The 102,500-nt window shown below is 44.4% G+C and overlaps 1 protein-coding gene and 1 non-coding gene across 7 annotated transcripts; one reads left to right on the top strand and one right to left on the bottom strand.

Annotated features, from left to right (window-relative positions):
* Nucleotides 1-39,356: 39,356 nt before the first annotated feature.
* sox2 (SRY-box transcription factor 2) lies at nt 39,357-96,173 on the bottom strand. Of its 6 annotated transcripts, XR_011036765.1 has the most exons (6): nt 95,664-96,173; nt 79,890-79,972; nt 71,441-71,739; nt 42,266-42,351; nt 40,707-40,895; nt 40,394-40,530 (listed from the first exon to the last, which is right to left on the bottom strand). XR_011036765.1 is itself a non-coding variant. In XM_068320022.1 (5 exons), exons 4-5 carry the CDS (start codon nt 68,000-68,002, stop codon nt 65,900-65,902), a joined length of 978 nt encoding a protein of 325 aa, XP_068176123.1. In that variant the 5' UTR covers nt 68,003-69,383; nt 71,441-71,739; nt 79,890-79,972; nt 95,664-96,173; the 3' UTR covers nt 65,835-65,899. The 6 variants fall into 6 exon arrangements, 1 of the variants encoding a protein (XP_068176123.1); XR_011036766.1 differs by lacking the exon at nt 42,266-42,351; XM_068320022.1 differs by lacking the exons at nt 40,394-40,530; nt 40,707-40,895; nt 42,266-42,351 and adding exons at nt 65,835-65,912; nt 67,038-69,383.
* trnan-guu (transfer RNA asparagine (anticodon GUU)) lies at nt 54,698-54,771 on the top strand. Its single transcript has one exon. It is a non-coding gene; the product is annotated as a tRNA-Asn (tRNA).
* Nucleotides 96,174-102,500: the final 6,327 nt, after the last annotated feature.

Below are 102,500 nucleotides of genomic sequence, written 5' to 3'. Positions count from 1 at the left end.
TCGTTTGTGATGTCATGATCATCTACGACAGTGGTCCACAAACTACGGCCCGCGGGGCCGGATGTGGCCCACCTCTACATTTGGAACGGCCCCCTGAACAGTACTAGAAAAACACCCTGGTTATTATGTATTTCATAAACAGTGCTATTCATTTCATTAAGAGTTATTATTTATTTCATGTTTTTTTTTCTGTTAACACCAAAGGATCCTGGGAAATGTATTCGGAGTGAATGTTTAGATGAACGTCTGATCACGAGTCGACTATTTACAGAATACAGAACTTGTCAGCAAAGCTCTTGAACCCTAATTATAATATCTGACTGAGGGCTATATTATATATATATATTATATTGTCAATCACATGGTTATTTTTTTTTAAATTGCACTCTTTAAACATTTATTGCTGTAAACATTTCATGGCTGCGTCCTGCAGCCACCTGTGGCGGCAGCTGATTTACATTTACACAACCTGCCGGCGGACGGGATTACACTCCTCCTGCAGAGATCGTCCGATTGTTTGCCTGCAGAGTTTGGAGCCCACATTTAATCTGGATGTGACCCCAATCAGGGTCCTGACCCAGATTATGAGACACGCTGATGTCACTGATTAGAGGCCAAATCCCGGCATGTCGGGTTCGGGACGCCGAGGCCGGCCTGAAGAGAACCCTCTGTTCGGGGGACACACACTGTGTGTGTGTGTGTGTGTGTGTGTGTGTGTGTGTGTGTGTGTGTGTGTGTGAAAGAGAGGGGGAGCAGTGTGTGTCCTGCTGGGTGCAGAATTAAAGGAGAGGTCTGTTTGGGAAGAGCCTTTGAAATGGACACACATGAACTTGGTGTCAGTCACTGATACACACACACACACACACACACACACACACACACACACACACACACACACACACACACACACTTTTGGTCCTAATGTAGGAACCATAACCATCTGGCTGCCCTCCAGAGAGAGAAGTGAGGTGACAAAAACACAACTGCAAGGGGTTTCATTCGTGTAGTATTTGTTATTTAACCTCTTAGCATAAGAATTTTTTATTTTTTTTAAAAAACCAACCTTTCTTCGATATGATGTTGGCTCTGCATTAAATATTCCACGAACCAAACAGGAATAACCGTCAGAAGGATAAGTGAACGAAGCACGACTGGTGGTGGCGGCGGCTGATGACTCTGTCGAGACTAATGAGGCTGATGAGAAAGTGTGTCGCCGTGCGATCGGACAGATGGGACGGGTCGACATAAACGGCTCCGGATGATCACAGCCTGACTGGATTCTTTTGGGGGGAATGTTCCCAGAATGCATCATTTTTATGATTAGAAACTTTTGAGTTCAAGGGATTATCAATAAACCAACAGCATGCCAGTGGCTTTGAAGGTGTTATTCCTTTACTGTCAGGGGTTTTCCAGGATATGGTGGAATTTATACTAGGAAAGAGGGGAATTTAATACATTTCAGGAAATGCTAAGCGTTTCCAGAGAACGTCTGGAAGACTTTGAATTGATTTGTGTCTATTTTTGCACTTTTGTCTTGTTACCAGTATTGACCCAGATCTTCAAAACTAGATCAAGCAATATTTATAATCTAGTTACTGTCGCGTTTTATTTGGTTGCTGCTCGCTGGCTTCTGGGAAAGTGGACGAGTGAGTCCGGATTGAGCAGAGATGTTTCCTTCTCTTTGGGGAAAACAAGACTCCTTCGGTGACGTCATTATTAAGAAACGTGATTTACAAAATTATTAGGAACTTGTGTGTGTGTGTGTGTGGGGGGGGGGGTTGCAAATATCATTTTGAGAAAGGTGCTTTAACTTGTTCATTTTAAGACCTGAAACATTCATTTGTGTTTTAGTCCTTGTGCGAATATTTGATCTCAAAGATCATCCAGACAAAACACCCTTTCAAAATAAAGGTCCTAATTATTTACAGTTCCTGCACAGCTTATTGTGACAAACTCACCTGAATGACAGACCACCTGCTTAACAACTGGCATACTGTGTGTGTGTGTGTGTGTGTGTGTGTGTGTGTGTGTGTGTGTGTGTGTGTGTGTGTGTATGTGTGTGTGTGTGAAGGGATTAACTTTATTTTAATGAGGGTTTAATGTTTATGTTTGCAGGCTGACACCAGCAGAGGCATGGGAACCAATGACAGGCCTCACACACACACACACACACACACACACACACACACAAAGTGTGTGTTAATGCCTCTTCAACAGTATTAATGACAGGACTAAAGCTTATTAGCGGGTTAGGGGACGTTAACCAGCCACTCAGAACACAGAAATGTTTTTAACACCATCGTGTTTGAGTCGCTGTCGCTAATCTAATTATAGAAATAAAACACAACTCACTGTCACACACACACACACACACACACACACACACACACACACACACTGCTGCTGCGTCTACATGCATGGAAAATATCTGGATAACAAAATGTGTTTCTTACATTATGAGTCACCTTCTAGAACGGCGGAAAGCGTTACGACCGATCGGGACACAACAACAAATGTCTCGCGATCTTCACCAGGAGTTTCTCGTAAACACATCGGACGTGTTCCTTCTGCGTTTGTAGTCGCCTTCTTAACACAAAAAAACCAAAAAAAACCGGCAGCGGCTTGAAAAAGCATTCACTCATCGCCGCTTTGATCCATAAATCAAATATTTCACTGATATGTTTTTTTTTTCCCGTCTCTATACTTTCCACCTGACTTGAACGCGGCGCAGATTTCCGGCCCTCCTTTCGGGCGGAGGGGGTGTGGGGGGGTGTGGGATTAATGTAGAAAAAACAGCTGCTGGCGATTTTTAGAACAAATGTTCAGGGACACTGAGTGTGTTTTGGGAATACGACTTTGTTTCTTTACCTTCCCACCTGGCCAGGTAAGTTAATGTGAGCCACGCCTTAGATCAACCTCCTAATGCCTCTCACTCTCTCCGTCTGCTCTGCAAACTGTTTCCCTGATGCAAGAGCCAACCTGCCCCTCACACTTTGTTTTTCTCAGTGTGTGTGTGTGTGTGTGTGTGTGTGTGTGTGTGTGTGTGTGTGTGCGTGTGTGAGGGCGTTGCTCCATGCTAGTTTACTCTCACAGAGCAAACAAATCTCTGATGTGTTTTTCTAACCCTGATAGCCACGACTGACACCATGTCAACAACGGAGAGAAAAAGTAGTTCTTCCTCTCCTCCTCTTTTTATTTTCTCCTCCATCCCCACCCCACCTCCACCTCCACCCACCTTTGTCCTTCATTTAGATCTTTCATATCCAGCCTACTCTTTGTCTTCAATCCACGACGATGCTCTCCTCTTTCTTCCTTTTTGAGGCGACGCAGAATGGAGTCAAACCGCAGCCGTCGGACGTGGAGGAAGCGGGTTGAGCTTCGGCTTTGCACGACTGTTTGGTGACGGCTGCTGCCAATTTGTCTGCGTAAGACTTTGAGGATCCTGTTTGTGTGTTTGTTTGAGCCGGTCCAGGTGTGCTGGATGGAAGCCAAGGCAAAGATTCAAACCTCAAATCCCGTTTCCTTTTATACGTATTCCTGTTATAATCGCCGGCTTTGATGTATTTCGCAAATCAAGAGTTCGGAGTCATCGAAGACATTGGGCGAGTTTTGTGGCCTGAGGGGATCCTTCAGAATAAAAGCGTTACGCTCGGTGATGCCGTGTTACGTAAAACGGTTAGCACCACAAAAATAGGATTAAATGCGGTGTTGGGTTCAATTAAAACACAAAAACTAATTGTTTTATACGATATTAATAATCTATAAATACAATAAAAGAACATTTTGAGTTTCATTCTCACGTTAAAGTCCTTCTGAGAACCCACGACAACCCAAATATTAGCAACTCTCCGTTTATAAACCTCACCGTGGAGACGCCGTCTTCTATGAAAGATCTATGACCTTGAGGTGGGGAAAGGTCATCCTCTCATTGAGCCAATCAGAAGCCTGGTGGGGTGGGTCTAAGTGTCGGAATAGAGGGATTTAAAAAAAGACAAAATTCATAATTTATTTTCATTTAAGCCTCAAAATCTAAATAAAGCTGCAATAAATATTCATTCACGACGTTCAAAAACAAAGGTTTAGTTATTTAGTTTAATCAGAGTTTCTCCCAGTTTTTTTTTTTTTTTCATGGTTGTCTTAATTGAATGTTTTCATCAGAACCCAGGATGTGGATCCTAATAAATGAGAAAGAATCTCACCGGTGGAGGTAATAAAGCCACGATTAGACTTCTAATAGTTTCATTTGGTGAAAATTTGAGTGGAGTTTTCAGATTTCCCTCCTGAGCTTAAAGATTAAAACACATTTGAGAAACACAAACGTAGAAATCTGTTTTTTCCCTTTCCCCGTCTGTCTCAACGCCGCCTGGAAGCCTAAATAGAGGCGCACTAAAACCATGTTTAAGTGTTATGAGTTCTGAATCATACACTCACTTCTACACACACACACACACACACACTGGTGTTTTGACTGGTGTGTCAGAGATATCAGCGCAGACCACCCCAGAAGAAAAGGAGAGGAAAAGGATTTCAAATGTGTCGGCTAAATAAGAAGTTTTACGCTTACACTTTTTATAACAATGAAAAAACTTAAGATGCAATCTTCAAAAGTGTGGAAGGATTTAAAAGTTCTCCGGTCTTCCGTTTTCAAATAACCGAATCCTTTAGAGGGAAAAGCAAAAAAAAAGTCATTTTGAAAAAATGTCAGGAAAGCCAAGGTCACCCTGTGAATACGTGAAAAAGCGTTTCTTTTACCTCGACGGGGGGATTTGTTGTTTTTTTTAAAAATTCTGGGTATTAGTTGGTGGAGGACGACAAAAACGCAGCAGAGAAAAGAAGTTTGTTCCTTGACCTTATTACCCAGACAGATGAATCCGACAGTTATTTTCATGTATTGTTCCCTGGCTTTAATTTGAGCCGTTTATTTCAAAAGCCTGGAATAATAATGGAATAATCAAGAAATGAGGGTTTGTAGAGCTGATTAAAACAGAAAAACACACACATGAAAACTCCAACAATGTCAGTTTATGCTCGTAGATCTGGGGACTGATTGCTGATCGATTGATGTGATTTATTTTTTTTGGGCCCGGTCTGGTTCTATCAGGTCCGTTCTGACTCTGGATCCGGAGTCGCTGTGTTCCCTCCTGTTTAGTCTCAGGGCAGAGACGCCCTCACTAAAGACAAATACCTTCCGCCTCTCCCCAAAACCACTTCTATCATTGGCACAGACAATACCGGCTCACAAAGGGCTTGGGACGGCCACACGAAAGTGTGTGTGTGAGTGTGTGTGAGTGTGTGTGTGCAGCCTGCAGTGAATGAACGCAGGTGAAACGGTTCTGAATCAAACGCAGTGAGTCACCAGCGCGCCTCAGGAGGAGAATCAAGACATGAGGCCCTGCAGGCTCCTGATTGGCTGATCACTGATCAGTCTTGAAGTAAAGTCAGCATCCACGCCGATCAATGCTATTAGTTTTAAAAGGTTTGATGTCAGTGAATTTACTTTCCTGTTGAAAGGGAATTAGTTTACTAAGCAAGATAAATAAGTACAGTATGTGTAACAATAAAATATAGGACATGACTAAACTATGTACCAGACTTATCAACACCAGATTATTAAGAACTCATTGATAAATTAGTCAATTTTGTTCATATTTCGTCGATTTCTCTGCAAAAATGCAAAAACTCGCCGGATTCCGCCGGTTTCTCTCAGTGGGGAGTTTTATCCAACAGAAGTGTTTAATAAAAACAGTGTTAATGTTTTATCTCAGGTGAAGGTAACCCGCAGATTAATTCTAGAATGAAGGAAATAAAAAATATAGAATATAAATATGAATATAAGACATAAAAACTGGGAAAATCTCCCTCATTGAGCAGCAGGGGACTTAGGCATACTTTTTTTTTATGGATTACTTTCACTCTTTCTCACACACACACACACACACACACACACACACACACACACACACACACACACACACACACACACACATCACGGGCCAAAGAAAAGTTTGGAATGTGCTCACCTGCCTTTACAACTCATTTTAACATTTGTTAAACGTGACGAACCCCTCCCACATCACACACACACACACACACACACACACACACACACACACACACACTCTCAGACCAGACGTTTAGGAATGAGCCTGGTCCACTGCTGTTTTTTGACAATGAGTCCAGTGACAGACGAGGCTTTACCTTGACATCCATCTCGACTGACAGCCCTGACCTGATCTGTGACCTGTTGCAAACCTGTTAGTCTCCTCACGTGTGTGTGTGTGTGTGTGTGTGTGTGCGCGCGCGCGTGTGTTTGTGTGTGTGTGTGTGTGTGTGTGTGTTTTTTTTAAAAACAACTCTACCACTTCTGTCTGACTCCCATTCCAACATCCAGAACCCGACGACGGACAAAACGGGTGGCGATCCTTACTGTAGAGTCCACAAGTAATGAAGTTCTCCTCAAGGGCGATCCGGAGAACCACTGGATGATGCACGTGATCATCATCATCATCATCATCATCATCCAGGGCCAACCTGCTTCTGATCTCATGAACAGCTTCAGAGATGCTTTCCTTCCTCTCTGCTGTGCGTTTGGTGGCCTTTGAGTTCCATCTGATGTAGTTTCTGACACTATGGACCACTGCTGAAGTGTGTGTGTGTGTGTGTGTGTGTGTGTGTGTGTTTGGGGGGGGGGGTTATTACAGTGCGATTTAATTTTTGAACATAAACATTCCGAGCTTGCATTCCTGTGCAGATGAAACCCACAGGTGTCTTTATCTGCGTTCTCCAGAGTGTGAAAACATCATCAGACACACACACACACACACACACACACACACACACACACACACACACACACACAGATTGGAGCTTACATGTGAAGCAGGTGCACAATAGAGATGATTACAAGTGGACAGGGATCATAATTATGGTATGTCACTACGGCACCAAAGCCGACACTCGGCGTGGACTTTGTGTCCTCATGAAACCAACATTTCAGGTCTGGGATTCTACGACACACACTGTGTGTGTGTGTGTGTATGTGTGTGACTGGGTCCAAAAGGCAGCTTCCTGTTTTGCCGCCACCATCCCATAGAGCGATATCCTGAAGCGGATGCGTGTTTTACGTCTTTTAATGTCACCGTTGAACCTGAGGGACCTGTCAGACTCTGGGTGGGTCAGGATTTGCAGAACCGAAACGGGATTAGGGTCTAAAATAGTTTAGAGTTAGGCTGTGAACAGAGTCGAGTATCAGGTAAGTCTGAACCTCGTGAAAAACCATTATCACTTCCTGCCTGGCTCTAGTGTTATTCAGTTTGGATGAGTTGATACCAAAGGAATGCACACTTAGCATAAAGTTTCCAAACCAGATCGGAATGGAATGCACCGTTCACCGACAGGGATTAATACCAGATTAGATTTAAATGGTCGGACGACTTAGAGGAGAGGAAGAGAGCAACACGGCATGAACAGACATATGCAAATATTCTCCATCAATCTCCATCACACACACACACACGCACGCACACGCACACACACACACACACACAACCCTGACTTCCTCCTGGTGTGTGTGTGTTTTGTCTAATCTCTGATCTAATCCTCTCACTGCAGCCAGACAGACAGGCCCACCCAGGTGAATGAGCCTGAAGTTAAGAAAGTTAAGTGTGTGTGTGTGTGTGTGTGTCGTGATTAAAATGACACTAAATAGCTATGAGTGTGACATGGCACCATCCAGACACAAACGAGCTACATTAGACACTTCTCTGCAGCCTGTTTTTTTTTGGGGGGGGGGCTGTTGGGGGTCATTATGGTTGTGTGTCTGATGTGGTATCAACACCAACGTGTGGTAGCAACAACCCCAACACATCTATTACATTTAATAAGCTGCTAATAGTAAATATCATTTGGGGATTGTGGTGGAGTCCAGAAAACACTCGGCGGCGGCGGCTAATGACTCTGCTGAGACTGACGAAGGTTTAATTGAGGTTCTTGTGCCTTTTTGAACTCCGTGTCACAACCAGCATAATGTTGGTTTGAAGTTCTCTGACATAAGAAGAAGGAAAAAAAAATTCTAATTATAAGTCATGTGATTTCTGTCACCAACTCCAAAAATAAAATAAAATAAAATCCACCAACACCGTTAAAAGTAACTTTGAAGATCAACAAAAAAAAAATTTTTTTTTAATCCACTCTCCAGCCATTCCCAGCAGACATTAACAGCTGAATTGCGTTTTAAATTTCGACAGAGACATGCTGCGACTATTCTATAGCGCGTATGACAAACAGTAAATCCTTATTTATGCCTGGCTAAGCCCGTCACATATTAAGCTGCGGCTGCATTATGGCCGCTGGCAGGTAGAGTACAGTAAGCCTGACTGCATCTGGCAGCAGCCGGAAAACACAGATGGGAAATTGTTTCCTTCAAAAAATGAAAAATATCCTGCAAAAAATAAATAATTTTTTAAAAAAAAAGAAAAAAAGAAGAAAGATTGTTAGCATGAGCGTAAAAAACGCATTAAGCAGGAAGTCATAAATTATCTTGACACCTTTGACGATGCTGATGATGATGATGATGATGATGCGCTAATCTGTTGTAAAACGCTGATTGATCGGAGCCGTGTCGTGTTGAAACGTCTTGCTGCGACGGAATTTTGAAGGGAAGCCAAAATTCCGTCACGCAAGATGTTTTTTTTTGTTGTTGTTTTTTTCAAAACTTTTTCAAAACTTTTTTTGTTTTAAAAAACAAAACAAAAAAAAGTTTGTTTTTTTTCTTTAAAAATAAAGGATTTAACGAGATTCTAGTCGAGGTCAGTCGGCGAACAAAAAAAAAAAAAGGAAGATTTCAGTATAAATGGTGAGGAAAAAAAACAACCTCTCACCTTTATAAAGTCACTCCAGGTCCTTTTTGACAATACGTATAAATATAATAATGTATAAAGAGTAAATGTGAGTGTGGGCGCGACGCTTCGTTTGTCTGGTGTGAAACGACATTCCAGAAACGAGGTTCCTGCTGAAAGCAGTTTGAGCTGAAGCTGATTGCAGGTGAAGAGGCCTCTTGGAATGCTGGGTAATTTACATGACATGATTACTCCAGCAGCCCCGTCCTTTGTGTGTGCTGTCAGTGTTTGGGCATGAGTGTGTGAAAGAGATGGGGGGCTGGTGGTGGTGGGGGGGTTAGTGGAGGGAACAGGGTTTAGTGGTAATATGGTGCTAAACATCTGTGAGTTTGATGGCACTTAAAACAACTGGAGGACAGGTGGGGGTGGGTTGGGTGGGGGGTGGGTGGGTTGAAGGGAGATCAGAGGGATGATGGGAAATAGAATGGGGGGGGGGTGGAGGGACGTAAACACGAGACAAAACAGCAAAATATGTGTGAAAAAGAAAAGGAGGAAGAAAATGAAATGATCAGACATGTGAAAATCAAATGGAAAGTGTGTGTGTGTGTGTGTGTGTGTGTCTGTGTGTGTGTGTGAGTGTGTGTACTTAGGTGTGTGAAGGGGGCAGACAGGGCAAACAGGCTGCATGGCCTAACTTGCTGTAAAAGCACCTGAAAAAATAACCAGACTGGTAGATAGCATCTACACTGACTGCCCTTCAAGGTGTGTGTGTGTGTGTGTGTGTGTGTGTGTGTGTGTGTGTGTGTGTGTGTGTGTCCACATCTCCAACACGCGTGAGCTTCCTGTTTCCTTACGTTTCATCTCTCTTACGTCACGCTGCTTCCATCCAGACTGTTTTTGTCATCTGGTCTTATTTTGATGATTTTATCCGAAGCGACGCATCAGAGATCAGACGGCGACGCCCTTAGCAACCAACCAGGAAGCCGTCGTACGACCACATGACCCTGACTCTTCTCTCCTCCTGATGCTGTCATGAGATAAAGTAAAGGTTAACCTGACTATAACCTCACCTGGATGTGTGAAACTAGTATCAGCAAACGGCAGCTGGTTTGGAGACAATTAAAGTAAGTCAATGTAACATAAATGTAACGACTTCTTAATGTTAAGTAATGGAATTTATTATTCAAGTTACAATCACACAGAAAAAATATGTTTGCTTAAATCTTTTTAATCCTTTTAATTTGTCAGATTATTAAACCGACTGAACTCCCCCAATCAATGTTCAAACAAACTATCCAACGAATAAAGAAAAAACATCGAACACAAGTTAGGACATTAACTTTGTTCAAAACGTGTTTGTAAATGTTAAAATGGGCTTGATTACTGCATTGTGGGAAATGTAGTTTTGCTCAAAGCATAGTTTTGACCTATTTATTTTAGACACTCTGACCTTCTATGCTCTCGTGGGCCACGTAAAATGATGTGGTGGGCCACATTTGGCCCCCGGGCCTTGAGTTTGACACATGTGCTCTAGAGAGACGGATGCAGTCACAACAGGCTCAACCGATCAGCTCCAGGTATATTATTATTATTATTATTATATGTACGTTTCTTTTTAATTCAGCTTGATATTTTTGGCATCTGTTAATTCCTGCAGGTGCAGACGATGCCTGACTACACAGAACACCAAACACACCAAACACACCAAACACACCAAACACACCAAACACACCAAACACACTCCTAATGCGTCATTTAGTGAGGACTTAATGTCTAAGAAAACACGGCGCTCTGCTCTGACCTCACCTCTCGCTCCGTCTCCCTCTCTTCCTGGCAGAGGTGGATTAGCAGAGTTCTGCTCCGTTTACCTCCACCTGTCAGCGCCGGGAGAGAGGTGTGTGTGTGTGTGTGTGTGTGTGTGTGTGTGTGTGTGTGTGTGTGTGTGTCCTGTGCAGTCATGAGAAGCTACCGCTAAGACCCTGCATCACGGGTCCTGTGTAGGTGACAGCTAAACAGTCCCACCCAGAAGACACACACACACACACACACACACACACACACACACACACACACACACACACACACACACACACTTAAAGTTATGCTTTTAAACAGTTAAGCCAAGTAAATGCTTTGGGTATCAAGTACCATTACCAGCAATGCACTTAGAATATGAAAACCTTTCCACTTCCAGCAGCTGAGAGGAAAAGATAGTGTGTGTGTGTGTGTGGGGGGGGGGGGTTGTTGTCTTGTTGTGTGGTCCCGTGTGACTGTGAAGGAGCTGCACCTCCATGCCTCACTGCCATCCGTCCTCCTCCCTCCGGGTCTCAGAGCCTGCTCCGGCCTGTTAGCAGGAAGTGTCCTACACACACACACCCACACACACACACCCACACACACACACACACACACACACACACACACACACACTCATCCGAATTTACCCCCAGAATGACTAAAAAAACAGTGAATTCATCCATCAGAATTAAATATTCCGGTGCTCTTTTGTGTGTTGTTTTTTTTTGCTGCTGGTAGCTTCACACACACACACACACACACACACACACACACACACACACACACACACACACACACACACACCTGTGTTCATCCACCAAGGTAACATTGTTGGCTTTTTTATCTTTTTTTTTTTTTTTACAGCAACACAAATGCTTCTACATATCAAAAATGTCCGACGGCGGCTGCTGAGGGTGGGAACGCCACAACAGAGACGCTTGTTGGAATCAGAAAAGCTCAGAATTTGCTGCTTTGCTTTGGATTATTTGCTTTTTCTTTTAAGGAATCGGTAATATTAAAAAAAATTATCAAAAAACCTTGAACACCTCTGATGCGTCGCTGAAGTACCTGAAAATGGAGAAAGAAACCAAGAAGAGAGAGAGAGACGAGGGAGAGAGAGGTAATTAGAATCCAGTGATTAATGTTCTAATGAGTTTATTCTCCAAGGGGATTAACATGAATGCTAATAGCAGCTGTGCTAAAAACATCCCAAAAAAACCCAAAACACAGGAGACAAAGACACAGGCGCAGGATTTACGGCTTCCACAAAAGAAAGAAAACCCTCAGTTTGTTGTTGTTGTTGTTGTTGTTTTTTAAGACTTTATTCTGTTGGTTTACCGTCGAGTCGCGTGACCTTGGAATGACCTTAACGCGTCAAGTTTAACTTAGCTGCAGAATTAAAACCCATTGAAGAATTTAATGTTTTAATACGTTTTTATGGGCGGAAATGTGAAGAAGGCCCAACTAGTTGAAGCAGATTGAAGGGAAATTATAGTAGTTATTTGTGAAAGGGGGAGAAGGGGCGACGGGTGAGAGAGAGAGAGAGAGAGAGAGAGACAGAGAGAGAGAGACGGGTACGAAGGTGCGACAGGAGGAAAAATATATATCCTTGTAACCGATTGGCTTTTTTTTTTTTTTTTTTTTTGGAGCGATAGGGAGAGTGACATTTGGGTTGGATTAGCTCTTTTCTGAAGGAAACCGAGAGATTAAGACAATCCGCAGCGAACCACCTTCCCCACGCCGAGGTGCTTAGGGACACACAGCAAAGAGGATTGTGGGAGAGAGAGAGAGAGGGGGCTTCTGGGATAGCGTCACAGGGATCTTAAAGGGCATTAGCAGTAACGTACTATACCTGAGATAGACGCAGGGGGGACCACACCACTGGCACCGGACCCCATTGTTGACTGGCTTAGTGGCCCCGAGACACACACACACACACACACACACACACACACACACACACACACACACACACACACACACACACACACACACACACACACACACACACACACGTCTGTGGTGGTTTCTTTGTAGATTTATAATGACTGTTGCTAAAATGGGACGAATCTTATTCACAAATAAGCCAGAGGACTGATTTATAAAATAGGTCAGGAAGCAAATGAAAGCAAAAAAGGAAGACTTTAGATTATAAATATCACATAAACATTTATTAATGATATATAAAACACTTTTTAGAGTTTCTTAATGCTCTATGAGATGGATGGACGTGGTAATTAGAATCTTTAAACATCCACAGGGCAAAATAATCAATTGTTTTCTATTGGTTTACCTTTATAGATTACATCACAGCTGTGTTACCACTAAATATCGTCTCCCTTTAATTTACTTCATCATAAAGGTCATTTTGTCACATCTGAACTTCCCATATAATTAATATAAATAGCAAACATGTGGTCACTTTTATCATCAGTTTAGAGTCAAATTTAGCTTCAAAGAGCTTAATTCTGTTTAACAGATACGAAGTAATCTGGATTATTTCATCAAAACCTAATTGTTTTTACCAGTAAATTTAAATTAAAAGGCTTGAGTCAATCGGTGCAGCCGCAAACTCGAACATGAACACGGAGTTGAGGTTAAACCGTTAGCTTAGCTTCGCCTGGACCAGCATGCAAACTGTCATTCCTGCTAAAGTTCCAGGGTGTGTGTGTGTGTGTGTGTGTGTGTGTGTGTTAGATAGAATCTTTATGATAATGCTCATAAGATTATTAATCTACTGCACATTTAGGTTAAATCCAACAACTTTGAGACATTTTTCGTACGGAAAATGTCACATTACATTCCCCATGCTGTGTAATCAGGTTGGATTTTCTCGCAAATCTCACGCAAACTGTCGACTCTGAAGTTTATTATTGGCTTTATGTATTTATTTATTTTGCTGTATGCTGGTATATTTTTTTTGCACCGCTGTGTTGTGGGAGCGCAGCCCTAAATCTAATCTGGGCTGTGCTGGCTTGTACCTTTGCCTGAGACATTGAGGAATTAGGGAGGAGATTAAGGTGTGTGAGGTAATCTGAGGATGTGTTGATTTGTAAAGTGGGAACAGGGATAAGCATCCTGATGTGTGTGTGTGTTGGTTTGACTTTGTTGCATGATCTATTTTTTTCCCAGTCAAACTCCAACTTGTACATGCACATTAACACACACACACACACAGACACACACACACACACACACACACACACACACAGATGCTCAGCACTGCTCTGCCATTCATTCACAGGGCGATCCGTCTCGTCCGTTAAGATGAGTGTCACTCTCTTTGTTAGGAAAGTGATTTATGTGAGCGCTATAGGGTCTAATTGTCGTGTGTGTGTGTGTGTGTGTGTGTGTGTGTGTGTGTGTGTGTGTGTGCTCGTGCACAGCCTCAGGCTAAAGCAGCGCGACAGCTGCGAGAGGCCTCACAGCGCTCCACCCTTTACTGGCCGCCACATCTTCTCGTTGGGGTGATGGAGGCGTCTGACCTGCTGCTCTGCTGGTCGCTCCATCATGGAGGTGTGGAGGTGTTTTAATGTCAATTGTTCGGCGAGGCGTTCACATTTACAGGTCGCAAGGATCCTCGTTTTCCAGATCTGACCATTTTTTCCCCTAATCTTGATCGATTATCAGTTTTGTTTTAACCAAACTGATCTTGTAGGACACACTGAAGACTAAATGAACCCATGTAGGACTTTAAAGTTAACGCCCTGAGTCACTCCTGTCACGGGTTTAAAGAAAGCATCACAACTAGACGACACTCACAACTCATGAGTTTCAAACTCCTTGTTGCGCACCTTCCTTTTCTAAACAAATCTGTAATGGAGCTCACCTCCATTGGAGCCTGGGGCCCTTCAGGAGAACTGAAGGGGCCCATTTTCTTCTTCTCCCATGATTGTTGTTCCTGACTCAAACTCCCACACACTCCTGTCTCTCTGTTCCCGTTGGTTCTCCGTTCTCTCCATCCTGATGTATTTACTCGTCTCCAGCCGTAACAGGTGGGGCCAAACGGGCCAAACGGGCCCCTGAAAGCCAGTATGATGGATTGCTGGTGGCCCCGGCTGATGCCAACGTCCCATCAGAAAAAGAGGTGGCTGGAACAGACGGTCCCCACCCCTTTATGTGTGTGTGTGTGTGTGTGTGTGTGTGTGTGTGTGTGTGTGTGTGTGTGTGTGTGTGTGTGTGTGTGTGTGTTGTCACACCTCTTTGGCAGGGTTGGCACAACCATCTGTCTGATCATGGAGGTGTGTGTGTGTGCCTGGCGTAAGTGAATGGACTGCTGGCATTGGCAGTAAAACACACACACACACACACACACACACACACACACACAGAGTCAACTGCATATGTGAGACATCGGGCCACAGTTGACCTGCTTGGAAACGTGTGTGTGTGTGTGTGTGTGAGAGAGTGATTTCTCAACATTGTGTACGTATTTTCCGTACCATAAGGCGCACCTAAAAGCCTATAATTTTCTCATAAAACCCGTAGTGCACCTTATAATACGATCCGCCTTGTATATGGATTAATATTAATATTGGTATCGGTTAAAAACAAGATCGCTGAAAAGAAGCCAGCAGTCATGCTGCACTGTCACCAGGGGCTCCCTCAGACCGCATTCAGGCTTGTGTATTCTGTCTGCAGCGACGTGCGGTGAGATTCACGGCGGTGAGACACCGACGTTAAAGTCAGTTCTAGGACTAAAACAGCGTCACATTTGCCAGTAAATTAGCAGTCTGGCATTAAAAACTGGTTAAAAAATTGTTTAGACAGCAAATAGCTGCACCTCACCTCCGGCTGGACTACCGATCGATCGAAACAACATTTAATAAACGAAGACGAAATAACAACATTGAAATAACAATAGGGGTCGTTCACAGCTGACTAAAGGTCATGAATGCTCTAGCTAGTGGACGGATAGCGCAACTACAGCCACTAGTTTTTTAAATCTATTTTAATATTTTTTTAATTATATGCGCATTATAATCCAGTGCGCCTTACAGTGCAGAAAATACTGTAACTGAATTTCTAAATGTTCAGTAACTTTACTTTTAGTTTTTTTTAACTTTTTTTTACTATTTTTGGGGACGACAGAAATACACGTTCATGTGAAGTAAGCAGTGGGCAGAGTTATCACGCAAGAGATTAATAAGAGCAAAAACCAGCTTTATTTTTTAAAAATAAAACCAGAATAGCTATTTAAACAGATAGCAGTTCTTTTCCGACCTTGATGTGAAACTTTCTCATCGGTCTGGTAGCGATGTGTTTTCACAGAGGATGTTTAAGGTGAGCTGAAGAAGAAAGTTTTTATCATTTTTTTTTACAAAAGGAATTTTAAAAATATGTGATTTTCAACATTTTATTCTGATTACACCTGATGGCGGAAGCGTTTTCTGTCTTGTTTTGAACTATATGTTACTTCATCGTGGCTTGTGAAAACCTGCAGGTTGTACGAAATCAGTCAGAATTCCTCCACAGGATGAAAACATTTGTATTTAATTCCTCCTCTGCTGTAAACGCTGTGCTTTGCATGCGAATTGATCCTGTGTCTAAAGACTTCTCCCAGAACATTAACAGTGAGGCCGGTGTTTAACGCTGTACTGTAAGCTGACAGCTCGCTTCACACAGCCTCTGAGGGACGAGCACAAACAACTAGATTGTTCTGTCTCTTCGTCTGTCACTCGTTCCCCTCCTCCCCTCCTCGTCTCCCCCATCCCTCGTTCCCTGATTGAGACACAGAGAAACGACTGAACAGTAAGAGCGAGAGTATCTGTCTTCAGCCTATTGACTCTGGTTAACTGAGACCCACTGTGTGTGTGTGTGTGTGTGTGTGTGTGTGTGTGTGTGTGTGCGTGTGTGCGTGTGTGCGTGTGTGCGTGTGTGCGTGTGTGTGTGTGTGTGTGTGTGTGTGTGTGTGTGTGTGTGTTAACTCATTTCTATAACAGATATAATTTCTTTTTGCCATCAAGAATTGATTACCTGCATCATGAAAATTGTGTTTTTTGCCCACGTTGATCCAACTATAAGAAATATTCACATTATGAAGATATTGTTCTTCTTTATTTTTGAAATTCACGGTTGGATCCTGGAATTTTGAAGCGAATTGTGGATCATGTTTTACTTTCTTTAACACTGGAGGTTCAGGCCTAGCGCTCTAGTGCGACATCTAGTGGTGGTGAATGTCATTGTAGAACCTGACTGAGAACAGAGGAGATTTAACATTCAGTCCAACTGCAGCTGAAACTGTTCAGTCTGTTAGATCCTAAAACTGATAAATGTTAATGAATCCTTAAGAAATCCAGATCCAGTGGAAAATTGGAAATAAAGATTCCAAAGAGTCTTGTTGTCACATGTTAATGTTATTGTTGACTTGTTTATACCTTTAGTTCCTGAACTTTTCTTTTTTTTTAATAAGATCTTTATCCATATGTGTTTTACCTTAACTCTACTCCTAAATTCTTTCGTCAGATGTAACTAAACATGTGATTCGAGCGTCTTTGTCCTACCCTCTATTCAGTTCACCTTGGTGTCCGTTGCTCCCTACATCCGTCCCTCTCCTCCGTCGCTCCACTCGTCTCTTCCTACCTGCCAGCTGCCACTCAGGGCCTCCTGGCTCTTACAGTTGCCCCCTCAGACAAAAGAATGGATAGAACCAGAAAAAAAGGAAACAAATGACAGCTAGACTTTGTTCTCCGTCCCACTCGGCCTCCCAAACCGTTGCAGACTGGTTCTCTCTCTCCTCGGTTCTATCCCTGAGGGAGCGTTCATCGTCTCTAGTGTCCCAGTCTTGCTTAACGGTCGCTAAGAACGTCTTGTCTGCCCGACGACAATGGGCCCCTCTAAGACGGGGCCAAACGCCGGACTCCTATAAGGCCTCCCAGGGTTCATGTCGAAAAGGTTTGATCTATTACAGGCTCACGTATGGCCACACATTTATCATCTATCAAAGGAATATTTCATCTCCCTTGTTTTTATCATTTTATTTTAATAATGTCCAACCTGGCAAGAAAAGACGCAATAATGTCGTATAAATCCAAATGTTTCTTTATGTGACTAATGATTGCCACATGGAAACCAAGATTCACTCCATCCATCCAATATAAACTACAATGCAAAATATTAAACACTTCCCAACGTGTTTTTGATGTTTCCTCACCAGGTTCACAAAATCTACCCTGTTTTTATAGCATCTCAAAATCACACCCAGATATTTCTCAGGAGGAAATTACGTAAAATATACATGAAAACAATACCTGATAAAAGTTAACTTGGCAACTTTAATGCAGAGGCAGCTGTAAAGGACATTGAGTTTCTTTTTCCCCCGCTGCAACACAGCTATTGAATCATGGCCAGTCTGCTGTTAAAAACAAAAGCCAGCAAGGACTCTCTCCGATACAAGGCTACTGTCAGTTTTTGTCTCGAAATCAATTTTACCCTTAAAGGCACACCTGTAGACGAATATGATGACATCTGTTTGGGTGAACGGTGTTTGAAAGACTTTCCACATTTGGAAAATATCCTTGAGTTTTTTCAATCGTGGCTCTAGTTAGCATATTATAAAAAAAACAAAAAAACCACACACACACATTTAATATAATTCTCTTTCAACAGTTCGACTGTCTCGCACAATGAGAGTTAAAATTATCGTCACGTCGGCCAAGGCTGTAGAGATTTGTATGCTGGAGGCAAATAATAGAGGGGTCACATGATTTATCTGGGTCATCTATCGCTGTCTGTCTGTTTGTCTCTATCCGTCTATATCTGTATCTCGTGCCATCTACTTATCTGTCTATATGTCTATCTGTCTCTCTATCTGTCTCTCTCTATCTCTCTATTTCTCTCTATCTCTATCTCTCCATCTCTCTCCCTATCTCTATATCTATCTGTCTTTATCTACCTTTATCTACCTTTATCTAGCTATCTTTGACTATGTCTAACTCTCCCTAGCTATCTCTATCTCTGTATATATCTCTGTATCTATCTCTCTATCTCTATCTACCTACTGTATATCTCTATCTATGGATATCTATCTCTCTGTGTCTGTTTATCTTTCTCTGTCTCTCTCTCTTTATCTCTATCCACCTATCTTTACAGAGTTCCTCTCATTAACCTATTGCCCTCAGCTGAGTTAATAATACAGAAGGAACTAATTTTGAATTTGACACCGGGCATCGCCAGCCTTTATCTTTACAAAGTACCACCTTCATCAATTATTGAACGAGCAAATCCAATATGTGAAGGCGACCGCACTGATGGACCGACACGGGGACGGAATGAAAGATGGACTAATGTGGAAATAAACTGATACACAAAGCAGCGGGTACCGATAACACCGGCTCCTGCCAGGTTTCCATTCGGATCCCAGGGAGTCCCAACCAAAACTTTCTGGTAAATCTGTAGAGGAAATGTGAGGAATCCTCTACAACAGCCGTGCGGATCGTTGGACTGGGTTCAACTCCAGTCTGGTACCAGTCGTCCATTGCTGAAGAAGACTGTACAAACCCATGTCTTCATTCAAGACCTTCAGTTCTGCCATCTTTCTCAGGCTGTGTAACCTGATGCTACAAAACCTAAGCGGAAGTGCAAAGTACAATTGATGCAACGTTCACCAATGTTATTGGCGTTTAAGTCAAGGTGATCAAACTGATTCTTAAGTGTTGTCTGTGATTCCTCCTCATAGGCCCTTTTCCACTGAAGCAGGTCCAGTATTGGTTCAGAGCCAGCACATAATTTGGATCCAGTTCTTTGCATCTCTAAAGTCAAAGAACGGGCCGTCGTCCAGGAAAACGTGGTGCCAGAGTGGAACCAAAGCCTTGCCAGTCTAGAAAAAAGAACGGGCTACGTCAGAGGAGAGGGGAGGGGTTATCTTAACCGACAGAAAATTTATTAATGGCTATTTTTAAGACTGAGATTACATTAGGAAGTTGTGAAATGATGGAGACAATGGACAGTGTCAAGAAATAGCGATCTGCTGAGGAGATAAGCTGTTTGGTTCAGAGTGAAGAAGAAATTACACGGCGCATCAAGGACAAGAGCAGTCTTTCACAAATGCCGGCACGAGATTGGCTGTGGCCGGGCAGCGCTTACAGCGTTCAGCAGATCAGCAGCAGAACTAAACAGCTCAAAGAGAATGCTGGAACAGAAGGAAGCGATGGCTTCTCCAAGAACCAGACACATGTCTAAATGCTAACCCCTGACACCAGAAGAAGAAGAAGAAGAAGAAACAGAGATGTGTGGACATGAGCTACAGCGATTCTCAGAAGGTTCACGTGAACGGTCCCCAACCAGGACCATCTTTAGCAAGAAGATGTAGATGTTGATTCTGAATGAAGTTCTGAGGGCTCCTCAGAACTTCATTCATAAAGTTTACTTAGAATTTGGGTTAATAAATCCATTCATATATCTTCATCCGCTTATCTGGGGCCGGGGCGTGGGGGCAACAGTCTCAACAGCGATGCTCATACTTCCCTCTCCTCCGACACCTCTCCCAGTTCTTCTGTGGGGATTCCAAGGCGTGAACAGCCTAGAGACATAGTCCATCCAGCGTGTCCCAGGTCTTCACTGAGGCCTTCTACTGGTAGGACATGTCTGGAACACCTCCACAGGGAGGCATCCAGGAGGTATCTGGAACAGATGCCCGAACCACCTCAGCTGACTCTTCCCCATATGAAGGAGTAGGGGTTCTATTCCGAGTTCCTTCCTGGTGACTGAGCTCCTCATCCAATCTCCAAGGGTGCGTCCAGCCACTCTGGGGGAGAAAACTCATTTCAGCTGCTTGTATCGGTATCTTGTACTTTTGGTCATGACCCCAAGCTTTTGGTCATGACTCCCTTTTTGTCCAGCAAACCCAGAGGCAGCCCTGATCCTAACCCAACCTGCAGACATGGAGAGGTTTAAAGCAGGACTACTGAACTACAGTACCTTCTTTTAAAACACATTTAATTGTAACAAACAAACAAACAAACAAACAAACACACCGTTAAAAGCAAAACGAGCAAAAAACAAATCAAAGGTCGAAACTTTTGCAGTGGGTCATGTGACAAAAAATGACTTCTGTTGAACACAGCTAACGTGGGATTGGATATTTAACCTGTGGACCCCCCAGTCCAGATTCAGAGTGTTGTGCAACACTCCGAATCCGTACTGGGGGGGGGGGGGGGGGTGAAGATGAACGTGATCTACATGGGACTGGTGCGTGAGTATGATGTGGTGTGAGGATTACTAGTGCTAATACCAGGTGTTGGAGAGCAATCACCCCACACACACACACACACACACACACACGTCACAGCCCGTCTCCAGGCACCTCAGCTCTCCATCAGCACACAGATAAGACAAACACAACGCCCACGCACAACTGTGTGACTCACCGCACACAAACACACTTGCACAGGTGTGCACAAGCACGCGCAACCGGGAAACCACGCACACACTTCGCTCTCAGATAGAGAGGCATCTATACATCATTTTCCAATGTTGGTGCACACACACACACACACACACACACAGTGCACTGCAGAGCTGGCTGGCTGCCTAAGCTGCTAATTACAGCTGTGTGTGTGAACTCTCACTCTCGCCGACTGAACAACCCGATATTAAACACCAAAGAGAGACAACCTCAGGCTAGTTTCACCATAATCCATATTTAATGGTTTATTATGGTAAAGCTTGTGGTTGTGTTTGTGCTTGCGTTTTTCATTAGGCCGATTAAAGGGGATATTTACAGAAACCTTCTGTTCTGTAAATATCCTCTGTTTGTGTGTAAAGATGCTCGTTTTTCGCCGCCGTGCCCTTTTCTCTCTGTCAAAAAGTAAAATTCAATTCAAGATGACCCACAAAATGCAGCAGACTGTTCTCTAGGAAACCGGGTGTTCTTCCTGAATTAGGGCACAAATGATTGAATTCAAAAACTGATTCCTAGAAATTCATGTGAGCCTGAGCTCACGAGCAGTCAGACGAGTAATGGTGTAATATAATTAAGGAGTTATTTTCATTTTTGTGTCACAGAAAGCTTTTAGTACACAAAGCCTCTGCAGCAGAAGAGATTCATTTTGCTTTTATTTGAATCTATTTGAAATCTCAGCCAGTTATTCTGCTGTTAATATAAAAATATTCTTAAAATATAAATAAATATTCTGTTATATTCTATTATTTTGTCCTGCATTTGCGAACCATGGATGCTTTTCCAAGTTCTAAGGTTATTATTCAGATGTTCATGACCCTCAGTGATCCTGAATCTTTTCTGTTGACCTCCATTCAGGGGTCAGGGTCATCAGACGATGAAGACGAGCTGGAAACGGATGAAAGTGTGAAAAGAAAATGTGGGTTATCTTTGAAATCGGGACACAATAGCTACTTGTGACTGTTTTGACTTAATGTTTGACTTAAGCCAGAAAATTTTCACCGCAATTCGGCCCCTTTGAAGGAGTAAATGTCGTAGCCTCTTTACGGCGAGCGCGTCAACCAACCCTCGACTTAAGCTGACGGCTCTTAAATGATCGTACGTATAGCATGTAAGTGCTTCCATGGCAACAGAAAAATATTTTTACAGCAAGGCAAAGTTCCGGAAAAACAAAAGTGAAAAATGACCTCTCTTCCGACGAGGAAGTGGTCGAACATCATGCCAATTTGATTTGCTGGCGCGATCGTCTATTCTGATTTTCAGACTGGAAGTAGAAAAAAAAAAAAAAAACCAAATTTTTCATTTAGAAAAATTAAATCTTCTGTATCAGATTGTTCAGACTGGGGAAAACATCATAATATGAATGTAATATTTTATTAAAAGTCAAAATAACCTGATCTATACATCGTCATGGAGACCACAGCTTACATCCCGCGTTAAAGTGGGATGTCTTTTTTTTTTTGTTGTTGTCTTTTTTTGTCTTTTCAAACCTGCAAAAGCAAATCAGCATGAATGTGAGCGGGATTCTTTCGTTTCTTTCTATGCAACCCTGTGATAAGCCGGTGACTTGTCCGTGATGAGCCTCACCCCCCCCTCCCAAAGTCACACAACAAATGAAAAAGAAAAAGAACTAATGAACGATCGTAAAACTGTGTATTCACTGTGTCAAAACGACGCCATGTGGAATTCTTCCTTGTGAAAAAGAACACTTAAAAGAACACTTAATCTCCAAAGAGAAAGTTTGTGACCAGTTTGTGCGACTACAACCACACAACTGCTCATAGACGTTATAGGAGTCCTGATGTGTCGACAACTACACATGATTTGATTCCCGGTAATAAAATTATTTAAAGTTACTTATATCTAACTTGTTTAATGAATTAATTCAATCAGACATCTAATATTAAATTTGCACTATTTTTGTTTCTCTTCACTCAAGTTTTCTGGAAAACAATTAAAGACATTAAAAATTAAATGTTAACAGCGTTAGCATGTGCTACATCAGCGTCAGTTTGGAAGTCTGACTGGAGTGGAGTCTCGACCGTCGCTTTTGAATTCAGCCGATTTAAGACCTTTAAAGATGAAAATTTATTGTCTTTTGTTGGATATGTGATAAAATTACTGCGGGAAAATGCTAATAAATGCCTCTTTTTAATATGTGAACATTATGAACGAGGATCATGCGACGAGACTAATTTCCGACCATCTCGTCTGGCGCTTCTTTTGAACAAACATTCCACTTTGAATAAGTGAGAGGATCAATACTGACCCTGAAGAGATTCAAACATGTGTTCTCAAATACAGAATTTCCTTTGTGATTTGGTAAAAATGGCTTCAAAGTACGTCGCTGTCGGGTGTCATATGTCTCCAACTGCAGACAAAAAAGCATTTCCTCCGATGTCCGTGTGGCGCGTGAAGGCGGATGTGACCGGATGCTGCAGCCTGTGTGTGTGTGCAAGCATGCATGTCCACCAATTATACCGGGTTAGTGTGTTTACGTGTGTGTGTGTGTGTGTGTGTGTGTGTGCCCATAGTAAAAAAGAGTTGAAGGTGTTGACTGAGGAGGAAGGTAACAGTTTCAGACTCATTCAGACGCTGATTCTTCTGACTGATATGATATTAAAATGACCGGACTATAAAGACCACACAATGAAGACACTCTTTCTTTCTTCCTTTCTTTTTTTTTTAACTCTGCGGTTGGTGTCATTGAACGCCACACAAAAGTTTAAACAAAGTCGAAATGTCGGCGTTGACATTTGAGATGTGGGAGTTTGTAAGGATTTCCTTCAAAGCGGCGTTTCTGATATTTTGTGAGGTGAGAAACGTGATGGCGACGTCTGCTCCACTGGTTTCAAGTCAAAACCCATTGATGTGATCATTTTACACTTTTAACCCTTTACATTCATCCACGTTCTCTTTTATTAATTCATGTTTTTGTCCAGTTTCTCCGGGTCATCATCCATTTATTCCTTCACTCTCCTCACTGCTTCCCCTGCTGTCAAGGGGTCACGGGGGTTGCTGCAGCCTATCCCAGCAGACTTCCTGTTAAAGTTCTATTTGTTCTTGTGCTTTATTACAATTATTATGATTTAAATCGTTTTATTTTATTTTACTTTGAAAAGATTTACAGCTTTTCTCTCATCGGTGAAAATAACGAACGTTCCCAGGATGATCGCTTCACCGTTCAGGTGACTTCAATGGGAGGGCAACACCCCTGACTGCACGCCGGCTTCCGCCACAATCTCTGGTTTTGCACGTTTGCAGTTGTTAAACACTCTTGACACACATCAGAGCGCGGCTCTAAACTCTGTTGTACAGTAAACACACCGAGAGCAAAACATGTCAGCCTCACAGGAATTTTCCAACTTCGGAAAAGTGGAACCTGCCAATTAAGGACTGAAGCTTTTGTGTCAAGCCTGGACCAGTGTGTGTGTGTGTGTGTGTGTGTGTGTGTGTGTGTGTGTGTGTGTGTGAGTGAGGAAGTGATGGGGATGAAGCTCTGTCAGCAGGCAGGATTAAACCCAATGCAGCTCCATCAAGAAGAACATTTTCAGTACATCTCAGCAGAGAACCCCAACACACACACACACACACACACACACACACACACACACACACACACACACACACACACACACACACACACACACACACACACACACACACACACACACACACGTAATGCAACAGGTGTGTTTCAGCTATTATGAACACTGATTTGCTCATACAGAGTGTGAAATAGTGGTGTGTGTGTGTGTGTGTGTGTGTGTGTGTGTGTGTGTGTGTGTGTGTGTGTGTGTGTGTGTGTGTGTGTGTGTGTGTGTGTGTGTGTGTGTGTGTGTGTGTGTGCTTGTAAACCCTCCTCCAAGCAGCAGGGTTTTAGTGAGTGCATTTAGAGATCAGAGGTTTCTCAGGGCGATAATACTGAACACTCCACTCCCTCCCAACCAAACCAAATACACCTGAAAACACTCACACAGGTGTGTGTGTGTGTGTGTGTGTGTAACAGGGGGTGGGGTGAGGGGGAAGGGAGGGTGAAAACACAAGCACTTGCTCTCATATACAAATACAAACACATGCAAGCTCGCTTTCATATCTCATATTCTCTCTTTTACACACACACACACACACACACACACACACACACACTGATCCAGGGCTGGCAGGCAGAGGATTACAGCTCTGTGGTGAAGCTTAGCTCCTCTGTGAAATGTGAGCAGCCTCAGATTGAACTTTCAGACTAATTCAATAATTACAGCTGTTATCAGTAGAGACCTGTCTGTCTGCACGTAGACCTGTCTGTCTGCACGTAGACCTGTCTGTCTGCACGTAGACCTGTCTGTCTGCACGTAGACCTGTCTGTCTGCACGTAGACCTGTCTGTCTGCACGTAGACCTGTCTGTCTGCACGTAGACCTGTCTGTCTGCACGTAGACCTGTCTGTCTGCACGTAGACCTGTCTGTCTGCACGTAGACCTGTCTGTCTGCACGTAGACCTGTCTGTCTGCACGTAGACCTGTCTGTCTGCACGTAGACCTGTCTGTCTGCACGTAGACCTGTCTGTCTGCACGTAGACCTGTCTGTCTGCACCCATACCTGGACCTGTCTGATTGAGCTACCCACTTGTCTCACTGATCTCTGTCTGATCTACTTCTTTACCCGTCTTACCTCTCCTGACCTGTCTGTGTTTTCATCCAGGAAGCAGGAGTCATCTCACCTGTCTAACTTCCTGTCTCTCTCTCTCTCTGTATGTGACCTGGTAGTTAGCAGGTCACACAGGGTTTAGCGGCTAGCTCCTAGAAGCATAGGTGTTGTGTGGTTGCCGTGGTAACATAATAAGTCGAGCCCACTGATGGTTTGAAGCCCCTCCTCCTCGACGTCTCACCTGCTTTCATTCTTGGACAAAGTTTGCGTGAGGATTTCCTCCTGAGGCGTCCGGCAGAGGTTTACCAGTGGCACTGTAGGGCGGCCCACCGGGTGCCGGTTCAGAAAGATCCCATAAATAAAGGATTTACTTTAATATTACTGCTATAATAACATTATTAGTGCTTTTCTATAGATGCTATCATATTTATTTTCTCTCATAAGTCATGACCCAACAGGCGGAGACGCCGTCCTAACTTTAATGTGGAGGGTCCTTCTGTATTCAAATGAAACATGTAGTTAAAGCGGCTGCAAATTAAATCTGAAAAAAAAAAAAAGTTCAATTAAGATTCATTAAAATTGAATTAACTTGCACATTAATGATGGTGCCTCTTATTTTTGAATTGGTTTTGTTTAATTATTTCACACATGCACATTTGGCCAATCAGAGGATGATGTAACCCCGGGAGATTTAACCGCGCTGTGGTTACCGTCTTATAGCACGTTAGCGTTAGCCACTAACATCCTTATTATTTAAATGATTATTATTATTGTTGTCATTTTAACACCTTCTAACCAGGAATAGTAGAAAGGAAATTAAAATTTACCTTCATTATTACTAACTTAGAAGTCCTTACATTACATATGAATGTGTTCCTGTGTGTGTGTGTGTGTGTGTGTGTGTGTGTGTGTGTGTGTGTGTGTGTGTGTGTGTGTGTGTGTGTGTGTGCGTGCGCGTCATATATTTATATTTGCATATCTGTGTGTGTGTTTATATGAAATCAGATGAGCTCATTGTAACTCTATCAATGCTAATCACACAGCCCCCTTTCGGCAGCCGTGTGTAACCTACTGAAACCCAAACAAGAGATTAAGGTTGATAGCACACACACACACACACACACACACACACACACACACACACACACACACACACACACACACACACACACACACACACACACACACACACACACACAGAGTACGATGTTGATGGGAGATGCAGGGGTATTGTGGAACCTGAACCTTCATGTCTCTCAGCCAGGTGATCTCATGTCTTTGGTCCAAATATGGGGGGAGGGGGGGTGAGGTGGGGCAGGAGGAGGAGGGGGGGCAGTAATAACTACACCTGCAGTGATGCTGTCCACTGATATGTCTTTGCTGCTTCTGATAAACCTTAAACTTTTGTTCAAACCTCTTATTTCTAATCTGGACTTTTTTATCTGTCCTTTTTGTTGCTGTTGTTGCTGCTGCAGTAATTAACCCTTTAAAGCACGAACCATGAATTAATTGCCAAGTAAAAATCTAATTTTTCGGAAAATAAGACCTTAATGGAACCTTCTGACAATTTTTTCAAATTTTTAAAAAAAATCAGTATATATGAGATATCTGTATAATTTTTGCTAAAGCTGGAATTTTTTTTTCACATGCAAAATGCAGATCCATGCATCTTTTTGTAAACATTCGGTTTTTCAAGGAAAAAATATATCAAACTTGTGATCTACACGTCTGACAATCCTGAAACACTTTAAAGAGTTTGTTTTATCTGACATCAGACTGATGCTGCTCTTCTTCTTTTTCTTGACTTATTGATGAAGACATGATCAATAAATAATTTAATGAATGATTGGAAATTGAATTTGAGATTTCCCTCCATGCATTTCTTTGTGGTGTTTATATTTAAAACCAGAAAACCCTGCAGCTCAACCTTCATCATACATACTACACAGAGCGGTTGGGTTGTCACGGTCAAACCTGACCCCCCCACCCCCTGTCTCACTCGTCCTGCCCGGTGGGACCCCCCCCACCACCACTCAGGTCGGACTGTAGGTTTGCATTGGCTTTCTCATTCCTGTTCCTCCAGTTGCTCCAGGTTGAGGCGGGGCGGGTCACACCTTCATCATCCTCGGCGGCCCCTCCCAGCATCGCTCCGCCTGATTTCAACCTGAGCAAATAACTGCTTATAAGCAGTGATGCATCACGTGTTTCTTACATAACCCCCCCCACACACAAACACACACACACACACACACACACACATCGGGACCACTGTTACCCCATCAACCCCTCACGTTCCCGGGTCACCCTTGCCCTCTGACCTCAGGCTGTAAACAGGTGGAAGCAGGGGAGGTGGCAGCAGCGCAGAGGGGGGGTATTATTGGTTCTAATTGGAGCCTGGATGCTTGGACCCCCCCCCCCCCCCCCCCAGGTCTAGAAAAAATGTCCTTTAAAGCCCTCAGACACGACCACGGCTGCAGACATGACCAAATCAGTTTTTCACGTTTGAGGCGCAGAAACGACTTTTAGTTTAAAAAAAAAAAAAAATCTCAAGTTTAAAGTAAAAATGACACCTTTGTCATTTTGGGTTAAGCTGCTGTTTTAAGATGGGCGAGGGGCGCCGGGGCGAGTGGGGTGAGGGCTGGGGGGTGGGGGGGGGGCAGTCACCTGTGGTGTGGGAATGGAGCAGAGCTCCACAGGGGTGAGGGGTTTCTCTTCCCCACTCCTCACCCCCACTCCACTTACCTCATCACCCTTTTCACTTCCTCCTCTCTTTTGGATAGAATCGTGTGTGTGTGTGTGTGTGTGTGTGTGTGTGTGTGTGTGTGTGTGTGTGTGTGTGTGTGTGTGTGTACATTCTTGTATTAACATCAGACGCGCTGCTGATTAATGCCATGTTGTTTTGTCCACAAACATGTTTATTTAAACCCAAAACCTCTCCAGGGTTTCCTCCCACGCGTTCACCTTCAACATTTGTTTCCACCAGACGTCCCACCAGCTTTAAAACCAGCGTCTGATTTATTACACGTCAGAAAAACAAGTAAAAGCGCTAAAAGTTTGACCATAAAGTTAAATTCTTGGGTTTTTGCATCTAATAGTTTTTTTTTTTGGTCATCGACAATTTTCTGCAAAAGTTAAAATTTTGCAAACACTTTTAAATCATGTAGGACGACACACATGTGTGTCTGTGTGTTCATGCACGTGTGTGTGTGTGTGTGTGTTGCCCACACAGGCAGCTGCCTCCAGATGCCCCCCCCCGTCCCCCCGGCGGCGAGCTGTCACCGGACATCTGCATCTCAAACACACACGTTTGTGTGCTTGTGCGTGTACAGATGAGCGTGGCGGCCTATTTTCTGCTTGGATGGGATTCTGTCACAAGTATGTGAATATCTGAGCCACACACACTCACACACACACACACACACACACACACACACACACACACACACACACACACACACACTCAATTTATCGGTGAGAGAAACGCATGGGGATCGACTGGAAGTGGAATTAAATCCTTCCCGTCTTGTCATTCCGTAAACATAAGTGTGTTCCAGGTGAGAGCATGAAAGTTCTTGTTTTTGTTCATGTTTGGAGCAAAATTTGACCAAAGAAGTGTCTTCAAACACACTTAATACTTCACGACACGCAGATGAAGTTCTGCTCCGTGCTGCTTCGGAGGTGATTACATGTCAGATTGCTGTATTTATGGAGCAGCGCTTATAAGACGTTGGAAAGTAGAAACGACTTCCTCTACAGGAAGTGATTGACTTGATTCATAATTTGGTAGAAGGAAGATCGTCGTCACGGTCCAGATGAAGACCGCTGAGCTGCTTCATCATCTCAGGTTGATGTTAGTGGGGGGGGGGGGTCCATTGAGGCCACCGATGCAGAACTATTGGCTGAGGGAGAAAGACCTCCACCGAGGAGATGGAGACCAGGGATGAGGCCAGTTTGAGCTGCCGCCACGTCGAAACGCGACTAAAGAGCTCCGAGAAACCCGACAAATCTCACTCATGCGATTCCTCTCAGGTCTTTAAATGTCATATTTCAGGAAGAGAAATTCACATCAGTGGGGAAACCGGACAGGAAGTGGGAACGTTTCCACGCGTCTGAGTCTTTCTGCTCCGCCAGCGAGACGCACGTCTGTCACAGTTTTCCGGCAATCTTCTCTAATCTGTTGAAACAATGTGCTGAGGTGTGTGTGTGTGTGTGTGTGTGTGTGTGTGTGTGACTGGAGTGAGGTAGGGTGGGGTCCCGCACCACTGTGATTGGGGTCGAAGGTCGTCAGGGAACCAGGGAGCTGTCATGCTCCATTACGTTGTGCTGTGGGACAGAACTAAGACCCGGGTTTCAGCCCACTTAACGGAAACATTTACACTCATCTGGAAGCTTAATGTTGTGCTCGACCGGACACACACACACACACACACACACACACACACACACACACACACACACACACACACACACACTGTATGACACTGTTCCGCTGTGAATGTGCAGGATTGTTCTTATTAAGACTTTAATAACCTTTTCAACAGTCGACCTCTAACTTTTCCTGCCTTGTTGCAGATGATTTTAGTCACAATGTGTTCGACTATCGGGGGGGGGGGGCAGCGATGATCCGTCGCTACCCGTTAGAAACTGTTTCATCACTTCCTGAAAGCGGATCAATCAGAATCTGTCCCAAATCAATACTTCAACAAAAACACATCGGCTTCTCACTGTTTGTTTGTTTTGTTTTTTTACCCCTTACTGACAAAAACACGCTAACCAGGAATTTGCGACTTCCTTCGTGACGTAACGTTCGTAACCTTGACGACGACCGCTGAAGAATGCTGATCTGAAAAGGTTGTAATGGGTTTTTTCCTTTTCAATTATGAGGCAACTTTCCACCCGTCTACGCACAGACCGCCTCCATGACAGCGAGGCCTCCCAGCTGTCCACAGCCTATTCATCACCGCAGCCGACGCGCTAACGCCACGTCTGCTAGCTCTGCGGAGAGACATGTGATGACGGAGAGGCGACTCGGACAGCAGGTGTGTGTGTGTGTGTGTGTGTGTGTGTGTGTGTGTGTGTGTGTGTGTGTGGAGGAAGACCTGCAGACTTTCATCATTCGTCCCAGGTGGTGGTGAAGTGATCGCCTTCGATCTGAACGTATCGATAACGTCACGTTTCAAGCCAGACGTCCTGAACTACTCTGTGATGTCACAGCCAAACAAACCAATCAGAATCAACATTCACCTGTTAGCCCATTTCCATTCCCACCAACGATGCGTCAGATCTCTCCATGTCTTAGCTTAGCACATAAACAGCGAGGGCGGGTAACATCAACCATCCATTTTCATTCTATTTTTTCATCTTTTATCTTAGTTTAATCAATGCAGACATTAAATAAAGGCCATTGAGGCTCTTTTCTCTCTGCAAGTCGTGAACTTTTGCGTATAAATGAAGCCAGAATTAAAATAAGCCTCCTTCCTGAACTCTGATGTCGCTTTACTTGCAACATCCACATACCTTCGTACCCTTGAACAACATTGCCCTGTTGAGAAACGTCTCCTGGCCGATAAGGCGACACAAAGGTGAGCAGTGAGCCCTGCTGTCAGAGAGACGTGAGCGTTTCCATCAGGCCTGTGAGAACCGGGCGGCGGCGGCGGTGCAAGGTGCTCCTAAGCAAGCAGCTCGTGTTTGGTCCCAGTCTAGTGGAAAAAAAAAACCTGCCTAACCTGTCCGGTACTCACTCTGTTATGTCAGTGTGTGTGTGTGTGTGTGTGTGTGTGTACGTGGGGGGGCTACTTACCTCACTGGGTGCTCTTGGAAAAACATCCGAACATTCATCAAAACAGCGAAACACAGATGAAGATAAGACCGCCGTGTTTTTCTGTGACCGGTCTGTTTTTGACAGTGTGTTTCAAAGGGAGTGTGTGTGTGTGTGTGTGTGTGTGTGTGTGTGTGTGTGTGTGTGTGTGTGTGTGTGTGTGTGTGTGTGTGTGTGTGTGTGTGTGTGTGTGTCTCTCAAAAAAAGGGAGACACAAGAGCAGGCTACGACTAGTTTTAAAGCCTTACGCTGCCATCAAGTACGTTTTGATTGGAGCTTTCCCGGAGGACAGATAAGGGGAGTCTCAGCGGTGTTGTGTTGTCGTGTGGCGTCGCTTTCAAGGCATTTGGTTTTTCCCTGAAGTCCGATAACACACACACACACACACACACACACACACACACACATTAAAGGTGGGTTCCGCCTGCCGCTTGATGAGCGGCGTAGGTGGGCAACGCGTCCTGGAAGCCCAGAGACAAAATACGGCCACGCATCCTTAAAACAAAGCAACACAGTCGACTCCTTCAAGTCTAGATTTGTTGATCTGAAAATGCATCACTGGGCGTCGTCATGGAGACGGGGTGCACATGTTAAATAGTCACATCACGCTACGTAGGCATTCATCATTTATTTAGTTTGTCAGGGTGAAGAGGCTCATGTGATTTGAAGGATCGACAAATAATTGACGAAAATACGTTTTTCGTATTTTAAAAAATTTCAAATAAAGTCAATTAAATCTGGAAAATCTGGAAGTAGGAGAAAAATATCCTTATAGATGGGAAAAAAATTATACAGCTCCTTTGATGGAGGTGAAACATGGTTTCTTGAGATCGACACAGATAGTTGTGTTTGTATTTTCAACTTATATTTTGTTCAATATTTTAAATAAAGTACATTATAAAGTACATTCATGTGTCTCAGTCCAAACGCTAAAATCTTCCCTCTTTGTCCTTTAAAAATGTGAATAAATAAATGAATGAATGAATAAATAAATAAATAAATAAATAAATGCTGCTGGCTCATCGCAGCCTTAACATTAATAGAAGCAGTTTTTCAACAATCATAAGAAAATCTACACTTTCACACGTCGGCGTCTCGTTTCCAGCTAAGCTAACATAACAGGCGGGATTTTAAACATCGGCGTGAAGCCGTCTGTTCCTTTCATTTAAACGGCTAAACTTAAGTGCGAGTGTTAAATGTTTGATGAAGGACGGGTCCGGACTTTAAAGTGTTGAAGTTTTCCTCCCAACGCTTTCATCTCCGCCTCTCGGAGACGTTTTTAATATGTCACACATTAACTCTGAGGATGGCGGCGGCGACGTGTAATTGTGCCGTCGCTCGACTCGACGGTTTGTTTTTTTTCCGAGCCGGGAGATTAACGGAGGTGATAAGACGAACCTCTAAATATAAAGTTGTAGCATCATTAGAAGCATGTAAATATTCCCCTCCAATCCCGTTACTCTAATCCTCAGCATGACCAATGAAACCATTCATTAGAAAATCATCAGCTTTGCAAAATTCCTGGATTTTTTGACTTTATGCATGTGTCTGTGTGTGTGTGTGTATGTGTGTGTGTGTGTGTGTGTGTGTGTGTGTGTGTTTTTTGCAACATTGCTACAATTATGCATCTGCTTCCATGTGCGCTGCTATTTATGCAAATCGTTTGCATCGTTTTAATAAAGGTATAAGTGTCAACTTTAGATTAAATCCAGAGTTGGGAATGTCAGACATTGTTTCGGGCCCATTCAACAAATCCATCACTCACATTTCTATGAAATTCAAAATGTGTGTTTAAATCTTAGTTTGTTGTGAGTCGGACCTGCATGGACACAAAGGGCACAAGAAACGTGTGTGTTCAGCTTTTATTCAAAGTATTAGTCGTATTTTTTCAGGAAAATGAGAGTATTTGAATTGTTGGGGTCTGCTCGGGGGCTTCATCCTGTTAAAGGAAGTTCTTTCTTGTCCTCCTTGAAGAGTTGTTGCACAAAAGTCAACTCAAATCCAGGGTTCTGTTTGTTAAACTGGGCCACAGGTCTCCTCAAGCGGCCTGAGGAGACCTGTGGCATTCCAAACTGGAAACCAGTTTCAGGTTTTGCAGTAATACCAGCGGTTAGTGGGATCCTTTAGTGGTTGGTTCTATCGCGTGAAGACGTTCAAGTGTTTTCAGGACTTCTTTAAAATCTGACCAGCGCCGGTCGTTAAGCCCCCACCACCCCGCCCACCCCACCCCAGGAACAACCAGATACCTGCCAGCAAGATGGAGGAGACGGCCTCCATTTCAGGCCGAGCAGTGGGTATCGGTGAACCATTCCCCAGGTGTGTGTGTGGGTGTGTGTGTGTGTGTGTGTGTGGGTGTGTGTGTGTGTGAGAGAGAGAGAGAGAGAGAGAGAGAGAGAGAGAGAGAGAGAGGCACCCTCCTTGGCAGCCAGTTTGAGGAAAGATTATCTTGACAAATTGGATAAACATCTTGTGTGTGACAGGATGCTGATGGAGGGTCCGCGCACACACACACACACACACACACACACACACACACACACACACACACACACACACACACACACACACACACACACACACACACATCCATACAGTCACACACACCTGGGTTTGCTAGTTTGTTTAGCCACAGACCGTGTGTGTCTGTGATTGTATGTGTGTGTGTGTGTGTGTGTGTGTGTGTGTGTGTGTGTGTGTGTGTGTGTGTGTGTGTGTGTGTGTGTGTGTGTGTGTGTGAGCCCAGCCTACAGGCAGGTAACAACAGGTCTCCCTCCTCAAACAGAGCATGCAGGTTCTCAGGTGTGTCTCCTGCTCTGCTTCAGGTATTCAGCCTCTTTCCTCTGTCGAGTTCCAGGTGATGTCGTCGGGATTTTATTCTCATTTAAATCTGATAAATATTCATGCAAGTTTCAGAAGGACAAAAAAATTCTTTACGTGTTAACTCGGCTAAGCTGACCTTTAATGTTCGGGTGGAGTGTTGGTGTATTTTACGTGTAATGGGCTGTGTTCCAAACATGTTGACATGTTTTAGATGTGTTCTCAGACGTCGGTGGATCTGTGACGATGGAAGCTGAACGCTCTCGTCGTTATTTACTTCGGAAATTCTTAAGATATGAACGTTACAACATCAGAATCGCAAAAGATGTGATTTTTTTTTTGGCCACATTTTGATCATGTGTTCCTATTTTAACAGTAAAGTTCATTCATAAAAGCTGTTAACAGTCACACACACACACACACACACACACACACACACACACACACACACACACACACACACACACACACCACATTTCATAGCATAGCATAGTGTCTTATTTGATGTTCTTTTAATCACACTTTCGATAACTTCGCCAACACTCGTATCCAGAGTGACCTCTAGTCAATCAAAGACGACCCTGCTTCTTCCCGCCATTCCTGATGGCGTTAGCGCTAACATGCTAAAGCGGTTGAAGTTCTCTACAGATTATCACGTCAATAAAGGTCAAGCTTTCTGTGTCAATTAAAGTCTTTAGTTACTTACGAGATGGTCTCATTGGTAGCCGTTTGAATTAGCTTTATTAGCTCCAGGTCGTCTCGTTTCGGATCCACATCCTGTCGAGTTTCCCGACGCGCACGATAGTTTGTTTCATCCTGTGTTGTGTTGTCGTCCTTTCCTTGAATATTAATTTCCGGACGCGCTTCAGTTGGGCCGTTTCAGTCCACTTCCAGTCGGAAGTTCATTGAGCTAACATGCTAAGGCTATCCGGCCAGTATTTTCCATCAAGATGTCACTGTGGTCTGGTGTCGGCTCACAGGTCACAGCAGTGGTGTGTCTTCATTGCAAGTCCATTAAATCACACGGGACCCAGTGTGTGTGTGTGTGTGTGTGTGTGTGTGTGTGTGTGTGTGTGGCGTTAATGGACCAATGGGGCGGCTGGAGACTGGTGGTGCTGGTCACCGCTGGCGACAGACGCAAACTGTTCCCCAGAATATAGAGTTCACTATTGGGGTTTTTGGTTCCTATAATAACACCACTGTCGCCAAAACAGAATGAATGGAGAAGAGAAGAAAGAAGGAATTCTTGTCTTTGAGTGTTCTAGTCTGTCACACTGGTTTGGGTGTTACCAATACTTTTTTTTTTGGATTAAATCTTATTCTCATGTGATTCTTAATAGATTTTATTTATTAAGATGTTTTCTTCACTTTGACTTCCGTTGCTCTGACAGAAAACTTCTTTTCACGTTCAGATTTCACCGATGACGTGACTCTGGATTTCTAAATGAGTCTCTTCATTAGCTGCAACTCGTGTTGAAGGTTGGGTTTTGGGGGACCCCAAGCTGAACCCCGGTCTGAGGTGAACCAACAGATACGCTGGCATTGGCTGCGTTGTCCCCTGTGGTACTGCAGGGCTAATTTACAGCTTATACACAGGAAATGACCTTAATCCCTTGAGCTTCGCTTGATCTGCAAACTCTGTTCTTCATGCTCTAAACGGTCGGACGGCGCGTTCACGCTAACAAGGGTCCTGAGCTGCTCGGTGGTCAATGAAAGGGGGGGTTCTGTTCAAAGTGATCGCGCCGTCTCCCCCGGAAGACGACAACGGATAATCCACAACTCCGACCTCACGCCGACGACACTCTGCTTTACGTTTCAAACGGTTTGACCATCGTAGTCTTGCATCTTCTATGTTTGCATCAAGAAGACATCTTGTTTTTCTACTTCCTTGTTTACACACACATTTGTCGCCTTTGCTCCGATCTATAATGATAGATATATAATACATATATATATTTATAGGTATATAGCGACATTATGACTAAATTCTACATCTTTAACTTCTTCCTCCAATCAGGTCAGTCTCTTTTCTTTTCGTATAATGTTAAAGTCTTCCTGTTTATTAGACTCCACTTTAAAAATAATGCCTGGCTTTTAATGGCGTCCCGTGAATCCCAAACAGACCGGTGAGCGGATTCCAGCAGATTTTTTCCGCTGTGGGCTGTCTCACCTCGGCGATAGATGGAGGACGCTGTTAGGGCCAACAACACTTAGCTATGAGTGCTGCCAAGGTAAGCGGCGTCCTCCTGTGAAATGCCATTTGGCCCATTTCTAAGTGGTTAATGTGGTCTCAGTTGCCAAGGCAACACAGCATCTACCAAAATAATGTTTTGGATTTTTTTTTGGCAGCGTTTAACATCCATTTTGACAACATAAAAAGCGTAAACACGTACACAAGTATTTGCAGCGTTCTCAGCACGGACACCCCCGCTGAAATGCGACACGGTAACTCACACCTGTCTGTCAGGGGTTGTCATGTGACACCGGCTCCGCTTATTTTATTTTTTTTATTTTTTTTATATTTACGGCCATTTTCCAACTTCAGATGATAGTCTTTGAATCACAAATGTGGTTTTAAATTGCTGTAATTTCCTCTCCAGCGGCGCAACTTCCAAGACAAATTTGTGAAACTTTGTTTTTGTTTGTGCCGCCGTGGAGAAGGGGGTCATGTGATCTGAGGGCCGACATTTAATTGACCTTCTCAACATCTCGTTCCATTTTCGTTTTTAAGATTCTACTTCCTCCTGGGACGTTTAAAGACGTAACTCTACCAAAAAAAACCAAACCTCCACAACAACTCCAACAGTCGACCGGCGGGTGTGACTTTTCATGACCTGGAGGAAACACACATCGCTTTTATCTCTATTGTTAGGTGATCACCATGACAACACGCTCCACTTCTGGATCATCTGTTTCAACCACAGTTACCATGCAGAACTTAAATTGTCACGATGCATTCAGGGTCAGGTGTTTATCTCTTCTCACCTTAGATGCGTAAAACTTTCCTCTTTTTAGCAGAAGACACACAAAAGACAATTCAAATGTTCCAACTGGATGTGGAGTTTGAAAAAAAAATAAAAAAATCTTAAGGATGTATCTGAGCTTGGAGATGGAGGAGGAGACACGTCTGAGAATCCGCTGCTGTTGTGACGAGCAGAAAACACTCTTGTCTGCCGTTGTCTCTCACACTGAGACGTATTGTGTTTTTGTCTTTGTGGCATCAAATCCCAGTCGCTTCATTAGAACTCCAGCATCCCGCCGCGGAGACGGAATGACAGGGACGGCCTTTGATTGAACCGCTTTACTTCCCTTTTCTATTAAAAAAAAGGAAGGCTAGAGAAGGGGTGACGGAGTTATTCCAGAGGAGATGGAGACTGATGAAATTAGACGGAACAAATGATGAAAAGAAACGGAATGGGAGTGAGAGAAGACGAGATGAAAAGGAATCAGATGAGGAGTGGAAAAAAATGGGTTCGGGGGGGGGGGAAGGGATTCAACACCTAATATTTAAATATGATGCAGGAATATTTACATATTTTATATTTATGAGATTTGTATTAAATAGAATATTTCTTTTGACACTAGTTTGCAGGTTTTTTTCTTCAACAGCCCAAAATTATTCCCTGTTTCTATAATCCAAACAAATCCGATGATTTATTTTAAAACTCGGGTTTTAAATTTTAGAAAAATTTGATTATTTTCCAATAAACTCAACGATTGTCATTAGATGATAAATTATAGTTTTAAATGTAATGAGTGGGTTCGTTTTCCTCTCCTCCACTTTCTGCATAGCTTTTTATTCATTTATGTTTTTATTCGAGGAGAAGTTTTCCTGCGTATCTGTAGAGTAAGAGTGTATAACACACACGTACACACGTACACACACACACACACACACACACACACACACACACACACACACACACACACACAGAGGATGTGTGACATCATTGTCTGCAGACACACAACTGGAGGCTGAGTGTTTGGCAGCTGATTCTCTCTCTGGCCATTCAGCGGCTTTCAAAGGAGAAACTGATTACTAGCACACGCTCGTGAGTCGCACATTTGTCTGTGTGTGTGTGTGTGTGTGTGTGTGTGTGTGTGTGTGTGTTTGTTAGAGGATAGTATCAAGAAGAAAGGAAACATCATAAAATAAAAGTCAGGCCACTATTTACCAAACTAACCATCAGACGTTGTGTTTGACGTCGTCAGGAGTCGAGCTCCAGAGTCAGAAGCCAAATATCAAATCTATGTAAACCTGTGATCACATGACCAGCCGATCCACGTGATTTGGTGAAATTAGAACTTTTAACACGCGTCTGCAGGACCGTCTTCATCGACTCCAGACTGGATTTTTTTTAAAGTGCTGTGAGATCGGCGTGAGAAACGTGTGAAATGAACTTTGTGGCGAAGCTTTGGAATCCTTGACTTGTGTTAAAGTGGCACACACACACACACACACACACACACACACACACACACACACACACACACACCCGTCTCATCGTGACCTCAAACGACTCGTCGTGACCTCAAACGTCTCATCGTGACCCCAAACGTCTCGTCGTGACCTCAAATGTCTCGTCGTGACCCCAAACATCTCATCGTGACCTCAAACGTCTCGTCGTGACCCCGGAGCCGATCCGTCGTCAGGTGAAACCGTTTCGCCGCCGTCTTCTCGCCCGGCTGCGTGAGCCAGAGAAGAAGAGCAGGTGATGTGGACAGAGTGTGTCAGAGGGCTTCAGGGCGTCTCAGTGTTAAAGGGGGAGGTTTTCAATTACTGTGAGTGTGTGTGTGTGTGTGTGTGTGTGTGTGTGTGTGTGCGCGCATGACACCTGAGAACATTAGAGGCGTGTGTGATTACAGTAAACGCAGGAGAACCGCAGGAACCCGGCAGCCTCTTCATTTCATTTTTACATTCCGTGTCCTCAGATTTACGGAGCTGCAAAATAGTAGAAGCCTTTATTTAAATGGGGAAAAAAAATTAAATTGTGGGCTTCATTTAATTAAAAAAATGATTTCATTGTTTTTATTATTGCCTCAAAGTCATAAAAAAACCCAACTTTATATATAGTTGATGAGAACGCGACAGGATTTGTGTCTTTTAGTGAAACGGGTCTGGATCTTTGTTAGCCGTAAAGGCTAACGTTAGCCACCAGGTCATCCTGGTGGCTTCCTCCAGCCAGTCTGCTGGTGTTGGATCACAGCCCCCATCCTGATGGTCTTCATCGCCGCCTTTCTTCATCCTTGAGGGGGTGTGTGTTTTAAAGTTCTGGTCTGCTCCTGACTTCACAAGGATGTTCAACTCCGGCTCTGAGTTCACAGTGAAAACGGATCCCGTGTGTGTTTTGTCCCGGCGCTCATGCTTACTGATTAATCTGTCATCCATCAATATCAGCCCATCTCCGCCCTGTAAACACAGATATCAGTGATTGATCACCCTGATTTGTATCACCAGACAAGACCTAATCAATAAGGTTAAACACACTAATGCAGCTCTAGAGTGTGTGCAAACAAAAGTGTGTGTGTGTAAATGTGTGTGTGGATGGGTGGAGGAAAAAGGCGGGCTGGGGGTTGTTGGGGGGGGGGGGGGTTGGGGGTTGACGGTTTGATGTGACAGAGTCAGTTTCATCACCCGAGGCACCGAAGAGGAAGACGAAAAGAGACAGAAGGGACGGGAAACGAGACAGCACACACACACACACACACACACACACACACACACACACACACACACACACACACAGGCAGAGACATTGGGTGTCAGCTTCCATCAGTAGCCTGTATGGCTGTGAGTTATGACCACAGATATGCGATCATTTACACTCACTGCTGCAGATAGCCACGGGCTACTGTTCTGTGTGTGTTCCTTTGTGTGTGTGTGTGTGTGTGTGTGTGTGTGTGTGTGTGTGTGTGTGTGTGTGTTGCACATGTGTATTAGCGTGTTAAAAATGAACCTAAAAGACACATTTTATTGAAAGTTTTTTCTTTTAATTGCTGATTTGCAGAAACAGACAAACGCTGTCGGGCTTCAGAAAAGTTGATTTATTGTTAAATATATTTTTAAAAAGAAATAAAGAAACTTTACAGAAACGATGTGAAAACTTTTTACAGACGTGGGGCGCGGCTCTAAAAACGACCCCATCAGTTTGGTGATGATCCAGATCTTCATCTCAAACACACCTTGATACCAGATTCAACCTGAGACGGGACTGTTGCCTTCAGGGACACAGACATAGTGGGAAAATTGAGGTTTATGTACAGAAGAGAATAAAATGCACAGTTTAGAACGACATCATCACACAGTGTTAAAATCTTTTAAAAAGACAGCTTTCATCTGGATGATTTTAAGATATTCCACCACCCCCCTCCCACACACACACACACACACACACCTCCACCCCCCAGGTGTGTGTCCTGTCCGACTGAAGCTTTCGTTTCACTTCAGGTTATTCCAGTTCAGATCGGTTCAGTTTGATCCACTTTAATCGACTTTTTGCTCCAGCTGCAAACGGTTCTCAGCACCGATGGCGACCTCTCCTTGAAGCTCCGCCCCCACCCCCCCAGGCCGTCAGCGGCACCACCTACAGGGAGACAGACAGTGTGTGTGTCGTCAGACGACCCTCGGGTGTGACCCTCTCTGGTATCAACGTGAAGGCGTCGCCGTGGACGAGCGATTCTGTTTTGTTTTTATTCAAATACAAGAGTTTTGTTGGATGTGAAGAGACGAGGGAGAGGAGCCGAGATGATGTCCTGACTCTTCTCTGACACACACACACACACACACACACACACAGACACACAGACACACAGACACACAGACACACACACACACACACACACACACACACAAAAAATTCAATCATGTCTCGACTGCTGCCTGGAGGAAACCGTGTGGAAGCCTCACTATAGTGGAAAATCACCTTTTCCATGTTATTTTACACACTGGCACCTACACACACACACACACACACACACACACACACACACACACACACACACACACACACACACACACACATTTTTTTTTAACCCTTTGTGTTGGGGGATCTCTGGTCGTCATGGAATCAGTGAGGAAAGAGATTTTTATACAAAAACACACGAACCTAAAAGATAAAATGTGATCATGTGACTAAGATGGGATTCGGTTCTCGGTTTACATCATCGGTCCGTTTCTATGACGACCCAGTCGGGACGGTTTTGCAGGTACTTTCACACCTGTGTGTTTCTGGTTGACGGGCGGAGCAGCGTTGTGTTAAAGCCGGTCCGTTTGGTCGTCATGGAGAAAGTTTCTTATTTATATTTATCCAAACACAGATGAATATTTGAAAAGGTGATGTCACTGCCCACCAATCACATCGTCTGATTGGACGCCTGGTAAACGCACTGAACGAACACACCCGGGGCGTTCAGCATCTCATCAAATCGCTCCGGTTTAAACGGAATGTGTTAAAATTAAAGAGCATGGGTTTTTTTTATTTTACTTTTATTTTTTTTATTTTATAATTGTCTGTTTTATCATTTTATTACAGCTAGCTTTCCTCTGATGACCTCCTTTTATGATTTATCAAACACAATTACTGCGTGACTTATTACAGAGGCCTCTCCATCGCCGAGGACCGTTAATGAGTGTGTGTGTGTGTGTGTGTGTGTGTGTGTGTGTGTGTTTAAATAGCATTAAATAATTGGAAAAACAGGAAAAGAAGCAGAAAAGCTAAATTGTCTTTAGCAGCTTTTCAGCCCTGCCCCCACCCCCCACATCTTTTATCTGTTGCTCTTCTAAATATTCCACCAGCTTCTGTTTTAACGGTGGAAATGAGAGGAAGTTGTGTTTGAACTGATACGGAGGAACTAGTTTAGGAGAGTTTCATGTTCTCAGATATTTCTTGAAGGAAAAAAAAGGAGATGGGCAGATAGAGGAGAGCAGAAACAGAGGAGGGGGTTAATTCCATACCTTCCTCTGGTTGTTAATGAAGTGTAGGTGGCGCCCCGGTCAGCGCCGCTGAGGGAGCGGTGGAGATTACAGCCGCCGCCGCTCCTCTGCGAACAGAAGGCCGCGTTCATTAGTGTAATATTCCCTCTGTGTTGGAATGCAGATACAAATCTGGGATGATTCTGAAGCGCTCAGCGTCTAATGTGGGCGCAGTAACGCAAAAAAAACCAGCTGGGGAATTACATCCAACCTCACTTCCTGTCTGAATTCACCAGATGTAACTTCCTGCATCTACTGAAGAGTTATTTAATAGTTATTTCATCTTTAATAGCTTTGATTTTCTCCTAATTGTGAAGAGAAACCCAGCAATTAGCCTTATAACACCCAGAAAGTAGTACCGCCAGATACGAGATATTTGAGATACGAGTCGCTATTCTATTCGTATTTTTGTTCGACATACGAGCAAATATCGGGTGGAAAATTGACGGATGGATACAACATCAGTGAGACCGGATCTCGTTCTTTACCACGCCTCGGCGGATGGATACAACATCAGTGAGACCGGATCTCGTTCTTTACCACGCGTCGGCGGATGGATACAACATCAGTGAGACCGGATCTCGTTCTTTTCCACGCCTCGGCGGATGGATACAACATCAGTGAGACCGGATCTCGTTCTTTACAACGCGTCGGCGGATGGATACAACATCAGTGAGACCGGATCTCGTAACGATTCCGATCCTTCTGGGAGAATTTGGTCCCAAACTTGTCTAAAATGAATTTGTCTTAAATGTCATCTTCATGTCGACATGACTGAGGGTTGTGAAGCCTTATAACCACCTGCAGACGTCACATTGACACGGGACCAGACGTGTCCCCTCATCGGGTTCCAGCAGACGAGCTCTGATTGAATGTGATCACCTGACGTCTGGTGAGCAGGTGGACGGACGGGGGCTTGGATGGGACAGTTCGGACCGGTCGGTCCGGTTTTTCCGATGGGGGGGGGGGTAGAAACCCGGCACGTCTTTATCAGCACGAAAACAAAACTCCTCTCTGCTTCTGTCACTTTCCTGACCCCCCCACCATTTTCAGTTGCCCGTCCAGCTCAGTAGGACCCCCTCCCTCCCTCTCTCTCTCACCCTGTCTCTCAGGGCTCTCTTGCCCCCCCCCCCCTCCCTCAGGGCAGAAGTAAGCCACGCCTTGAGGCCCTGCTCCCATTGTGTGCCCTCCGTACTTCTGTTTGGGCCCTTTGTGCACCGCTAATCAGCCGTGGGGCCAGGCTCAGCCCCGAGTGTGTGTGTGTGTGTGTGTGTGTGTGTGTGTGTGTGTGTGTGTGTGTGTGTGTGTGTGTGTGTGTGTGTGTGTGTCTTGCCCTCATTATTACGTAGCTATACTGGGAGGCCAGCGTAGGAAGTTTCTGCAGCACCCCCCCCCCCCCCACTGAGACGTTTTTCCGGGCTCAAATTGTTCGATTTGAATTATTCGAGTCAGAATCTGAAGAAATCTGGACTCTGTTAAGAAAACAAATGTTTTGCACGTAAAAGTTAGCGAGAATCACTCATTCTCTGTGGCAGAAGTCGCCCCCGATGCATGATGGGAACGCAGATCGCCGATCCCTCATGATGAAGCTCCACCAATGAGGCTCAGGAACACGTCCATATAAGGAGAGCCTACATTATCTATACTTACTGATCAAGAGCGCTTTGAGAGCATGTTGGGGGGGAGTGGGGGGTGGGTGATGAGTCACCAGAGGGGGCTTCATCTGATTGAATCATCATCTTCATCATCACCGTCGTCCTCCTCCCTCCCCTGCTGATGAGTCGTCTGGTTTCACCGCTCCCCCTCCAATCCACCTGCTTTGGAAGCTGAAGCCACTTCGTCCCGTTTGACAACTGATCCCTGATCTGCCTTCTAGGCTGATTTAAACTGATTTATTTAGACCTTCAGAACGTCTGCAGGTGATTTTTCTGGGTCTGGAGGTGGAACTCCTCCTCAGACTGTCTGAGTTCCCGTGGAGGAAAGCGAGCGATGCTCCGCTCCGGTGAGTGAGGAGAAGAAAAGGAAGAAGGAGAAGCAGACGGGAGTCTGTCGGTTCGTTCCCTGGAAACTTGTAATGGAAGTTTGATTAGCAAGCATGTAATGTACTTTACCCCGACGGGTGGGGGGGCGGGGGTTGGGGGTGTGGGGGGAGGCTGGGGATGGAGGGAGCGCTGGAGCAGGAAGGAGGAGGAGTGGATAGAGGCTGCCCTCTCAGCAGGTGCCCCCCACCACCACCACTCCTCCTCCACTTTATTCCCGAGCTCCTCAGTCCAGGATACAAGTAACCCCCCCCCCCCTACTCAAAAACCTAGCATCACCTTCTCTGCCTACACACACACACACACACCCCTCCCTATAGCTGCACCATGCTGTGTAAGCGGCGGGTGTGGGTGGGGCACAATGAGGTTGGAGGTCAGAAGCAGGAAGAGTCCCCCCCCCCACATTAACAAGCTGGACGTCTGCATGCAGGAAGTTGTTTGTGCACACACACAATGCGGGTTTATGTGAATCCAGCGGTGGAGCAACAACACCGGCGCTCTAAGGGTTAAAGGCTAGAGAAAATGTTGAGGCCGTATCCATCAGCGCGTCGCCCCAAAGTCATCAGGAAGGAAGAACCCCCCCACACACCCCCTCCAAAAACATAGAAATATAAATGCTACCGATTCCACTCCCCCCTCGAGGAAAATGGCCTTAAAACATTTTTCATGTTTTTGCATTTTCTCCAAAAAAAAAAATTAAGAGAGAGTTTTAAAGGTTTAAAAAGCTCTAAGACGACATCCCAGTTTTGCAAAAACACGCGGAAAATAGTTTGAAGCTGTTTGAAATGGTTGGAGTTTTAACTTCTGCACAACTTCAGCTTTTATTCAATTACATCTCAACTTTTTTTTTTTTAAATTTATTTCAACGTGTCATGTTTAGAACGATGCTGTCAAGATAAATTAAACATTTTTCCCATGTTTTTTTCCCCCGCATTTTCTCTAAATAAAAGACAGTTTCTTCACATTTGTTGGAAGAAAGTTTGGTTTTTAAAGTTTTAAAAAGTTCACAAGACGACATCACAGTTTTGAAAACACACAAAACCTTTTGAGGAAATTCAGTTTGAAACTTTTGAAATTGTTTGATTTTTTTTTTAAACTTCTACACAACTTGTTTAAAATGTTAAGACACGCAGATAAAACACTTTAAACACGTCTAACCCCCCGAATGTGGACGACTGGATGAACGATCCCAGCTCCTGCCTCCCACCACGTCAGATCAGTGCGCCTGTGCCTCGCTGTGCTGTCAGCTCCGGGTGTGAGCAGAACAACGTTAATGTGTGGAGACACCTGACAAGCCTGCTGGCCTTTAGGGCTCCGCCTAATCACTCTGGACCCAAACCCATCGGGAATTAAACCTGCAAAACCAAACAGTCGCTGTGGGAGCCGGCTGGCATCTGCTGCTGCTGGGGTGGGGTGGTGGTGGTGGTGGTGGTGTGGGGGGGGGGGGTAGGCCAGGCAAACGGCTGTCGCTGCAGCCGCGTGTCGGTGGAGACGCTTTGTTTTAAGCAGCCACACCGGAGGCCTAGGGGTGATTTATGTGCAGAAAACGCAACACGTCACCTCTGCTTCTAGTCCTGCAGGAGTTTTTGTGACAAATTCCATTCGACGATCAATTCGTCGATAAATTTCTCATGCAAATGAGAAATGCCGCGTGCATTTGCACGCACTGCTTCACCTCTGCAGTTCTGCACACTCCTACCTCTGTAGGTAATTCCATACAGGACATTCTAACGACGATGGCATTAAGGGCTCAACGTCGGATCCTGCACACACGCACACACACACACACACACACACACACTCATTCAGGAGCCATTGTGTGTGAAGACTATAATTCTGTGTGGCAGTTGGAGTCTGATAAACGCTGATGTACGACAGCGTAAAGGAGGCCCGACTGCTGGAGGCCATGGAGACACTTGCTGTAATGTGTTCTAACCAACATCAAGACCCCCTCCACCCCACCCCCCCTCCACCGTGCAGAGTATAGTAATGCGTTAACTTTAAAATTAATGGGGATTTTCCAGTGTTTAAAGTACAGTAGCTTGTTAGCGCCGGTATCTGTTAAGCCACGCTGGGCCCCTCTCCGCTCTCCCTCTCTCCAGATGCCCTCATTAATTTTAGATTGGCTCCAAATGAGTCTCCTTCATCGTGGCCAAGGTTTTCTAAATTAGATTCATTTATATTTAAATTGTGAAACAGGCGTGGTTAATGAGAGAATCATTATTTTTTGGGGTTATTTCAGATGGACTGATAGTCGGGCAGCTCGGTGCTGTGTGTGGGGTGAAGCCACAGCATTTTTCTAACACTTGAAACTATGAGTGCTCTGGGTTTTCCACAGGAAGACGATCAGTTTTAAATGTTCCTCTTTTGCATTTATTTGAAAAGTTCTGCGTTCAACCTGCAACTTCTTCCAGAATGGATTCCATTGAAACGACTGGAACACTGTCCTGTGCATGCCAGGCCAGTAGGTGGCGCTGTCAGGAGATCAAAGTGTGCAAATCTACACCGCAGCGACGTGAGCAACCAAACTGGACAGTCTGATGTGGTTTTCTAGTTGTTTGTGTCCATTGTTCTCAACTCTGGGGCGTTGTCATGGAAACCAACAACCGTAAAACAATCAAAACGTGTTTACAGTGTTGGGGTTTTAAACTGTTGTCATGTTAACGCCCCTTAGGTGTAGAAAGGGGAACAAACAAGGGAATGCAACGACGACAAACAGAAATATGGGGGGGGGGGGATTTTCAATTTGTTTGAATTAAACATTAAAACCTTCAGGTGTGAAAGTGCCTGAAAGTCAAACACACGCAACACGTCTTCTCTTGTTTCCTCTCCCCACCCCTGGTGTAACACTCTTACCCCCCTACCGTGTGTCCTTCAGCACCACATGTGCCAAAAAATGCACCGGGAGACGTCGTGTTGACTTAACAGGTGTCTCTATCCACACATAGGGGGGGCCGCGGGACGCCCCCCCCCCCACTTAAACCGCTAAACCGGAGCGTTGGGAATGTCACATCTAAGGAACAGAGGATGTGAGGTGAGACCCCCCCCCAGCCCCGCCCCGTTCCCATCAACCCATCCATCGTTCTCATAAAACCCACAAATCAGGGCGCTTTACAGCCGTACGTCTCCTTACGAGGCGTCTCTGCGTCCTATAGCAACCCCCCCACACCCCCCCACCACCCCAGCTCCTCCCCATCAGAAATTCCACTGTTAGGAATCTAAGTGCCCGGCGTTTAAAACCTGAGGAATGCTATTGTTCTGGTCACAGCTGCACCGGCGCAGGCCGGGCTACTGCTGCCAGTGTGTGTGTGTGTGTGTGTGTGTGTGTGTGTGAGCACGGGGAAAAAGGGATGGAGGACTGGGGGGGGGACGAGGTGAAGGTGTGAAAAAGGCGACTTTATGTGTTGCAGTTATACGACAAAGAAACGCGCAGTTGACAGCGAGTTGACACATTCCTGTCCCTGCCCCCCCCCCCCCACCTCCAGGACGCCCCACCCACCCACCCCCCTACACGACGTGCTTCATCTCCTCCATCCGGTGGATGTGCAGAACGAGGTAACACAGTGGGCGGGGCCAAAGCAGGTTCAGATTGATGACAGGCTAGTTTGGTGTAGAGGGTAACAACCTGTGGCTAATTCAGCAGGTTCATTCATTCATTCATTCATTCATTCATTCATTCATTCATTCATTCATTCATTCATTCATTCATTCATTCGTAACGATCCGATCAAACACAACCCGTCTCAGATGCCTCTGCCTGCTTCATAAAATCGATCGACTTACATGTGACAAACTCAAGGCCCGGGGGCCAAATGTGGCCCACCACATCATTTTATGTGGCCCGCGAGAGCATAAAAGGTCAGAGTGTCTAAAAAAGTATCCACAACTACATTTCCCATGATGCAGTAATTCAGCCCATTTTAACTCTTATTTTAACAAAGTTAATGTCCTAACTTGTGTTTGATGTTAATTTGCTCTATTCTCTTGGATAGTTTGATCCTTGATTGATGGAGTTCTGTGGGTTTGATAACCTGAAAAATTAAAAGGTTTTATGTTATAACAGACAAACATTTGTTGTTTGTGTAACTGAATGTTTGTAACTTGAATCAGTAATAAATTCAGAGTTATTTATCATTACGGAGTTGCTTCACTATTCAGGTGAAAAGACGAGCCGTGATTGGTTGCTCTCACATCCTCACGTTTTGAACTAGAACTGATTTATGAGGCGCTTTGCTCCGATCACATGTCCGATCAAATCACGCCCATCTTTCTGTGAAGACTGGCTCCGTACTGACTCTTTGTTCGAAATAGACCCCATGAGGAAACATTCGCGATACAACATGCAAACATTTCGCTAAAAACCGAGAGAACTTTCAAAAAAACAAAAACAAAAACCCGACTCCGGGCTGCAGTGTGCCCTCCAGGCCAGTAGTTGTCGCTGTCACTGTTCAGAATCAGCAACATGAAATAGAACTTTCTGACAAGATTAGATGATGAGCGATCACTCAAATGGCCCATAAAGTTCTACAATAAATTGTTACACAACCACTCTGCTGACTCAAGTTGTGTTGCCCGGCAACAAGCGTGTAGCATTCAGGCTAAAGTTAACCCAATCAGATGGATTAGATAAAACTAACCCGGCAGCGGATAGAGAGGAAGAAAACCCTCATTATATGGGTCAGAGGAAACTATTGTGGCACCCACGAGTGTGTGTGTGTGTGTGTGTGTGTGTGTGTGTGTGTGTGTGTGTGTGTGTGTACAGTACCCCCTCCCACCCCACTCCAAACTGAATAGGGTGCAGCGCTACCCGGCTCTTCCTCCTGCTGCACAATGAGGACCTGTTTGGGTCCAGTAGTTACCCCGATCCCTCTGTACAGACAGACACACACACACACACACACACAACACACACACACACACACACACACACACACACACACACACACACACACACACACACACACACACACAAACACACACACTTCTGTTTTGGACAGAAGAGTATTTAAAAGAGTGAAGACAAACAACAGTTTCTAACTTGCCGTTGAGTCGATGGAAGCGTTGAAAGCCTCTCAGTTCTTCTGTCTCCAGTCATCTGACGTCACACGACTGTTCTGTTCGTTCACACACACACACACACACACACACACACACACACACACACACACACACACACACACACACACACACACACACACACACACACACATACACTATCACCTCATCATTGGACGACATCCCACTGAAGTGAACACAACCTGTGATGGTTACAGGTAGCGTTAAACTGACATCCCCATCGGCCTCGGCCGACGTTCGCCAACATGCTAACAACCGTGTCATGACGTGTGTGTTAGGTGAGTGTGTTAGGTGTGTGTGTGAGGCGGCGGGCCGGGCCAAAGCAAACAGAGGTGTGTTTCTGATGTGATCGCTCACTCGCTGCTAAGACGCAGTCGAGGGGGAAGGTGTCGAACAAGTTGTCCTGACTTCACAAACATCACAAAAACTACATGACAACTAGTGTTCGATTATGTGTGTGTGTGTGTGTGTGTGTGTGTGTGTGTGTGTGTGTGTGTGTGTGTGTGTGTGTGTGTGTGTGTGTGTGTGTGTGTGTGTGTGTCGGTGGGCCCCCAGGCAGGGCCCCCCACAGAGACCGGGAGGGCTTGTGGGTAGTTAGCAGAGGGTTTGGATTCTGGTTTTGTTTGTCTGTGTGTGCTGACATCACTGTGCTGATGGCACCAAATCCCCCGTTCTACTGCGCACAGCACTTTCTATACAAAGAGGCAACATACACACACAAACACACACACACACACACATACACTCTCACACACACACACACACACGCTAAGTAATGCCAACTTGGCCAAAAAAAAAAGAGCTTTCCCTTTTTTGACACACACGCATACTTCCAAGCATGCACATATGGACACACACACACACACCCACACACACACACACACACACACACACACACACACACACACACACACACACACACACACACACACACACACTGCTGACAGCATGACTGTCATATTTGTGGATATATTTGACAAATGTGTTTGACGTTTGTCGATAAAGTTTTACAAACCACCGTTGGCTTCAATCGCAAAATCTCCATGAATCCCTGACTTGTGATTTTACGTCATTTGTTCTTTAAATTATTCTGTTGTGACATTTAAACATTTAATCATTTAAACATCTAAACATTTAAACATCTAAATACTTTAAACACTTTAAACACTTGTCTTCTTCGTTGGTGTCGTACCTGACGCACTCGTTCTGTTTGCTCATGTCTTTATAGAGGCTGGTTAAACATTAACGGGGGCCTTTCTCTTCCCTCCTTTGGTATGTATGAAGCTAAGGAGGGGTGTGGGGGGGTTAGATCCACCATACTTCCTCTCCTGGCCCCCCTCCCTGAGTTTCTCTGACTCTTTTATTGGTGGCGTTTGATTGCTGTGTAGAGAAACGAGGTCTTCCTCGTCCACTTCCCTCCGTCACCTGTTGCACTTTTAGGGCCCCGTTTGCACCAGAAAGGCTGAAAGCCGGAGCATAAAAGTTTCCGATCGGGGTCAAAGTGGAACGGATGTCCTGATAGGCCGGAATATTAATGAATGGGGGCGGGGCCGCCTCAGAGATCCTCTCATGGGGGTCCGGCTGACCAGGAATCGCTCTCTTTGGTTAAATTACAGTCTCTGAAACCACTCTGCCTTCCTCATATCCTGATACGGCTTTGGTAGTTTTTTGTTGATCACATGACCACACACACACACACACACACACTGCTCCTGACGACCCGGGAAAGTGCTTGGGATGGACCCGGCACTCAGAGCCACTCAAAGCCAATCAGAGCTGATGATAGCTTGGACATGAACACCACACACACACACACACACACACACACACACACACACACACACACACACACACACACACACACACACACACACACACACACACACACACAACAGAAAAATAACTTTCCTTCTGTTGATCGCCATCATCATCATCATCATCACATCACTCCCACAGGAGAGAGGGGGGGTGGGGTATTCAGACAGGAAGGGGAGGGAACAATACAGGAAGTGCTCCGTTCAGCCAGGATATAATTGATTTGTAGATGGAATATGGGGGTTAAACATGTCTTTTCCCCCCTCATGCAAAACATGTAAATTATTTTAAGACTCAACGTTCATCGATTCGTTAAATAAAAAGGTTCAGTCCAAATAATTCACTTTCTTCTCAGCTGATTTTTTTCTGACGCTTAACGGATCAAGTTTTTAATTCTAGTGCGATTTATTTAATTTCATTTTCGTTTCAAAAAACATTATTTATTGAAATGCTGCTAAAATCTTTAGCTTTTATATCTGATAGTTTTTAACTTTAACCATTATAAGTGTGATCATCTCTAGTGAACGCTTCAGTTTCACCTGCTCCCTTTCGCACTCGCTCGCCTGCTGTGCTCACGCACTGCGTAATCTACTGCATTTCCCACAATGCCTTTCACCAACATGAACACAATGGGTGGAAAAGCTTTTGCCTCGGTAGATAGATGGAGCAACAGGTCACATGATAGTGTGGTGGCAGAGAGGGGGAGAACATTCTGGATGGACGGAAGAGGAACCATGGGGTTTCTAGTGACACACACACACACACACACACACACACCTGCACACACACACACACACCACACAGATACTCAAACTAATTCTCCCAACGGTTGAAGACTTTTTAATAAACTTTTAATGACCACTCCAAAAACACACCCTGTCCTCTGAGTACTTTTTCTCAGCTGCTCTCTCTCCCTTTGTCTCTCTCTCTCTCACACACACACACACACACACACACACACACACACACACACACACACACACACACACACACACACACACACACACACACACACACACACACACACACACACACACACACACAGAGGGCTCCTGTCAGGGCTAACTAAGCGGAGTGGCGGGCAGGCCGGGGTTGGGATTGGCTGGACAGAGGTTGCCGGGGGTTGCGGTGGATTTGGCGGACCACCTGCTGAGACTCAGCCGCCAACTGACTGAAAACATTTACATCAGAAACCACCCAGGATAGACACACAGAAAAAAAAAAAAAATGAAGAGGGAAAGTTTAGTAAAGTTTCTGCTAAAAAACCAAAAAAAAATCATTTTAAATCTGCTCCTGTAACTCGATCACAAACAGAAAACTTTGTTTCAGTCGCCTCATCCACAGAAACCTCCAGCAGCTCCAGAGTTCTGCTGCTGTTGTTGCTCAGAGGAAGATGCTGGTAGAACGTTTGTCACGCCGCTAGAAGCTGACTTTACAGCCTGTTTTTTTTTTTTTTTTTCCCAGCCTGTGAATGAGCGGCTGCACCTGCAGTGTGGAGCACTTTGTGTTTGTGTTGGAGCGATGGGGCGAAGCTGGCGTTGAAGGTGTCTGCGTCATGAGTCCACACGGAGACACGATCTGGCCCCCGCTCAAGCGTACAACAAGGTTTCATTGAGGACGAGACAAAACGTTTGGTGACGGTTGGACTGTGGCTGGACAGTAATTCACGCTGTTGTTTTTGGGGCAAATCCGAACGGTTAATCCCTAAACATCACCGAGGTCCAGGTTTTTAGTCGTTTCCCCACCTTCAACTTTTTATCTGTGCTTTTATTCCCTATAAATTATCATTACAAATGTGTGGAAATTGAATAATTCCACATTAAATTACTTTAGATAAATATAAAACAAGAAAAAAGCAGCAAAACAGAGTAAAGCATAGAATTATGTTAAAGCTAAACAAGTTTATCATTATTTTATAACATAATTAAATTAAATTATTATTGATACACCGTCTAAATGACATTAACCTCAATTTTTCATCCAGCTGATTTATTCCAGATACTTTAACTTCACAATTTAACTAAATAAATGTGTAAAACTAATACAGGTTCACTTGTAGGTTATTTTTATTGTTGGTTTTCATACATTTGGTCGTTTTAAACTAATGAAAACCTGTCAAAACCGTTTCTGATGCAGAGCTGCTGAAAACATCCAAATCCCCTTCTGTAGCAGGACCCCCGGCCCAAATGGGGGTCCCCCTCAATGTGTGTGTGTGTGTGTGTGTGTGTGTGTGTGTGTGTGTGTGTTACTCTGACCCGCAAACTGACCTCCTCAAACTTCAAACTGAATACTTGTGGCAGTTACCACGACGACAGAGCTCTCCAAGCCTTATCCTACTTACTGAGACGAGACGAGGAGGAGGAGGAGGAGGAGGACGAGGAAGAGGAGGAGGAAGAGGAGGAGGAGGACAGGATGGAGAAAGTAAAGAAAGAAGAGAAGGACAGGATGGTGTGGGCAGAGAGAGAGAGGTAGAGAGAGGATGGGGGAGGCGGGGGGAGGACAGCCGGGCAGAAAGCGAGAGTTGCTGCTTGTGCATCTCTGTGTTTTTCATGAGTAGACAGTTTACTGGGAGATTATTCACAGTCTGGTATTTCGCCTTATTAGGCCAGTGCTCCCAGTGCTCCCAGTGCTCCCAGTGCAGACGTCCCCTCCCAGCGTCCACGGCCACAGCGAGGGCCGCTTTGTTCTCTCCTCTCTGGAGTCTTTCTACGTTTTCCCACCCGACGCAGAGTAAATAAAAAGTTTGATTCAACGCAGCTTCCAAAGTACAAGAGAGCTTCGGGGTGGGACGAGTTATTTCCAACGCTCCATTTCAGTTTGGGGAAGTTTAGAAGCTGAAACCAGTTTGAGACTGAAACTGCAGTGGCGACAAAAGATGAGCGAGTGTTTGAGAAAATATCTGAACTCATGGCTGAAACATTAACATTTGCTACCGATATGAAGAGGAAAACTCCCGTTTTAACCCCTAAATTGTTGTCATGTTGACTCCATAAGCAGTGAAACGCTAAAGCGTCGCTAGCCCATCGCTTAAACAACGGATTTTATTAATTTCTCTGGACGACCGTCTCATTTCGGATAAATTCATTGAAGGTGTTGCTTCTCTGGTTCACAGCTGTGACGACACACGGTTTTGACTCAGATTTGCACCTTTGACTGGTTTGTGCTCCGAGCGACGGATCGCCGCGACATAAACCTGTTACACCCCCTTTAACGCCCAACAAAACAGGCATTCACACCCACTGACATGTGGCTTTGTCCCCAGGAGGAAATGGTACCATCAGCATTCATTCCCACATCAGGTTCCTCTACACTGATTGTCTGTGGGCTGAACACAGAACCCTGATGGACACCCAAACGTTTAACCTTCTGCAGATGGATTCAACAGTACCTGCTGAAGTCAAACACCTCGGCACATAAATAGTTTCCCACCTCTGGGTTAAAAAGGCACTCAAACATTTGTCAGTCTGGTTTAAGCTGGAGACAAGTCTCTGTGGCGCAATGGGTTAGCGCGTTTGGCTGTTAACCGAAAGGTTGGTGGTTCAAACCCACCCAGAGACGCTTCGGGGAATCAATGCATTTGAGAAGAAAAGCACTCATAACATTTTGACTGGCTTCCATGTCAGTAAATGTTCATAAAAAAATATACATGTACTACAGGAGGATGCATTTTTTAGCACCTTCTAGCTAAAAAAAAAAAAAAGCCCCTTTGGAAAACACTTCAGGAAAAAAACGAATCAGGACGTTATTGATTAGGGATTGTGTTTGATGTGATTTGGATTCAGTTTGACAAACCATGTTCTGTTTCCTGTTTTCTGGAGAAGGAATTTTTATTTTTTTAATGGGTTTACCTACATGTCAAAAAACAGAGATAATTTAAAAACGGTTTTATTGCTGCTGCTTATTTAAAAGCCTCCTTAGAATTTGATTTAAAAAAAAAATTTTTTTCTCACTCAGGATAATTTTTGGAAAAACTCAGCTATCTCTTGTTTCTGTATAAACCAACAAGTTTGAACTTTTTCAGTCCCACTTTTTATCAAAGTTAAACTTAAAGTGACATTTTATCGCTATTAGCTTCCAGCACCCCGCCCTCCATGCTGCTCCTGCAGCCCCAGCGAAGGAGAAATTCACCCACACTCCAGACTAATGAATGGAGGACATGAGGGAAGAAAGAAATCAGTTCTACCTTCAATCAGTGTTTGTCTGTCTGAGCCTTGAGGAGCATCTCACACAGATCTGATGGGGGGCGACTCAAAATCAATAGGGTTCATGTTGGTGACCTGGGGGCTAGCCGTCAGTCAGCGGCCCCCACGCTGAAGTGACTGATCCATCTCTGCTTTAATCTGTGCTCGACATCCTCACCTGGCCGCTTCCCAAGGACACACACCCACCGACCCAAACCCTCCTGCACCGGGACCGGGGGCAAATTAGCAAACATCTTGTCTGTCCCAGCGCTCCCAATGTTCCCAGTGCTGTTGACTGCTAACTAACTAACTAGCGTACACATCAACCCAACCGCGAGACCTTTTATTAAAACTTTTCCTTCATCGTCTGCGTCGACCTCGTCCTCATTCATAACTGGTCTCACTCTGGTTCCTTTATAAAAACATTTTAACACAATTTTTCTGAGGAATTTGTCGAATCGACGCCTTTATGTGATTAATTTTAAGATGCCAAGTTCTTGTAAACTGATACTTCCTGATCTCTTAACCTTGATAACTTTTTCTTTTTTTAAACTTTTTAGTTCCACTAATTTGATTTACAGTAATCACCTAAATTTGGACATTTAATTATACTTTACTAAATATTTAGTTTCTTCAATCCCTCTGCTTCTATTTAAATGTTTTTTGAGGCTTAAAGTTTCTATTTAAATACATCTGACGAATCCACATTTTTCTTTCTAATCATTCATACAACATTTATAAAGTTAAGAGTTCAAATCTGAGCTGAAGTAAAACTGAATATCTAAAAAAAAATTTTTTTTTTTGCTCTATGTTTCTTTCATTTATTTTGATTGAAATGCGGTTTTTATCCCTTGTATTTCCATTCTTACTGTAAACTGCAGTCCGTCCCGGGTGGACCCCCCCCCCCCCACCCACCGGGGGGCCCCCTCCCTCAGGGCCGCGTCTCACATTTGAGCTCCTTCAGTCGGTAAATCGGTAAATGATCCAGGTTGTCATTTAATCAATATGAACAGGCAGCAGCTGTCACACATTATCACCTCCCCCGGGGGTCGTTGTCAAGACACAACATGAACAACGTGTGTGTGTGTGTGTGTGTGTGTGTGTGTGTGTGTGTGTGTGTGTGTGTGTGTGTGTGTGTGTGTGTGTGTGTGTGTGTGTGTGTGTGTGTGTGTGTGTGTGTGTGTGTGTGTGTGTGTGTTGCATCTGATCCATTTTTCATGCCTTTTATGGTGACAGCAGACTAAATGAGGAGCACACGTTTCAATATAGCGACAAAGACGAGCATCAGTCATAAAATTAAAGGACTTTCATTCAGGACTGAAAGGATAAATCAGTTATTTATTCAGCTGACAGGAATTGTGTTAATTATTTATCCATTATTTGTGATGCTTGCCTGTTTTTTTTTTAATGTTTTATCACAGATCTTTATCACTGTAGGAATTACGGTTCACGTTTTGCAGCTTTTTATTAAAAAAAAATAATAATAAGGTCACTGAACAATTGAATCAGCGTAAAAATCGTGAATATAGGTCCAGTTTGTGGATAAAACACCATCAGAGTTTAGTTTATGATTCAAACTGACAATTTATTAACCTGAGAAATATTCTAAGACTTTAAAAAAAGATAAAGGGAATAAGTAGAAATGAAGTCAAGTTTGTTTAAGACACATTTATTCGGATGTATTTTTAGACAGCGACATTGTGGATGTCACGACGGGTTTCAGGATGTTCTAAATGCTGCTTGGGGGCGTTGTGTGTGTGTGTGTGTGTGTGTGTGGGGTGGGGGGGGGTCCCTCTCCTCTTTCCTCACCTCTCCTAACATGAGACAGTGAAATCTCATCCAGCCACTCTGCCTGCCCTTATAGCCAGCAGGGAGGGACATGCCATTTCACTGGTGTGTGTGTGTGTGTGTGTGTCCCTAACTGCGCGACACACAATGACGAGAGCAGGGTGGGGGGGTGACAGGGCTCTGATCTCGCAGATAGGGAGATAGCCACCTGATTCAAATGGCTCGCTTGTTCCAGGCGGTCACCTGATCGGCGTGTGAACTGACTCCTCACTTATTTACAATCAAATGCTGCAGCGCTGACCCGCCCCGCCCAACCCCCCCCGACCTGCCCCGCCCAACCCCCCCCCCCCTCCTCCCAACCCGACCCACCCCTCCAAACCCAACCCGACCCAACCCAACCCGGGCCAAACCTCTCAGTCTCTCTCTCTGCCCTATATTTGCCTAGTCTCTCTATCCCTCCCAGGCTCACACACACACGCACACACACACACACACACACACACACACACACACACACACACACACACACACACACACACACACAGGTGGAAACTTCCACGCCAGAGGCCGGTTATGATCAGGAAATCTTTTGAAATACGAGCTCAAGCCAAGTTCAAGTGGAGTTTAATCAATGTTTGCGTTGGAGCTTTGGGTCAATATTATAAGAATTCAATCGACAGCGTCTTAATCAAATATTTAATGATATATATGTATATATATGGGTATATATATGGTCTTTATGGGCTCTCACTCTCTCCCTCTCTGGGGAAACATCCTCCGGGACATGGGAGATCTTTAAGCTCAAATCTGGGCTGAAGTCAAATCTATCAGGTTTTAAAAACCAGAGTTTTCCTTACATTTAATTTAAAGATGGTTTTTATTCCTCATATTTCCATTCCTTCTATAAATTGTGCATCATGATCATTTAACCTCCAGTCGCCAGCAGGGTATTAGTTGTTTATTGTTGTTTATTGTTGTGGAGATGATGAATGGAAGCTACCAACATGAAACTGGACCGACCCCACCGGACCGACTGTTCCGGACTGACTGTTCCAGGAACAGAGCCACAGATTTACCACACAGTCGGTACAGAAGTCTTATCCTTTTTCTCTACAGCAGGAATTCAATTTCCCACAGGGGAAAATAGGATTTCCAGTAATAAAGTTAAAATCTTATCAAGTCTAGCCTAACCTGATCTAATCTAATCTGAGATTATGTTGTGTTTTAATGGTTTATACCTGCACCTGAGATTCATTGTGTTCTACTGATTTTTTTTTTTTTTAGATGATTTAGGCCGTTAATTGTTAAATTTATGCAGGGGAAAGTAGAAAACTCAGTCTCCAGTGCTCAGATTGGCCTCGTCTGAGGGAGGGAGACACAAGTCCTGTCAACAACATGTCTGCCTGTAACTGTCCCGTCTGATTATCTCTCCCAGTCGTGCCCCGAGGGGACACCCCCACTGAAAGAGGCCACTCTTCCACCCACAACAGCCTCTGTCAGAGAGGGAGACCTCAGAGTCACCAACCCCAGCCTGAGAGCCCCTGATGCAATCCCTGGAAATCCACACCAGCCGGTCGCCGCGATGATCGGGAGCGAGCTTCTGACCGCTTCTCCGCACGAAACGTGGAAAAGTGTTTCAGACTGAGAACATCTCGTGTTGTAGAGTCAGTATAAAACCAATGCCAAACACAAACCGATGCACACGGAGCTGAAATGAGTTCTATTCCCATTTCCAATGAGAGATATAATCTGAGGCGTCTGATTTCATTAGAACACATTCTTAGGATTTAATCCGGCTGATGATTAATGCCAACAAATCGATCAGATGGAAGCTTTTATGATATTAAATGGATCAAAATTAAGCAAACACCCAACTGTTGAAGCCACTACTACTGATACCAGCAGTTCTGATTTATGAAGCTTATTTGATCAAAGGAACCAATCAGACGCTTGAATGGTCGGATACGCAGATATGACGATTCCCCATCGGGGGAAGCGATCCGAGGTGATCTGTTGTAACTAGGGTCTACGTTCATCTGCATGTGTCGCTGATATTTAGAGGGTGCTTTCAACAGGAGACGGGAGGAGGAGACGTCGTCTGGAGGACGTCCCAGGTGATGAATGTTCAGCCTGCGATCGCCTGACGACGGGATGAGGTGACGTCACCACACCTTTGATCAATATCTCTGCAAACACTTTGTCATGTAAAGCCGGCCTGATGAGCGCTTAACACCTCGTCCAGGGCCCCACCGCCCAGAATGCATTGCAAAAGGTAGACTGATGAATGAAAGTCGTCAACGCTTTTTAACATTTTATCACCAGAAAATTACTGGTTGGAGACGGAAAAAACAGGTGGTGTTTAAAAAAACAATTGAATCTGTTTTTGAATCACAAGTTGTAAAACTATCGGAGATAAAATCTGGAATCGTATGTTAAAAGGCGCAGCGGTGTAAAAAATGTAGTAGAATATTGGCTAAATGTTGTTAAGTTAACTTTATGTGAAATAAAAAACTAGTTTTTTAACTGAAAGCCAGTGAAATCAGAGCCGATCATTTAAAAAAGAAATTAATTCTCACTTTAATTCTTCATTTGACGTCCAGAATGACTCATAACTTAGTATTAATAGTGTTAATAGTACCGACTTACTGAAAAGTCAGCAAAAACGACATATTTTTGTTGTTGTGTATCCTTATTTTTTAAAGCTTCTGTTATTGTGACACACTCAGCAGTGGGCGGAGTCAGGGGGGGTCAAGCCGGGGTCAACAGAACCTCCTCCCTGATCCGTGCTTTCACTTCACCAGAGAGGAGTTTGGGTAAAAAAAAAAAAAAAAGTCTTAAGAATTACAACACGGTCCACATGTGGTTCTGATGGACCGACGCGTCCAACGTCTCCACCAACATTCAGAGACACCCCCCCCCAACACACACACACACACACACACGTTAACGGTTTACTGATCAGACGGTTCTGTTGGAGTCCGTTTAGACAGTAGAACCTCAGGTCGATCAATATCAAATCAACGTGACCGCGATCCGGCTAAGTACAAACGTGCCCCTCCCTGACAGAGGTGTTGTTGATGTTGTTTGTGTTGTTGTTTGTGTTGTTGTTGTCTGTGCAGTCCGATGTTAACACTTAGACACTAATTTTTCCAGAGCTTCAGAAACATCACCCCCACACCCCCCCCTTTCAGGTAACTTGTTCCTACAGAACACCTTTAATCCTGGTCTTTATTGTTTATTTATTTGTTTACTGTGTTTGTTTGTGTAAACACCGACAGACTAAACCTCTCCCGTTACTTTTTCTCCGTTAAATCTGGACGTCTGAGATTCTAAAATGGGACAACCTTCAGCCCGTTAAATGTGAGCAGAGTTGTTGGTCAACAGTTGGGTTGGGGGGCCATGCAGGGGGGGGTAGGGGTTTACTGGGAACAATGGCCTGTGCTGTTGTCGCTGGAGAGAGAGAGAAAGAGTCAGGCTGATGACAGAGTGAAAGAGGTTAGTGTCTATGCTGGGAAATGAGACCAGAGGGGGGCTGGGTGGGGGGGTGGAGTGGGTGTGGGGGGGGGCTCCTGTGTCTGTTGGCTCGTTAATGATGATTCAGTCCCATCAGCTCCCCGGCCTCTCTATCAAGGAACCTCTGAACGCCTCACGGCCGTCGTGACGTCATTAGACCCGTGATAGTCAATCTGTTGCTTCAGGGCGCCCCCCCCCCACCCCCACCCCCACCCCTCTGATCACGTTCAATAACGATGTGCGGAAATCGATATTTAAAACAGGAATCGTGAATATTCCTCATAAGAATCAATTAAATTGATTATTTCGTTTCTCGAAAGTTCATAAAAAAGTTAAAATAATTTTTTGAAAACTTTTTTGTGGAACTAAAAACTTTCAGGTCCGTTAGTTCTACAGGCAGAAAGCCCGAGGGGGGCGTTTGTCACCCGGGCGGATGCGCCCGGGGGGTGGGGGTGGGGGGGGAGCAGCTGAAGCCACAAAAGATGCGCAAAAAATAAGTAAATAAAATATGAAAAATCTGAAATTCGCGCGTTTTTTTTATTTTCTGCCACCAGCAATGATTTTGTGTCTCTATTCTGTGGCTAACGGGCCTGGGGGAGGGTAATCTTTTTTTTTAACACATCTTTTCCCGCCAGGCTTCGATCAATACAGATCGAATAAATTCACACTTCCGGTATCGGCGATCCTGTTGGATCGATATTCCAGACCCCAAACACCCAGAAGGGCCTGAAACTAATCTCTTCTCTTTGTTGGTACCAGCTTTGCATATTAAACCTCCTCTAACCCCCCCCCATCCCCCTCCCCTCCCTCCCCAGGCCAGAGGAGGAGATCAGGCCTCCAAATATCCGGACAACAAAGGCCCAGCAGACCGAGAAACCACTTTCACCAGTGGCTCCGTGGGACGGGGCCCATCCATCCGGGGACCTGTTGCTCCGGCGCGGAGTTGGAGATAAATAACAATAAAAATAAAAATAAATAAATTTAAAAAAAAGTAAAAATAAATAAAATCTAATATTTCAGTTTCCCTCCCCCCTGCTTGGAACGGACCTCCTCCACCAGAACCGTTTGGTCCCCTGAACTAACGCGCAGCGAAGCGTTTGACGCTATTAAATAATAAAGAGACGCTGATCTATGTGGGGGGGGGGGCGCAATTAGCGCCTCGTTCTTCTGTCATTATTCTTGTGCATTAACTCCAATCACTTATATGCGATGCTCACGTTCACGGTTTTACAGGGTTTGTCCACAGCAGCGTGAAGACGGTCGTCAGAACTATTTAAAGGGAATTAAAACTATAAATGTAGTTCATGACACAAGACGCGCAAAACAAGTAAATATTAAGTGTAAAGAGCGGAAGTCATAATCGACACGAAAAGCAGCCTGAAATGTGATGACATGTATTTTTTCCACTCGTATTATGATGGATAATAATCATTTGAGTTAGGAATGTTTTATTCTAATGTTTTATTTGAACAGCCGCCGGTGTGACGTCACTGCGGGTCGGTTGGAGCGCTGGGCTGTAGGGTGTCCCTGAGCGGCCACAGTAACAGGCCTCATATTGTTGTTTGTCGGCTCTTGTCAGACAAAAATCTACCCCCTTCCTCCCCCATGCCCCCCCCCCCCGTCTCTTGGACTTTATGCTAATCTTTAGAGTGAAACAGACGCAGGTTTCTGAGGCCTGAGGACTCTGGCTGTGTCAATAAAGTTTTTTTTATTTCCAGGACTTATCCCGTGTTGTTCTTCATCAGTCCTCCTCTGTAACTTTATTTAATGGTTATAACTATTTTTAATTAATTCGGATATTTGCTGGGAAATAAAAACCGAGTAAAAACCAGGAAGTTGTTTTCAGGCCTTAGAGCCAATCAGAGCTGAGGAAAGATTTTTTTTAAAAAAAATGACTGATTTAAAAAGACATTTTTGAAGCACATAGAGATGAAGCATTTTAGAGGGAGGGATGGGGGGAGGGAGATGATGATGATGAGGAGGAGGAAGGGGAATATGGGTGGTGGGGGTGGTAGGGGGGGGGTCGTGGAGGCTTCTGAATGCAGGCCGAGAGAGTGGCGAGGCTGCTGGCATGCTGGTCCGAGTCAGTGTGTGGTCCCATTCAAAGGGGGGGGGGGGGGTTGGGGAGGGGGCAGAGAGAGAGAGGGGTGAGAGAGAGAGAGAGACACCGCCCGCTTCCCTTCTCTGCACCTGCGATAGATCAGCAGGCTACTGGCTGCCATTCAGTCCCTACACAAACACACACACACACACACACACACACACACACACACACACACACACACACACACACACTGCTCTGACAGTTTTTGCTTTGCAGCTTTTTCTCTGACAGCCGTCTGGAAATAAAACTTATGGGTCGCGGACAGACCAAACTGGAGCGTTCCATTTTGTTTCCTGGTTCTCCATCCAGTCACTTTACATAAATGATCATCAAACATCTGCATTAACGATGGGACTGGTGTGAGTCAAAGGAGGATCCTTTACTACAACGTTAAATTGATGGATTTTATATTGTTTAAACTTACTAAAAGTTGGTCTGAATCCTGACCTTCATATTTGGACATCAAGGAGAAAAATCAACGAAAAATGTAAAAATGAGACGCAATAATTCAGGAGGATAAAAGAGAAAAACACCGTTTGCATCCGGTCGGACGGAACCGATCGAACCGGATCGATAATCGATCAAACTGCTGCAGATGACGCGAGAAAACCAACCGAAAGACGCAGAAGCACCGGACCGGTTCACGCGTGGATGACGTCACGCCCTTCCCCCTGATTACCCACAACGTGTTGAAAAGAGAAAGTGGCCCCTTCAGGATTACACACCACTCCGGTCCTGTGTGTGTGTGTGTGTGTGTGTGTGTGGGGGGGGGTCATTTGACCTAATTTGAAATATCATATAATCTCAACAACAAACAGGATTTGGGACGCGGCCCGACTGAACCGTGGGTCTGACACCCGCGTTTTCTCATTGTAGACAAATAATGTGTTTATTTTTTAAATGTATTTGTTGGATCAAACAATGAAACGTATTAAAAGATGATTTTTTTTATTATTAGTACGTAGAATAAAACGCCTTTCACGGAATAAAATCTAACGCATCAGTGTTTGTGATGAAGTCCGCGCCCACGCAGACGCGCACGTCAGGTTATCAGAGATAACATCAGGGGGGGGGCTTTTTTTTTTAAAGGAGGGGCAAAAAAAAAAGAAAAGAGACGCAGAGGCTCGCGCTTACCACCTGTTGCAGTCCAAATACCCTCGAGCCGCGACAGCCACTCTGCACGCGAGCAGCAGAAGGGGACACGGGTGGGTGGGTGGGTGGACGGACGGATGGGTGCACGGATGGGTGGCAGAGATGAAGAGGAACACCTTTACCTCCACCGGGCCTCCCGGCTTCTCCCCACGTCTCGCTAAAACAAAACACCAAAAACACACACACACACACACACACACACACACACACACACACACACACACACACACACACACACACACACACACACACACAAACAACACACACCTGGCCGTTCGCGCGCTTCGCGCTTCTCTTGTGAGAAATCGACCGCGGCCTTCCTGCGAGTTTTATTCTAATGAGGTAATAGCAGAAAATGTCACGGTGGATTCCACCCCCCCCCCCACACCCCCGTCTCCACGCATCATCACCGTGCGCGGTGTAACATTTTAGACACTTGATAACCGGGTATCACCGTCAGCGCCTTTATTTAATGTTTGAACAGGAGCGCCACGGACCTTAAAGCGCTCCTGAGATTAAATCACATTTTGGCGCACAGGGGCCAAATGCGGGCTAATATTTTTCTACCGAGATAGCGCGATATCAGTGTTTTCAGAGCGAACATTTACCCTGTCCGCGCTGGTGGCCTCACTCAAGGAACTATTTTATAAAGGCGCGTTTTGAGGCGTTAAATAAAACAGAAACACTCGCGCGTAAAACAGGTTTTTACGCGCGTCACAAAAACGCACAACTTTTTGGTTTCTATAGGAGTCATCCATCTGAAAAATAAATTCTTTTACATCGTTTTTAAAAACGCAAAGCTCAACTGGAAAAAAAACCCCCAGTGCATAATAGACTAATCGTTCGGTGGGGGCCTTTGGGGGCCTCCAGGGGCCCCAGCGGCATCTATGGGAGGGAAAAATGAGCCTTTAACGCACAGACTCGACCGACCTTTTAAAACACTTTGTTTATCACCGGTGTTCTCTGTTATTACAACCAATTCATCTGCACGGATCAATAATTAATGGAGCAACCAACGATCCCTTGACCTCTGAAGGTCCGACTGGGAGAGGGGGGGCGGTGGTACGGGTGAGCGGGGGCGGGGGGATAAATACTGAGGGGCCTCTTCAAATATTCATCTACCGGTTAATGTGAGCTCAGCTCCCCCGGGACCGAGCCGGCAAAAACACAACAGCGCTAATCTACCTCACTGTACACACACACACACACACGCACCCGCACACACACACCAGATTTACAACCGTTAGTTAAATTCAGCAAGCAGGCAGCTCATTATAAGGATTATTATCATATATGGAGGGGCGGCAGCCGGCCCGGCAGAGACACGCATGGGGGGGCATTTCTGAAACCGGTTCCGGAGTGGGTGTGGGGTGATGCTGGAATCGAGAGCCCGAACCATGAGAACCAAAGTGGGAACAGCAGGACAGTTCATTTCAGACTGTCTGAAATCGATGGATAATTATTAAATATTTCTAATAATTAACCTTAATTGCAAAGATAAATGAATATTTCTTCTGATTGTGTGGGGAAAAAAAGAAGAAGAATCGACCAAAGTAAAAACAATTTGTTCGATAATCAAACACCAGGAGCCTGAGGTGAGGAGATGATGTTATTGGAAAGTATGTCAAATAAATCAAAGCTTTTGTTATCAGTCATGTGTCATTAGAAATAATAATAATTAAACACCAGTGACAGAAATCCACCCGTCGGTTTACATTAAATACGAAACGACTGAATTAATCCTCAGATTGATTATTCCATCCCCCCTCATTTCCTCGTTCCATTCAGAAACAGGCCCCAAATAATAATCAGACGGTAAAACAATAAAGCATCATGTAAAGTTGAAAGGTTTTTATTATAGGAGGGGAGAAATGACTCTCTACCTGGGGACGGTGGAAAAATCCTCCCCGTTTTAGGAAACTTTAGCCGGATTGGGGGGAGGGGGGGTTCATCCGCTGGCACTAGAAAATATAGAAACGCAGTTGATGCACGAGCTGAATTATTATATAAGTTTTTAAAAAAAAGCTTTTATCTGAAGTGTGATGCTTTAAAAGATGTGATCAATATCAGCAGGATGACAACTCAAGCGTGATGGATGCATGCACTGAGAAATAAAAATCAAAACTCAAACAATTTCAAGTATCCAAATTTCCAAAATTTATTCATTTCAAACTGCATATTGAAAAAAAATATAGTCAGCTGAAATTGTAACTGTTATAAGGATGGTATTAGTTTCGGTATATATATATATATTTACATGGAGTGGTTGGCTTCTGCGAACAGGCCACAATTTTTAAAATACAACTACGGGAATGGATTTGGAAATAAAAACTTAAAATATCACAGTAAATATACAGAAATTGTACAAGTCAATTAGAAAATAAAGATCACAAGCTTCATACCTCTAACAGGTGAAAAGTGGGAGACGGAAATATAAATTAAAAACCTATATTTTATGAGAGGAAAAAAAGAAATCTTGTTTTTTTTTTTAAAAAAAAAAGAAAAATCAAAAAAATGTTTAGTATACTAATGACCTTAAATGAAAATTAAAACAGAATTACCTGCTTCGTTTTATGTCCCTTTTCTTTCCAGTGTTTGCTGTAATAAAAGGAGCATAGCTGATCGCCCCCCCACATAGAAAATTGCAGTTCTGCCACATCTTTTTTTATTTTTATTATTTTTTTTAGTATTTTCTGCAGAACTGGAGTTATATTTAAAAATTAAAAAATAAAAAAAGAAAGGAAAACCTCTTGCAGTTTAACAAACAATTTTCTGATTGTAATGTTTCTTTGATAAATACTGTACAAAAGGTGATTGCAATAATAAAACATTTGATTGCGACTCCCACTTTCTAAACTTCCAAACTTCATCCACCAGTGAATAGGGGGAGGGGGGGTCTCCTATGGTTCCTCTTAGAATAAAATGAAATAAAAAAAAAACACAAAAAAAAAGTCCTGTGTCATTTTCCTGGAGACTTCTATACAACTTTTCCCACCCCGAAATTTTTCTGTACAAAAATAGTCCGACGTTAATAGTCCACAGTTTCTCCTATAATAAAGTTCGCGCGTCTCTCCCGGTGCTCTTACATGTGTGTTAACGGCAGCGTGCCGTTGATCGTCGTCCCGGGCACGGTGCTCTGGTAATGCCCGGACATGTGTAGCCGGGTCTGGGCACTCTGCTCGCTGACCTCCGCCCCGGGGAGGTACATGCTGATCATGTCCCTCAGATCCCCGCTTTGGCAGCCCGGCGCGGCCCGGTGGGACGACGAGGTGACGACGGGCGGGCTGGAGCTGCTGGACTCGGACTTGACCACCGAGGAGGGCCCCATGGAGCCCAGGGCGGTCATCCCCGGCGTGGTCTGCTGGGAGTAGGACATGGAGTAGGTGGGGGAGCCGTTCATGTAGCTCTGGGAGCTGGTCATGGTGTTGTACTGCAGCGCGCTCATGTCGTAGCGGTGCATCGACTGCATCTGGCCCGGGTTGTGCGCGTTCAGCCCCGGGTGCTGGTAGCTCAGCTGCTCCTGCATCATGCCGTAGCCGCCGTTGGTCCAGCCGTTCATGTGCGCCGCGTAACTGTCCATCCGCTGGTTCACCCCGCCGCCCAGACCTGCCCCCACTCCCACACCGACCCCAGCGCCCATCCCGTTGCCTCCGGGGGCCAGCAGCCCACCAGGTAAGGTGTACTTGTCCTTTTTCATGAGGGTCTTGGTTTTCCGCCGGGGCCGGTATTTGTAATCCGGGTGCTCCTTCATGTGCAGGGCCCTCAGCCTCTTGGCTTCATCGATGAAGGGTCTCTTCTCGCTCTCCGACAGAAGTTTCCACTCCGCGCCTAGCCGCTTGCTTATCTCCGAGTTGTGCATTTTAGGATTCTCTTGCGCCATCTTCCTCCTCTGTCCCCGGGACCACACCATGAAGGCGTTCATGGGTCTCTTGACCCGCTCGGGGCTGTTTTTTTGATTGCCGCCGGCTCCGGACGTGTTGGTGTTGCCCGTGCCCCCCGTGTTGGTTTGGGGAGCCGGGGGCTTGAGTTCAGTCTCCATCATGTTATACATCAGGAACAGCTTTTTTTTTGAAGTTGGAGCTCCCGAAGCAGAAGAAAAAACAAACAGGAGCAGAACTCCACAAAGCCGGAGACAGGACGGTGAGGAGCGCAGGGGGGGAAAGTTACCTGTCGGTTTGTCGCTGCAACTTTTTCTCTAGGCTTTAAAAAAAAAAAAAAAAAAAAACAGCCAACAAGCCGCGTCTCCACGCACTCTCCTCTCCCTCTCTCTCTCCCACTCGGTGAGTGGTGTGTGTGTGTGTCTGTGTGAATTGCAAAGAGCCTTCTCCCTCGGTAGGTCCCCGCTATGTTGTGTCCACAAACTTCTTCCCGTCGACGCTCCGGGAAAAAGCGTCAACAAACTAGTTTTGCGCCTTCGGTGCGCCTGAGCCGTGACAACTCCAGATAGTTTTTGAACAAGTTAATAGACAACCATTCATGTGACGGGGGGCTGTCAGCGAATAAATGGCTTCGACCTGGCCAATCACAGCAGCCTGCTCCCCTGACACACCAATGAGAGATCAGGCTGAGGCCGTCATTAGCATAAACGGGCGGGGCCTGCTCTGCCCCCGGGACGCACGCAAAACGCACCACTCAGGCTGGTTCATAGGAGCCAATGGAAAGTACATATTTACTATTTCCAGACTCATGGAGACATCTCTCTGGGAATAAAAGCACAGACTGGCACTTTCTAAACATGATCCAGCGTTAGAAATATTTCACAGATTTTTATTTTAATAGAAAAAGAGGGAAAGATAAATCCTCAGAAATTAGAAAAGTCTCATCCGGCAATGTTTACGCGTAAAAGAGGAGGAAATAAAGTTTGAAAGATAAATATTTGAAATGTTCCAAAGCGAATCTTCCAAGTTGCGGTTTTAGTTCTATATTTTATCTAATTACGTGGCCAGAAAAAGAAAATCCAACTGCGCACATGCAGTCACTATAAAATAGGACTTTTTTTTTTTTAAAGTTACCTCTCAGGGATGGGATCGTTTCATGTTGGGAGGGGGGACGACCGTGTTAAGTCCCGGCTCGTGACGCTGGTGTTGTTCAAAATCAAAAAGACACTAATTCCCCCACTTACGCAGCGAATAAGAGAACAACACTTAAATAAACTTTGTTAGTTAACTCAAAGCGTTGAATGGCGGCGGTGTGTGTGTGAATGTGTGTGATGGACGGGTGTAGGGGGGTGGTTTTTTTTTAGCGTTGAAAAGAGGTAAGGTAATCCAAGATGTTTCCCCCGGTTGCCTTTGTTTGGTGAAGTTGAATGCCAACACACAGAAGGCAGACGGGGCTCATCTCGGCGCAAATAAGCGCGTTTTGTTTGGGATGTTGTCGCTACATCTGTCCGGACAAAGACCCAACTCCACTCCACTTCCACCGCCACAGAGCTGCTGTTGTTGTCGTGAGGTTGGGGGGGGCGCACACACACACACACACACACAAACACACACACACAGACACAAACACACGCACACACACAAGAGGGGAGGAGAAGTAAAGGTGAGGAATATTTTAAAGGTAGAGTGTGTTTGCACAAAAAGGCGCAAACTAGTTCTTATGAGCCTCGAACAAGCGAGACGCGGCCTCCACCTGCTTCACCTTTATTGATTATCGCATGTATCTGATTATTACGGATCGAAACCAGAGTTTGAAGATAAATAATTCCTTCAGATGGTTTTTAATGTCCAGTGTACAGTTTGATTTTTTAGTTGAGGAGCTCTTCTGCCACTTGTTTTGCTTTTTCTCTGCATTTCAATCCAAAGCGCCGGGAGTCCTGCTGCGTGACACCAGTGCCGCCTACTGGACAGAAATGGAACTACACGAAACTCCAAAAAGGAGGCAGAAGAGGAAGGATGGATGAAAGCTGCTTTCTCTCTGTTTTTGTTGTTGTTGTTGTTGTTTTTTTAGAAGTTCAGTTAAGAAATAATATTTCTATAAATATGTTCAATGCCCCGCAACAGCAAAATAACCGAGAACCATCTGAGACATTCAGTCACATTCACATTTTTTTCTGTCTGGATCTGCAAAAAAACCCAACAACAACCACACAATCCCAATAATTAGCCTAAAGATAGATCAAGTAGACACACCTGAAATAATTTCATTTATATGCGTGTCTCCAGATTAAATCATAATTGAAATTGAATAGATCAAGCTTTATTATTTTTGTTTTAGTCATTTGATAATGAATGGAGGAGCGGAGCCCCCAGTGCTCTCATTATGCCGGCCTCGGCAACCTTACATAAGATTCATCTTGTGCTTAATAGGCTGCGAGAGGCGACACATGCAGCTCGGTCCATTATAATGCAAGGTTGAAATGGGCCGCTCGGCTGCTATCTGCATCTGAGTGTGTTCCCCGCTACCTCTAATCTGCTTATGATAATAAAGGAACAGCGGGGCCCTGCAGCTCCCTGAAAGCGGGCCCCATCCAGCCGGGAATGGCCCTGCATCCACAATCATCCTGAATTAAAGCCGTTGTTTGACAAAAAAACAGGAGAAACTAGCAGGGCGGCTCCCTCAGACCACTTGTAACCCCCCATTCCCACCCACCTTCTATACTTTTTTGAAAGTACAATCGTTCGGACCATAATTTACAAGATCATAATATTTGTAGGATTTATATAAATTGTAAAATGAATAATTACATGGAAACAAAACGAAATTATTGTCTGCATATAAAATAAAATAAGCGTCAATATAAATGAAATGGGAATAAAGTCGTCTTTGCCTGCCACTAGGGGCCGTACCGGAGGCTGAGGACACGGCGGGGCGCCTTATCAATATGAAGTTATGATTAAAAAAAAAATTATGATTAAATATGTAGAAAAATACTAGAATAAAATGTTAATTTTTTAGGATACCGATAAGCCGTTTGACAGACGCCCCAGGCATAATACGTTAGAATTATATAGTTTCTTTAAAATAGATCCGGACAAATATTGATTTGAATTATCAATAAAAAATTTCAGATTATAATCGAAATATAAAATTGACAAGATGTTCAATATAATCGGCCACGATGAATAAATATATGAAGAATGAACAGAATTTAAAAGGAAATGCAGCAAAGCAAAAAAAAAAAAATTATTTTGAACATGTTAATAAAGGCGCATCATTTGAAATTAAAATGTGTTATTATATTATTAACACATAACAAATAATATAACGGTAGTTAATATGAATAAATAGAATCATTTTACATCAAGAATAAAATCATATGTGATGTGATTCTGTTTGCGTGGAGCAGAAAACCCAAAGCAGCCAACAACAGGCGGTGTCATTCCACAACACTGCGTGTTTTACATACACACCGACTCAAACACACATACTAACACACCACACACCGACAAACAAACACACACACACACACACTCACACACACTCTCTCACACACTAACACACACGCACACACACCGGGGCTTCTCCTCTCCAACGCACTCTAACTTACTGCCAGTCAGGGAGTTGTCTCCTCTCGTCTTGATTGACAGAAATAAAACAAGATGCAGCCTCGATCAGACTCCCCCCGTAGTTTCCTCTCGGTTTCCATCGAGGGGGTGGGAAGCCAAAGCGTCCGCTTGTCCGGGGACAGCCGGCCGCCAAACATCCGAGCGGCGCCGGCGCGCTCCGTTCCCTTCCCCCGTAGTCCGCCGCGGGTTGGATCCGCCAGCCGGCGCGCGTTGGCCGGCGTGCAGCCCCGCGGAGCCCCGCTGTCCGTGTGGAGCTCCTGCGCTCCTCTTTCCGCGAGTCCTGCAACAAGAAAAGCCGTTTATGGCGACACACAATGTGAAAAGGGGGCCGATTTAAAAAGGAGAAGAATGCAAGCAAGAACAACAAAAGTCAGTTATACCAAAGTCTATGCCTCTCCTCTCCTATCTTCCACCCCCTAGCTTAGCCCACATAATGAGCAGGAAAAAGCTTTATATTTTGTTCACTGGGTATTCACAGATAATTTGAAGCCATTGTTTCTGCCACAGATGGTTCTTTTTAATACAATAACGGTGCTCTTTGTGAATAGCGAGCCCACAATAAAAATCTAAAGCGTCCTCCTGAATAACCATTTTGTTCTCTCTTGTATAGGCCGAACAAAAGCGCCAGTGAGGTAATGGCCTGCCTTATTGAAAGCCTCAGAATGGGGATTTGATAAAGATTTTTTTTTTCACTCCTTTTTTTTCTTCTTCCTTTTGCACAAAGTACACGCAATGTCAAAGAGAAAGTGACACGGCATGAAAAAGAGAAAAGCTGGAGTGATTGCTTGCTTGCAGGTTGCAACAGTTATTCTTCTTCTTCTTCTTCTTCTTATTATTATTATTATTATTACGGTGATATTTCTTGACTGGTGAGAGCATACATTGGGTTCTACTACAGGTCAGGTGCAGGTGTGTTGTGGATTTTACAAAGGAGCTTTAATCCAGAATACATTATCCTCCAGAGGTCTGCTGTGGATTTATCACAGTCTCATAGTTTTGCATGAGGGCGAGTCGAGTTGAGCTTGATAGAATTAAGCATTCAGGGTGCATGCACACCCTTGATGTCTTGCAGAAACCTCCTTTTTCCAATTCTTTCCCCCTTTTTTTTTTTGCCCATGCAGAAAATACCGCGTGCCCTTACAGGAGTCGATAAGTCACTGTGAAATATCATAAATGCACGGGTGTTAATGGCAGACTAATGTAGCCTGCTAATGTTGAGAGGCATGCCTGCAGGTGTGTGCAGTCGACACGTATTAGCACCTCCAGGATGGATCCTGTAGCCGCGTGCAGGCGGCCTCCAGTCCGCCCACGCTTGATGTGATTTGTAATTAACTCATGGCTAATCAATAAAGCGTTTAACAGAGAGCACAATGGACACACAGGGGATGATCCTAAGCCAAACATATTGGATGTCACTGATCGTTACAAGGTGAGGACACCCTGTCTATCACAGGGGTGGGGGTGGAGGTGGGAGGGGGTGCAGCGGGAGAAGACAGGAGGCACAAGAGGAGGAGAGAAGGGCAGGGAGGCTAAAGATGGGATGAGGGCGGACAGGAGAGGTGAGGAGAGGAGAGAGGAATCTTATTTCAACTAATCTGGAGCAGTGAACACACACACACACACACACACACACACACACACACACACACACACACACACACGGAGTCGGTTTCCTTCTCCAGCCATTATCCTGGAACCCGGGATACAAGACCTTCTCATCTCGCATTAGCCTTTGCAACAAAGCAGGATGCAGGAAAGAAAATCGGGAACGCCTGGAGTGTTTGCTGAGCCAGTGGATGTCAGAGGAAAGAAAAAAATCTACAGGCTGTTAGAATGAAGAGAGAATGAATTTATTAGAAGGTGAGGAAATGTGAGCAGAGGTTCAAGTCCCAACCAGAGCAGCAGCAGCAGGACAAGTTTAAACCAGATCCCGTGTGTTTCTACTCATATAGAAAAAGACACAAAAACACTTGTGTGATCATGAAGGGATGCATTTATTGTCAGATTCAGTTGAGTTTGACTTGATGGGGTTCAAACCGCAGCTGATGTGCTTACACACATCTACACATCCCAATCAATCGATGAACTTGTGGTGGAATCCGATCCACAGTGAACGACCCACAGACAGAGAGGAAGTGATGGGTTTGAACACTGCAGCAAGAACAAGACTGGTGGAGAGAAAAGATATATACGTGTGAGGAGAAGAGAAAATCAGCGCAAGATGAAGATAAAACACTTAAAGGAGAGAGAGAGAGATCAGATCAATCTGATCGTATTGATCAGATTGATCAATAGACGGACAGACGGTCAGACAGACATCAGCAGCGACTTCAGGAGGCCGTCGTCACCACTCCATGCTAATGCACACACAGAATGTGTGTGTTATCACACACACGTGTTTACATGCAGACACACATGCACACATGTGAGCACCTGGGGGGGCGGGGCCTGTATCTGTATTGCGTGTTTTCTGGCAACTCGGCCTGACGGTGGGCTTTTCTCTCTTTGTGTAGCTCCATGTGTGTGTGTGTGTGTGTGTGTGTGTGTGTGTGATACAGAAACATTGACAAAAGAGGGGCCCTATTTCAGGAGACATAACAGATCACCTGTCAGTCATGTCGTGATCATCTTTGGTCCTTTTCAGGTTCACACAACATCACGAGGTGCCCCCCCCCATCTCAACCCCACACCTCAATCACCTCACCCGTCCATCCTGCCATTAAAGTACCATCTATAGTGTAAAATAAGTATTATAAGCACTTATTGAATAAAATAATTTTCATTCCCCCACCGATGTTTATGACATGTTTAGTATTAAACAGACTCATTTGGGGTATTGAAAGATGATTTTATAGAAAAAGTGTTCTTTTAAAGTTTATAAAAAGTGACGTAAGGTCTGAAAAACATCAAGTGTGATGCAAAATCCATCACAAACTAGTGTAAATGTAAACATTAGCAAAGTATAAGAGAAGAGAAGAGATAAGAGAAGATCTACTGATTATTGGGTCTTAATCAAACGACAGCAATAGAAATAAAGGAGCATGTCATGTTTTATTACAACCAAACATTTAATACTCCAATTTTGAGCTCCATCTCTATCACCTACAATAATGTGAACATCTGTGCCGTAGGTGACAGACCGTAGGTCACATGTGTTCATGCTCAGGTGACCTGATGATGCTAACCGCTAAAGCCCCAACGGCGTTTTACAATTTTAAGCCGGGACGGACAACTTTTGAAAACATTAAGACTGTGAAATGCTAGTGTGGACATAAATTTCCATATGTAAACAGCATTTTTATCTGCAGTGGAGTGGACATGGGCGGACTGTGAAAAGTGCAGGGCAGACAGTGAAAAGTTGCGGATTAGAGCTTTAAAGATGCTAAAATGCTGACCACCGGTGGGGAAGTGGTCGGACAGTCCTGCAGCTGTTTGTTCGGAGCGGAAAAGTCACACAAACACACACACACACACACACAGCTGTGAAGTATTTACAGAACAACACACTTCACCCGCATCTCATTAACGAGGAATGCTGCATAAACAGTTTAAACAGAGGAGATGCCGTCGTTCTGTTGGCTGTCTGTCGCTTTTACGGTGAAAGTTTAACAAACCTGAAGGTCGAGATCAAATCAGAACACACAAGTAAATTCAGGGGAAACAAAAAAATCGATTCTAAATGCATGTATTCATTTTCTCCAGTGGGTTCTCTGACGTGATTGACAGACATCCCGGACCCACGACTGTTGACGGTTACAACAGATCCGACTGAACAACTGACAACAAGAACTCCGTCGATCACATAGAAGATGAAAACGTGTTTGCGGGGCCTTCAGAGCAGCCAAACGCTCTTCTGACATCACATTAAGACCACAATGCAATGCAGCGGCTAAACCAGTGCAACGGATTGACGGCTAATAACTATCAAAACCGCTTATAACCGATTAGTTTAAAAAGAAAAAAAACATCACCAAAAAGATGGAATCAGAGCATCCGATCAGATGAAGACGGGTATATTAACTCATCCTCAGAGGCTCTCGCTTCTGACAGGCATAAGATAATAAAACATAACATATCTGTATTTGATTTACAGCCCCTCACGTCCCAAATTAACACCATCAATGGAGCTAACTTTTGCTTTACGGGCCCAGGTTTCATGTCTTATATTTGAACCTTGACCCCAGGAAAATGGTAAGTGAACGGCTGTGGAGCCTACAACTGAAAAAAAAAAAAGAAATTACATTTGGTTTCAAGCGAACATCTGACGGTTCTTCTGAATCAGAAAGAAAATGGACTGAAATGAAGTCGAAAAGACGTTTAACTGAAGGAGTTTTTGGATGGAATTCGTCACGGTCGGCTCCTTAACGGCGGGTTTTACACTTTAAAGAAAGGACGCAGATTAATTTTCATCTGTTATTTTGTCTAAGGAAAACAAGCAAAGTTGATGAGAGGTGGAACAATTTCAACGAAGGACCTTCACAATAAGAGTCCACGTGTTTAAAAGCATCCTTTGAATGAAACAAATGAACTGAAATTTATAGAATGTGACGTTTTCGGTTGTGTGTATGTGGGGCATCAGAATCCTCCTAGTCAAAAAACAAAACCTTGAAGATTAAATTACGTGAGGAACTTTCACCGTACGGCAGGCTGGAATAAACGTCTAACACGTGTTCTGTGATGACACACGCGTGTCGGACGCACACACCGCGGCTAACATTACACATGTCTACACACAGGAGGTGTCACACTCCCTCCATCACACACTCTCCTCTCTCATCCTTCTCATCCCGGCCACTGCCGGTTTTGTTTACGGCCCCATTTGAATGAGAATGAACGTCTTCTCTCGGATGTTTCTAGAAAGCGCTCTAATCCACGCCGGCTGCTTCAAGGCCCCGGCGCTTTGTTTGGGATTACCGCAGCTTAACGCTAGCTAACAATGAGGAGATGAGCAGCTCACCTCATCGCCACTAATGAAGTGTGGAGAGTCATTTAGCTGCTAGCTAGCTGCTCCCGAGCTGGGATGATACCTTCACACACGCCTGCACACACACACACACACACACACACACACACACACACACACACACACACACACACACACACACACACACACACACACACACACACACACACATGCACAAATATTTGCATTGCCATACGTGTGAGGACATTGACTGGTGATGCTTCTTATCCCTCACGGCTTCACAATGAACCTCCTGAACTCAGGAGTTGCTCTTAAAAATTCCCTGTAAGTCACTTCAAAGTTAGAAAAAGTCGAAGCAAAGCGTCGTCCTGTTTGTTTCTAATCCTAATCCAACAGGGAATCGTGGGAATGCTTGTCTGATCCTACACATGACGGATTTCACAACGTGTGAATGGTCACTGATCTGTCGCTTCAGGAAATAGGAGACAAGACGAGGTCGACAATAAACTATCTTATTTAATTTGTACCCGACCTTTTTATTCCACATTTTAGCCGATGGTTCAGTTTGAACGTCCACAAATATGACCTAATAATGAAGGAAAGCAGCAGCAAAAAAACACAAAAAACCCACTCATCCTCTTTGGTAGAAGGAAAAGAACAAAAATGAAGATTAGAATATTACTAGACGGATTGGAATTGTATTTACAAAAAATAAAAATGTGCTTGTGATGGTCTGAGGCTGTTATAAATAAGTACAAGTGATGTTTTTCTGACATATATCATCCGTGTTCATCCTTACTGGTTTATGTGTGTGTGTGTGTGTGTGTGTGGAGATTATAAGCCGCGGTCACCAGGGCAATGCAGCACCGAGGCAACAGGAGAGGCAGGAAGATTTAAGCCTGGCAGGAACACACAGATACCAGCGGTCCACACTGAGAGTATGTTGGCTCGGCTTCTGACGGAGAGGCCGGCATCCGATCGGACGGGAGAGGAGGTGGGCTGAGGGCTAGCGAGGGAATGGCACACTCACACACACACACACACACACACACACACACACACACACACACACACACACACACACACACACACACACACACACACACACACACACACACACACACACACACACACACACACACACACACACACACACACACACACACACACACACACACAACCAGGACCAACATGTCGGCTCACACGTGAACAAAAGAAGGGCACCTGATCACAGAAACATCAAACCAAAACAAAGTGCACCACGCAGTAGCACCTGATCAATACCTGATCAATACTTGATCAATGGACACTCAATATATTGAAGATCTCCTTTCAATTTCTGCTCCAAAAACGTTTATAGTTTTACAAACATTGACAAAAAGGTCATTTAACCACAATCGGACTTAAAATAATTTCATCATGGTTTTTTTTTTACTCCATAAAAACTGATTTTCTGCGTAGAAATCTGCTGCAAACACATCAATCCTTACTTTTGCACGAACAGAAAGTAAAAAGCGCCTCACCTGCTGACCTCTTGATGGCGTCAGCATAGTGTCATATTTACTGCCAGTATCCCTTTGAGACGCGTCCACTCCTGATAGAACCGTAAATATTTGGGGGTTGTCTCCCACCTCCTCCTTTATCTGTCCACTGGTTTACTTAACAAGTCAAACAGAAGAGAACGTCCGTCTGCCCCGACGGTCAGGAGGCCTTCACACAGCCACTCTGGATGGTTGGGCTTTAATTCACTTCTTTAGTTACATCTGAAAGGTCAAAAGGTCAAATATTGATCTACCTGAAGCTAATTTAATGGACTGAAGTTGTTTTATCAGCTCAAGTGGACTCGACTCTTTATTACAAAGGTGTTTAAAAAAACTTTTTACTCCAAATCGCCCAAAATATCGGTGACCCCAATTATACCCAGAGGTGGTTGAAGCACAAAGATTCCTACCATCTAACAGGCGTATTGAAACACAGGAGGAACACTTTCATTACCACTATTTGAATAGAATGAATCTACAATCTTTTCCACTGGTAATGGCTTAATGAAATGATTTCTAATGATTTCTAAATCTGATTTCATTCCAGGAAATCATCTCACGACTTCATGTGTGGTCTCTGTCTCTCCCTTTCTCTTTCTTTTTATCTCTCTCTCTCTCTCACAGACACACACACACACACACACACACACACACACACACACACACACACACACACACACGCACACACACGCACACACACACACATGCTAAAGTAGCCTACAGGTTGTCTAACAGTCTGAATTACAGAGGGAACAAGTTGTAAAGTGAAGGCGTCATAAATGTTCAGTGTTTATCTTCAGGCTGAGAAAAGTAGCACCTCAATGATAATGTGTATGTTTCAGGAACACACACACACACACACACACACACACACACACACACACACACACACACACACACACACACACACACACACACACACACACACACACACACACACACACACACACACACACACACACACACACACACACACACACACACACACACACACACACACACACACACACACAAACCAAACCATCCTATTTAAACAGCGCCTGTTGAATTTCACAACCAGCCCATAAAGGAGGTAGAAATACATTTAGGTCCACGGGAAAATAAATCAAGGCTGTTTGCCGAACTCAGTGTGTGTGTGTTTGTGTGTGTGTGCGCGTGTGATTGTGTGCGTACACGTGTGTGAAAGGTAAATCCAATATATATATACATATGCCGTCATCCCTGCATGATAAAGGAAAAGATGGAGTCTTTGACTCGCTGACATCAAGATGAAACATCCTGTGATTGCAGAAAAAGTTTTCATGGATTGTCTTGGACGCTTATTTTAAGTAAAAATGAAAAACAAAAGCGCGATGTGCTGTCCCCACCGCCCTACGATGAAACAGGTGGCTGAGACATGCAAAAAAAAATCTGGTGGGAAACGTTGCTCACATGGTTCCATCGGCAGGAGGTGTCTTTTTTTTTACCCAGCATTCTGCAAATTTTCTGGATAAAAATTAAAAGTCTCACACGTGTGCATCAATATCCAAAGTTGGAATATTCAGGAAGTTTACTTACAGTTGTTTTATTTACATTTTTTATATTTTTATTCAGAGAAATTGTTGGAGGATTTTTTTACCACCGAGAATGATGTGAAACGTGCAACAGATGGCAACATCTGTCTATGTTAATGTGTGTGTGTGTGTGTGTGTGTGTGTTTGAGCATGTATGTTAAATAATAAAGCGTGGCAGTGTGTAATTTGGATTCTTTTAGACGGTGTGTGTATCACACAGCAACGTGTCAACAAGCGTTAACTGTAGGAGGAGAAAACATGACAGCTTGTGAAGCAAACACACACACACACACACACACACACACACACACACACACACACACACACACACACACACAAGCTCATTACTCCGTCAGCCAGCCTACCAACCAGCTGCAGGGTTATTTATTTATTTATTTACGTGTTTATTTACCTCTCACGTTTACGTCCATTCATTCGAGGCGACCTCATTGGACGTTCGCCCTGCGTTCAAAATCCTGGAGGTTTCTGCAAAATCTATGAAGGGGAAAAAAAAAATATTCAGAATTTATTTTAATCAAATATAAATAAATATAAAAAAACAGAACAATAAAACCGAATATAAACAAGCAATTTAAAAAAATTATAATTTCACAAACAAATACAGAATCTAAAGCATAAAAATAACAGAAATTTATTCCATTATTAAAAAAATAAATAACTAAACACATTTTCCCACCAGGCTAATCAAAGCTCGTGAATCACTAAAATAAAACTTTTTATTCCGTTGACAATTTTTTGTTTCTTCTTTGTTTATATGTCGTCCATGACCCAATATCCTCAAGACCCGACACACACACACACACACACACACACACACACACACACACACACACACACACACACACACACACACACACACACACACACACACACACACACACACACACACACACACACACACACACACACACACACACACACATACACTTTTCTATTAAACAGTCCTCCAATGTTTGTCTTTAAAACTCTCTGTAAATACGTGTCACTTTTTGACCTTTGACTTTTTTGAGATAGTCCTCTCTTTTGGAGTTGGTTTCATGCAGGGGTGGGGTGGTGGTGGTGGGGTGTCACTCTCTTTCTGATCACATCCAGACACAAACAGTGAAATAGATTTTCTGTGAGCGATTTGAGTCGGTGCAGCGGTCCTCTTTTGGACTCAGATGATTGCAAAGTGATCAAAAATTTCTCTTCTCTCTCTGAAACCCGTAAAACCCAATATTCTATCTTCTTAATGGCTTTTGCACCTTTTAGCTCTGCTGTAAAAAACCCAGACGACTTCGCCGACGTTCACATCAGCGGCCCCCCATAACAAATATTTCTGGGCTCCTGAGCCCAAACAATACCTGCATCTGCTGCCAGGGAAACCTCTCTCTCTCTCTCTCTCTGTGTGTGTGTGTGTGTCCCTCGCTCGCCCGTCCAGCCACTAATGTAAATGAAAACCATAGGGACGGGGTGTGTTGTTAATGTGTGGACAGGGACAAAAAGCCCGGGTCTTGGGGGGGCTATTGTATCGGCCCTGTGACACACATCCCAACATTCAGCCTCCTCCGCTCCCCTTCTCCTCCCTTCCTCCTCTATTGACGGTCCCTCAAAATCAATAAAAATGATCTTGGAGTCCGTCCACCATTTGGCTGCATCATCTTGAAAGAGGCTTCTTTAGGATATAGCAGCCATACTGTACAATAGGCCAGCAGAGCGCGTGTAATTTGCCATTGATTTCTCCCCATCCTCCCTCTCTCCTCCTGGCTCCTTAGCTCCTCGTCACTGCACACAACACAAAAAACAGCTAACTTCATCATACACCCCGTTAATGCACACGCACAATAACCCTCTTTTCTCCTGCCCTCTGGTAATTTCACTTTCTTTATCTTCTCCTCTTTTCTTTCCTGCTCCGGCCCCCATTCCTGAAATCTCCTCACAGGTCACTGTTCTTTCACGGCCGTAATGGACGGCTTGTGCAAATGTTGCTCGTGCCAAAACCTGCTTTTATTTTTTTTTTTCCATCTCTTTACTTCTTTTCATTTTTTTCTGAAGTGAGAAGTGAACATACGGTCGCTGCCAACCTGACGTTTTTCTTTTACTTTTTGTAAAGTACGACCCTGCTTATCATGTAAACCCTCGCAATAATTTTATTTCACTGGATAATCTGTGCGTCATTCGTCCTTCTTTCCTACTGTTATTTCCTGTAATACAAAACTGTATCTGAAGCTGTAATGGAAACAAATCACATCGTCCCTAAAGTTGCTTTTAAACCAAAGCAGGCGTGAAAATGTTAAAATATAATATAAAATATAGACTGCTGTATGTTTCATTTGGTCACCTGACCAGGTATGAAAGCTGCATTCATGCAGGGATAAAAAACGAGCCCAAAACGCTTTGATTTGTTTAATTCATTCGTGCTTTTAGTGAATCAGGTACAAACGACACGCCTGGAAACACCTGGAAACCACTCCCGTACGATTCACGCTCCGACAGCTTTCCGATCACGTCTCTCAATTTCCTCTTTTTTCATCGTTGGCGGCGATGTCCCCCCCCCCCCCACAACTCTGACATTTGTGTCGCGCCGGCGGCGCCTCTGCTTACGGCGATGACCTTTCGAAACCTTCCTCAACGTTCCTAGTTCGTCACCGTCCGACGGACCTCCCCGAGTCGTGTGAGGAAAGATCTGATTGTAAGTAAAACCCACAACATGTGAACACGTCTCTGAAACTCCGGTGACACGCGTGTTAACGGCTGCACGTCACACGCAGACAGACAGCTGTCAGTCAGTCTTCGATGGCCCTGTTGGTTAAGTCTGACACTCCACCGCTCTAAGCCTATCACTGCATTCTTTCTCTGCTGTTCTCACACACACACACACACACACACACACACACACACACACACACACACACACACACACACACACACACACACACACACACACACACGGTGCTATCGTTCAGTACGCCTATCTCACACCACCCTACCCACAAACGCTCCGTATCTGAATCTTTTTCCCCGACTGTTGTCGCTGGTTGTGTGTTGAGAGTATCGTTTACAGCCGAGATGTTTGAAGAAAGACACCTCTCCCGCGGCGTGGCACGTGTGTGTGTGTGTGTGTGTGTGTGTGTGTGTCTGTGGAGTGGGGCTTTGCTGCTCCTGACACCGTTATCAGCTCCAGTCGAATGTATTTCTTATCGAGGTGGAGGTTTGGATGGAGGTGAGGAGGAGGAGGAGGAGGGGAGCGACGAGCGACAATACAAGCTTATCAAACGTCCTCAGCTACGATTTGGCCTGTCACTCAAGACACACACACACACACACACACACACACACACACACACACACACACACACACACACACACACACACACTGAAACACACACACACATCAATACACAAAAACACACAGACAAGCCCTTTCTGATTGATAGATGACGTTCCTAACAAATAGAAAGCTGGGATCAACATCCTCGTGGCCCCCCCTTTGTTTTTGTTTTTTTGGCCTGACACACACTTATGCAGCGGCGTAACGTTTGTGTGTGTGTGTGTGTGTGTGTGTCAGTGTGTGTGTGTGTGTGTGTGAAAGAGACAGAGAACATTTCTGAGTAACAAAGGTGGGATTAGGAATGCATTAGTTGGCTGTGGAGTGAGAGGCCTGTCAATAACAGCAGCCGGAATAAACCCTGAATCCTCGATAAGAAGACAAAGACCGAGTCCGATAGCGAGGAGGGGGGAGAGAGAGAAAGGAGGGAGGGAGGGAGAGAAGGATCGATAGACGTGAGGCAGAGCGATGGGTGTACAGAGAGACAGCCGGGGGATCGATATCAAGGGAGACGTAGGGAGGAAAAGTTTTCATAAAGAAAGCTGCCGGGGGTGAGGCCGGGTGAGGATGAGGTGAGACGGGGGGAGATGAGGGTGAGGAAGGAGGAGATGGGTGATGATAGAGACGGGTTTCTGTAAAGTTGTTCTCGGTGTTCTGACACAAACAGAGCAACAAGTCCTCGCTTTGCGTCAGATTCCACCGGACTTCCATCTCCCAGGCAGCACGACGACTGATGACATCATCAAGCTGAGACGTGGAGGACGTTGGTGCGAAAAGTCATCGTGCAAGAGGAACGGTTTCTCAAAGCCTCCAGGAGTCTCAGAGCCCAACGCTGACAGTCGCGAGCTTCACTTCCTGGAAGGACGACCACGACTTGTGTCGACTTCGCCATGGTTACCGAACTCCGCCTGATTGAATTAGATTGCCATCAACTCACAAGACGCCCTCCAAGGACGACACAGAGAAACGACCTTCAGTGTCTGACGCCGAAGGATTACTACGACTTCTTTATTGTGTTTGTCTGAAACACGGGCGGGAAAAAAAATAAAAAATAAAAATCATGGTTATTGTGAGAAGAAGCTCAAAAAAAAAAAAGGTTTTACATTCTGTTCTTTACTGGAAAAAAAAAAACCCACCAGAGATGAGAAATTCTGAAATGTGGGTGAAATAAATCAAAACATATAGTTTAGGTGTCATCATCGTCTTATGCAGTGAATTTGGATATTTTAGGCCTTATTTCTTTCTTTGTTAACAAAAATATTTTACTGACTATTTCAAATAAAGAACACATTTATTTTGCTGGAATAACCTGCTGGTTATCCTCATGATAAAGAAACATGCAATCCTGAAGAGAATGGAACCAATGGCGGCAGGATGGCGAACATGTAATTGTCTCAACGGCTCCCATTAATTAATTTCCCTTCTTAATTCATACAGGAAACGCTACATGGGACCGGGGGAGGCACAGGTGATGATACAGAGGCGCCGACATGAATGCTGAGAGAGAGGGAGAGACGAGAGCGAGCGCATCCTCTTTTCCCCCGTCGGCGAGCAGCGAGCTGTCACACAAAGACACAATGAGGCCCCCGCAACAAACAGCCACTTAAAAAAACAGCCTGGCAACAGAGAGCAAATTCAATTAGAGAAGTAATTAGTAGATACAGGGCCAGGCAGCGGGCCGCCTCCACGCCACAACACAGGAATTAATGGGCTCGGGTAGGAGAAGGACGCTGTCATAATTAAGAGGCAATCACCTATGTCAATGAATACCTAAAAAAAAATAAAAAAAATAAAAAACCACCCCTCCCCCCGCCCCCCCACACACAGTGCAGAACTATTAATTCAGTGATCAAAAATATTTCAGGAGATGATTAATACAGCAAATTCATTTTAAAAGACTAATTTCTGGAAAGATAGCAAGACAATTGCACATAATGTTCTCCGCCTGGCATTTATATTGCTAATTAAAAAATTTTTTTCTTTCTTTCTGATAATTTGTGGAAGGATTGCTCCCCCCCCCATCCTCCTCACCCATCCCTCCCCACTTCCTCCCCCCTGCCCCATGCATGTGTGTGATGAAACCAACAGAGGCTGTGTTGCAGTAAATACCGGGTCTCCGGCAAAAAAAAAAAAAAAAAAAGGGCGCCAAACGATGACAAAAGCAAAAAAAAACAAAAAAAAACTTGCTGCATCCTTTCACCCCCCCTCCCCTTTAGTTACCCCCCCCCACTCGACACCCTCACCTCCACTGATACAAAAGGCCCTGCAATTAAATTAGACGATAAGGACGTGAAATAAATCAGGAGGTTATTGATTGATTTGTCTCTCTCTCTCTGGGGTACTGGGGGGGGTATGGGGGCGGGGGCAGATCGGCAGCTATCATATCACACCAACAGCACCTCAATCACTAACTAATTACTCCGTTCCTAAAATCCCTGGGATGAGACGCTGAGGTTCCACACAGCAGATAGAGGAGCGTTTTGGAACACATGCATGGAGCGGAAGCGACGCGGAGGAACGTGACGGATTACAGAATCATTCAGAGACGCAAACAAGCAGAGAAATGTTTCCTGGGAGCAGCCCTGGGATCCGACACGCAAGGAATGATGGGAGCGTTTGTCTGCGGCCCTGGCGCCGCCGTCCCTCCCATCAATGTCCAAGTCCTGATGCTGTCGGAAAGTCATTAATCTGAACAATAACCGCCGAGGTTCTGTGGTCATGCATGGAGATGCTGATGTACAGCAGCACAACGTGCATGTAACCGTGGAGACGGTACACAAACAGATTAAATATAATAAAGTTAACAAACTGCAAGACCCTCCTGGTCTCTGAAGAGACCAGGAGGATAAAAGAATTTAAGGTCATAATATCCTGTTTAGATTTCAGTTTCATTTGTTTGTTTGAATCAAGATTAAACTCCCGGAATGTCAATTTTTGCATCTGATTGATTAAATTTTAGGTTCCCAACGTTAAATAGAATTTATGATTCCTCCCATTAAAAGACATTCAGCATAACTTCAGAAAAGCTGCGGAGGAGAAGCTCGTGGACTCTATTTAGTTTGGGAACACTGCTGAAATAAACGCACGTGTCAGTTCTATTAGAATTAAATTTAATGGATAACTAAAGAAAAACACCGACCTCTGGCCTCATGTATGTATGTATGCGTTTAAAAGAACCTTGAACCAATTAAAATATCAATGAAAACTATATGCCTATATTTCCAGACCTTTGCATTTTATTCCAACTTCTGCATGAAAATGAAAAGCAACGTCTAGAGATGATGGAGGACAGGGCTGTGATGATGAGAATTTCCACATCTTCTAAATACATATTTAGTTTTTCTGGCTTGGTTTGGGGAAAAAAAAAAGAAAAAGAAAATGGAAGATCTCCATACCCAAAATTTACATATTCATCTGTGACAGTTGGGGGTTATTTGGAGCCCTATTTTGGAGTGATGTGAGAGAGAAATATCCATTTAGCCATATCATCTCCAATGATCTGGACTCATAAGCCTGGCAATATAGGCTGAGAGGGGAGGATAACACTAATATGGCCTCAGATTTCTATGCCGTACCAGTTAATGCTATTTATCGAGGAAGGTAGATGATCGACTAGGGAGGAGAGAGGAGAAGGGAGGGAAGGAGACGGACATTAAGTGGCCTTCGGAGTCTGTGGTCGCTGCTTTGAGAGCCAATTACCAGGCTAATGGAGTTAATACCAGAGATGAGATGGGCTCAGGAGATGAGAGAAAAGGAGGCCGAGCGGATAGCAGTGGACGCCTGACACTGAGACAAACTGCAGCGGAGGGAACGATTAATGTTTGTTAATCTGATGGGCAAATCATTAAGTATCAGAAATACTGCAAGGCATCAGGAAAGAACCCCCCACACCCACCCAAAAAAAAAAAACAGTCCGGAGGGGCGAGGAAAAACGTGCCACAAAAAAAAAAAAAAAAAACGCAACACGGACTGCATTTCATGATCCGTCATGTTAGGCTGCAGATTAAAAAGTGTGATCTGCGCGCTTTATCAACGATTTAGCCAATTACAGACGTTATCTAAAAACGCTTTAATTTGTCATTCAGAGCTGCAACAGGGGCCCTCAAAGCCGTCAATGAGGGTGATTAGAGCCCCAGATTGCCGCTTCGAAAAGGCCCCTCCAAACATCTGCTGTCAGAGTGACTTGGAGACGTCAGCGCCGGGGGTAAAAAAAACAAAAAAACAAAACTCCTCTTCAGAGGCTGGCATCTGATTAGCGAGGTGAAGACTGAGGAAGGAGGGAAGAGAAGAAGAGGATGAGATTGGGGAAAAGAGAGGAAAAGAAACGATGGAAAGAACCTGAGTTGGTCGGATGCCAGTGCGCTCTGTGTGACAGGGAAGGCCCATCTGCGCTTCCCCGACACTCAAGATGGCAGATGTAGAAGCAGATTGATTTTCATTCAGCTGTCATGATACACAAGTGGGGGGGAAGAAAAAAAAGAAAAAAGAAAAAGACTGGCACGGGCACACAATCATGGTGTTTGAGAGCTCTGTCGAGTGCATGGGATGCTGTTGGCTGTCGGTCTGCCAAAGCCGTTCCCTCTCCTTCCTGTCATTTCCTGATTCTCCATCTTCCCCTCCCCTCGTCCTCGTTTCTCTCTCTCTGTCTCTCAACAAGCACCAGCAGAATCTAAACGCCACATCTGGCGCTCAAATTAAATCATTTACAGTCCATAGAGAGAAGCAGCGTTTAGTGACAATACAGCCGGGTGGGGGGAATCAGCGTGTTTTCTCTAAAAGCGCTGACACCACCGCCTCTCCTGGCGTCTTGACTAGATGTCGTCGCATCGATGTTCAGATGTGTGAGACGTGTTTTTCTTGCTGCATCGGAGGGTTGGAAATGTCGTGGAAGGGGATGGGATCATCTGGTGGCGTCGCCTCTGACACCTGCACACCTTCCTGTCACAGCGACTTCCTCTTATCGTTGAAAGTCGGAATTACCATACGCATCCTAGACGGCACCAGGGCCAAGATTCCCAAATTCCTGGAGACCGATCTGGGTGCAATGAATCCGAAAGGGAACAGAAGATAAAATCAGACTGGATTTAACCGGTCGTCGCCCAAAACAACTCCGACAGGAGGAGGAAAAACCAGCAGCAAGGTGCTCCAATTACCCAGCAGAGCAACACTTCACCCTGTTTCCTGTCGAAGAGTAAATATTTCCCTTCAGGTGATTATCACCAACCATGTGATCAGAGCTGCTTGTTGCTGCTTCCTGGTTCTACTCAGGTATTAGATCTGTACGGTGATGCTAACAGCTGGTGACACCGATTAGACTCCAACTATCTGTCCTATTCCTGTTTTCGTTGTCCGATGCTAAAGCGAAGCTCTTTATCTTATTTAACTAATCACATGATCTGCAGCACGAGAGCCGTCTTGATTCCCTGGAAGAAGAGATCCTCTTGATTCAATAGAGGATATAAGAAAATAAAGATAATTGAAAGCGATGGTTTTACAGCATCATCTGGTCAATATATTGTGCTGTCACACATTTATCATGATGAACCATAAATACGCTGCCATTAAATAGTCTTGGCTTTTTAAGGAATGTTTAAAATGAAAACCTTCCTGGGTTTTCTTTTCAGCTCGTCTAGAAAGACTATAAAGACTCAAAGACTCGTTAATATGGAGATCTGCTCTATTCGAACTTTAATGTGGTCCCACAAACAGCACAAAACACACTTCCATTGTGAATGATCTGCTCACACACTGTGAACAATCATGGCCGATGGGCTTCTGTCGATCAGCCAACACTGACATTAATAAAACATTCCACTCCCTGCTAATCACATTACGCCGTCATTAAATTCTGCTCTATAAATGGCTGATCCTCCCTAATAAAATCATAAAACATTTCCCCTTTTGTTTCAAGATTTCATAAAAGCATGCCGTGGTGATTTTGGGAAGCGTCATAGAAGGCTATTGACTGGTAGCTCAGCCTGGGAACGGACTGACTCCTGTGAAATCCTTATAAAATATGATAGTGCTGGTCATCCATCATTATGGTCGGACAGCGCGGGCCTTTGTTTGTCTGCCCTCGGACTGGTCTGCCTACTGGCGGGACAGTAATGTGTGTGAGAGACGGACAGCTGAAGCAGAAACAGTGTGAAACAGAAAGCAGTGTGTGTGTGTTCCAGCGTGTGAGTGTGTGAGAGAGGGAAGCGGTTGACCTGGTGTCAATTAGGAGCCCATATCGTTCCATTCCCCAGGGGCTAGGCCGGCTCCAAAACATTAAATCATTTCATTCACTTCAGACCGATCCTGCTGTTTACCCCCGCTTTACTCGGGGGGGAAAGCTCCCGCTGCATGCTGGGTCGGCAACGTTTTCAATAAACCGGCTTCAATGCAGCAGAGATGCCTTATTTAGAGAGCTGAAGAGGTAATAGAGCAACACCTCCTCAACAGACACACAAAATGTGGTGGAATAAATACTTCACTTGATCCGTTTGGCAGTGCTTTAGTTGATTCAGCCCCGGTTGACTGTCAGACACCTGCCGGCAGAGATCGCTCACGTCGAGCTTCGAGCCGACGTTCAGGTCGACCTGGACCATCAGGGGTCGTCAGCCATCAAAGCCACAAGTGGCTCGTTTCCTGAGTGTGGCGTCATGTGACTCATTAGCATGCGAGACTATCAGAAGTCAGTCGTTTAGCACGACCTCACACACTCTTGGTTGAAACTGTTCGCCGTGTCTTCTCTAATTTTCTCGTAATGCTGCAACTACTAGAACTCCCATAGGCAGTCATTTTGACTGCTTGGACTTTACTGTGTAAATAATTTGGATTATCATAAAATATCCAAGAATAAATGGGTGGAATAGGTAAAAACACATCAGGACACTATATTAAAACTATGATGATTGAATATTATATTTATTTATTTATTTATTCATTTTATCTATTTATTTATTGCATTTTTTATTTATTTATATGTTTATATGTTTCTGCTCACTGTGTTTCGTGTTAGTGTTGGTTTTCTGTGTATTGAGTCTGGTTTTTGCTCTTTGCACTCTGGGTGTCCTTTTTGTGCACAAATAAGGCTTTATGTGCCCTCAGTAGCCCCTTGGGGACAAATAAAGTTTTTCTAATAAATTTGAATTTGATGGGCTTTGTGATCTGCTGACGGTCAATTCTTTCCATCCAGATTGGAGGAATGAGATCATCAGACTGATTCTCATTCATTTTATATGTTTGGAAAAATGCCTTAAACCTTACAGAAAGAAAGCGGTCACCTGCATAAAAAGAAGCTGCGACGAAAACCCACAACCTGTAGACAAACGTAAAACACCTAACTGTTAGCAGCTAACTAAAGGAAGTTAGCTGAAGCTGAAAATAGATAGATAATTTCCCCATTGGGGACAATAAAGTTGAACTTTCTTTCTATCTGAAAGTTGTCTTCTCCTTGGGGAGAGGGAACACATCCTGGGAGCTCCTCACCCTCTGTGGAGAGTTTAACAGGGACGGTAAACGTCTGTTTGCCACTGTTTGCAGACCGTTTGTCCACATTTGTAGAATGCCACCGTCGGCGTGGCACAACGTGTCGCTCCACGCATATTCAAGATGCCACACCTGAAGCTGCTGTGAACTTTCACACCTCTGTCGCCCGAGGAATGCAGGTTCTCTGCTCAAGGCTTTTACACAACAAAGGTATAGTTTGAATAACAACAGCAAACCTGGCGAGACCCAGAGAGAGACGCCGCATCTCATGTCTTTGAATATTTAGGTGTTAAAAACTGTGGATGCTAAGCTCGTCCGTTTTGTCCTGCTTCAGGTGAGACGTGTGTTTTCTGGCGCTTCCAGCATGACCAACGACGTGTTTAGGCGTCCTTCCCCTGCCTGAAAAGGTGTGAACGAAAGTCATCTAATGAGCACACACACACACAAACACGAGGCATCCATTAGCACAAACGAGTTAGCATTCAATAGGACAGAAACCGCTCACACACACAAACTTTAAAATCATTTCCACTAAAGGAATTAACTTCTGTGAAAGCGAGTTCACGTGAACACACAAACACACACAATCACGCACACACACATTTGTGAAGCATCAGAACCCTTTGCTGTTGTTAAAACTTTATGCAAATTCTCAAACTGATCCAGTGGTAAATCCCACATTTCCGATCGTTGTTTGTTGGTGGCAGACTCCAAATCAGCTTTTCATGAAATCCTCTCTGACAAAATGTGACAAACTATTGTTGGTCTTTGTCTACATATCACTCTAATCCCCCCCCCCCCCCTCCATCCCTCCATCCACACTCCCCAATTACAGGGAAAGACCGCAGTACTGACCACAGACACACTCACACACGCACGCACACACACACACACACACACACACACACACACACACAGAGGAGGCTAAGCTGTGTGGCCACATTTTACGTGTGTGTGTGTTTCAGGATTCACGCTAAATGGGGAGTTAGCCTGTGTGTGCGTGTGCGTGTGCGTGTGTGTGTGTGTGTGTGTGTGTGTGTGTGTGTGTGTGTGTGTGTGGCTGAATTTAGGAGAAGGCCAGCTGGATTTGTCTATTCTGTGTGTGTAACTTGTTGGCAGGTCGATTGAGGATGCTCTATTTATGCATGTGCATATATATGTGTGTGTGTGTGTGCGTGTGTGTCTTTGGCCGTCGTTGTAGGTATGCTGCAGATCAGTCTAAGCCTTATAAACCCATTGTGGTGCCGTAACACCAGCCTCTCCTCTGTTATAACCTCTTTGTCTGATGCTCCATCCTTGCTCCTACTGATACGTGTAACACACACTAAAACACATCGCTGCACACAGAGCAAAGAGGCGCCTCCATGTTCCAATTTTAAAATGATGGAATTAAAAACAGGTCCAAAAAATCAAACGAAACATGTTTCAGGGCTCGGCTCGGCCTCAAGGGCCAGAAATGAACTCTCAGATCAATAAACATAAGAAGAAAACGACCTTCAGTGATGTTTTGCGTCCACCAGCTACATGCTAACTGTTTATGATTGCAACCTTATAACAAGCAGGTGGTTTAGAATGGAGTTCTAGAGCTTTATCTTAAATCAATACTGATGACAACTGTAAATCCAAACTGATGTCACAGTAAGGAGTTTAGGGTTAGAATGTTAAAAAATAAAGCTCAGGAGATCCGCGCTGCTGAAAACTCTCGATATGCGGAACACAAACTTGTGTTTTGATCCGTTGTTTGTGCATAAATCTGGATGACAACAGCAGTTAAAGAGTTTATCACACGCTTCCTAATGAGTCTGCTGGGCTCACATCATTTCCATCCAAACCCCTTGCATCCAGATTTGCGACACTGATCCCCAAAAACTGCTTTCCACGCAACCTCAGCTTCATGAAAATGTATCGGCACCAACACAACACAGTCAGTAAGTCTGTGTTTATTCCTCCCACTTGTCAGAAGAAAAAAAATGTCCCCCGAGGCCCCCCCCAACCGCCGCGAAGTCACGTCATCGGTAAACGAACGCAGCGCGGAATAAAGTGGATTTAGAGCTTGTTGCATTTGATCAAAGTCCAGCTGATATCAGAATTGCAGAGCAGCTAAGCTCTCAGAGCCAAATCCATAATAATACTCTTACACCACCCACAACAAAGAGAAATCCAGCACCAGTAAATAAATGGAGGCAGCCAATATAATTTGGAGACTCCTCCCATGTGAGTAAAATAAAACGGCTGAATACAAACTGTTATAATTTGTCTGACAATTAGTTTGATAAGGAACGGACAGTAAATCCATTCAGCTCATCTGTTTACTCTGCAGGCGTTTGAAGAAAAGTGCTGTTTGTCCTTGATGGTGTGTCACAATGAGTTATGGATTTGTTAAAAAAAAAAAGAAAAAAAGAAAAAATTCTTTATTTTTATTTTGGATTGATCTCTTAACTGCAAAGGGGGAAATAAAAACCCGACAAAGTAAGACAAAAAAAAAAAAAAAAAGACGCTCGATCAAATGGATTACCATAAGAAGATAGTTTGGTTTTCTGTTGTTGTTTGTTTTATTAGCTGAGTCGTATCTCCCAAAAAGTAGAGTTTATTTTTCGAGCCATAAGCAGCTTCGCTTTTAATATTTTCTGCCGTAGCATGAACCGGTGAAATGTATCACGTCTTTACGTCGATAAAATAAGAAAAGCGAGGCACAAACACACACACTCCTGCATCCCGTCCACGTGTTTCCCTCATTTCCTCTTATGGAGAGTTGGAGAAGTTTTCTCCATCAGCCTCCTAAGTGTGTGGCCTTCAGCAATATTACCCTCTTTTTCCTCATCCTCCCTATCGCTCCATCACATCTTAATGTGTTTGATGAAACATCAGGTAGTGAGGGACGGGCGTAAGGCGGATGATGTGCTTTTTTGGCCACAACAGGCATCAGCTGAAGGACGAGGATAAAGGGCTGAGTCCGTCCATCCGGCGCTGCATTAAGAAGCCGTCCAGCTTCTTTTCAAATCCAGCCACTCTCGTCAGACCGCCGCATCTCAGGGCTTTTGTCCCCCCTTCCATCCGACTCACCGCGGCCGCCCACCCCTGCCTCGCAGCTCGATGTTGAGTGTCTGTAATGGCCTAGATGAGGAAGGGGAGAGGGGGAACGAAGAAAGTGAGGAGGAATGGAGGAATGGAAGGAGAACTGGAGGGTGAAGGAGGGAAGGGACAAAAGGAGGAGAGAGGAAAGTGAAGAAGGAGAGACACGGGAGTGAATCGTTGAGGGGGGGAGGGGGGGAGTCTTTAGGAGGAAGCCAGGCGGCACTAAGCGTCTCTGTCGTTGCCCAGTCAGGCCTGATCTCGCCACCCCCCCCCCACCCCCCTGGCCATGAAAACCTGCCCTCCTCCCCCGCATCCTGTCCTGACCACCATGCACTCATCTCCTTCCTCATCTTCACAAAACTTTCATCTCCAGCCGGACACGAAGAGGACATGGAATATTTAAGCTCCCCACACGTATTTAGTGTGTTTATAGCGTGACATATGTTGGATAACACACGCATGAAACACGCTTCATCACAACGCAAAGAGTCTAAGAAGCATCATAAGTGAATATCATGAAGACACAACGTCTAAAGTCTTGTTTTCAAGCTGATTGAACACTTAAAGTCTCACATGTAGAATTGTAATACTAAACTATTCCTTCTGACACAGAATAATTCACAAACACTAAATGAGTCCAAAGAGGCAAAAGCAGCTTTTAAACAGCTACAATCTGGGATTCCTTTCAGTTTATGAAGATTGTTCCAAAGAGAAAAAAACATCTCTTCCAAAATCTGTGTCCTCTGAATAATAATTCAAATTAATTCCAAGCTTTCAGGCCTAAGAAGAGCAGGCTGTGGTGTGTGTGCGTGTGTGTGTGTTTGTGTGTGTGTGTGTGTGTGTGTGTGTGTGTGTGTGTGTGTGTGTGTGTGTAGAGCTCACAATCACCTCCACACTGGAATAATATGTTTGAAAAATAACACGAAGGACAGAAACCCATCATGACTTACTGATGCCTCGGCTGCTTTCAGAAGCCTCACAGTCTTCTTGTTTGGGTCTCACAATGGTGGGAATACAAGCGTGTGCACACACACACACACACACACACACACACACACACACACACACACACACACACACACACACACACACACACACACACACACACACACATATACACACACACACACACACTCACACACATAGCCAGTGGCCTCAGGACTAATTGCTAGATTGAAGCAGATTTTCTAGTTCAGTTCAGGGCTGTAATTGTGAGGAGAGATGGGAGGAATGACAGGGCTTCAAGCTGAGAGGAAAAATCACCAGGGGCCGCCGATTAGGCTCCAGTGAGATTCACTGTGTGTGTGTGTGTGTGTGTGTCTGTGTGTGTGTATGTTGGGGGTGAAGGGTTAAGCCAACCATCTCTCAATCCCAGGTTTCCGTGGCACTGACCCCAAGCCGCCATATACTCGCACCGGGTTGACCCCCAACGGGCCCCTGAGGAACCGACGATAAACTAGTTATGTTGCTCCAGAGAGAATTCCAGCGAGTGTCTGTGGTAAATATTTATTTAAGTCATCATCAGGCTCTAACTGACTGATGCTGACAAATTTAAAGAGAAATAAAGATTCATACATAGTCCACAGAGCTGAATGATGACGATGATGATGATGATGATGATTACAGTAAAATTCACCACCTTTATTCTATGAGGGTTTTTAAAAAAAAAATCTATTTTAAGATTTATCTCCTTATTGTTGAGATAAATTTTCTACTTTCTGTTTGATGTTCAGATTTCTTTATTTATGTATTTCTTACTTTCAGCTATCATATAGATTCCAATAGGCCTCCTTGTCCAGGTCAGTTTGTTTCCACTCTGATTAATTAATCAACAAACTGATTAAATTATTGCTAATATATCCACTGTCAGTTTAACTCCAGACAAAATAAAAAAGATATTAATTCAACTGTGGCTTTTATGTGAGATGTTAATGTGCATTTCCTAATGTAATGAAAAAAAAAAAAAGCGAGCCCATTTTGCACGTCTGCTCCTCCGATCAGAGGGAAGCGATCTCTGCTGACTCTCTCATCCACACCACAGATGCAGCAGGACAACAAGGAGCTGACAGAGATGTGAAAACACCGACAGAACGCTCACTCTGACCCACAACACCAGAATATTTTACTACCAGGTAAATGTGATCTCTAGCAGAGCCGGCGTGGATTCTCTGACACCCAGTGAACCTACGGGGTTCTGGGGTTCTGCTTCATTTTGACGGATACGTTCACGTCGTTAAATTAGTAGAACTTTTGTCATCCGCTGAGAGGAGAACACCATCACAAAGTCAGCCAGTCATTCAGACAGCTTACCTTGTGGTGATGTCACGGTTGTCACTATGACAAGGCCTTCCATGCTGTTGTCTGATTGGACGTCGGCTGCTGTACTTCCAAGGTCCTCCACAGTCCTGAAGCCGGAACACTTGATTTCTGTCTGTTTCTGCCTGGAGTTTGGCCTCTGGTCGTCCTGCTGCTCCATCACAGTCTAGCTTCAACACCTTGGTTGGTTTGAAGCATCTTCTCTATCTTAACGTCTGTTTCTTCCTCTCATCCAGCAGGAAGATCATTCTTCTGCAGTTCAACTCCATCCAACGTTCTCCTCCCTACCAGGCCTCCTCCACTCATCCTAATGCCCACTTTAGCTTAGCATTCCAACTCCATCTACGGCTCCCTCTCCTCATCCTCATCCTGATTCTCACCCCACCCTCCCAGCAGCCTTTCCCGGCCTCTGCCTCCCCATCTCGGAGCTCCTGGCCCGGCTCTCCCTGCCTGCCTCCCATCCTCTCTGCCTCCCTCAGCCCCAGCCTTCTGCTCAGCGTTCAAGGGGAGAGCCAGCTAGGAATGCTCTGGCTCTAGACGTTTTGTCCAAGCCCTAGGTCTCTTTCACTGAGGCAAGATTAGTTCATACAAAAACTCAACAATACACCACTGAAAGCCATTGTTGATATTCAACATTTTTCACATAGCGGAGCAGAATAGACAATGTGGCAGCCGGGAAAGCCCGAAGCGGACTAGCAGGATTGATGGCTGATGGTATCTCAGCTGAGTGAGGGCCTTAATCCCTTTTATATACGTGCATACACACACACATATATATGTACACACACATATACACACACACATACACAAGCCTGAAGACAGCAAAATCAATACTTCTGTCTCCCTCCATGTCTCTGCCTGAATCAGTGAGTGGGTGAGTGTGATAGGGTGAAGAAAGGGAAGGAAACTGTTTGTTCCTCTGTGTGTGTGTGTGTGTGTGTGTGTGTGTGTGTGTGTGCGTCTGTGTGTGTGAGTGTGTGTGTGTGTGTTGGACAGTCTCTGTACAGAAACATTCTCTCATTCTTAGATCTTTTAACATAAAGGTTCTCTGCCAAATGATCGGGTTAAGCCAACAGCAAACAACCAAACAAATTAGAATTATGAATTTTGCTGTCTGTGAACCAAAATTTTAATTTATTCGGGTCATGGTGTCACGGTGTCGTATCCTGTAATCCTGTCAGATGCTTAAATGGTGACAGAAATGTCTTTTTTGAATGAAAAACAGTTGTGGTTTGTTGCTTGAATGTAAATATAATCATTTAAAATGGAATTTCAGACATGACTGGGATGGATGGCGAATTATTTGATGCTCTGTGTACAATAATGTATGTCATGTTGTTTTATAACTGTCAAACATACATAACATTTCCTGTCGAGATACAGCACGGTGTAAAGAATCTCAACTTTAGAACCTCAAAAATCAAAACTGGAGTATTTTCAACACCTAAAATTAATTTGGTCCAACAAATATGCAAAAAAAACCAAAAAACAAATACGCTTGTGAACCCAGACACGCCACATCTTTGCCGTATCCATCCTGAAGGTCGTTTCAAGCAGCAGAAGTTCTGCTCGAGAAAGAGAACTTAATCGTCTTTAGAAAATTTACCTTGATGGTCCGGAATGCGCTGCATAATCAAAATTACATTCCTGCAAGATTAGCGAGAAAACAAGAAATAAATTGACGGGAGAGCAAAAAAAAAAAAAAGATTTTAATGTGATTTTTAAAACATCAAGGACGACACAGTGACTCCGACTCGGAAACGGACTGCAGCGGCGTTCATGAATGTGGCTGTTTAATGCAATGAACGTCACGTCATGTAAATCTCATAAATCATGTCACGCCGGCAGAAACATGTCATAAAACATGATTAAAAGTGTCATGTAACATTGGGACCCGCCGTGTCACAGTGAGACATGTTAATTGTGCGCTAATGATATGTAATGAATGTCATCAGCCTCAAGGCTTCTGCTAACGAACTAAATGAACTGGCACTAATGGGCCTGTTAGCTTATCTTAGCTCCAGCATTAGCCAACCTAATGGAGGGTTCTCGCCCTGCTGACGGCGGCTGACAGCTCTGATTGGCACAACCAGTTTCCAGGGTGTCATATTACAATTAAGCATTTATATAAAATAACCCCCCCCCCCACAACAACAATAACAACAACAACAACAAGCCTGGATCTAGAAGACGTTTCTTCAGCCCTCGTCTTCCTGTCTTCCACCTGGACTCCAGATCCCGCTCCTGATCCATCTGCCGGGCTTTCCCATGATCCACCAGTCCGTTAGGTAGCAGAGGAGAAGAAGAGGAGGATGTGGAGGGAGGGAACACGGCCTTCTCCCCCCCCCCCCTTTTTTTTTCTCCCATTTGACAGGTGATTGATGGCTATCTCCTCAGCCTGACAAAGAGCAACATTAGCATAACTAAAGCCATGTACAGTAGAGTGGGGCAAACAGTAAATTACATGTCACCCCCCTCACCATCGCTCTCTCTCTTTTCTCTTTACCCCTCTCTCTCTCTCTCTCTCTCTCTTCCACTCGTTCACTCAAAGTGTGTGTTTTTTTTGTCCCTCCGTGAGGCTGAAACAGTCCGAGCTGACAGCTGCTTTAGAAGGAGACGCATGACAGGCCTGACAGAGAGAAAGAGAGAAAGAGAGGGAGGACAGAGATGTTAAAAAAGAGAGCGAGAGGGAGAGCGGGTACCGTTTTGAATAAGAATCATGGTGACCTTAGGGAGGGCATCCACACCAAAGTGCAGCGGGGAGGAACTGTTAACAGAGGCAACGTCATTTTCGACTTTGTTTGATGTTGCCTTTAAAAACAGTTAACAGCTACATGCTAATGGTTTTGCTGTAAAAAAAAAAAGTTTTGTTGTAGTTTGGATGCAACAAACCTTGAATTACAAAGTTAAATTACTTTAAACCGGTAAATCTTTGGGATGCTGACGCAGCATTAGAGCTGCAGTCTAACATGCACATGCTGATGGGACATTATATACAGAACAACAACAACAACAAACAAACAATGTGAGTTGTTTGTCTGAAACATGCATTATGCTAATGTTACCATCACAAGATCCGTGATTAAATGTTCCGGCTCACATTTATTTATCTAGATGGTGTGATGTGTGTTTGAAATGGGCAGTGTGCACAGCTTAATAAATGTCTGACTCACAAACAACAACAAAAAAATTCACATTTGTGACAAAAATGAAGTTATCAGAATCAAACCGGAAGAGCTAATCGGGATAGGGCGGGAAACACAAGTCAGACTTACCCAACTCAGTCTGATTCGAAAAGATCAGATTTGGAGATTTTTTTTTTTTGCGCACATAACCCTAAAAAAATCGTCAGTTTGTGGCACGTAAAAGCAGCCGTGTGATGTGAACGCACCCCATAGATGCCTCTGAGGGGAGGTTATTCAAAACTGTCACCCACAATTGTGCGACTCATTGTGTCTCGTCCATCACTACAACAGCAAGCTGTTCACCCGTCTTTGATAGAGGGCAATTGACACAATAATAACATTCATTGAAGTCAGGTGGAATAAAACAATATTCCGTTAAAAATAGTTTTTTTTTTAAAGTATGTTTACCCCGATCTCTAGTTAAAGTAAATATACCCATTATATGATTATCTAAAGTTGTGAAAAACTGCATCAATGAAAGACAGGAAGTAAACAGCATTGGCTTCCTGTAGAGTCACCTGAAGTTGAATCTTACAATAGAAAACGTGAGCACATTAAAAATGTTGATATTAAACGCTTCACTGCATGGATGGATGGATAGATTGATGCATAGATGGATGGTTGGATGGATGGATGGATGGCCCTATCCTGGCCTCATCTCCTCTCCTCCGGTTCGGCCGGTAATCTCCTCTGTAATTGTTCGTTCATGGTGTGAATCTTTAAATAGGAGGCCCTATCGTGGCGCCAAGATAATGACTCGCCCTGTGTTGTTAGCTAGCGAGGATAAATTACCGCTCGTTGCAGGGTTACCATGGAAATAGGTCACAATGAGAGTGATTAGTCTTGTGTCTTTTACACACCGAGAAGCCGTGCAGTTTAGCAGGAAGCATGGAAACCCTCCTCTGTTTCCTCTCTCGTATCTGCAGCCCGTTGTGCTTCCAAGGCCGTTGCTTTCGTGACTTTTTTGCGACGCGATGATTTTTTCCGTTTGGTCGTGTTGCATCTTTTCGAAGCTGCCAAATACAAACGAGACAAGGACGTATTTATAGCCCGACATAAAGATATCAGTTTCATCTTTGCGGTTGGTTTTGTTTGCAGAATCAACACTTTCAGACGCGTTTCTATGGCAACCTTTGTTGGAACTGCTTTCCGTCACAAGACTTCGCTACATGTGAATGCATGATTTACGGCAGTGCTCCTTCAGATCTGCTTTGGAACGATTGGAGAACCTTCTAAAACTTCCTGTTGCCTCTGTTTTTGCTTGCCTCCGCCGCCTACATTGTTCCGGTGAACACATGACTCCGTCCGCAGGTGTGTCCTGGTGGTGAAAGTGAGCGGCACTCCACTGGTACACAACAGGAGAATATTCTGCTCACTTCCTATTGGCCTCTCTCTCAGGAAATTATCTTTCTCAGTGTGAAGTCAGCAGCCAGTGAACATCAGGAGCGGAGAAACTGAAATAGGCATCATTAACTGGTCTGACGCTGGCACCCACTGAGAAACTCTATGGTGTGTGAGTGTGTGTGTGTGTGTGTGTGTGTGTGTGTGTGTGTGTGTGTGTGTGTGTGTGTGTGTGTGTGTGTGTGTGTGTGTGTGTGTGTGTGTGTGTGTGTGTGTGTGTGTGTGTGTGTGTGTGTGTGTGTGTGTGCAGCAGTTATTCCAGTTGCCTCCAGTATTCTGGTGATCATGTAGGACACACATGAACTCTACAGTTTGGGGGTGATCTGTAGGCGATGATTCGTCGGGACTCGTTGAAGATCGCGGCCTGATGAGGCCAGTTGAATTAAATTATTTGTTCAGGGTTCGGAGCCCCCTTCAAGTCTGAAGGAGGCGCAGTTAAAGACTTTAAAGCACATGTGTCAAACTCAAGGCCCGGGGCCCAAATGTGGCCCGCCACATCGTTTTATGTGGCCCGCAAGAGCATAAAAGGTCAGACGAGATAACAGGTCAATAGGTCAAAAGCGCGCTTTGACCAAAAACTACATTTCCTACAATGCAGTAATCAAGCCTATTTTAACTTTGACTAAAACGTTTTGAACCAAGTTAATGTCGTAACTTTTGTTTGATGTTATTTTTCTTTATTCTCTTGGATAGTTTGATCATTGATTGATGGACTTCTGTGGGTTTGATCACCTGACAAATTAAAAGAATTTATGTTATAACATAGAAATAAACATATTTTTCTGCGTAACTGTAATGTTTGTAACTTGAATGAGTAATAAATTCAGAGTTATTCAACATTAAGGAGTAGTTACATTTATGTTACATTACACTGAGTTACATTTAGTTACATTTACAAGTTACATCTGGACTTTTGATTACAGCCTTTACGCTGATGTGGCCCTCGGTGAAAAGGTGTTTGACACACGTGCTTTAAAGTCATAACTGAAAGTGCATTCAGTGAAATCTTTATTTGAAGATTTGTCAAAAGAACTTCCCCTGAGTCCTCAGGGGGGGGGCAATCATCATCATCGTCGTCGTCATCATCATCAAATCTCAGCTGAGTCTGTTTCCGACTTCTGTTTCCGGGTATTTGGATAAGCTGATCAAGTCCACTTTCCTCTACTCAGCCGTTCAAACACACGATGGAACAAGCGTGTGCGACTCCACACACAAGCATTCCTCCACACGTGACTTTCAATCACAATAATTCCTCTTGCTTTAGTTTGATCGCGCCACCTTTATTCAACTAAAGGCACTTCCTGGTTATTGTCTGACAGGTTCTAACAATCTATTACCCACCCGGGCCTGAGCTAATGCTCTTAACACATATTACTAGCAGTAATCCTTCTCTCCAAGCTAAAGCCGTTGTGTCTGGACCGCGGCAGTGACAGCAGGTGCTAAAGCTTCAGCTAACTGGCTAACACCGCCTGAGCTCCATAAGACAGGAAACGCTGGGAGGTAGACTTACTACTTACTGAATTACGTACTTGCTCACACACATGGGCACTGACTCACTCTGAGTCACACACAAACACACACGGAGGGCGGAGGCTTAAAACAAAGGCAGGACGCTGAATGGAGGACATGATCGTTGGGTCACATCTACATGACAGTGCAGCTCCGCAGGAAAACGATGGGGCTTCCTAAACCCCTGGAAGGGCTACTGTTAGCCCTCAGGCCGCTTTTCTCGCAATGTGAGTGTGTGTGTGTGTGTGTTTTAACTCAAAGGTACAACATTTAAAATTCCAACTACCTTTACTGCTGAGAGTAACGCCGCATAAATAACTCAAATTAGCACTTTGAAAAAAGTGTGACATCTGATAAAAAAGAAATTGACTCTTTAGAGCTGTTTAGCATGAAAAGAAAAAAAATGCTATGTTTATGCTTATGTTTATTTATTTTCAAACGCATTAGAGCGTATAGATACTTGGTTTTCTGTAATAAAACCACATTGAACCAAAGGGAGAGAGAAAAGTCATTTCAGTTTGAGTTAAACAAGCTTGATTACTCCAGTCTCTCCATTGTTCTTAGAGCTCACGATAGTGTTAGTAATTTAGAAATAAAAGCTTAGAGCCAGGCTGCTCTGGCTGTATTGATCTGCTCTGTCAGAAGTGGTGGAAAAGGTGAAATTATCCATGTTAAGAACAATAAAGTCAAATGATAACATGTCACCGACACGGGAAAATCCACACGACAGCCAAGC

The sequence above is a fragment of the Antennarius striatus genome, chromosome 7 (assembly GCF_040054535.1).
Source record: "Antennarius striatus isolate MH-2024 chromosome 7, ASM4005453v1, whole genome shotgun sequence".
Classification (NCBI taxonomy): domain Eukaryota; kingdom Metazoa; phylum Chordata; class Actinopteri; order Lophiiformes; family Antennariidae; genus Antennarius; species Antennarius striatus.
This window is presented reverse-complemented; position numbering and strand designations above follow the sequence as displayed.

Excerpts from the sequence above, each read along its gene's own strand:
- sox2 (XM_068320022.1), bottom strand. The coding sequence starts at position 68,002 with ATGTATAACATGATGGAGACTGAACTCAAGCCCCCGGCTCCCCAAACC.